This window comes from Acipenser ruthenus, chromosome 8 (genome assembly GCF_902713425.1).
Source record: "Acipenser ruthenus chromosome 8, fAciRut3.2 maternal haplotype, whole genome shotgun sequence".
In the NCBI taxonomy this organism is placed as follows: Eukaryota; Metazoa; Chordata; class Actinopteri; order Acipenseriformes; family Acipenseridae; genus Acipenser; species Acipenser ruthenus.
The window spans coordinates 22,875,051-23,019,229 of NC_081196.1; the positions used below are offsets into that span (position 1 = coordinate 22,875,051).

General features: G+C 39.7%; 2 protein-coding genes across 13 annotated transcripts; both read right to left on the reverse strand.

Annotated features, from left to right (window-relative positions):
* Positions 1–3,662: 3,662 nt before the first annotated feature.
* On the reverse strand, positions 3,663–29,959 carry LOC117406834 (cilia- and flagella-associated protein 298-like). 2 transcript variants are annotated; one of them, XM_034011165.3, is made up of 8 exons: positions 29,799–29,959; positions 29,059–29,210; positions 24,482–24,649; positions 10,536–10,603; positions 10,251–10,409; positions 5,203–5,334; positions 4,717–4,812; positions 3,663–4,235 (listed from the first exon to the last, which is right to left on the reverse strand). In XM_034011165.3, exons 2-8 carry the CDS (start codon positions 29,195–29,197, stop codon positions 4,125–4,127), a joined length of 873 nt encoding a protein of 290 aa, XP_033867056.3. In that variant the 5' UTR covers positions 29,198–29,210; positions 29,799–29,959; the 3' UTR covers positions 3,663–4,124. The 2 variants fall into 2 exon arrangements, with proteins under 2 accessions (XP_033867056.3, XP_058884707.1); XM_059028724.1 differs by lacking the exon at positions 24,482–24,649.
* A 2,120-nt stretch (positions 29,960–32,079) lies between these two features.
* On the reverse strand, positions 32,080–118,397 carry LOC117406854 (synaptojanin-1-like). 11 transcript variants are annotated; one of them, XM_059028735.1, is made up of 33 exons: positions 118,275–118,397; positions 117,355–117,508; positions 109,520–109,606; positions 99,687–99,954; positions 93,514–93,739; positions 92,671–92,754; positions 85,925–85,986; positions 84,841–84,937; positions 84,463–84,635; positions 82,493–82,574; positions 80,562–80,714; positions 79,228–79,390; positions 74,049–74,072; positions 73,637–73,828; positions 73,269–73,353; positions 72,534–72,674; positions 72,026–72,218; positions 71,684–71,842; positions 71,173–71,329; positions 70,887–71,004; positions 68,770–68,985; positions 68,244–68,322; positions 67,854–68,016; positions 64,475–64,678; positions 64,167–64,289; positions 58,828–58,866; positions 50,230–50,265; positions 46,617–46,655; positions 46,264–46,319; positions 44,525–44,630; positions 43,471–43,691; positions 42,214–42,234; positions 34,239–34,323 (listed from the first exon to the last, which is right to left on the reverse strand). In XM_059028735.1, exons 2-32 carry the CDS (start codon positions 117,473–117,475, stop codon positions 42,217–42,219), a joined length of 3,885 nt encoding a protein of 1,294 aa, XP_058884718.1. In that variant the 5' UTR covers positions 117,476–117,508; positions 118,275–118,397; the 3' UTR covers positions 34,239–34,323; positions 42,214–42,216. The 11 variants fall into 11 exon arrangements, with proteins under 11 accessions (XP_058884710.1, XP_058884708.1, XP_058884709.1 ...); XM_059028734.1 differs by having other exon boundaries at positions 42,214–42,237; XM_059028727.1 differs by lacking the exon at positions 42,214–42,234 and having other exon boundaries at positions 32,080–34,323; positions 79,228–79,384.
* Between the last annotated feature and the right edge of the window lie 25,782 nt (positions 118,398–144,179).

Genomic DNA, 144,179 nt, shown 5'->3' on the forward strand with positions numbered 1-144,179 from the left:
TTTTCACGGCACTGGAAATATATATATATATATATACACAGTGCCTTGCAAAAGTATTCAGACTCCTGACCAATTCTCTCATATTACTGAATTACAAATGGTACATTGAAATTTCGTTCTGTTTGATATTTTATTTTAAAACACTGAAACTCACAATCAATTATTGTAAGGTGACATTGGTTTTATGTTGGGAAATATTTTAAGAAAAATAAAAAACTGAAATATCTTGCTTGTATAAGTATTCAACCCCTGTGCTGTGGAAGCTCCCAGTTTACACCGATGAAAGAAATTGCCCTAACGAGTACACAATTACCTTACCATTGGCCTCCACCTTTGAACCATTAAAGTTGCTGTCACATTTTCTGGATAAAAACCCCACTGTTGAAGGATCATTGGTCAGGCTGTGAATCTGAAGGAAAATGAAGACCACAGAGCATTCTACAGAAGTTAGAGATAAAGTAATACAAATGCATAGATTAGGGAAAGGGTACAAAATAATATCCAAGTGTTTGGATATCCCAGTGAGCACAGTTGGATCAATAATCAGGAAGTGGAAGCTGCATCACACCACCCAGGCACTGCTAAGAAAAGGCCATCCCTCAAACCTCAGCGCTCAAACAAGGAGACTTGTGAGAGAAGCCACAGAGAGGCCAACAATCACTTTGAAGGAGCTACAGAGTTCAGTGGCTGGGAGTGGAATAATGGTGCACCAGTCAACCATATCAAGAGCTCTGCATAACACTGGCCTGTATGGGAGAGTGGCAAGAAAGAAGCCATTACTCAAAAAGTACCATCTGAAAGCACGTCTGGAGTTTGCCAGAAAGCATGAGAGTGACCCAGCTGCGATGTGGGAAAAGGTTTTGTGGTCAGATGAGACCAAGATAGAGCTTTTTGGCCAAAACTCAAAGCGCTATGTGTGGCGCAAACCTAACACTACCCATTCCTCAAGACACACCATCCCTACATTAAAGTATGGTGGTGGCAGCATCATGTTGTGGGGATGCTTCTCATCAGCAGGGACTGGGCATCTTGTTAAAATTGAAGGAATAATGGATGGAGCAAAATACAGGGAAATACTGCAAGAGAACCTGCTTCAGTCCACTAAAAAACTGAAGCTTGGGAGGAAATTCACCTTTCAGCAGGACAATGATCCCAAGCACAAGGCCAAAGCAACATTGGAGTGGCTCAAGAACAAAAAGGTGAATGTCCTACAGTGGCCCAGTCAAAGTCCTGATCTCAATCCCATTGAGAATCTGTGGCACTATTTGAAAATTGCGGTCCACAAGCGTCGTCCAACCAACCTGAACAACCTGGAGCAAATCTGCCAAGAAGAATGGGCCAAAATCACTCCGACACTGTGTGCAAAGCTGGTACATACTTACCCCAAAAGACTTAAAGCTGTTATTGCAGCGAAAGGTGGCTTTACCAAATATTAATGTGTTGGGGTTGAATACTTATGCAAGCAAGATATTTCAGTTTTTTATTTTTCTTAAAAATATTTCCCAACATAAAACCAATGTCACCTTACAATAATTGATTTTGTGTTTCAGTGTTTTAAAATAAAATATCAAACAGAACGAAATTTCAATGTACCATTTGTAATTCAGTAATATGAGAGAACACATTTAATTTTTGGTATGCTGGATTCAGCCTTGTTCTAAGTTACTTGCTATTCCCCCCCCCAAAAAAACAAAAAAAATAAACAAGCTTTGATCCCACAGGATTGTTTCAAGGTGATACGGTACAAATCAGATATGGAGTTACCATTGTTGGAAATAGTGTCGCTATTGTGCTGTCTGGATTTATATAAAAAAACAAATCTATTTATTAAATAAAAAGATATATGACGGTGAACTCCCTCTGGCATTCACTTTAACTGGGATTCCAAGTGATAATTCCTGTGATAACAAGTCACAGTACAGTTTGGATAAACACATAAAGGGTCCATAATGACAACAGCCAGTCGGCAAGCCAAAGAACTAATTGGTTGGAAGTCGGACATAGCGCAGAAACAACATAAATTAAGTTTAAAAACTCCTGACCCCTACACACATCACACCATCCACATCTGGCTTATCAGAGCAATATAAATACTCCTCTATTGCGTTTGATTCAGTCACATGCCTCCGCCTCCTCCAACTCAACCCTTGCACAGTCAATCCTCACCACCCCTTGGTACTCTCTTTTTGGCCAGGTGATGGACCTTCAAACCAAGCAGGTGTGAGGCAATTGATCATTTCTGTACTTTCCATAATCAGCATTAAAATATGAATGATTCAAATCTGTGTTGTGGGGGTTTGTCCAGATTTACTGAGCTAATTTATTTTATTACATTCAGGGGCCGATTGCCTAAAACACCTAAAGAATTAAAGTTTAATACTTAAGGATATATTTTCTCTCAACTAGATTACTGACTCAAGGAACACTTAAGGGGAAATGTAACTTTAGATTGTCTTAGGCAACTGGTTCACAGGACCTTAAAGAAATGCTAAAACTCTAGTCATATAATAGAGTACATGGAGAAAACAGTCACCCTCGCAAGTGTAACATCCTCAACGCCCATCTGCTCAGACTTCTCCTCGTACAGTTGATGCATTCTGTAGTTACCTTTTACATATATGCTTAACAAGATTTTAGAAAAGATGTATTAAGAATTAGTGTGGGTTCTAGGGGCTCCCGAGTGGCGCATCCAGTAAAAGCACTCGCTAGAGTGCAGGATGCACTCTATAGCCTGGACGTCGCGAGTTCGAGTCCAGGCTATTCCACAGCCGACCGTGGACGGGAGCTTCCAGGGGGCGGAGCTCAATTGGCCGAGCGTCGCCTGGGGGGAGGGAGGGTTAGGTCGGCCAGGGTGTTCTCGGCTCACCGCGCACCAGCAACCCCTGTAGTCTGGCTGGGCGCCTGCGGGCTTGCCTTGTAAGCTGCCCAGAGCTGTGTTGTCCTCCGACGCTGTAGCTCTGAGGCGGCTGCACGGTGAGTTAGCAGTGTGTAAAGAAGCGGGCGGCTGACGGCACACGCTTCGTAGGACAGCGTGTGTTCATCTTTGCCCCTCCCGAGTCAGCGCAGGGGTGGTAGCGGTGAGCTGAGCATAATAAAATAATTGGGCATTTCAAATTGGAGAGAAAATAATAAAAACTAATTAGCAATGACTAAATTATTTAAAAAAAAAAAAAAAAGAATTAGTGTGGGTTCTTCCAAGTACACATGGGAATACTGTGTCCTATTCTTTTAAGCAAGATGATTTATAATGTCACGATTCATAATACATGCCATTCTGTAATAAAAAGTAAATATGCATCCCCTGCGAATATAAATTCTTGTATATAGTGGACAAAGGCTATTTTCTTGCTTGTGCTATGTAATAAAGCATACCATTTATTATAATACATTAATGGCACTGTAGAGCCCCCCTACCCTTAATGTCAAACCATGACAACCCAAAGGATAAGTGATACAAAGGTAAACGATTGTGTTATTTATTTAAAGTATGACCTCATTTTAAAGAAAATACTACTTTACCACATGATTTTCTTTTCCTATTCATTTAACTGAAAATGTATGGCTGACAATATGACTGGCGCCCTCAGTATGTGGGATCTAAGGACAGCAGTTACAAGTATACATTGAGTATACATGCTTAGGCAGAAAATCAAAATACAAAATGAAGAAAATTGCTTTTATTAACTTAACAGGATTGTTACAAAATGAATTTGAGTATACTGCATTTTAAAATAAATAGTATGTTCAAAACAGAATCTAATAGAAGTGAATGCCAAAGCCTCAAAAATCTAAACAGTGTATGTGTTTAAAGTTACAAAAAAATACTGACATACATTTATTATATAAATAGGGGGGTTGAATTGATTTGCTCCAATCTGATAGTTTCTGAGAAATAAGTAGCAGCTCATAGATCAGGGCTTCTTCACATTTTAATTGTCCAGAACATAGTGTACTGAATCCATTTATCGAGTAAAAGCCAGTAGGCCAATATCAATACATTCAATACCATCTCACATATGAAGAATGCATCCTGCCATGGTAACAAGCAAAGCCAAAACTGATACTTGTATCGTCTACAGGGAAAAATGATCATTGGAATTCAGGAACACAGGAACTTGCGTTAATCATCTTGGTCCCCATTTGATATCACTGAGACCTTGAAACTGCTTTTTTAAAGAATGTCGGTCAGCCCATTCAGAGTCAAGGTAAGAGTCATCATCAGCTTTTTGCAGCTTCTGTAAACCAAAAGAGTTGTATTTAGATCATGAGCTTTAAAACCTAATGAAAACACCTAATGGATCAGGTTCTGAGTAGAGCAGTCATTGTCACACCTGTAAATGCCCTCTAAAGCCAACAGGAGTTTAGAATCTTGAAACTTGCTTAACAAACTGACTTGAATTAAAACAGCCATAAGCGATTCAGTCCAAAATATAACCTTAAAACATGTATTTATATAAAAATATATATATATATATATATATATATATATATATATATATATATATATATTCATTTTATAATAGCATTAAGCTCAGGACTCAAGTGACACCACAGTCAATTATCTAGCAGGTAATGAATACAGTGTTGGACATTATACAAATAATAAGTAGCAGTCTTTGATAATACATTGAAAAAGTGCAAAAGCAGGTTAACTAAAGAAATAAACAGTGTGTCATCACCATGGTTTTTTTTTTTTTAGGAGAGATAGATATGTACCTTAAGTTCCTCCTCACGCCTGGAGTAATACATCATCATCTGCTTCTGGTCCTCAGGGCTGATTACTGGCTCACGAGCTGGTGCCCCTTGCCCTCGCTTGGTTATGAAAAACAAGTATAACTTATGTTCTTTAGTATAATGTAAGAGCAGTCACGTTATATTCCTTTTTTTTTTAAAGCAGGTTTTGCAGATGAAAAACTACTTTGCATAAATACAACCATGGATAACTATAGAATACTACTAGAGCAGTCTGTAGTTTTGAGAAAATATGTCTGCAATTTACAACAAGTAAATCAAATGTTTCTTCTGGGTGTGTTTTAAGGGCTTAACAGTAAAAACCTAAAACCTTATTTATAATCACTTAGGACCATATACTGAGAGAAATAATGCTGTATTAATTGTATAAAACTCATGGCAACCACAGCTTTATCAGATCTCAACCTTCTTAACTAACCCTTCAACAGAGCACTACATTTTACTACTCACCTTTTGTATCTTTACAATAATTTTAGTTTTCTCATTTTTGCCCACATATTCTGTTAGTTTCTTCCCTTGATGCAACTCCTTTGCTGCCCACCACAACTGAGCCTCTGAATCTGCAATCAACTGCAAAGCTGCCTGCAATGTAAGAAATACACAACGTAAATCAGTGCTTCAAATTGAAACCCAAAGTTCACTATCACCTTCAACGATTGTATAGACAATTAAAAAAATGTTTTGGAGGAAATCGACGCTTAACCTTATCTGTTGGACCATGCATGTTTGGAGGGAGGGTTGATGCATATTCTGCAAGATCCTCAATTTCAATAATGAAACTGGTGCATTTGGTCAGAAATATCTTTGTAGTGGTGTTTGACTAACACCACCAGTCAGCAATCACTTTGCTGTGAGACATGCTTTGATTGCACCAAACTTTTTTTTTTTAATTGACCGATATGTTTGGAAAGTTTAATGAAATTAATCTGATAATTCAGGTGTTACTGATTCCAAGTGTAAATGTAACACAATGTTTTAATTTTTTTTTTTAAATATATCAGCTTTATGACCAATTCCCAATAAGCAAAATAATTGTGATAAAAGGACATATCCCGGGGCTCCTGAGTGGCGCATTGTGACAGGATAGGCGTAATGTGGTGTAAAAATAAGAGACTCCAGTCCTTTATGCAATTAAGCGCCTTGGTTTTATTTCTTCACAGAAAACCAACAATAATAACGCCGGGATCCACAGCAATGTGTAACCCGACAAAACAATAATAATAATAATAACGCCGGGATACACAGCAATGTGTAACCCGACAAAACAATAATAATAATAATAACGCCGGGATACACAGCAATGTGTAACCCGACAAAACAATAATAATAATAATAACGCCGGGATACACAGCAATGTGTAACCCGACAAAACAATAATAATAATAATAACGCCGGGATACACAGCAATGTGTAACCCGACAAAACAATAATAATAATAATAACGCCGGGATCCACAGCAATGTGTAACCCTACAAAACAATAATAATAATAATAATAACGCCGGGATACACAGCAATGTGTAACCCGACAAAACAATAATAATAATAATAACGCCGGGATCCACAGCAATGTGTAACCCGACAAAACAATAATAATAATAATAACGCCGGGATCCACAGCAATGTGTAACCCGACAAAACAATAATAATAATAATAACGCCGGGATCCACAGCAATGTGTAACCCTACAAAACAATAATAACGCCGGGATACACAGCAATGTGTAACCCTACAAAACAACAATAATAATAATAATAATAATAATAATAATAACGCCGGGATACACAGCAATGTGTAACCCGACAAAACAACAATAATAATAATAACGCCGGGATCCACAGCAATGTGTAACCCGACAAAACAACAATAATAATAATAACAACGCCGGGATACACAGCAATGTGTAACCCGACAAAACAATAATAATAACGCCGGGATCCACAGCAATGTGTAACCCGACAAAACAATAATAATAATAATAACGCCGGGATACTCAGCAATGTGTAACCCGACAAAACAATAATAATAATAATAATAATAACGCCGGGATACACAGCAATGTGTAACCCGACAAAACAATAATAATAACGCCGGGATACACAGCAATGTGTAACCCGACAAAACAATAATAATAATAATAACGCCGGGATCCACAGCAAAGTGTAACCCTACAAAACAATAATAATAATAATAATAATAACGCCGGGATACACAGCAATGTGTAACCCGACAAAACAATAATAATAACGCCGGGATACACAGCAATGTGTAACCCGACAAAACAATAATAATAATAATAACGCCGGGATACTCAGCAATGTGTAACCCGACAAAACAATAATAATAATAATAATAATAACGCCGGGATCCACAGCAATGTGTAACCCGACAAAACAATAATAATAATAATAACGCCGGGATCCACAGCAATGTGTAACCCGACAAAACAATAATAATAATAATAACGCCGGGATACACAGCAATGTGTAACCCAACAAAACAATAATAATAATAACGCCGGGATCCACAGCAATGTGTAACCCGACAAAACAATAATAATAACGCCGGGATACACAGCAATGTGTAACCCGACAAAACAATAATAATAATAATAACAACGCCGGGATCCACAGCAATGTGTAACCCTACAAAACAATAATAATAACGCCGGGATACACAGCAATGTGTAACCCGACAAAACAATAATAATAATAATAACGCCGGGATCCACAGCAATGTGTAACCCAACAAAACAATAATAATAATAATAACGCCGGGATCCACAGCAATGTGTAACCCGACAAAACAATAATAATAATAATAACGCCGGGATCCACAGCAATGTGTAACCCAACAAAACAATAATAATAATAATAATAATAATAATAATAATAATAACGCCGGGATACACAGCAATGTGTAACCCTACAAAACAATAATAATAACGCCGGGATCCACAGCAATGTGTAACCCGACAAAACAATAATAATAATAATAATAATAACGCCGGGATCCACAGCAATGTGTAACCCGACAAAACAATAATAATAATAATAACGCCGGGATCCACAGCAATGTGTAACCCTACAAAACAATAATAATAATAATAATAATAACGCCGGGATCCACAGCAATGTGTAACCCGACAAAACAATAATAATAATAATAACGCCGGGATCCACAGCAATGTGTAACCCTACAAAACAATAATAATAACGCCGGGATCCACAGCAATGTGTAACCCTACAAAACAATAATAATAATAATAATAATAACGCCGGGATCCACAGCAATGTGTAACCCGACAAAACAATAATAATAACGCCGGGATACACAGCAATGTGTAACCCTACAAAACAATAATAATAATAATAATAATAATAACGCCGGGATCCACAGCAATGTGTAACCCGACAAAACAATAATAATAACGCCGGGATACACAGCAATGTGTAACCCTACAAAACAACAATAATAATAATAATAATAATAATAATAATAATAACGCCGGGATACACAGCAATGTGTAACCCGACAAAACAATAATAATAATAATAACGCCGGGATACACAGCAATGTGTAACCCGACAAAACAATAATAATAATAATAATAACGCCGGGATCCACAGCAATGTGTAACCCGACAAAACAATAATAATAATAATAACGCCGGGATCCACAGCAATGTGTAACCCGACAAAACAATAATAATAACGCCGGGATCCACAGCAATGTGTAACCCGACAAAACAATAATAATAATAATAATGCCGGGATCCACAGCAATGTGTAACCCGACCAAACAAAGGGAAAAAAGGTTGCAGTCCCAAAATAAACAAACAACAAAAACAATCCGTCTTCCTTTTGTAATCCGAAAAACACGGGGGGTAATAAACCCAGCACTTCCGGGTTGTCGCTCCTACGGCGTACTCCCGGAGCGTCCCGTTAGTGCTCTAAAAATACAGAGTAGAAGGGTTAGCACACAAATCCACAGTAGCAAAGAAAACCCGTTATCCAATTCTCTTCCTCTGTTTCTCTGCTTGTTTCTCTGCTCATTTCTCTTTCTCTCTCTCTCTCACACGCACTGTACCTTGCCAGAAGGAACAGAACCCCGGGCCACGCCCCCTTTTGTACGCCCCGTCCCGTCCCCATTGGTCAGCGAGGGCAACCACCGTCAGTTAATGCGTGATTGCCACCGCGCTTCCCGACCGGGTCTGTGACGTTGCGCACCGCGGCTCCGCCTGCTCCTCCTCCCCAGTGCCCTCACCTCGGAAGGGAGATCTAAAACAAGAGTTCACTCTCTCTTTGTCACACGCATCCAGTAAAGGCGCTCCACGTGGAGTGCAGGATGCGTTCTATAGCCTGGACGTCGCCGGTTCAAGTCCAGGCTATTTCACAGCCAACCTTGGATGGGAGCTCCCAGGGGGCGGCGCACAATTGGCCGAGCATCGCCCGGGGGGAGGGAGGATTAGGTCGACCAGGGTGTCCTCAGCTCACCGCGCACCAGCGACCCCTGTAGTCTGGCCGGGTGCCTGCGGGCTTGCCTGTAAGCTGCCCGAGAACTGCGTTGTCCTCCGACGCTGTAGCTCTTGGGTGGCTGCATGGTGAGTCTGCAGTGTGAAAAAAAGCGGTTGGCTGACGGCGCACGCTTCAGAGGATAGTGTGTGTTCGTCTTCGCCGCTCCCGAGTCAGCGCAGGGGTGGTAGCGGTGAGCTGATCTTAAAAATATAATTAGCCATTCTAAATTGGGAGAAAATAATTGGCAACGACAAAATTTAAAAAAAAAAAAAAAAAAAAAAAAAAAAAGATAATCCCAATTAAGGGAAACGCAAACCCAGAGTTTAAAAAGGGGGGAAAATAAAAGTGGCTTGCTAGTTTTGTAGCAGTTTGAGAACAATTATATAAGGCAATAGAATTGTTCTCAAATTCTATCATTGGAGTAAGGGTGGAGTTTGCATAGCAGCTACAGGAATATATAATGGTAATGTACACCTCTTCATGGTGACCCCCCCCCCCCCCAAAAAAAATGAAATACGCTTGGGCAGTTGTATTGGATTTACCACTGTATCATGTATAAAGGGTTTCGCAGCCTCGCAAAAAATAAAAAAAACTTTGTATTATTACTTGTACTGTGATTCTTGAAATGTATTTGTTTACGACTGTAACTCGCCCTGGAAAAGGGCGTCTGCTAAGAAATAAATAATAAAATAATAAAAATTGAGAGTAAACGGGTAAACCTTGAGACTTGACAAACATGCTTTTGTAGCTTGTTCTTTATGGCAATACAACCAATGCTCTTTAATTCTCACTTATCACATGGTGACCATTAAATACTGGAGCTAGAAAAAGTGGTCTGCTCACAGGTGAACTGAGGCACATTAAAAGGCCAACATAGAACCCTGGGACCTCTGTGATCAGCAAAAGAATGGCAACTGTAAATAAATACATAAATACAAATAAATAATTAAAATGCCTTCGAAAACAGTCAAGGTTACTGTACCTGTGTCCCCGACAGATCTTCTCGATCTTCAAACTCTAGCCTGATTGGGTCATGAGGAGGCAGTCCCATGGGATAGACAATCATAACAGCTCCACGCAGCTGGTCAAGCGCTTCTTTCACCATCTCCAGTGTAACACACACATTAGCCTGAACTTGTTTCTGAAGGAACAAGAAGCAAAGTTTGATGTCTTCACTTTTATAGCTGAGCACGCTGCTGCCCACTTGTGGACACAGACATTGATGAAGAACATGTCTGAATGTTAGGCTTAAGCATCAAAAATATACCTTGGAAATTAATGACTTTGCTTCCTCGATTGTTTTTTGTAAAACTTGCTTCATTTTTTCATTTGGAGCTGTTGAGAGAGAGAAAAAAGGAATGTTATATTTGTTTCCAACATCAGTATTTTCATAAAGCAGATGCACTTTATATACTCACAACAGCAAAAAATAAATAAAGAAAATAAATAAATAAGCAGCTCACATAACTGAGTTAAACTCTTAATAAGAGCTCTTTGGTATTGAGATCAGCAATAAGCGACCGAAAGGCTTAAACTCCCTCACCAGACTGAACACAGGATGGACTTTTAAAGCCATCACCCACATTAAACTCCACCTTTCAGGAGAAACCACCACTACGTATAACAGGTAGGTATAAAATCATGACTCCCGTGTAGAAAGCTGAGTGTGTGCGGCGTGCGCGCCTCTCAACACATACGTGTAACAGGTCACCAGCATGAATACACGCTGGCGAAAAAGCCCTCTGCTCTCCCCCAGGTAAGTATTAAATATAGATTAACAACAACAGAACTAAAAGGGAAAATACGGTTATTGTTTATATAGCTGAACAAACTCTCTTTGAAAAGTAAGGGGTGGATATTGTTTGAATTATTTTTTCTTATATCTTGACAATTTTTTTTCACTTTTAAATTGCAGTGAACTCTGGCTGTTTCTATTATAGCTCCAAAATGGCCTCATGTATTTCTCAGAACTACATTTCACATCATCCTCCTGCTCACTGGTAAATCCATCTCAGTTACATATGTGAGCATGAGGGTGATGGGTAATGTAGTTTGAGTGGTCCACTAGGTCCATATGAAGCCATCTTGGAGGCAGTGGAATGCAATTTAAATGTTTAAAAAAAGTGGTCAAAATGTAAAAAAAAAAATTAAAAAAATTAAAATACGCACCCCTTACTTAAACATTTGTAGCAACACATGGGAACATGTAACAATAAAATAAAACAAGTCCTTATATACCCTTTAAGGCAGGACTAAATGGCTGTGAAAGACATTGTTGGATTGTTTTTCAGTTGGAAAATAAGGAAAGGGAAGTTTTTATTGTAAGACCAAGTTTTTGTACAGTACTTCAAAGTAACATTACAGTTAAAATGGAAGGATGTAGTTACTGCATACCCCAAATAAGAGTGAACTTGCGCTGCATTGTTTTGTTAAATTAGCAAATCACTGACTTGGTGGTAGAATACGTGCCTCTAAAGACACAGTCTCTTATCACCTGTCGAAAGTGGAAGGCACCGACTGAGCTGCTGCCCCACTGCACTTAAGTCTGTACTGCAATAAAACATGCAGGGGTCATTCAAAAAGGGTAAAATGTATGTGCCCTGATGATCCAAAGTGCCCCATGAAGTCACTGGAGAAATATATAATGAAACGTCCGAAGAATCTTCCAGTATCTATCTTTATCCACGAACCAGACGAACATAATGGCAAAAATGTGTTTTACACTAATTTTATAGAGCTGCTCATAGACAACGTTGTTATAATGGAGGGCTATATTTTGTAGAATGATTACTTTAGAGTGCTTATGTGTAAAGATACATACAAAAACGGAACTAAATTATTTATTTATTGTAACTATTTCATTAATTGTGCTGTAACATTGAAGTATAAAAGCAATAAGACCCTCCACATTGGGCATTATTGACCAGTTTGGTTGTAATAGCAAACTGTCCCTAATACCTGGTAATGCCCTCTCTCATTATATACACACATCTATCCTACCAAGTGGAGAGTATGATTCTCCACCAGCCAAGCACACACACACACACACACGTACGTACACGTACACAATAGAACTCCAGAGTTACAAACTGACCGGTCTACCGAACCCTCCCTTTCAACCCGAAGTATGCAAATCACTCAAATCATGCGTGCAATGCAACCAGATAGGCGCGCCTACATAAGCGGCGTGCTGGTCATGGGGAAGGCAATATTACTGTACGAACAAATGTATTCAGAAAGGGGAGGCAGATTTCAAAGCAAGTACAGGCAATTTTTCTCGGAGCATTTTAGTTTTAAACAAAGCACAGCCCCCCCCCCCCCCCCCAAGCCAAAGGAGGCTGAATGATTGAGCAAGCTGCACGAATACATTTTGTTTAAAAACAAGCACAATGTTAACCCAGGTTTTCCTGGATGTTTAATTCTGTGTTTTTGCTACAGTTACGATTTCAACTTCAATGTAACCTTTTTCTGTTTATAGTACGGTTTTACAGACTTTAGAACCATAACAATGAGTATTACATTACTGTGCTGTAGCCTTGTATTATTCTTCAGATTGACGGTGTAGATAGCAGGTGTACATTTATTAAAACCATTGAAACTAATTTTCAGAGTTACGAACAACCTCCATTCCCAAGGGGTTTGTAATTCTGAGGTTGTACAGAAAGGAAGAAGACTACATCACCCGTTAATAAAATCCAGATCTGCAAGTATATTAATTAAAACAAAAAGTTTTAACAATTGTAGTTTGGAGTAATTATCTTTAAATAGAAGTAGTAATAAAACAACTTTCTGACACTACATCTGAGTCTCAAATGATCTTACTCAACAGCTTCAAAAGAACAAACAATCACATCTACCATCATAACTGCCATCTCTAATAACTTACTACCAACATCTGCATCTAATTTAATTGTGTAAAACCCTCGCTATAGCCAAAATTCACAAGCCTCCCAATCCTGGTCGGCCCATTGTTACAGCATGCTCCTGCCACACGGAAATCATTTCAAAGTTCCTTGATGTTACTTTCAGACCATTTGTAGAATCTCTACCTACTTATGTCAAAGACTCCAACCATTTTCTGCAAATACTGGATAATTTTGCCTACACAGAAATAATGAAAATCTCATTCTCTTCACAATGGACATCAAAAGCCTCTACACAGTTATCCATAACAGTGATGGTTTACAAGCACTTAAGCACTTCCTTGATATACGGACAATAAAAGAACCTGCAACCAATGTTCTTCTGAAACTTGTCCTTTCTTTGAATGGTTTTTCCTTTATGGAGATTTTTCTAAACAAGAGGTGTCAGCATGGGAACTAAAATGGAGCCCTCTTTTTATAGGATAGATTGAAAATAAAGTACAGTGAAAATACACCTCTTATATATCTTAGATACATTGATGACATATTCGGCATCTCAGTTAAAACTAATTAAGAATTAAATGATTTGACCAGTTCCATCAAGCACTGCGGTATACATGAAACATCTCTAAATATATATAATTCTTAGACATCACCATCACTGCTTCTAACTATACTACCAACACTACCATTTTCTGCAAAGAAACAGACTCTCAGTCTGCAGACTGAGATGCATTTGCAGACTGAGATTTGCATGACAGTGATTTTTTAAAGAAAACAAATTAAAATCTGTGCATTTTTCAGAAACTGTTTTCCAGCCACAGCCATTAAAGAAGCTCAGTTACTACCTAAGATAAACAGAAAGGATGCTTTGTACAAAAGCAACACATAAAATACTAATAATGTATTGCCTATCATCCTGTGAACACAAAAATCCATCATATCATACAGACACATTTTAGTACTCTCCAACAAGATCCCTCTACAGCTCCTATTTTCAATAATCCACCACTGATGTCTTCTAAGAGAGACAAGAATCTAACAGAATATTTAGTCCATAGTAACATGCAACCTAGTTGTGACAATTTTAAAGGCTCATTTCCATGCAACTGGTAATGCTGTGCTACTTGTAAATATATCAACACCACCACACGAATTAAAAGGGGCAAAATCTTCATTTACTATTCATGAGACTTTTACTTGCACCATAATGGAATAGTATACTGCATTGGTTGTGTGAAGTGTGACAAACTGTACATTGGAGAAACAAAATGCTGTTAGCGGACTGCTTCGTGGAACATCTACCAAGTATAAGAATTAACACCTCACTGCATAAGACATCACAATTTATGCCGGTAAACGGCTTAGCCATCCGGTTTTATAGTTTAGGGTTTTTCTCTAAAAGGTTCAGTTGGTACTCCATGTGAATGGATACGGGCAGTTGGAGCCTTGTCACATATTTGAAATCACTGCGCTAGTTTACAGTTACAGATGTACAGTAACTATAAAACTGAGTTACCAGTTACCAGAAAGAAAATCCCAAAAGTAGTAAGTAGACATGCTGGTCTGAATGAAGAACAACTACATGAACTGGAAGATAGCAAAACGGAAAAAAAAATACAAAAAAAAAATAAAATATGCTATCTTTCAGGACTGGCTGAAACAAAAAACAAATTGTCTTACCTGTGGAAGATGCACATCTTAGGAAAATCTTTAATATTTATAGAAATATAAGAAACACCCAAAGAGAAGAATATAACATTTCAAGCTACATTAGACTTGGAATAAACTGCTGTCTAAATGAAAACAAAACTGGGGAATCTGTCAATACACACGCACCCCGACTTCATCACTTCAAATAATGTATTTTTAGCGGTTTGTAAAGGCTACAATAAAACACAAAAAGACAGACACGTCTGCACATTATCCACCCCTCTGACACAGACCTTGAAAAATTACTGAAATCCAAGACAGTGTTGAATTTATTTTTATTCCTCCCATCTGTTCTGCTCAAACAGTGTCTGCACTGAGAGGAAAAAAATAATAACTCAGTGCCGTCTCAACTCCACCCCTGGTGTATCTTTTCAATGGCAATGTATACAATATGAAAAATAACTTATTTTTGCATGTTTCAATTAAAATAATTTACTCAGCTTAATTGAGTATATTATAATTGAGTAATTGTGTAGTTCAAACCCACAGTTCTATCTGGATTATAAATGCAATAAGGCCCTTAAGTGTGTCCATTTATGTCGAATATACAGACTTCTCAGGGGTTGGAGGCACTCGACTTTGTCTCGTTTGGATATTCATTCATTTTCAAAAAGTAATAAAATCTGTTATATTGCTCAAAACACAGGCAGAGACAGCATAGCAGCAGGAGCAGGGGGGCGTAGTCCCTGTGTGTGCCTTTATTTTATAGCAAGATGTACAAAGAATATCCCAGGGGTGAAGAATACTTTGTGTAGGCCTTACTTTACCCCCAGTGAATTAACTACAAAACAAAGGATGCCAAATAGCAGTTCAAGTTAAACGTTGTTTTGTTTATTCCTGAAATAAATAGTACATAAAGTTGACACTGCATTTTATTTCTTTTTTTAATTCCTTGCCATTGCCGTTTCTTCACAGTAAACAGTGGCCATAGACACGTTTTCATAAAGTAATAACATGAGGTTTACTTGTGCCTTTCTGTAGCTGAACAAGCAAAGGAAAGCTCAAATTTAACTTTAAATTAAACGAATGTGAAAATGGCATTGTAAAACGAAGGGGAAAAAACCTCATCGTTTTGGTTCTCGTTTCTTACATTCCACATAAAGTTGCAACAAAAATATATAATATATACAATCTATATAAAAATCACTACACAACATTTCCAGCAAGTTGGGCACTGTTTAAGCGAGGCATTGTCTTTTGTCTGTCCCATGAGAGTCTGACTTGCTCTAAAGCAGCACAACGATTTTTTGATCCAGATGGCTTTCCATAGCAATCACTATACATGTGTGCACATAATTGGTTTGTTTACTTTTTGCTGTCTAAAACTTTTAAACAGAGGCTGGAGCTGCTGTGTTGATCCCGTGTTTTTTTTTTTTAATATATATTAAATCACACCTATCACACAGAGCTCTTTTTCATTTGCCATTTTTTAAACTGTTGCGCAACTTCTGGTGAGGCTATAAATAAGTGCAAGATATTTTTGTCATTTCTAGCGAATACGAACATCTGATTTTTGTATCCACATGTCAAAAAATATTCGTACAACTATTCTCTCTCTCTCTCTCTCTCTCTCTCTCTCTCTCTCAGCTGTCCAGTTTCTTAATAACCACCTCTTAATAGTTTCTTAATAACCAATACTTCCTCCCTCAGCAAGTTCCATTTTATCTTTAAGCAATGCTGTTGCGTTGCCTCCTCCTGAAAACTCCCTGATCTTCAGCCCCAAGCAAGTCTCGCTTTCCCTGCGCCACCAGATTTTAGCAGGTGCAGATATTAATTTGGTTTCCCTCCTTACAAACACCCCAGATTCAGCCAGTACCAGGGTGGTTCAGTGCACAAATCGTTCAGTTACCCTCAAAACATCTGACCCCCGCTTATTCAAAACTCTCACCATTTCTGAATTTATCCTAGCTTTCAGTCATTTTAGAGATATCATCTGTGAATTCTATCCTGACTGGCGCAGTGAGCTGGATGATTACATGTCAATTATTCTAGACCTTTCTGTTAATTTGGAGGATCACACTTCTTTGAATACCACAAAGCCTTTTCTGCAAAAGTCGCTGCTCGTCTCCAGCAATGGAACCAAAGGATTTACTGGGGAGCCTTGGATCAAGATTTATATTCTCGTTTTTTCACTGGTCTCAGGCTGTTGGCATGCTCCACATGTAACTCCACCTCTCACTCCATCTGCACCCTTACTGAGTTAGAAAATCAATTCATGATAGGCCCCTTTGAATCGCCTCCTTTTCCCGTATTTCGCATTAACCCCATTGGCATTGCAATTAGAAAATATTCTGGCAAAAAGAGACTGATAATTGACCTTTCTGCACCTCATAACTCCTCTACTCCAAGCATCAACAGTTTAAATTCCCCATGAAGATTTTTCACTACAATATGCAACAATTGACCATGCAATTTCATTAATTAAAGTCACCAGGAGAAATGCATGGTTGTCCAAGGCTGACATCTCAAATGCATTTAAAATCATGCCTATAGATCCTGCTCTATGGCACCTCTTTGGAGTACAGTGGTGTCCCAATTTAGTTTTTTCGGTTCGTCTGACTTTCAGCTGTAGGAGCAGCCCCAAGATTTTTAACACTCTGTCAGAAGCCCTGTGCTGGATTCTTCTAAACAACTACTGCATTCCCTTCCTGCTGCATCTCCTGGGTGACGTTCTCCTCACTGATTTTCCTCACGCTCCTCCTGCCCAGAACATCCCCATTCTCAGATCTGTGTTTTCAGATCTAGGTGTCCCCCTAGCATCAGAAAAAACTTTGGGACCACTCACTTCCATTGAGGTTTCTAGGCATCACTCTGGACTCTCAATCTTTTTCAGCTTCACTACCTCAGGAAAAAATAGATCGCATCATATCTATCATTTCTACTTTCCGTGTAGGTCCTCCTCCTACCAAACATGATCTCCTGTCCCTACTAGGCCATCTGAATTAAGCCATGCGGATAATTCCTCAAGGAAGAGATTTCATATCCTATCTTCTACAATTAGTCCCATCTGTTGATTCTCTCAATGATGTTATATGTCTAGACTCTTTCTGCCGCGAGGATCTCTGCCTTTGGGCACTCTTGCTGAAAGAATGGAATGGAATTACTTTTTTCTAAGATGACTGCCTCCTGCTCCCCGAAGACATTCAACTCTTTACAGATGAAGCTCCTTCCCTAGGCTTCGGAGGATACTACAAGGGGAAATGGTTTTCGGCTACATGGCCCGAAGAATTCAGCGCCATTCCCTTGTCCTCGTCATTGTATGAAATGTATCCGGTGGCCGTAGCCGTATTTCTTTGGGGGTCCACTTGGGCCAAAAAGTCTATCCTCATACACTCAGATAATTTAGCTACAGTCCAAACCATAAATAAAGGTTGCTCATCTTCTTCCCTTTTAATGAAAATATTCAGAAGAATTACCTGGTTATTTGTCTGCCACCAGTTCATTCTCGGAGCCCAACACATTCCGGGCCACCTAAACCTAATTGCTGACTCTCTCGTTTACAATTTCAGAAATTCAGATCGCTTGCTCCAGAAGCCGACCTGCTGCCAACCGCAGTTCCTCCCTATTCAGACCTGATATTCCTGTGAACCATCCTCTGCATCCTCTGGTTCTGCAAGCTCAAGAGACAGCTCTTCTCGGTATTGCTCCCCGCACCCTGCAGACGTACTGGTCAGCTTGGAATTGTTTTAAAAATTTCCATTCTGTATTTAATATTTCTTTCCTTCTTTTTCAATTCAGGTAGTTTCATCCTTCATTATTTCCCTTCAAAGCAGAGCTATACGAGTCTCTTCTATCAAAGTATCAATTGCTGGTATCCAGTTTTTTCACAAACTCATATTTGGTTCTCCTAGTTTGACACTTGGCAACTCTCAGATTTCATTAATTTTGAAAGGGCTTCAAAAGGTCAGAATCGCCTTCCCCCTAAACCTGCCCACCTATCACTTTTGACATACTTTCCCAGTGCATCTTCTTTATTCGTTCCGGTTACTCATCTCAGTTTTTAGACAAAACTCTTGAAGCTCTATACCTCCTAGCTTTTTTGGGGTTTCTGAGGTGCTCAGTTTACAGCAAACTCTTATAAAATTTAACCCTCAGATCCACCCGTGCATTTCCGACTTGTCCATACTCTCTTCTGATGCACTTACCTTTTTGCTCAAAAGAAGTAAAACTGATCAGGAAGGAAAGGGATCCCTAATTTATCTGTTTAAATTAAAATCCCATGTAAGCCCCTATGAATCTCTTCTCTCTTTTCTTCAACTCCGCCTTTCTCAGGGTGCCACAGCTACCGACCCTTTGTTCATTAATGAAAACAGAGCTGTCGTTACTTGGCATTGGTTTATTTTCCACCTTCACCAGATCCTTTCCAGAGCCAGATTCTCAGCCAAGCAGTTCTCCGGTCATTCATTCAGGATCGGGGCAGCTTCTTCAGCTTCTTGTCACGGAGTTCCAGACTGCATTATTAAGCAGCTAGGTTGTTGGTCTTCTGGGGCTTATCAAGGTTACATCAGGACAAACATAGTAGATCTTAAAAATGTTTTTTCGAAGATATGCTCTTAGTATCGGTAACCCTGTTCAGGGCTAGTCCTTTAGTGAGCTAATACTCCTACTTGTGGCATTGAGACCTGCTTGTTCTTTTGGGGTCTCTGCCTCTTTCTCACGGACAGACGTGAGTCCTTAAACCAAGTAAGGTTTGATGCCAAATTAATGTTTTCTACGGAAATAATGTATTATTATTTCTTCCACAGCTATCGCATACCTCGCATTTCTTCAATAAATAGTTTAATTCAAATTTGTGTGATTGGTGTTTTGTACCGAACTACTGAAATGCATTTTGTTTATTGAAATGTGCAACTCAAAGGAGTTGCCTCGTAAATGCAGAGAATTTGATCACTGTCCCATTTCTGAGTTAATTTGAATAAATAATCAATTGAGGTTGATAACAAATTATTAGTTTGGTACATCACCATCTAAACTAAATTAACACAGTAAAGCTAATTTGCTAAAATAGGTACTGGAATGTTGGATTCCGTTCTGAATGGGAAGTTTAATTAGTTCTCGTGCACATTGACATGATCGATTACAACGAGAAACGGGTATTGGAAATACTAATGCAAAGTAGACACTTTGTGTGAGAAGCCATATTTAATATTAGTATATTAACCATGTATGCTAATGATGTTATGGTCGTTGTAATCGTTTGACTATGGAATCAATGAACTGTACACCTGACGCATATCTCTAACCAATAGCCTTTCCTTTCTGTAATATTAGATTAGTTGTGCACCCCTTTTTATTCTTAAATAAACTACTGTTTTATATTTCTGACACGCTGTGTGAATGTCGGTTATTGTCTAAGGTAATCCGAGTTCTACATGATCCCACAAAACTATTATGGTATGTCTCAGTTATTAACATTTGGATGTTCTTAAACAGGGAGCCTAGAGACTAATTTATATTTAAATAAACTGTATACCTAATTAACTGCAACTGTTTACTTACTGCAGTGTACTGAGTTTCTATAATCCATAAAGATAGCGGCTGAGAATCACGTACTACAGAATTCAGTCTCGCAGAACTTAAAATATCCACCACTACTTTTATTTATTTATTTTAACCAGAACTACTCAGAATGCGGCTCACAGTGTTTTCATCACTGTCACCCACTTCCTTAGAGATTGTTGTAGCGTTTCAGGCATTCTAAACTGGGTGAAAAATACAGTAGCTTAAAATATCTGTGCAGGATTTTCCCTGCATTGAAAGTTGCAGATATGCGGGAGCAACTTGGAAAATGTGCAATTCCCACTATCCTGTGCTGAAATTCAAGCCCTGTATATATATAAGGTGCAAACTCCAAAAGGAAAAGGTAATGTAGGTGCACAAAATTGTGAATAAATATTTTATATATATATATATATATATATATATATATATATATATAAAAATAATTTATTTTCTTATTTTCTCCCAATTTGGAATGGCCAATTATTTTTTAGGCTCAGCTCACCGCTACCACCCCTGCGCTGACTCGGGAGGGCAAGCCCGCAGGCGCCTGGCCAAACTACAGGGGTCGCTGGGGTGCAGTGAGCCGAGGACACCCTGGCAAACCTAAACCCCCCAACCCCCCCACCCCGGGCGACACTCGGCTAATTGTGCGCCGCCCCCTGGGAGCTCCCGTCCACGGTCGGTTGTGGAATAGCCTGGACTCAAACCGGCGACGTTCAGGCTATAGAGCGCACCCTGCACTCCACGTGGAGCGCCTTTACCAGATGCGCCACTCGGGAGCCCCTGAAATGTATTTTATTATATTTTTTCAGTGTTTGTAGTCATGATGAATGCGCTCAGTTTAAAAATAAAGCATTTATGTTTAACTTTCCATTTAAATACAGTGCGTCTGTGATGCAAATGTTAGATATGATGTTCATGAATAAAACTTTTCAGTTGTATCCGATAGCATGTCTTTAATTTTCATAACGAAGCAGTTTAAAAATGTATGGGACACAGTGACCCACGTGGCAGTTCTAGGTAGTTTGAAAATCCGGCGGTTCTAGTGTTAATCACTATTTTAGTGTTTGTTGTATCTTTATTTTGTAGTATATTTTGTAATTCATTTTCTGTTAATTCACAGAATTGGCGTTCAGCCATTTTCTCTTGTGAAGAGTGTAGGGGAGAAAGACGTTCCCTTGAAAAGGGTCGAGGCGGACAGATGTTAACCAGTCACATGACAGACAGAGACTATTGACAGGTGGTTTAAGGGTGTTCAATCTATTTTTCCTATTCTATTAATGTCTAGTATATTTATTTATTTATTTATTTTTTATTTATTTATTTTTTTTAAAAGTATTACTGTGCAGGACCCGCTTTAAGACTATTACCTTTATTTTAAAATGTGCACCGATTAACTAATGACCATAAATTAACCAATCAAATCCAGTGACAACCCTAATTATTTATGTGTATTTTATATATATATATATATATATATATATATATATATATATATATATATATATATATTACACACAAACCGTATTTACTCAAATTCATGTCACACCACCAAATATGAAAACCAAAGAATAAAACTATATATATACACACACAGTGGTTTGCAGAAGTAAACCCCCTGCAAATTTTTCACATTTTGATGGCACCCTCCACGACGCTTTCAAAATTAGACTTTACATGTAGAATCTACACAAACTACTTCACATTGATAAAGTTAAAGAGATGCATATAGAATACAAATAATTAAGATTTACAGGGAAAAACAGATTCTCAGTTGCATAAGTATTCAATCCCTTTGCTACTGCATCCCTAAATCAGCTCAGGTGCAAATGATTTGTTTGAAAGGTCACAAAATTAGTGAAATGGTTTCAGCTTGCGTGTACTCAAAGTGGTTTAACTTGAAGATAATTTCCCTCAGGTATATAAAGTGATCCAACAAACTAACCGTGATGACCAAAGAGCTTTCGAAACAAGTCAGGGATAAAGTGGTAGATAGGCACAGAGCAGGAGAAGGGTACAAGAAAATTTCAAAGGCGCTGATTATCCCTCTCAGCACAGTGAAGTCCATCATTAAGAAGTGGAAGATGCATCGTACCACCCAGACACTACCCAGATCAGGTCGCCCTCCCAAACTGAGCAGCCGGGCAAGCAGGAAACTGGTTCGGGATGTCACTCTGAAGCCAACAATGACCTTGAGAGATCTGTAAAGTTCTGTGTCTGAGATGGAAGTCAGTGTTCACACATCAACAATAAGCCGATCCCTACACAAAGCTGGCCTGTATGGACGGGTGGCAAGAAAGAAGCCATTACTCAAAAAGCCTCATCTTAAAGCACGTATGGAGTTTGCGAAAAATCATGTATTATTATTATTTATTATTATTATTATTATTATTATTATTATTATTATTATTATTATTATTATTATTATTAGTATTTATTTCTTAGCAGACGCCCTTATCCAGGATGACTTAAAATTGTTACAAGATATATTATTTTTACATACAAGTAGTTTTTTTTTTTTACACATTATTTTTAAATACAATTACCCATTTATACAGTTGGATTTTTATTGGAGCAATCTAGGTAACGTACCTTGCTCAAGGGTACAGCAGCAGTGTCCCCTACCTGGGATTGAACCCACGGCCTTCCAGTCAAGAGTCTAGAGCCCTAACCACTACTCCACACTGCTGCCCTGCAGATGACACTGCAGACGTGGAAAAATGTGTTGTGGTCAGACGAGACAAAAATTGAACTTTTCGGTCTAAATTCCCAGCGTTACATCTGGCGAAAGCCCAACACTGCACATCACCTAGTAAACACCATCCCAACTGTCAAGCATGGCGGTGGTAGCATCATGTTATGGGGATGCTTCTCTTCAGCAGGGACTGGGAAGCTTGTCAGGATAGAGGGGAGAATGGATGGTGCAAAGTACAGGCAAATCCTTGAGGAAAACCTGTTTGAGTCAGCCAAGACTCTGAAACTGGGAGGAAATTCACATTTCAGCAGGGCAATGACCTGAAGCACAAAGCCAAAGCCACACTGGAGTGGTTGAACAAGAATATAATTAACCCTTTGCGGTCCATTGTCGGACTGGGTCCGACATTGCAATTATTCCTCACAGGTCCTTTGTCGGACTGGGTCCGACATCATTATAGCAACGCAATAAACGGGTGTTTAGTCGTTTTTTCTCCGGAAAAAGCAGAGAAAACCATTCAATTGCCGAGTGGGAGCGACAGGAGCCGAGACAAGTCGGAAAAAAAAAAAAATGTACGACTATTATTATTATTATTATTTATTTCTTACATAGGTGAACGCTATAGCAAACGAAAGGGTGGGGCGGGGCTGGAGATGCCTAGTGAGTGCTTTGTTGATATGCAGGGCCATTTAAACCCGTTTGACTGTGAAAAAAAATACTTTTAAACAGCGCGTATAAAATTAACTGCGCGTGTGAAAATTAATTAGACCTGGCGTGCCTGACGCGCAGTTAATAAATGGACTGCAAAGGGTTAATGTTCTTCAGTGGCCCAGTCAAAGTCCTGACTTGAATCCAATCAAAAATGTATGGCGAGACTTGACGATTGCAGTCCATCAGCGAATTTTCCTGTGAAGAATGAGCAAAAATTTCACCATCCTACTGTGCAAAGCTATTGGAGACCTATCCAAAAAGACTCACAGAAGTAATTGCTGCAAAAGGTGCTTCTACCAAGTACTGACTTAAGGGGTTGAATACTTATGCAACCAGTAAATTTGATTTTGTACATTTTTCTTTGCAAGTTTTGCTGACATTTAACCTCCTCCTCATATAACAGTGTTCAGTTTAACCACTACAGCTTTGAATAAAAAAAAGTTTGCTTGAAAAACTGTGCATAAATTATTTGTAATTCAACAAAACGTGACATTATTGGTATTGGGTGAATACTTCTGCAAAACACTGTGTGTGTGTGTGTGTGCATGTGTGTATATATATATATATATATATGACACACACACACACACACACACACTCTGGTGGCTTTGCATCCCATTTTAAAATGGGGCCCACAGACCTTAACTGAAACTTTTGGTTTGGATGGCAGTTATAGATTAAATAGTGTTGTGTTGGAACTGTTCCTGAAAACATCATTCTGTTTCTTACCATGACCATTCCTTCTTCCAATCTCATCCTTTTTAAACTCAGCTCCTCCACTGGGCACACACTTCAGTGCCCACTCATCCCGTAACTTCAGCTCTGTAATCTGCTCATCCGTCAGTCCTTGCATGTTCGGAGGGAGGGTTACGCCATGTTCTGCCAGCTCCTCCATTTCTAAGCCATTCAAACAGTTGCAACAAAACAATTTTGTGGCATTACATCACTTTTACACACACAGAAACCATTATCATTTTCATGTTTTGTCCCCCCAGATAGTGTATGTGCATTACTTTGCAGAGCAGTAGTACAGCATCAACATGCATTTGCTTTTGCTTGAGGTGATGCTGATAAAGTCTACATTGAAACCTAAAAATAATGGCCCTGAATATCAAAAGTGTCTTCCAACAGTCCGAAACTCACTGTCTCCGTCTGTTTTAACCCGACTCTTATCCCAAATGTTGTTTGCATCATGAAATGAAACACTGATGGCACGGTTTAGAACACTATAAAATACTGGTGTTGAAGGGCCCAAGGCATATGCAAAACGTAACACTGATGAGAGCGCATCGAGTGCTTTTCACCTATTGATTGACATGCATACGCTTCACCACATACAACGCTGCACTGAAGCAGAAGCCCACCGACAACTACAAGATGATTCCCAGCCAATGCCCTTGGAGGAATTAGAAGCTTGCATTGATCTAGTGTGTGCCTGTGGAGCATTTGGTGCCAGAAGCCTGGGTTACTGTCTGTGCCAACAGTTACCCAGGCTTACTGTGCCAAATGTGCAAAGAGTCTGCAGTAAGTGCACTGCATATGCTGAAAAGCAGGATCTGTGTGATTTGTGCAAGCGCTTAAGACTTTGTAAACGACTATAAATGAAGCCCATTCTGTTCAAATGTTTATTTATTCATGTCATTGATTATAATATGTCTGTGTATAAATGCATAGCTTCAGTTGCATATATGCATTTTGTTATGTAGGCAATATAAATCTGTTTATTTAAAAAAATGTTGTTTCAGTTGCACAGTTTTGTATGTACATACATTCATTTATTTTCAATATTTGTTTATTTAATTTTTTAGTTTTGAGGTTGCACTTTATTGAATATGTCTGTATATAAACACATATCTGTTCAAAATGTCTTATTTACAATGTTTCGGTTGTGTAGATCAGGGATTCTCAAACATTTTTGTTAACAGACCCTTTTTCAAATGCAATATTAATCACGGACCCCCAACTGAGAAACTGATTGACAAAAGTATATAAATGTACATTATATAAACACATGCTGTTAGTGATGCTTTTAGAAAAAGATTATACAGTACTTACAGTCAGTGAGATGGGTGTGCCTGTTTCTTACTGCAGAGTCTGTCTGTCCTTGGTGTGATGGTTGACAAGCAAACTCGTAAATCATTCTCCACTTCCAGTCGGGACCTGAACTTTGTCTTCATAGCTGCCATAGCAGAGAATGATGCCTCACATACATATGTTGTTGGGAAAGGTAGCAACACTTTCATGGCTTCTGTTACTAAAACTGGGTACTCCGCAGCAACAGTTGGCCCAAACTGACAAGGTGCCTGTTCCTGAAACGTAAGTGTCAGCGTGCGGTCACAGGGCAGTTCGAACAGCTCCTGTTCTGCTTTTCCACTCAAGCGACACAATGACAAAAGTTGAGAACGGATCCCAAACCAAATCATATTCCTCCATGTTTATATTTTTTAAGTAAAAACTTAAGTACGCTGCCAAAGTTGAAAGGTAAATCTGTCATTCACCTCAAATATGGTTGTATTACCCCCTTGTGTGGACAGGTTCAGCGTATTCAACAAGTTATAAATGTCTGTGAGGTATCCAAGCTTTGTGATCCATATCGTGTCAGAAAAGTTCACGGCAAGAGTGGGATTGTGCACAGAAAGAAAACCCAGCAGCTCATTGCAAAGCTCAAAAACTCTTTCCAAGACTCGGCCACGAGATAACCAACGCACTTCCGTATGAAACAATAATTTGTCATGTTCTGCACCCATTTCTGAACACAGCTTTGCAAATAGGCGTGAATTCAAATTTCTGGACAAAATTCACAAGGCCTTCAGTTTCTTCGCTGCATCTTCGCTTACCATCACTTTGCACATTTCTACAGCAGCTGGAAGAATCAGTTCTTCTCCAATAGTATGGGATTTTTTACTTTTTACAAATTAGAAGACTGTTAAGAAGGATGCTTTCAGAGCCTTTTCCAGAACAGACATTATGTTTGTCACTAGAGTTTTTTGTTTATTGTATTATTCTTTCTTTCATTAAAAAAGTCTCTGGATTTATTTTTATACTCCGGGTACCTTGTTGTGAGGTGTCGTTTCAACTTTGCAGGTTTCATTTCTTTGTTAGATAGGATTTGTAAGAATACAACGCATTGTGGTCGGCCATCCCTAATTTCCATAAAACCAAAATCAGTATAACTTTCATCAAACTTTCTGTTCATTTGCTTCTTGCTACTGGACTCGGCACCGTCAGTGGCTTCAGCACAACTAGCAGAATTACTAGGAGGACGTTTTAAATACATATCCATTTTCAATGTAGTTTGCTCACACACTGTAACAATATCTTCCCTTTCCACCCGCCAAAGACGTCTCAGAAAAACGAACATCACTTCTGATTCACTATCACAAAGCAGTTTTTTTCTATTATGTTTTCGTCGTGCTATCGAGTCATAGTGTCATCCTAAATGTGATTATTAAGTGGTTGTTCATGCATCATGGAATACTATGTTGTGTAAAAAGAAACCTTAGTTTTGTCCGTTTTACTCAGACATAGACTCTTTATGTGTAGGTGCTTTATATGACGTTCCTGAATAAACCTATGACTTATATTAAATTGTTTGTCCTTTCATTACAATATTTATGTAAGGCTGGGGCGATGCCAAATTTTTCACTATCGATATATCGTGCTACAAAACAGTTGATGCATCGATTCATCTATTATGAAAGGGTTAAAAAAAAAAATACATGTGGAGCTGTGGATTACTGTGTAACATTGCAAGTTACACTTTAAAAACTATGCAAAATAATAGTAGTACGTTTATAAAACACAGATGTAAAAGACAACATTTCCCCTTTTCATCCCTATCCAATATTACAAAGTAGTTTTATGCAATGTAATGTGTAAAAATGACTCTACTGCTCCCTGGATTCTCTTTACAAAAAAAAAGCCAGAGGTCTCAGTATCCCATGTAGCACTGCGCACGTCCCTGGTAGCGACTCGGACTCGAGATTCCAGGTCAAGGATTTGTAACTGGAACTCGAATGATAGTGACTCGGACCCGGATCCTGACCCTGACGACTCAAACTCGACTACAAGTCTGAGAGATTATATATATATATATATATACACACACACACACACACACACACACTGCTGTGCAAAAGTTGTAGACATTTCGCATTTTCTACTCTGATGCATTATGAGCATCAACAATTTACTCAAAGCCTCCACTAGTGTTTTCTACAATTATAACAACTTTGATTGTTATTAATACAGCTGGGTGAGAATAGCTCGCATCACTCGATTTTCAAGGTGTGGTATCCAAAGCACAATCAACAAGTACAGATAAACATCATCTGTAATTGACTAACCCAGGACTGGAAGACCCAAAAAGCTGTCTAACAAGGATGAGCAATACTTGAAGATAATATCTTTAAGGAATACAAAGAAGACAAGCGTTGAATTGACAACAGAACGGGCAGAAGGCTCTGGTGTCATCCATCTATCTCCAGTACGAAGGTAACTCTTGAAATCCGCTATTCTCAACCAAACTAAGCTGTATTATTAACAGTCAAAGTTGTTATAATTGTAGAAAACACAAGTGGAGGCTTCCGAGCAAATTCTTGATGCTCATAATGCATCAGAGTACAAAAATGCAAAATGTCTAAGACTTTTGCACAGCAGTGTGTGTGTGTCTATACACACACACACACACACACACACATATTTACTTCTATACTTGTTTATTCATTTATTTTTCATTTTGGGATAGCAGATACATTATCCCTTACATCCTCTAAAATCACAGCAATCTCTAGCAGCACATTGGGCTCTGTCGGCAGTCAGTCACTGCACCCACATCAGACAGAGCCTGTTTGAAATAGGTTCCCATCTCCATTATGATTTTTTTAAATAGGCGGAACCACCTAAATTACTTAATTGGACAGTGCTCTAATTAGCATGTATTTGGTCTGATTAAGTAATGTAGGGTACAGTTGTAACAAAAATGGTCGGAGAGAAGCTTTGATATTCAGGGCCAGAGACTAACTGTTGAAATTGTCATGGCAATACCCTCCAAGTTTGGTCCAGTATATACAATGTCATGCCAATAACCTCTAAGTTTGGATCAGTATATAAAATACTGTTATCAGTTTTAATCCTTTTTAAAATTGTATTTGCAGTGTGTCTTCATTCTTATACAGAACAAAAAATCTTTTTTATTTGTGCGTTTTGTTATTTGACACAATAGCCCATCAACAGGCACCAACACTACAGTATTAAATAATATATTTGAATCTGATTTTTTTTTTTTTTTTTTAAATCTAACTTACCTGAGCAAATCCTGTCCACCTTTAGCCTCCCATTATAAACAGCTGTAACTTGCTTGGTCAGCTCTTCCACTGGAACATCCACTGTTGTAGTGAAGAGAAACTGGCTCTCATCCCCACGCTTTACATGTAGTTGCACCATAGTTGTACTGGAGCTTAACAAGTCAAAATGCAAACATTTTCTCATTGGATAATACTTTAATATACAAATATGATTCATTGGTCTATCTACTACAAAAGTACATTATTCCACAGTTCAGAAAAGCAGCCTGCCAGTTTGTTTAAACTTCCACAGATAGTTACATTTGATTATCCCCCACTGAAACTAGCTTGTAACTCTTACATTTCTGTTTTGTAGAATTACTGACCACATTAAACATGTATTAAACCACATTAAACATGTTACAAGTCGGGTTTCCAACGTTCCTCTGAAAACCATTGATTAGCAACCCTTTTTTTAACACAAATAATGTCGGCAATAAAACAAACTTGAAAACGTGCAATTAAAAATAGTGTAAATAAGTAATTTATAGAAAGCAATGTTGTCTGTGAGAGTTTAAGCTACTACGAACTCTCCAGAAAAGTCGGTTGCCATGGTGATAGAATACAACTTAGGTACATTTCTTAATATATCTGTTAGTAACTTAACTTTAATCAGCATGACGGTAATTTACACATCTAATGTCCTGAAATATAAATAATTAAATTCTCAAAGAAACCAGAATTATTTCATTTTACAGTACCTTTTAAACTATTCAAAAAACGATGCTTTCAACTGCCTTCTGATGTCCACATAACCAGTACTGCGCCAGCAAGCACAGAGACTAAACTCCTAAAAACCGGGACGAGATTGCATGCTTCCTGTCCACTGCAACCATCAACAAAGAGAAGGTCTTTGCCACTGCAGATTGTGTTTCATGACGGCTTTTCTGCACTGCTGCCATCTATGGTGGCTGATCAGAATGGCAGGAACATTGCATTCGAATTATTCCAGAGGAAACACAAACTCATTGTATAGCATCAGCTATCCCCTCAGGTAAGGACGATTTCGCTTATTATATGAATTCAAGTAATTTTATCTTATAGGAACCAGACCAAACACCCCTTTGTTCATTTAGATTTGAATACCCCATTTGCTATTAAAAAAAAGAAAAAAAGGTGTTGGTATAAAAGCCAAAAAATCTCAAGTGCAAAATTCTGACTTGGATTTTATGAAAATATAAAAATACGGAAAATTAAAATATATATTTTTTACGGGTGTAGATCTATGCAGAATAGACTATGGACCTGGACTGGTTTCTAACTCATCTGGGATTCAGTAGATACACAGTAATACCTGCAATGAACACCACATGCTGTAAGTGGTGGCCCCAGTAACTATCCTATCCTCTGTCTGGGTCAAAACTCTGGCAATGTCCCAGTATAGTGTTAGGAGGGGCTGTTGTTACTACCTTTCTTTCTGTTTTTTTTTTTTTTTAATTTAGTCGTTGCCAATTATTTTTTATTATTTTCTCCCCAATTTGGAATGGACAATTATTTTTAGGCTCAGTTCACCGCTACCACCCCTACGCTGACTCGGGAGGTCGAAGACAAAGACACGCTGTCCTCCGAAGCGTGTGCCGTCAGCCGACCGCTTTTTTCACACAGCGGACTCACCATGTAGCCAGCCAAGAGCTACAGCGTCGGAGGACAACGCATCTTACAGGCACAAACTACAGGGGTCGCTGGTGCGCGGTGAGCCGAGGACACCCTGGCCTCCCTCCCCCCGGGCGGCGCTCGGCCAATTGAGCGCCGCCCCCTGGAAGCTCCGGTCCTCGGTCGTCAAACTCGCGACGTCCAGACTATAGGGCACATTCTGCACTCCACGTGGAGCGCCTTTACTGGAGCCTACTCGGGAGCCCTTCTTTCTGTTTTTTAAATAATATTTTATTGTTTTCACAAATTAACACCAATAGATTATCAGTATCTGCTAGAGAAAATAAACAAATCACAAATATCAATAGATGCAAGAGAAGCTGTAGTGACATCAAGTGGTCAAAATAAAAGTTTAAATAAATAAATACAGATATGAAACGGGTGAATTCTGATAATTTTATTAAATAATTAATACCAAATGAATTATTTCTAGCTCAGAATTTTTTCAAAGTGCTAATATTGTGGGTTCAAGTTACTGCCTTTCAATGCTAGGTTAGGTCTGCTTGAGGAGATTCAAGATTGCAGGACTCTGCTTGCAAGAAAGCAACATCCAGTCTAACACAGGTTGATGAATTTCCCTACACCCAGTTTCATTTCCATTATACTATTCTTTATTTTATTTTTTCACTAGAAATGTGCATCACAGTACATTCAGTGTGCCGCCTCATAGGATATCTAAACACACTGACATGTGAGGTAAGTCAACCAGCAAGGTGTGCAAGGCAAACTAATGGCTGTTTTGCAGTTTTGGTCGAGTCAGCTGACCTTACTGTGCAGTACTTACAAAATTACCAGTGAAAAGAACATCCTATTTTTAACAACTACAAGACTACTATGACTACTATTACTAATATACATTTACATGAAAAGTCAAATGTTAATTAATGTAGTGTGCTAAGAAAAGAAAATCATTCATATATAATAGCTTAAAATAATTCTAAATTGAGGCAAAATGTAATTTTTTTTAAATAAAACTCACTTTGTATATCGTGGTTACCCAAAGACACGCATTTACTGTGTGACTGTTACTTTTTCATGGTGTAAGCATTTAGCTAAATGTTTTTAACCCTCTGTATGGAACACTGTACATGTATTGTAAACTTTTTGTCACAATTTATTTCAAAAGACATAATTGGGTCTTCCATGTCAGGCTCCAGACAACTAGTGCCCTTTGTTGGTTTAGAGTTGAAACTTAGTATGTCGATTCCAGCATAAATTGTCCATCTGGGTCTTTGGGCATCAAACCTTTTGAAATAATAGTTTCTAATACATACAATACACATTCCTCCTATAAAAATCATTATAAAAAACTTGGCACAAACAGTTCCATATTGTTCACGAGTTTATTATTGCATAAAGACAACATCAAATACCTCACATACAGTATGTGCAATTTACTATGCACACCAATACAGTTTATAGTGGGATTTTAAACAAATACCATAACATGAATCATGCTTGCGATAGATATACAGATAGATACGACAAAACATGGTCCACAACATTACCAGTGTTACTATTTGTTTTCAGTAGTAAAGGGGCACCAATTTCACAAAAGGTAAAAACTGAGGGATTTAACTATAAAAATACTTTTGGTAACATTTGAACACACGAATCTGTAATCACTGATTAGCTTCTGAATACACTGATTCTACAATCAAGTGCCTCTCTTTACCTTGGCAGCATAAATAATATGTAGAATCAGAGTCAATAAAGCAGGCATGCTTTGCTGCTAGTGTGATTGTATACCACTGTATTTCAGAAACGTTATATTGCAAAAATTAAATGTTTTATTATTGAATAACAGACACGGAAACCCAAACTTGTGTTTATTATTATTGTTATCATTATATTTATTTGAACACATCTTTGTCAGTTGCCTACATTTAGGAATGCCACTCAGGAAACAGTTAAAATGGTGCATTCTGCTTTGAATATCTGAGTTTCATTTCTTGTAGTAATAAACACAGGGAAATGAACTTACCACAGAACAGTACTTTCTACAACAGCACAGTACATGTCATATGTCAAATGGATACAATCTTAAAATAATCAGAACATTGCATGATATAAAATTAAAAGTTTAAAGCAAGATTACTTGAACAGCACAGAGAACACCTTCCCGCACAGTTTGCCTTTACTGTCGGTATGCACGCAGAGGATTAGCACTTGACATTCTTAGAATAAGCAGCAGTATTACACTGCTTTGCTAATAGCTGTTGATTTCACCCAGCTGTACAAAAGGCAGAGTCACACGTCAAAATGCCACTTGAAACATCAATTTAAAAAAACTACTGAACTGAATTTTCAATTCTGCTTAAGCACATATTAAGCAGCCTTTCCAATGATTCAAGGTTTCAGTGCAAATATTTATTCTTGGAATATCATACAGAGTACATTGATTATCTCCTACACTCATTTAAACACACAGAGAGACTGATAATCTGTGAAAAGCACACTGGCATTATAACTGGTTATTTTTAATAATGATGAAATGCAGTACAATGCGCTTTTAAAGCACTGACTGCCATCACGGTAACAAGAAGCACAAAATAAAAAAATAAAACTTAAACAAACATTCATACTATTTAAACAAATATAAATAAGCTGGCATAACCTCATGAATATTAAGCAGTGGTAGAGAAACAGTACATCCAAGTAAGTATTTGAGTATGGTTACAACCAAATATTGCACAAGTTTTTTTTTAATTATTATTACTTTTTTCTTTTTTAACAATAACATCTAGTTTTCAGTAGGTAAATAAACAAAATCACTCATTTCTAATTTTCTGTAAAATCCTTTTGGAATGGACAATTAGCTTTCTTCACCACCTGTGGGTCTACATTATTAGGTTGCGGGGGAGACACAAGTGGTCTATGTGCTGGGAGGGTAGCAGAGTAGCTTGTGTTCCAGTCATTGCTATGGCTGAAACCTGTATCAGGGAACAGCTTCTGTGCATCTATAGGACTTGTATTCAAGCTCCCATGACACTCAGATGCAAAAGTTGTACCTACTCTACTCAAACTGATGCCACAGTCATCATCAAATGTTACCCAGGGCTTTGCTTTTGTTGTCTCGAATGTGACATCCTCTGGAAAAGGATCTATGGAAAATACAGCTTTGTTTTCGTTAAACCCAGAGATTGTTGACATAGTCGTGGTAATAAAGGGGTTGCAGCCCTGGGCAGCAGGAAACTCTTGAGTAGCAGACCTGAAAGGGTTAAAAGATGTTTTACCTGTGAAAGGGTTTATGCTTGATGGCTGGTTATCTATCACAACAGCAAAAGGATTCGGAGAGATTTGCAGGCTTCCCTGGGATTTACTACAAGGAAGGACAGCCGGTAAAAGTGGGGCAGAACATGCAGCTTCCTTGCCACTAACAAAGCCTTGTGTTACTGAAGTGAACTGTTTGGAATTCAGAGTGCGTACGTTTGGTAACATTGGTGGTTGAGTAATTGCTGGCTGCAGGAAAGCGCTTCTTGCAGAGGAGTGGGTTTTTGACCAGGGACCAGAAAGCAAGTCAATTTTTGATTGTGCTTCGTTTTTGATGCCATTTACTCCATTGGTCATTGCCTGTAAAATGAATTTGGAAGTGTGAAATGAAGAGCAAAAAATGTCCATTGTACTGATTCCTTTGCATTTAAAAAAATAAAATCACATAATAAAAGGGGACTACTAATGTCGCTTACAACATTATCACTGGTGAATCATTAAATGAGACCATTACAAAAATAGAAATTTAATCAAGGTTCTAAAGGACATACTGTTTAAGAATATTCAGTACTTGCATTTTAAATATAGGTTACATAGGTTTACAGATTCAATTAATAATGTACAGTATGAATATGAAACAGTGTGTTAAGACTGAGAGGTGATTTAGAATTCAATATGGACCAACATATATATGAAAACAGGACACAAATGATTCTACTTTACCTTGTTTCTAGTACTGGTCAAAGTTTACATGTGTTAGTTAATATTTAAGGCAAAGACATGCTTGTAATAAAGAGCTGAACTGTAAAGGCCAAGGTCACCTTATAGATACACAATGACCAGAAGAGGAGTAAAAAGGGCACTTTAATCTAATGCAATGCCAACACACCTCCTATTACTGCACATATTTAAACAAAGCCTAATAAACTAAACAGCCTAAAGGCCATCACAAGTTACAATTCCCCTGCATGTATTATCCTTTATCGTTAACTGTATCGTTTGATGGCAAGCCCATGGTACATTTTTAATTCAGTATATTACACTGTTTCTACCAATACACATTAAAAATAATATGTATGTGTGTGGTCTACAGGTTTGAATCAATTAGAGGTTTATGGAATAAGAATGTCCTTTTAGAAATTGTGACGTGTGTGACATGTATGTGCAAGACTGACGGGCACTCCCTTATACACCCATACTTTGATTTTTTCAAGAACTAATAATGTCCTAATCAAGCTTGATCACAACTGGATAAGAGATTCTTAAGATGCATGTAGAAATGTAAAGTGTGACATGCATATGGCCCCATGAACTATATCCCCATCGTTAGGGTTTCAATCAGTGTCTTTCCATTGTACTGTCAGCTCGATTAAAATATCAGCTTTTGTCACTGTTTTTGTAGAACTGTTTTTTGTGTGTTTTTTTCAAGTTAAGTTGACAGCACTTAATAACTTGGTACTGATTCATTAGATTATACTTCAATATTTACCTGTGTTGTTCTCCACGTTTGCAATAACTTTGATTACCAAGGCTTTCAAATTATTTTTCTTCTCTCATATTTGTACTAGTAAAATTAACACTGGCACTCCTTTGCTTCTTTGTTTTAATTTAATGCAGATTTATGTGGTTAGCACAGCCAGCAACAGATACAAAAAACTGCTGTTGCTTCCTGTGTTGTAAAATAGATTCACTCCATTGGCTTAACAGCAACCAGGTATGCTTAAAGCCCTGCTCTGGCCTCTTTATCAATGTAAATGTAACATACTCCTTGTGGGAGATGATGGACCAATATGATGCTTCTTGTGCAGCAACATCCAGGCTGTGCATCATTATAGTTGATTGATTTTAATTAATTAAACAAATGAAGTATAGGTATTTTTTTATATATAAATTTAGTCATTGCCAATTATTTTTTATTATTGTCTCCCAATTTGGAATGGCCAATTATTTTATTATGCTCAGTTCACCGCTACCACCCCTGCGCTGATGCGGGAGGGCGAAGACGAACACATGCTGTCCCCCGAAGCGTGTGCCGTCAGCCGACCGCTTTTTTTCACACTGCGGACTCACCGTGCAGCCACCCAAGAGGTATAGAGTCGGAGGACAACGCAGCTCTCGGGCAGCTTACAGGCAAGCCTGCAGGTGCCCAGCCAGACTACAGGGGTTGTTGGTGCGCGGTGAGCCAAGGGCACCCTGGCCGACCTAACCCTCCCTCCCCCTGGGTGGCGCTCGGCCAATTGAGTGCTGCCCCCTGGAGGCTCCCGTCCTCGGCCGGCAAAGGAATAGCCTGGACTCGAACTTGCGACGTCCGGACTATAGGGCACATCCTGCACTCCACGTGGAGCACCTTTACTAGATGCGCCACTCGGTAGCCCTGAAGTATAGGTATTTTGACCTCCATGAAAAGGAATGTGAAAGTAGAATAAAACAGAACTTACCTGTACAGAAAATAAGAACCTTGAGAAGTTTGGAAGTATGGTTTACATAGACACGGTATTGACATGTCTGTAACACTTATTGATACAAAACGTTTTTAAAACAACTACAGTACAGTATATTGATTTTATAAATTAGCACATGCATGTTTTACATATTTTGTGGAGTCACTATCATTTAATATTTGAAATGTCTGATAAATATAATATGCAGAAAATTAAGAGCACTCAAATATACCGATATCAATAAACACTATGAGCTAATACTCGAACAAACTCAATTCAAGGGCCAGTGTTTTCCTTTACATTTATGTTTACATTGAAAAAAGCGATTTGTTCAAAATGTTGGTCAGCTTGACTATGGGTTGATTTTGGTTGACACACCTCTGGGATTGCCACTGCTGGATTTTATTGGAATATTTTACAGCACATGGTGAGATCAGGGCTGAGAGAAGCAGGGTGGAGAGCACATGGAGAGATCAGGTCTGAGAGCAGCAGGGTGGAGAGCACATGGTGAGATCAGGGCTGAGAGCAGCAAGGTGGAGAGCACATGATCAGGGCTGAGAGCAGCAGGGTGGACAGCACATGGTGAGATCAGGGCTGAAAGCAGCAAGGTGGAGAGCACATGGAGAGATCAGGTCTGAGAGCAGCAGGGTGGAGAGCACATGGAGAGATCAGGTCTGAGAGCAGCAGGGTGGAGAGCACATGGTGAGATCAGGGCTGAGAGTAGCAGGGTGGAGATCACATGGAGAGATCAGGGCTGAGAGCAGCAGGGTGGAGAGCACATGATCAGGGCTGAGAGCAGCAGGGTGGAGAGCACATGGAGAGCACATGGTGAGATCAGGGCTGAGAGCAGCAAGGTGGAGAGCACATGGAGAGATCAGGGCTGAAAGCAGCAAGGTGGAGAGCACATGGTGAAAGCAGGGCTGAGAGCAGCAGGGTGGAGAGCACATGGTGAGATCAGGGCTGAGAGCAACAGGGTGGAGAGCACATGATCAGGTGTCACAAAGACGGCCAGAGTGGGTGGCGTCAGACCAGACAAGGAATACACAGACAGAGACGGTGGTTGTGATGAGCTGAGTGCAATGGCTGCACTCAGCGTTTAATAACAAATAAAAGGGTTGTAAACAGCACAAAACAGGACACGGCACTGGTAGCCAAAAGAAACATATAAACAAAACGGACTAAACACTTAACAAACGGTGCACGGAGACAAACAAACACGGTGAGTACAAACAAAACACTTATTATACGCTTTCTATTTACTTTACTTTCACTACTCTCTCTCTCACCCGTTCTCCTCTTCCGAACACCCAACCCTCACTGAGTGAAAATGTGCATCTATATATACTGTTGTGCTGGGATTCAATTACTAATTAATTATTCACTTGAATCCCAGCACGTGAATTAATTCTGTGCAACCCCGTGCTCACATATTACATTTAACCAGCACGTGAAGTGATTTGTGCTCTCCTCGTGCCTAAATAAAAATCTACACTTTAAATACACGTGAAACACAGACCCGTTTATATCCCGTGTACCAATCTATACACCAACATTTACATACGCACGCATACATACACAAAACACACAAATGCACACAGGGGCAGGGCACTTTGCCACATCAGGGCTGAGAGCAGCAGGGTGGAGAGCACATGGAGAGATCAGGGCTGAGAGCAACAGGGTGGAGAGCACATGGAAAGATCAGGGCTGAGAGCAGCAGGATGGAGAGCACATGATCAGGGCTGAGAGCAGCAGGGTGGAGAGCACATGGAGAGATCAGGGTTGAGAGCAACAGGGTGGAGAGCACATGGAAAGATCAGGGCTGAGAGCAGCAGGGTGGAGAGCACATGGAGAGATCAGGGCTGAAAGCAGCAGGATGGAGAGCACATGGAGACAGCAGGGCTGAGAGCAGCAGGGTGGAGAGCACATGGAGAGATCAGGGCTGACAGCAGCAGGGTGGAGAGCACATGGAGACAGCAGGGCTGAGAGCAGCAGGGTGGAGAGCACATGGAGAGATCAGGGCTGACAGCAGCAGGGTGGAGAGCACATGGAGACAGCAGGGCTGAGAGCAGCAGGGTGGAGAGCACATGGAGAGATCAGGGCTGACAGCAGCAGGGTGGAGAGCACATGATCAGGGCTGAGAGCAGCAGGGTGGAGAGCACATGGAGAGCACATGGCGAGATCAGGACTGAAAGCAGCAAGGTGGAGAGCACATGGTGAGAGCAGGGCTGACAGCAGCAGGGTGGAGAGCACATGGTGAAATCAGGGCTGAGAGCAGCAGGGTGGAGAGCAACAGGGTGTAGAGCAGGGCTGAGAGCAACACGGTGGAGAGCACATGGAAAGATCAGGGTTGAGAGCAGCAGGGTGGAGAGCACATGGAGAGATCAGGGCTGAAAGCAGCAGGATGGAGAGCACATGGAGAGATCAGGGCTGAGAGCAGCAGGGTGGAGAGCACATGGAGAGATCAGGGCTGAGAGCAGCAGGGTGGAGAGCACATGGAGACAGCAGGGCTGACAGCAGCAGGGTAGAGTACATGGAGAGATCAGGGGTGAAAACAGCAGGGTGAAGAGCACATGATCAGGGCTGAGAGCAGCAGGGTGGAGAGCACATGGAGAGCACATGGCGAGATCAGGGCTGAAAGCAGCAAGGTGGAGAGCACATGGTGAGAGCAGGGCTGAGAGCAGCAGGGTGGAGATCACATGGAGAGATCAGGGCTGAGAGCAGCAGGGTGGAGAGCACATGATCAGGGCTGAGAGCAGCAGGATGGAGAGCACATGGAGAGCACATGGCGAGATCAGGGCTGAAAGCAGCAAGGTGGAGAGCACATGGTGAGAGCAGGGCTGAGAGCAGCAGGGTGGAGAACACATGGAGAGATCAGGGCTGAGAGCAGCAGGGTGGAGAGCACATGATCAGGGCTGAGAGCAGCAGGGTGGAGAGCACATGATCAGGGCTGAGAGCAGCAGGGTGGAGAGCACATGATCAGGGCTGAGAGCAGCAGGGTGGAGAGCACATGATCAGGGCTGAGAGCAGCAGGGTGGAGAGCACATGATCAGGGCTGAGAGCAGCAGGGTGGAGAGCACATGGAGAGATCAGGGCTGAGAGCAGCAGGGTGTGCTTGCCACCCTACACTGGGATATTTGTAGCTTGAGTGCCGTTTTGTTAATTGGCGATGAGAGTTTGTTTGATGTAAGCTTTGTTTAAACCTTTTATTTCTGAATTAATAACAGTGCACAGAAGTTCTCTGTCTGGGATTGCTATTTCTGCCGCTGACCAGCCTTGACCGCCACCACAACGCCACACTCAGATATTAAATCAGCTATAGGTGTATCAAGATCAAAAGAGTTCAAAACAAGATGCACTACCTTTGATACATGAAAAACAGTACTAAATATCCACTAGAACAGGGGTATTTGTTTAATCATCTTAGCAGTTTTATAAATCACATATCAGAAATCTACCAATCACAATTAAGTGTTTGTCAAAGTTCCAGTACATCTCATCCTGTGTACGGGTGTCATCCCGTGCATAGAACACCTCACCTAATTCCAATATTAAAAAATAAAAATAAATAAATAAAACGGAGTGATTAGAACCAGTAGAAAATCTACTTTTTGGGGTTTCCTATTACCAGTACAAATTCTACTGCCAGTAAGAAAGAAGCTCCCAAAAGACTGCTGCCAGTAGTTTAACATCAGAACTGAAGAAAAAATAGATACTTATATTTAATTGACTAAGTTTAGAGAAAGGGAAATGGGTGGTTATATTTATAATTTGTTTTGTGCAGCTACTGGCAGAAGCAGAATCAGCTGCCTTAGTGCTAGTAAAAATCATGGTAGTAACAGTTCATTTGGATGCAAGCTAAATTTAGTTTTTGTTTTGGTCCTTTTCCATTTTTTTCAGGACCGAGTTAGTTTGTGTTCACAATGCAGTTTGCAAGTGCACTCGTCTCGTTAACATGGTGTGTGAACCGGATGTTTACAATGTCCTGCAAGATATCTTGAAAGATGGCAGGTACTGAAGTATTGCTTCAGTTTAATAGCATGATTTACATTCTTTTTTTATTTTTTTTTTATTTAGTCGTTGCCAGTTATTTTTTATTATTTTCTCCCAATTTAGAATTGCCAATTATTTTTAGGCTCAGCTCACCGGTACCACCCCTGCGCTGACTCGGGAGCGGCGAAGACAAACACACACTGTCCTCCGAAGCGTGTGCCGTCAGCCAACCGCTTTTTTTCACACTGTGGACTCACCATGCAGCCACCCAAGAGCTAAAGCGTCGGAGGACAACGCAGCTCTCGGGCAGCTTACAGGCAAGCCCGCAGGCGCCTGGCCAGACTACAGGGGTCACTGGTGCGCGGTGAGCCGAGGACACCCTGGCCGACATAACCCTCCCTCCCCCCGGGCGATGCTCAGCCAATTGTACACCGCCCCCTGGGAGCTCCCGTCCACGGTCGGTTGTGGAATAGCCTGGACTCGAACCGGCGATGTCCAGGCTATAGAGCGCATCCTGCACTCCATGCGGAGTGCCTTTACAGGATGCACCACTCAGGAGTAATATTTAGATTCTTACATATTGCTGTGGAAGAAAGCACTGGGGGAGCACTTCACTAATTTAATTAATGCATTTGTTGAATGCCTACAGTAGCAGAACAGTGCAGTAATCAGTTATGCAATACTGCACTGTTTTCCTACTGTAGGCATTAAACAAAGTAATTTGAAAAAAGACCAAATATATTTTACTGACCACATTTCTCGCACTGTCCTTGTAGTTTATGGTTACCAGATTTCCAGAGTGAAAAACTAGGACGTATTTGACTCTGTAGCAACTCTGAAGCAATAATAGTTTAAAAAATAAACATTGTGTATTTATTGCAGATCATAACAACTCATTATTTTCTTTCTATTGTCATCTAGTCAAAATATGTTAAATGTAAAAAGTCAGATTAAAAAAATAGATCAGCTATTACCATTTAAATGTGATATACACAATCAAAACGATTAAACAAATAATCCATACAACTTATAAATGAATAAAAAATACAATAGCAAAACCGGGACGATTTAACAATTGGACTGTTTCTGACCAGGACAAAAAATGAAGTCTGAAAACGGAGACAAACCCAGCTTTCCCGGTTGTCTGGTAACCCTAATGAAGTTCCCAGGGACATATTTTGTTTTTTGCTGTACTTGTTTCCTCAGAATATGAACTAAACTACACGCAAAATGTTTACTTCCGAGTCATTTTGCCCATATAGTTTGTTTCCTACGTGCACAAGGACCGAGTCCCGCAGTTGTTCACATTAACGTTTAGCAAGCGAACCAGACTCGTTCTTTTGCCAAACAGACCAAGACCACCTCTTTAGGTGGACTCGGTACGGTTCATTTCCCAAGTGGACTTTGTTGTTCACACTTCACACCAAACGTACCAAATTGTACAGAGTGCGGACTAAACCCTCTTAACAGACCCAGTGTGAACAGTCCTAGACTTATTTGTAAATGTTATTTTGAAATGTTTTATTATTGCTATAATTACTGTGTTATGAGAGCTCAGGTTTGACACTCCCCCCAGAGGGGGGTACTCCCGAGTTGAGAACCACTGCACTAGAAACAACATTTTATTGTAAGATAGAATGAACACATTCACATTTATTTAAAATGTGTAATTTAATTTAAAACTGATGGAAACAGCGAAAGAACAAAAAGTATGAAAGAGATAATGTCAATGCTTGAAGAAAAACATTTCATACATCAAATTACTTCCACAGTATACTTAATATGAACATCAAATGAAGACTTATAAATGATCAAATACCTGTCAACCTGAGGGTTGCTCCTGCTTGTGAGACAGAAATCAGACAAAGGAAAGAGATCAATAGGAAAGTTAAAAAAGAGACTAAAATCTGCAGGATCTCACAAAAAAATCAATCACAACAAATACAGTAGAAACATACTAGGGACTTCTAGTAAAGCTCAAAAAAGAACATTGTGTTGCAACAGGAAGCAGTTTGGTTCTATGCATGTTGGGTTACTGTTTAAAATACACTTGTGCAGCTTGTTAGTACAGTGCAACCCTGTTTATTCAAGCACCTTTTACATGCTACTTCAATAATCTGTGCCAGGGGGTATGCCCTATGAATAACAAATAAACAGGGTAATGTTCTGACGAAGGCCCCAATTCAATTAACTTCAAGCTAGGAAGCTACAGTTTAGAAAATATAAATACCTGTATATGGACTAAACAGAGGAAATGTGCATCAATATGGACTCTTGTCCCTTGAAATCCACTTATACACTATGTTGCACTATAATCCTATATTCCCTATCAAAAGTTGAGTAGAATTCTATAAACTTTGCTTTATAATTTCTATAGGGCAGTTTCTTGTGTACCAGTCCCTCTCTGTTTTCTAGAATACAATGCCAACAGTTTTAATGGTAACGCTTTATATAGCTTGGCATAAATTAATATTAAATAGATATGCAATTGCATATTAAATGAATGTTAAATTAATATTTAATAAATATGCAATAGCTGGTTTCTTGCTAAATGTTAACCAAATGTTGATTGAAAAAGTAACTGCAATCACGTCCATTTATATTATGTTTTGTTACCCTTGAAAATATGTAATAATTTCCCATTGTTCACATGTTCTTAATTGAAAATACAGTTAATCTGACTTAAATGTTAATGGAAAACAACAAGGTATAATTGAACGTAAATTTAATATCAATTGCATATCTATTAAATATTAATTTAACATTAATTTAATATCAATTGCATATCTATTAAATATTAATTTAACATTAATTTAATATGCAATTGCATATCTATTTGATATTAATTTATGCCCTTGCATATCTATTTGATATTAATTTATTTTACGCATTATAAAGTGTTACCGTTTGAACACAGTTAATCATTCACTCACAGCACTGGCTATGGTCCTCGTTACAATATAGAAACCATGGGCTAAAATACAATTTGATTGTACTTGTAGTACAATCCATAAGAACAAGAATACTAGAAGCTCTACCAGTATCATTTTTAACAACACTCAAGAACTGTACTTACATCTGATACAGAGCCAGGCTCTGGGATGGCATGGGTGGACCTGCTGCGAGGAGGAGCCATTGGGGGGGGCTCTAAGATCTGCGCTGGGGCCCCCTGAGCTGCAGGGTGGGACATCACAGGTACCATGGGCTCTGGGAGGGTTCTTGAAGAAGATGGGGGTTGCATGGGTTGCAGAGGAGAAGCCATTTGAGGCTTCATTGGTTCAGGTAGCAGAGGAGGTCCTAATTAAAAAAAAAAAAAATATATATATATATATATATATATATATTCATGATCATTTTCATAATGTATTTCTCCAAAAATCAGTTAGCTGCTGTACAGCTTATTAGTTTATGAAAATTGATTTATAATGCTTGTGAGGTTTAGAACATTGAGATAATAAATGTATAACTGAATTAAGTCATTAATAGTAGGATCTACTGGTACTGGTTTGGAGTAAGAAAAGCTCATGATGGTGATTGTCAGGTTATGGTACAAGGGTTGTAATATTACAAAGGTATTTCTTTTTTAAACTCCAATATAGATTACTAAATAATATCAGGGCAGAAATGGCATTTCACTCCAAAATTGCCTTTTTTCAGCATTTTGTGAATACTGAAAAATACAACTATTGTAGTGGTTTTATTTTGCTAGTTCTATCTTATTCTTCTCTCTAACTCTAACTAAAACTGAATCTGTTGAATTACCAACACCTATAGCTTTTACAAAGCAGCTTGCAGACAGCTTTTGACAATGTGTTGACTTTAATGTACATACATCATATATATATATATATATATATATATATATATATATATATATATATATATATATATACACACACACAGTGTAGTTCTAATCAAGGATATACTATACATAATAAAATACAAATAACACATTTCAGATAAAATGAAGGCAGGCAGGCTTGTTTTACATTAAACAAATTGTAAAAGAAATTGTAACATTTAAGAATCTGTGACCTGTGCAATTAAATGAAAAAAAGAACACAATGATGTACATCCTGTTCTGTAACACACAGTGCTGGCAGTACAGTTCATCTCGTGTATATATGTACCTAATGGAAGATCTGCAGGTTTGCTTTGGATTTCTGGTGTCAGTCTGAGCCCATGTGGTCTGGGATGTGGTGGTAAGCTAATAACACCGGCGCGAGGAGGCAGAGTCTGTAAAAAGAAACAAGATAGTAGAGAAACATTTTGTGCATACTGTAAAGCCAAAAATATTTGTGACCAAAATATTTGGTGAATCACACCCATAAAACCTATTCTGCTCCAGAAATGTTGGTGACCTGTTGCAATATACCAAGTATGTATTGTTAGTGGAATTTGATATTTGTGCCAACAATGTTTGAGATTTTTTTCATATGCAAAAAACACATAATAAAAGGCTTGCGAATATTTATGGCTTTACAGTACTATAAATAGTATAATAACGATCAGAATATATTGTCACACAATAATGTATGTCTCGAGTTGGTTTTGGGCAGTAATGCATGAGTGGAACCCATATTTTTTATATATATATATACACATTATATGATTCTTAAGGCATAGAAAAGTGAATATGACATTTCTATATTTATTGTCAGTTTTTCATCTGTTTCAAGTCTTACAGATTAACAAGAAATTGTTTTTGTTCTTGTATTTTCATTGTCTTGTTCTTTTAATAAATGTCTCTTTAAATTCTTCTGTTATTGGTCTGACCCTCATTGTTTCTGAGTTCTTGTCATTGTTTGGTTGACTGTCCACGTCTTTATTTTACAAGTATTATTTCTTCTCCGTTGTCCTGTGCTTGTGGTGAGAGTGATAATGGTGGCGGTTTGTTAATTGAAGCTGCCGAGCAGGGAGTGTCATGACTAGGAACATGTAGATATTACAGGAATGTATTTTTTACACAAACATACATATGTACATGAAGATTACAAGGACATCTTTTTATCAAAATACATGTAGCTTTCTGTTTCTATAGCAACATAGAATATATTTAATTGAATTGAATTGAATTGAATTGAATTTAAACGTTTATATCCATGGAATTAAAAAAGAAGAACCCTGTTACTTCTCATATGCATAACAAAATACTTCACTCTCGGGCTGATTTACCTTACACCTACACCCCACCGAAATAAAACAGCTGGATTTTTAATCATTTTATATTACCAGGGAATCCACTTGGATTACATTTACCATGGATAGGAGGCTAATGCAATCCAGGATGATTAGCCAATGCTGTAGAATGCTCCAAAAATATACATCTGTGGCTCAACCCCCTTGATTCGTATGAAGCCCATTTTTCCTGCCACAGCAAGTTTGCTTTCTGTGTTACATGCAATAGTACCAACCTGAGCTTTACACTCGCTTTCCATGCTGTATATAGGAAACGAGGCAGGGCAGTGAAAGGGAGAGAAAACCTGGTACTTCCAAACTTATAATGTTATTATACATGAGCAGGATAAATGGCCTTAGCATCCAAAATGATTACATTAAACACTCAATTATACTGAACTTAGAAATACTAAAGAAACTAACATGACTTGATTCTCCTGTGTCTTCCATGACTTGACTCTTAGTATTTCTATAAATGGGCTTAAACTGATTTAAAAGAGAAAATAAAGTCTGGAAAAATAAAAGATCAACAGCACTTGACTTGTGGGAATGTTATAATGTTAATGATAGGTAGAAAATATTTTAAAGGTTATTGCACCTTCAGCCAAAAAAATGTATTCATGTAACACACACAACACACACACACTATACCATAAGAGTTTTTCCACTATACCCATCACAAGATACTTACTGGTTTTAGTGCTCCACCGGCTCCTTGTCCAGCTAGTGGAAGTGTTTGACTTCGAACTAAAATGTAAAACAATATACTTTTGAATATTTCTTTCTGAAACACTGCCCTGCTTCAACTTACTTTCATTATAAACAAACCATTTTATAAATAATGCAAATACATTGTGTAAGTAATGAAAGTAAATGCAATTTGATTCTGCATTCATAACATATAGCCTGAAAAGAAGTGTGCTGCAATTAACATTTTTATGAATATATCCTTAAAGCTTTATTTCAAAAGAAATTATAACAAAAGAAACATGTATTTTTTTTCTTGAGAAATATTGAACTTTAAAACTGACCAACTTGACTTACCTCCAACATCCTTTCTTACTAATCCTGGGCTTTTGGGTGCTTTGCAGCATTAACAGAAGAATTTGGCACAGTTACATTCCATTTATTTTAAAATGCCAAGTGCTTTTAAATAAATGTACCTTGAACTTAAAGAGTAAGTAGCGGGGTTCCATAAAATAGAGTTACAAGTCCCCACGTGTTGCTACAACTGTTTAAATAACGTACCTGCACCCCGATACTTACCCTTTAATACAGCAATGAATGCACCCTTTTTTTTGTAATACAGTATATAGGTCCTACTTCATGGAGTGTACAATTTTTTTAAAACTTAAATTCAAGTACAATATTCCAATGATTTCTAGTCATAACACTGCTGTTTCACATCATGCATTAAAAAGGAGTGATAACCAATGCTTTACAATCCATTGTCTTGCTTCTTAATCATGTGATAACTGGATTCAATGTGATTACAAAATCTTTTGGTTCTTGTTTTTTAACTTTAAAATTGGGATACACAGAATTTTCCAGATTTTCACATACAGATGTGCTCAAATTTGTTGGTACCCTTTCAGATCATTGAAATAATGCTTCATTCCTCCTGAAAAGTGATGAAATTAAAAGCTATTTTATCATGTATACTTGCATGCCTTTGGTATGTCATAGAATAAAGCAAAGAAGCTGTGAAAAGAGATGAATTATTGCTTATTCTACAAAGATATTCTAAAATGGCCTGGACACATTTGTTGGTACCCCTTAGAAAAGATAATAAATAATTGGATTATAGTGACATTTCAAACTAATTAGTTTCTTTAATTAGTATCACACATGTCTCCAATCTTGTAATCAGTCATTCAGCCTACTTAAATGGAGAAAAGTAGTCACTGTGCTGTTTGGTATCATTGTGTGCACCACACTGAACATGGACCAGAGAAAGCAAAGGAGAGAGTTATCTGAGGAGATCAGAAAGAAAATAATACACAAGCATGGTAAAGGTAAAGGCTACAAGACCATCTCCAAGCAGCTTGATGTTCCTGTGACAACAGTTGCAAATATTATTAAGAAGTTTAAGGTCCATGGAACTGTAGCCAACCTCCCTGGGCGCGGCCGCAAGAGGAAAATCGACCCCAGAGTGAACAGAAGGATAGTGTGAATGGTAGAAAAAGAACCAAGGATAACTGACAAAGAGATACAAGCTGAACTCCAAGGTGAAGGTACGTCAGTTTCTGATCGCACCATCCGTCGCTTTATAAGTGAAAGTGGGCTCCATGGAAGAAGACCCAGGAGGACTCCACTTTTGAAAGAAAAACATAAAAAAGCCAGACTGGAATTTGCTAAAATGCATATTGACAAGCCACAATCCTTCTGGGAGAATGTCCTTTGGACAGATGAGTCAAAACTGGAGCTTTTTGGCAAGTCACACAATGTTCACAGATGAAAAAATGAAGCTTTCAAAGAAAAGAACACCATACCTACAGTGAAACATGGAGGAGGCTTGGTTATGTTTTGGGGCTGCTTTGCTGCGCCTGGCACAGGGTGCCTTGAATCTGTGCAGGACACAATGAAATCTCAAGACTATCAAGGCATTCTGGAGCGAAACGTACTGCCCAGTGTCAGAAAGCTCTGTCTCAGTCGCAGGTCATGGGTCCTCCAACAGGATAATGACCCAAAACACACAGCTAAAAGCACCCAAGAATGGATAAGAACAAAACATTGTACTGTTCTGAAGTGGCCTTCTATGAGTCCTGATCTGAATCCTATCGAACATCTATGGAAAGAGCTGAAACTTGCAGTCTGGAGAAGGCACCCATCAAACCTGAGACAGCTGGAGCAGTTTGCTCAGGAAGAGTGGGCCAAACTACCTGTTAACAGGTGCAGAAGTCTCATTGAGAGCTACAGAAAACGTTTGATTGCAGTGATTGCCTCTAAAGGTTGTGCAACAAAATATTAGGTTAGCGGTCCCATCATTTTTGTCCATTCCATTTTCATTTGTTTTCTTATTTACAATATTATGTTGAATAAAAAATCAAAAGCAAAGTCTGATTTCTATTAAATATGGAATATACAATGGTGGATGCCAATTACTTTTGTCAGTTTCAAGTTATTTCAGAGAAAATTGTGCATTCTTCGTTTTTTGTGGAGGGGTACCAACAAATTTGAGCACGTCTGTATCTGCAAATGTCAAATTACACACAGTTTAAAAAAAAAACATTTTGGCTCTAAGATGATGTACAAACCCATATACCAGTGATGCTGCAAACCCTTCCGTACGAAATATGGGTACAGAAAATAAGGCATAGCATAAGTATAAGCAGAATTTAAAAACAATTGATTTTCACTAGTGTTTTTTTACTACAACAAGATCTAGCACATTTGTATATATCTACTGGGATTAAAGACAATTGCTATTTGTAAAACAGTATTACAACAGGATTGGACAGTAAAACCGAGACAGACACAATCCAATCTACTAGCATAAACATGTGCACAGTAATGAGCTGTTACTCTGTTGACAAGATCAGCCATCACGTCACTCTGCTATGAACATGTCTTGTTATTACAATCAAATACACCAGTTTTAATAACATTAAACACATTTGTATGGGGAAACGTACACTTGACTTCCGTAGTATGTGTCAAATAGGTTTAAAATATACTGCTTCTGGGCACAAAATGCAAACGAAAATAATGTATTGCCTAACAATTTCAATCAATTACCTACTGTAGTTATTACTGAAAACTGATTAGCAACTTAACTACCCATTAAAATATGTTGTTATTTGTCCAGCTCCAAGCAACTGCTCAAGTCAATTACTAAACATGTCTGACAGAGACAGAATGATTCTTGGTGTTAGATCTCCCGACCTGCGAGGGCGCTGTGTAAAGGGAACATAGTATCCTGGACTAAATGGCATGACAGTTTATTCCTAGGGTTAGGTGGAAGTCGGCCATTTAGAAAGGGACGGAGCTACAGTACACAAACTCAATGACCCGGATGGGAAACGACGTGGCATCCGCGGATTGGAGGAGAGGATGCGCTCGTTAACCAAGGGGTCATGAGTGAGGGTATAAAAAGGGGACGTAGTAAAGTGATCTGTTCCTTTGTAAATGGTTAGAGAAATCCTAAAAGGAGAACCGGTGAAAACGTGGGTGTTGTGTTTGTTTGTACTGTCTTACGTAAAAACTGTTTGTTATTTAGACTACCAACACGATCCGGAGGTGTACCAAACCAGACACCAGCACTTCCCTTGTTTCACGGAGAACTGTATTTGCACCACGAGCACTAATTCACTCACTAAAGAACCTGTGTATGTGTTTTGTGTTACGTGTGGGTGTATAAAGAACGGGACTATTGGTTACGAGTCAAACCCGGGGATTATAAATAAATTGATACATGCCGCTGTATCACTTTGCATCATTATTGTTTACTGTTGTTTGTCAGACTCTGGACAAAATACAATCAATAAACACCATTGCACCTGGATATCGTTGTCTGTCTGTTTCTTCTGCACTGCTGTATTACCTTCACCTGCACACACTTACCCACTTTGCCACATGTCAGACAGCAAAGAATCAAAACACAGGTCTAGGACCTCACATTCCCCAAAGCACTTGCAAGAAATATCCCAAATATTACCTCTAGCTAATCCAGGACTGGGTGGCGCTCCCAAACCTTAGAGCAAAAAGAAAAGGCATTGTGTTTTGCAAGAAAAGAAAACTGGTAAAGCAAACACCAGAAAGTCAGATTCCTTTTTTTCTCCACAAGATTGATTTAGGAAAGTTGATTTATCTACCGTCTATCTATCTGTCTATCTGTCCCCTGCATGTTAGATAGAAAGATAGATAGATAGAGACAGATAGACAGATAGATAGACAGGTAGATAGATAGACAGATAGACAGATATGCACACTACATAGCATTGACATTTTTATATATCTATTCCTCAGTGTATATTCAGAATGTAAGTAAAGACAAAGATCAACACATTCACTGGGCAACAATGCCACCTACAAGCATGAAGAAATTGTTATTTAAATAAAAAATGAAGCATATACAACCCCACCATGATCACCGCTCAACTAGCCCACTGGAGCATTTTAAGCTAACACGGAGAGGACTAGAAATCTTTCTGTTGAAACAAATCTGTCTCGTTTATAGTGGAAATAAAGTACTATGGGCCAAATATTCAAACGCCTTGCGAGTGTTGCAAGGGGAGTCATAGAGATTTCATAGAGTCATAGAAATCTGGGGGAGGTATCATGAATAGTCCCGCAAGTTCACCACCACAAGCTAAATTCAAAAGTTAATTTGCTTGCAAATCACTACGTTGAGGCTTGTGATGATGCTTTTCAGGTCCTGAAGGCCAGGTTATTTTCTGCACCTGTATTGGCCTATGCTGATTTTCCGTGGCTTGGGGGCAGCATTGGCTCAGGAGTGCGATGGCAAATTGCGCCCGATTGCCTATGCCAGTCAGGGTCTGAGGCCCACTGAACAAAACGGTAAATTATAGTTCCATGAAACTAGAATTTTTAGCGCTTAAATGGGCTATTTCAGAAAAATTCAGGGAGTACCTGTTGGGGCATCATTGCATTGCATACACCGACAATAACCTTTTAAGTCATTTGCAGACTGCAAAGTTGGGAGCAGTTGAACAGAGGTGGGCACCACAGCTGGCCTCATTTGACTTTGAGGTACGTTATCAACCTGGCCGAGTGAATGGCAATGCAGATGCCTTGTCTCGTCAATACCTGGAGAATGCCATTCCTGGGACCAGTGTACCAATGGCCCTACAAGACCAGAGAAAACAGCACGAGGGGCAGGGGGAGGTAAGGCAGGAAGCCATCACAGCTCTCCCTATCAGACCAAGGGCAGATCTTTTGTCTTTGCAGGCAGCTGATCCAGTGATTGGATCATTTGTGAAGTTTTGGCAGAGAGGACGGGGCCCAGATCAGAATGAACATGGACAGCTTTGTAAGGATGTGCTTGAGCTCCTGCACAGTGGGATCGTATTGAGCAACGTGAGGGGGTTTTGTATCACTGTATCTACACCCCAGACGGGGGTAAGCTCCTTTATCAGTTTGTGTTGCCACAGGTTCTGCGGGAAGAGGTCCTGACTTCTTTGCATGATAACCATGGGCACCACGGAGTGGAATGGACAACACAGTTGGTCCAGAGATGATGCTCTTGGCCCAGAATATCAGGTGAAATTGAGCGGTGGTGTAAAGTGTGTGAGCGGTGTACCTTTGCTAACGCTGTACAGCTGAAGGTTTGTACTTTTCAGGACAACCTGCTAGCATCCTACCTGCTGGAAGTTCTGGCTAGACTTTACACTACTGGAGCCATCTAGTGATGGCAGAGAGAATGTCCTGGTGCTGACGGACATATTCTCCAAGTACACGCAGTCAATACCTATGTGAGACCAGCGTGCCACTACAGTTTCTAAAGTTCTGATTCACGAATGGTTTTATCGATTTGGAGTGCCCGGATGAATACATTCAGACCAGGGATGTAATTTTGAGAGTGCTGTGATTCAACAACTCTGCCAGCTATATAGCATTCAGAAGAGCCGGACTACATCATACCACCCACAGGGGAATGGGCAGTGCAAATGCTTTAACCGTACATTGCACAATTTACTACGCACCCTTACCCCTGAAAAAACGTTATTCGCCTATAACACTTCTGTCCCTCAGTCAACAGGTTGAACCCCCTACTTTTTGATGTTTGGACGTGAAGAAAAACTGCCAGTAGATTTTCTCCTAGGGTTTGAAGATGTGGAGCCTACTGCAGGAGCCATTGGAGACTGGGTTGCAGAGCATCAAGACGGACTGAGGGCTGTGTATGACGACACTAGGCAGCGGTTGGAGTATATAGCAGCACAGCGAGGGAGACTGAATAATGACAAGGTAAAGGATACATTTTTACCAGAAGGGCAATTAGTGGTTGTCAAAAATCATAGTGTCAGGGGGCGCAATAAGATACAAAATGTTTGGAGCCCTGTTTTATATAGGGTTGTGCGTACACCAAAGGATCAGGGTGCTGTATACGCCATCCTGCCTGTGGAAGGCAAAGGGGGGGGGGGGGGGGGGTCCGACATGTGCATCATTACGACCCTAGGGAGCTGGCTTAGCCTTAATTAGATTACTGATTAATTATCACCTGATGGCTTTTACCTATAAAAACGCCAGATCTGGCTGTATTCAGAAAAGGCTGCTTAGTTTCTTTAATCCTCTCCTCCTGGTCTGCTGTGTTTTCTGATCGGAGTTCCAAGTTGGCTGCACCGCTTCACCCAGTGTGATTTTACTTTACACGTTCACTTTTGTGTGTGTATTAATTTATTTTCTCTATTTTGAAGTTTACCTGATCGGCGTATGGTCGGAGTTTCTAATAGAGCTACAGTTTGCATTCTCGGCACATTTGATGAGCATAAACATACCTTCGTTAGCTAGTAAAGAAGATTCTGTCTGATAACTCATTCAATTCCTGTTTCACTCGATAATAACTGCACTGCTGTCTCTGTTATCCTTCATTCATTTGAGGAGGATCTGAAAGTTTTATGATTACTGCTCCACAGGACATCCGGGATTGGGCTAGGACTATATAAAAAAGGATAGGACAGTCAATCACATGATGCAGTTCGGTACTCAATTACAGGCGTCATTTGTGAAGCCCACTCAGTACTGAATACTTTGTGGTGATGCTGTGTTAAATGTATATTTTGTACAGATTTTTTCTTAAATAAAGAGTTTAACTTATCTAACAATATTGTTGTCCTTGCTTCTCTGCCCTGTCGTATCCGTACTGAACCCACTTATTTCTTACTGTACACTATTTCTAATAAACAAATACATCAGAGATATTTACATCTGCTATTTTTTAATTGTCAAAGGCACAAGCTTGATCCAATTCTTCCAGTGACAGCGTGAGACGTGCAGCTCTTCCCCATTCTCCTGTATCTGAGTTCTGAGCATAAGCTTTTATTATTATTATTATTATTATTATTATTATTATTATTATTATTATTATTAATAATAATAATAATAATAATAATAATAATAATAATAATAATAATAATAATAATAATAAATTGTGCATTATTTGAGTGAGTTTTCCACCCTCAAGGTCTCAGCGTATATTGCAATTGGCCGATATCCACAGTTGTTTGTCAAAGGTATCCCAATGTATGCTTCTGTTGCACACATTAAATGGTGATTTCTTGTGTCTTTGAAAATAAATTTATTCAGGGCTACAAGAGCACAACACAAACAAAGCAGTACGTAACTGTAACAAGCTGAACTGACAGTTTTTTTGTTTTGGAACTTTATATTAGAAAATAGAAGAATAGGTGGATTTTAGGAATGTACCATCTACATATATTTACCATAAATAAATAGGGGTGTTTATAGGAAAGAACTATATACATGTAGTTAACATTAATTGTAGGGTGTTACACTTCCATAAATGAGGGTTTGTAAACTTTGGACGACCACTGTATACACACACACACACACGGTATAAATCTATTCTCCAGCAGTTTACAGGATTACATTTTTAGGTGCTCTGCCAAACGGGCAAACAAATGTTTCTATGTATTGTGGTGGCGGCGGACAAAAGAAACACATGAAAGGCAGTTTTGAGGCCAAAATAGTGTTAATAACAACCACTGTTTATTTCTTCCTTGAGAAATGGACGCTCAGAGAAATAGGATGGGGAGCTGCTAGTAATCAAAGAGAAAACATACGCATATCCAAAGTCTTTCAAGGTGCAGGGTAGAAAGATTTTAACATTAAACAAACATAGTACCCGCACACTTATATATTATATTCTACCCAAGATCAACGTTTCGATCTGCAAGAGATCTTCATCAAACCTGGAATGCAACTGCTTTACAATACGAGTCTCACCGCCACTGCTGAATTAAAACCTGCATACTGAGGGGGGCGGGGGGAGTTCCTGGTAAGTGACTTGTTTGTGAACTTCGCAGTCTTCTGGGAATTGAATTGTAGTTCGGCGCTGTAATGTCCCTTGCGGTGATGTCTGCGTGGTCTTGGATTCACGGTGATGTCGTGATACGCAGAGGGGGCAGTGCCACCCCCTCTTTGGGGAGGACGGGGGGGTTGACAGCAATGTATTTTGCCCATCCACTTTTTTGTTCTGTGTATATGCACTATTATTTTATGTTTTGTTATAGTTTGGCATTTAAAGGGTTTAAAATGAAATAAAAAGTGGAAAGGCATTCAGATGACTCCAGAAGGCCGACATTGAAAAAAAAAATTAAAAAAAGATACACTAACCCTACACAAACATTGGTTTGACCCCTGGTCTGTGCTGTAGTAATAAATACACCCACCCCTCGTTATATCGCCCCTCACTATACTGCGGATTCAGATATATCACGGTCCTGGAGTTTGCTCCACATTTTTACTGTCTAACTGCGTATGCCTTAGCTGCAACATACATAGGCACTTAGAATTACTGCTCGTTTTATTTTGTACTGCACATCACAAACATCAATATACAAAACAATTAAAAACAATGCATTAATATCATACTGTTATCATATACACACATATTACACAATAACACAAAGCAAATTAAACATCTACTTGCTGAAGCGTTTTTTATTTTAGCCAGCGAGGTGTTCACGTGTGTCAGCAATGCACTAGCAAAAGCCACAATGCAGTGACGTCTGCTACCTAGCAACAAGACTCCTATGTTGTTGTTGGGAATGGATTTTTACAATGCAGTGGGTTTGTGCATTTGAGAAAGGAGAGGAAGACTCATGAAAGTAATTGGAGACTGACGTTGATGAGAAGCAATTACCCTCCACTGTACGAATTAAAACAGTGTGCTGCTTTTTATATGAAAAATGAGAAAAAGCAGGTTGCTTAGATGATTTATACTGGACCCTGACGTGCCCGATAAAACAAGGGAGCCTATGGCAGTGATCTGAAACATTGAATAAACGGTATCACGTAAAAAAAAAAAAAAACACAACCACACAACCCTAAATGAAGAGATCTCTAAACCCCTCGTACTGTAAGTTTATTTTCTCCTATTTGGTCAAAAAAGCTTGCCATTGCCTTGAGTTATAGTAAAAGTTGAGGTTACGTCATAAACAGAAGTTTCACTGCTGAAGTCTCGTAAGCATAATGTATGACATGCAAAAAAAATCTGAACTTTTGGTCAATTGTTAGCGTGAGAATGCGATTTACCACCCGATAAAGCCATACAATGTTTTAGATGCGCACTTCCTATAGAGTGTGGAATGTGAGTGCTACATCACATAAATAATGACTGTGGAGAGAGAGTATCGACTTTCTAGGCTGCATGGAAACCCAGCCACTGATTTCTGTATTGCAAACAAACACTGGAAACAGCGAGATGTTCGATAACAAACTACTAACAAACTACTACCAGCTGTAGGCAAGTGGTGTTACACGTTAGACAAGGCAGAATCTGTTTCTGATCTGTAGCTGCAGACTTGGATAACTTGTTTCTTTGAGAGCCTTAAGTATGTGCACAGCTCATTTAAGCTGAGGTAGCTAAGTTTCTTACAGGAGGCAAAGAGCGGACGAAAAAGTGAAAATGGGATGTATCGTTTTAATATTCAAAACACAACTGGGAAAATTAGTAAAAAGGTAATCTACTGAAAACATAGGCCTTAATATCTTTTAACAAAAAATGTATGCTTAAAAAAAATTACATTGTATTTATTTATTTATTTATTTTTTTTAGAGTGCCCAATTTTTTTACCCCTGATTTTCTCCCCAATTTGGAATGTCAATTATTTGTTCTCCTCACCTCAGCAATTCCCCGTACAATTCAGGAGATCAGAAGGTTCAGTGGCCAGCTTCCTCTTTAACACCCAGGAACTCGAGCACAGATGTCAGCGAGCTATGGGCCTTGGAAGACAAAGGTCAGCCCTGCAGGTGTCTGCTCTGAGCTCACTGGGCGCCTGGCCAGCAGGGTTTGCTGTAGAGCAATGAGGGGAAGCAGTCCCTAACGGTTTTGCCTCCATAACCCACGGGAGCGGCAGAGCCAATACGATGCTCCATTCAGAATCCCTGGTAAAGACCGGCGACTCCGCACAGCCAGGGTGCAAACCTACACTGAATGACTCACCCTGCACACCACGCAGCTGCGCTTTTACCAGGTGAGCCACTCGGGGACTCCAAACATTACTGGTTTTATTATGTTTACACAGCATTTACTATGTGTATCTGCATTTATTTTGTACGACATTCTCATCATGGTCATAGACCTAACTGCATATAGGCTGTTGCTTTATACACTGCAGTGCCATTTTACCATCTATACAGCTCTACAGATCTTTTTTTTTTTTTTTTTTTTTTTATAAATTTAGTCGTCGCCAATTATTTTTACCCCGGTTTTCACCCCAATTTAGCATGCCCAATTATTATCTGTATCCCCGGCTCACCGCTCGCAACCCCCCCGCCGACTCGGGAAACGGAGGCTGGAACACGCGTCCTCCGAAACGTGCTCCTTCCAAGCCGTCATTTTTCACACTGCAGATCCACAGCAATGCCACCAGACCTATAGTGCCGGAGGACAACACAGATCTGGCGGCTCCGCTGCAGAGCCACAGGCGCCCTATCGGCCACAGGGGTCGCTGATGCGCGGTGAACCGTGGATTCCCCTGCCGACCTAAACCCTCCCTACCTGGGCAGCGCTCAGCCAATTGTGCGCCGCCCCCTAGGAACTCTCGGTCACGGTCGGCTGTGACATAGCCTGGATTCGAACCTGCGATCTCCAGGCTATAGGGTACATCCTGCGAGGAGCGCCTTTACTGCATGCGCCACTCGGGAGCCCCTAGCTCTACAGATCTAGTGATGGTCCACAGTGACAAACAGCAATATTACAGTAGTCTCTGCGTATAGGAACACCTGCTAAGAGAACACTTCGCCTATGGGAACACCTTTGTGGTGAAACTGATTTTTCCCATTGTAAATGCTCCGCCTAAAGGAACAGGAACATCGCTTCAAAGAACACCTTCTTGGCACCGATAGCGATTCGTTCACAATGGATACAGTACTGTTTTGTAACCTGACAACTCATCATCATCAAACTTAAATTAAAATGGTTATTCAGTCTTTTCAAAAGCGACCTGTCATCTGATTGGTTTATTAAATGTTTCCAGAACCGCTGTCATATCATTGCCTCGTTTTGTGTTCTGATTTCCACGAGTGCATCTCATTGCTACAAAATGACATGTAAACAAAACGGCGAAATGCGGCACTGTTGCTGCAAAAAGTTGGAAATTGTTTGAGCTCTTGAAAAAAAACCTGAATCAGACAATTTGCTGAGCAATTTGGTGTTCACCTTTCTGGTGAGTTGCTTCACCATTTTGTTAAATAATGTGCATGTCTTGTATACTGCTGCTGTATTTTTTAACATGTTTAGGGGTGCTGTATTAATTTAGTTTGACAGTTAGTTTATTAACGTTAGTTTGTCTGTTTATTATTTATTATAGCTTATTAACATATAAATATTAAGTTCATTTTATATGTTGATGTACGTGCGTAATGACAATTAATACATATTAATTTATTGATTCATATTGTGTCTGGTGGCTAACTCCGTCCTAAAGAACACTTCGGCTATAAAAACACTTTGCTTGCTTCCCGAGGGGTGTTCTCTTAGCCAGAGACTACTGTATCTTAATATTTTCAAGCTATGCATTAATTATTATTAATAAGACCATAAATCATCTCATCTGGAGGACAGTGCCTCTTAACACCATGCTGAGCTCAGAGGAAGAGCCACCTACTATACACCATTCATGAAGCAAATGGGTTCATTGAGGTCCCCAAGCTAAATTCTAATCAGGTCTAAGCTTACTGTACTTAGATTTGCTGCAGCCAAATATACTGTTACATATTTAAAAGATGTTCAATTTCTAAAATGCATGACTGATGGGAAACCGATTATTTTTCAGTAATCCCCTACGCCAGATTTAGCTTTTGTGTGCAGAAACAGACTTTAGGCATGTCAAATAAAAAAATATGCTTGGAAACAACGACATTAAGTTATAAAACGTAATCTGGTCCACCCTCAGATTGTTTTCAAATGCTCCAGTGGGGAACTAGCATGAAATAATGCACTAGAGATGAAACAGTATCTGGGAAAAAATACACAGTATGAGCTTTAATGCTGCAAAACTACTGCATCTGACACACAGGCACGCCAGCTTGTACAACAGTTAAAACGTACCTCCAAATTCTTTTCTAGGTGCTGCAGGACTCCTAGCTCCTTTACACACATACAAGTAGCAAGGAAAGTGAAAGCAAGCAGAATTCAAAGAGTTACACATAGTTTTGTTGAGGCAGATTATTCCATTTTCATAGAGCGGACTCCACTGGTTTCATTAATCAAAAGTGAGGTGGCAGTAAAGATTTTTCACACACATTTTGATTCAGTGAACATGAAAGAACAAATAATATGGGGAAATAACCTTTTTGAGTGCATTAGATATATACACAGAATCAAGAAAATCAAACCCATTCAATTTATTGATATGTTCTCAAACTACAATGCTACATATATTTTCTTGCTGGGGACTGTTGTAACCCAGTTTCACTGGTAGCAAGATGCAACTGGGAGATGAGCAGTCAAGTGGCTTCTCCAATGCCATGCAAAACACATTTTCTAAATGATTTTGTGAAGTTCTGATTGCAGTTGTAAAACAGTTTGGTTGTCCTTCAGATAAGAGGAGCAGCCAGTAAGACATGGAAAAGAAAAGGGACAACAGCTGGACAAAATGATGGGAATGAGGACAAGACATTTGACCTGTTTGCAGTTGCATGTTTTTCTAATGTGAGCTCATTGGAAAAGCACACAGTATGCAGAGAGTTTTCAAAAATAGTTAAAAAAATATTTCTCTGCACATATTTCAGCTTCAGACATTGTTTGAATTACACCGTGTAACAATTTTTTTTTTTTTTTTGGTTCCTGGGTAGTAAGTGTTATTTCCTAATTGCTTATGCCTCAAAACTATAGAAAATGGCTATTATTCCCAACACAATTTGGTTGTGTGACCAGGACAGTGATATTTTGAAATTTACCTATTTTCCAGAACATTCCAGATAGATTCAGTGCTGAGTAAACTTGGAGTAACTTCTAGAACTTTCTAGAACTTTCCAGTAATATAAATAGTAGTAAAAATACAGGGGCCTTAAGCCCACCAGTTCAGTTTAGTTCCAGCTGCCTAAGTGGATACATATCTGCATTTTTCTGAGATAGCATCAAGAGGCTGCAAGCATCCGGCAGACGCATTTTGCTATGTCTGTGGCCAATTTTTCAAGACAAGAGTGAAAAAGTACTCCGTGGCAGCATCTGCTAAGATGTGTGAGGCCTACAAGGCATATTTCGGCATGCCTGTCGGGGATCAAGACAAACCCTGGGCACCTCATTTCACCTGCGAGCACTGCAAAAAAACTCTGGAAGGTAAGATGGACAATTGTTGCTCGGAATTTTATGTTATAAAATTTGTTAAAATCTTTTAAATTGTAAAAGTTTTTAATTTTAAAATGTTTTACAATTTTCAATGTTATTGAAAAAATATATCATATATGAAAAATGTTGCAAGAATCTCTTACACATTAGCCATGGGTGAAATAAATGTATTTTTGTAGGGTGGTACAGAGGGGAAAAGAGAGCCATGAAGTTCGCTATCCCAAGAATTTGGCGGGAACCCACTGACCACTCAAGCAACTGCTACTTCTGCATGGTGGACCCTTCCAAACGTTGGACTGGCAAGAATGCACCTGCTATCACATATCCGGACCTTCCTTCATCCATCGCCCCGGTGCCACACTGCCATGAGCTCCCCGTACCCACTCCTCCGGAGAGAGAGCAGCCGTCTTTAGAAGAGTGCAGCAAGTCAGAGAGCGAGGAAGATGTTGTAGATCCAGATGACAATTTCAGAGGTGGAGCTGAGGAGAGAAACCCATACTACCCCAACCAAAAAGACCTCAACGACTTGATTAGAGATCTTGGTCTCACCAAGTCCAATGCCGAGCTTTTGACGTCTAGGCTCAAGCAGTGGAACTTGTTGGATGAAAGTGTGCAAGACGCAGATCAGAGGAAGCGTCACCAACCTTTTTCCAGCTTCTTCACCCGTCAAGATGGGCTCTGCTTCTGCCACAATGTGACCAGTCTGTTCGAGGCAATCGGAATCGCCTGTAACCAGAATGAGTGGCGCCTCTTCATTGACAGCTCATCCAGGAGCCTCAAAGCCGTGCTGCTCCATAATGGTAACAAGTACCCGTCTCTTCCCCTGGCTCACTCGGTGCACCTCAAAGAGGATTACAACAGCATCAAGACCTTGCTGGATGCCTTGAAGTATGATGAGTACAGCTGGGAGGTCATAGGAGACTTCAAAATGGTGGCATTCCTGATGGGTCTCCAAGGCGGTTTTACCAAGCTATCTTTGCCTTTGGGACAGCAGGGACACCAAGGCGCACTACCACAGGCGGGACTGGCCACAGCGGGCCGAGTTCTCTGTGGGGAGGAACAATGTCAAGTGGGAGCCACTGGTGGACCCCCGGAAGGTGCTGATGCCACCACTGCACATCAAATTGGGCCTTATGAAACAATTTGTCAGAGCTCTAGATAAGGAGTCGGCAGCCTTCAAGTACCTTCAAGACTTCTTCCCTAAGCTGTCTGAGGCAAAGGTCAAAGCTGGTGTCTTCGTCGGACCACAGATAAAGAAGATCCTGGAGTGCAATGAATTCCCCAAGAAGCTCACTAGTAAGGAGAAAGCGGCTTGGAACAGCTTTGTCGCAGTGGTTCGGGGCTTCCTGGGCAATCACAAGGCCGAAAACTATGTGGAGCTGGTTGAGACTCTGGTGAAGAACTACGGCACAATGGGCTGTAGGATGTCCCTCAAAGTCCATATCCTTGATGCTCATCTTGATAAATTCAAGGAGAACATGGGAGCGTACTCGGAGGAGCAAGGTGAGCGCTTCCACCAGGATATACTGGACTTTGAACGCCGCTACCAAGGACAGTATAACGAGAACATGATGGGAGACTACATTTGGGGGCTGTCGTGAAAGTGATTTACAGTATAATCATAAATCTCGAAAAACTACTCACTTCTAAATCTTTTGTAGTCATTTTTGTATTACTTTAGTATAAATACATGATAATTTGGATTCATATGTTGTTTTTTTCTGACTTTATGTGAACGAAAAGACACAAATTCGCCCATTTTCTCATTGGAAATAGGTAAATTTCAAAATATCACTGTCCTGGTCACAAAAGCAAAGTTTGTGGGGAATAATAGCCATTTTCTATACTTTTGAGGCATAAGCAATTAGGAAATAACACTTACTACCCAGGAACAGAAATTGTGTTACATAGTGTTATTTAATGACTACTCCCCCTTTATTCCTGGCATATAAACAAATAGCATGACCATGACCATGACCATTTGTATTGCTATATACCAAAACATGCTTATATTCATTTGAACCCTTATAAAAGTTTACCACTGTAAATTTGTATGGCATTTTTGCAGTTTGTCATGCTTACCATACTAATATTACTGTATGCATTTCCCAATGTTTTACCATATGTATGAGTGATTTAACTTGTTTGACTGTGCTTTACCATGATTTCACAGCAAACGTTCACAAGGGTATACTAATACATATTCAGCCAATCAACTTCCAGCTCTAGCGGGCATTAATACACAGTAGATGCTCGATGGAACATTGTTTAAAATCAATCCGCACATGTATCGACTTTTTCATTTTGACTTGCTATATTGAAAGCTCAGTTCACATCTATTGGACAGCAAGTACTAAACAAAGACACAATTGGTCTAAATTTGTTTTATTATCCACCAAAAGCAGGCAATCAATACTTTGCGCTGATGAGACTCAGGCAGTTCAGGAATATTGCTCCATTCAGACTTCAGGCAATGTTCAGATAAACTTTAAGCAGCTCGGGCAAATAAACAAGTTATTTGTTTAAGAATGTGTTTTTCTCCAATTGTGTGTGAGATTCTGGCTTTATGAAAATGTTTGGGACTATTTTCCTTAAACTCTTCTTAGTGGAAGGGTAGCCGACGATTCATTACAAGTTAAAAAAGAGTCTTTTTTTTCTTTAATGAAAATAATGAGAAACATTGTTTTCTAATAGAGATAGTGCCCTCTCGATGAAGGCTCTACCATGTGGTAGTTGACCTTGACTTTTGTTAGTAGCCTCACCTTCGGCTCAGGATGCATAACACCAGTCGTGGTCAACTACCGCACAGTAGAGCCTTCATTGACGGGCACCATTGCTTAAATTTACACTAGAATTCCAAAGCTAATATATTTTAGCTGAAGACAGTTGTTTTTGCATCAATAACACCCCTTTCACACAGATGAGTTATGATGGCTCAGAACCGGTACTGATGCAGCATTTTGGTATGTGTGAATTGCCTATACCATCACAGAGCCATCCTATTTTATGCCATCTCTGACCCACCTCGCAAGGTGTTTCAGAGATGACATTGAACCGCCTCAACTCCTGTGTGAAATGCTATGCCAGTACTGAAGCACTATAGTGGGTGTGGATTGAAAGTCAACATCCCATGTGACTGTATACCGGACGTGTTCGGTATTTTTGTTGTTGGTGTAACACGCTTTCATTTTTTTCAAATACAATGGCTGATCAAGAACAAGGTAGTAATTGGAGTCTGGAATAAGTTAAGGAGTTGTTAACTTTACGGGCTGACGAGGAGGTGAATTCACAAATAGAAGGGACGGTGTGTGATGCTGTAAGTTATGGGTGAATCGCCGTTACCATGAAAATGATCTGTTGATTGACAGGTTTGAAAGTTGTACTCGCATGATCCCTTTGGCTGTGTGAAAGGGTTACGACGGTATTATACCAGCATAGACTGCACAATTTCGTGCTGTGTGAATGGGCATTTTAAAGGATTTTTTAAACGTCTCAGACGGCTCAGTAACGGCATTTGTGTGTGAAAGGGGCTTAAGTTGCGCAATATTAACCCTGCAGAAATAAGTAAGGCCCCCCTTGCTTGTACATTTTGAACTGTCTAGAACCCTGTATTATATGCTGAAACAGTCAGTAGTATGTCAAAAGGCAATGCAGTCAAGTTCCATACAACTACTGCAGTGCCATTTTCTTATACATTTAAAACACAAAACATATAAAATAAAATGTAGAGGTTTCCACAGAAATACTTGATCCAATTTATTATTTCTGGTTTAATTTAATTAAAACAAATATTACAGCTGAGCAAAGAGCTAATGTCACAGAATCCTGGCTGGGAAAATGTTTAGCCCAATATCCAACTTTACAGTAGCAGGTCCACCTAGCAAAGGTGTCTAACTATAATAGATATAACCCTGACTTGGCAAAACCAACATTCATCAACTCTTATTTGCTAGGACAGCACTCTTAGTTGTTTCTTCCAGGATATCACTAGTTTTGATAACATCATCTTTTTGCGATTTTAGAATTACGGCAGTAGTTCCACTCAGCGTTGCTGTATTTGGTTATAAAACAAAACATTAGTTTTGTTTTATCTTTACCTGATGGAGGAGGCGGTCTCTGGGGGGGCGCGGGGCGTGCAGGTGGAGCGGTAGGGCGTGGGGGAGGAGGACGTTTGGGCTCAAGTCCTTGAGATGATTCTCGCTGAAATTCCACTGGGGACCCTAACAAAAGAACAACATGAACCATTATAAATATTTAATATTGCAAAAATACTTTTTTAAACAGAAATTAGTATACACTTTGTAGTTATGAAACAAGCAATCGTTCTTTGTATGCCATAATTATGACTCCCACTCCAAACAAGGTGGTTATTATGACCATGCCACTATAAGGAGCAGTGCTGTACCTTCAAGTCGACCAGCAGTCCGAGGAGGGGCACGACTTGGTCTGATAGGGAGGCTGGGTGGAGCCATGTCTGGCATTGTAGGGGAGGGGCAAGGGCTGGTCCGTGGGGAAGAACCCGGTGAGGCACCAGGGCCTGCACTCGAGCCTGGCTGCAGGTGCTGAGGAAGAATCTCTTCTTCTTCAACGTTGTAGTCATCCACGTCTCCTGTAACAAGAAAGGGGTTCATGATGCAACTTTAACATGGCTTATGGCTTTGAAGGGATACTTTGTAGTAAGTTTCAGTTTTGCCTGCTAGCCATTGTTTTTGTAGATTTTAATTCATCTTATATGCTCACAATAAAAGCCGCCCAGGATTAAAGATGGTTGTTTTGGTACTTTAACATTAGCATTATTGCACAAGCCTCTCAACAGCTCTAAAAGTAGCCATTTCGTTATGATGGGGCACTGCTGTGTTCATGATTTTCCATTATTTACAAGCTAAACCATTATTCTGACACCCAGCAGTAACTACAGAAACGTAAAACAGTAGTTCAGAGACAAAGGATATATTTTAACCATTAAAAAAAACAAAAACACTATGATGTACAGCAGCAGAAAAAAACTGAACTACACAAAAATGAGTAGGGAGAGTATACTTTGGACAGTAAAGGCTTAAATGCATCCAAGTGTTGCAACTGGAATATTAAACTGCAAATACACCGAATAAGAAAACTTTCACATTTGTTTCAAAACACATATTGTTGAAACATAAGATGGTAATATATTATACTAAACTCTCAGAAGAGTCGCTCATAGGCAAACAGAGTAGTGTCAAGAATGCTACAGTAAGTGCATTGTACATGTACTGTAATTGATAAAAAAAAAAAAGTGTTTTACTAGGGTGGACAAACCAGGGGTCTGGTGACTCTGCTTATGAAGAGTTCTGCTATGTGCTGCTAATGAACTTTGCAGTTTTTTTGGTGGTCGTCATATAATTGAATACTAAATCAGTGAAGCACAATCTTTCTGCACTTTAAGTATAAATGATCCTGTAAACATACATAATACTCATACTTTGACATTTCTTGTTTTATTTCCCTTTAAAAACTGCTATTTTTGAAAATATCATCGGAAGCATTTTGGAACTGGTAAAAATTGAATATAAATATTAATTTAGAGTAAAAAAATACACATTTAAGTATAGTACAGCAATTGAAGAAGACATACAGTACTGTTCAAAAATTTTAGGCAGGTGTGAAAAAATGCTGTAAAGTAAGAATGCTTTCAAAAATAGACATGTTAATAGATTATATTTATCAATTAACTAAATGCAAAGTGAGTGAACAGAAGAAAAATCTAAATCAAATCCATATTTGGTGTGACCACCCTTTGCCTTCAAAACAGCATCAATTCTTCTAGGTACACTTGCACAAAGTCTGGGATTTTGTAGGCATATAGTCAGGTGTATGATTAAACAATTATACCAAACAGGTGCTAATGATCATCAATTCAATATGTAGGTTGAAACACAATCATTAACTGAAACAGAAACAGCTGTGTAGGAGGAATAAAACTGGGTGAGGAACAGCCAAACTCCGCTAACAAGGTGAGGTTGCTGAAGACAGTTTACTGTCAAAAGTCATACACCATGGCAAGACTGAGCACAGCAACAAGACACAAGGTAGTTATACTGCATCAGCAAGGTCTCTCCCAGGCAGAAATTTCAAGGCAGACAGGGGTTTCCAGATGTGCTGTCCAAGCTCTTTTGAAGAAGCACAAAGAAACGGGCAACGTTGAGGACCGTAGACGCAGTGGTCGGCCAAGGAATCTTACTGCAGCAGATGAAAGACACATCATGCTTACTTCCCTTCGCAATCGGAAGATGTCCAGCAGTGCCATCAGCTCAGAATTGGCAGAAAACAGTGGGACCCTGGTACACCCATTACATGACGAGAGAGAAGCAACTGAGGCTGCCTAAATCCACAGAAGAACTGTGGTTAGTTATCCAAGATGTTTGGGCCAACCTACCTGCCGAGTTCCTTCAAAAACTGTGTGCAAGTGTACCTAGAAGAATTGATGCTGTTTTGAAGGCAAAGGGTGGTCACACCAAATATTGATTTGATGTAGATTTTTCTTCTGTTCACTCACTTTGTATTTTGTTAATTGATAAATATAAACTATTAACATGTCTATTTTTGAAAGCATTCTTACTTTACAGCATTTTTTCACACCTGCCTAAACTTTTGCACAGTACTGTATATCAAGTCGATTTTTTTTCTTTTTGCTTGTCGTATCTTCCACATTGATCTCAAAACACTGCCTCTCAATATGTGTCAGTGATAACAGCACGAATTCGGCGTTTGCCACGGTTCCGTGGCACCGCGTTTTTAGTAGCTACCCTTATTCAAGCTCCATATCTAGCGGTCTTTGTCGACTTTGATTCATGGTTGTATAATAAATAAAAAGTAGACAGTTTATCCTTTCCTCCATTGTAGGCCCTAATACAAAAAGACATACAGAATGGTGAAAAAAAAAGCATTTCCTCTCTTTATCTGATATTCAAAACCTAAAATAATCAGGGCCGACATAAGATTCACTATTTGCTGTTGAATGTGTCTATAATGCACTGTCATTTAAACCAAGAGCCATCTATGCTTGGGTTTGTAGATATTTGGGCGGAAATATGATCCGCGCTTAAAAAATTGGCAAGCGCGTCATTTTACAATAATGAAGTAGGAGGGCAGATTGAGCTTCACCCAGCACTGCCTCTATGATACAGGGGCTTTTTAACCTAAAAAACATACTGTGAAAATGACTGAAACACAAGGATAATAATCTTTTCTTAACAGACTAACACATCACAGGCCTGTAAAAGTGACACATACGCATTTACCTGCAGTGTGGACTTGCAGAACTGGCACTGGCAGAACTGCTGTACCTGTGACATGCCACAGTGAGAGGTGAGTTTTTGGGAGGTTTACTTGTACGCTAAAAGACTTGGCCTTTTAATTTAAAACAACCATCTAGCTTAGATGAATGTTTTTACTGTTAAAGTGTCAATATTTTTCTATATATATATATATATATAGAATTTATTTTTTTTTTTAATTATGAAGGCTTAAAAATCAGTAGAGGGCATAACTCAAATCCAAGATGGACGTCTGTTAGAAAAAGTAGCTGCATTTGGTGTGTTAACTACATTTTACATGATTAAAAACAAATGTTTTGGACATTTTGATTTCAGATAGGTAAAAACTAAATGTAATAGTCTATTTTGGATTGTGTTGGTTGAAATCAAAAATTTGGTTTGATCAGCCCAGCTTTACAAGTATAATCGAAAGCTTTAGGTGATAACTGAACAACATAACTAACTCTCTAAAAATAAAAAAGCACAACATACCCTCCATGTCATAGTCTGCAGCAACCTCTGCATCTTCTCCGAGGAGAGTGGAGCTTGCCGAGGGCGGTACTCCTACAGAAATTCTCTCCAGGTGCATCTCTTCTTCTAAACTGGTAGTCCAGTCAGGGCTTTTCAAGGTAATGTTGATGGTTCTCCCAAGTACCTGCACAAACCAACATCTAAATTAAAAACCTTTGCATGTTGTGTTTAGTTTTATTCTGCAGTTAGGGATAAACAACTCTATTTGTTTAATTAATTGTCTAAAAGTGCTAAATAGTACCATAGCAATAAACACTAATATCATCAAAAAAACAACATATTCTTGTATCATTCATTTTGACACTGAAATTTTAACTAAACTTGTTATGTTACGATAAAAGTAGTACTTACTTTGGTTCCACTTAAGCTTAGTGCTTCTAGTGCAGAACTGCCTTCTAAAAATGTCAACCACATTTTTTCATCTACAAACCTAAATGAAAACACAAACAAATGTATTTTTTTATGAGAATGTAAAAATTTAAATCCTGACTGTGTCCCTAGTATGAGTACGCTCAATAATTACTCTTACAGTAACTATCCATGAGTTTCTAGGAATCTTTTCCAAAACCTGCTATATTCTAGAACTTCTAGAACCCGAGAAGAAAAAACACCCCTTCGGTTTAAAACAGTTTAACAGGTTAGGTAATTTGCTGTTGCAACTAAAGGCGCAGTGCTGATGAAATTAAAACCCACTATTGGCTGACAGACTTCTTTTTATTCCTGAAGAAGAAAATCTTTCTTCACTCCAGAAAATAACCTACAGAAGAGTCAGTTTCAAAATCTTTATCACAAAACTGACAGAAAAGGTGCATTATTTATTATACGGTTCCATTACTGAAAACAATAAATCTTAAAAAAAAAAAAGTAACCCTTTTACCTTATAAGTATTACTTCACCATATGCAGCAAACTGTTGAAGGAGATGGTCAATTAAATTATCATCGAAGTAAACCTCTTCAGGGGTAGAACAGCTCAGTGAAACCAACACGGTGCCATCTGGTGGTCCCTGCACTGCAAAGACCTCTTTGTATACTCTCTGACGAGCCTCCGGGTCAACTTCAAGGACATCTACATCTATAACTGCAACCACTGGCCTGAAATCAAGTTAAAAGTGGTATCAAACACTGGAGTTATCAAAATTATTACCAAGTATATTGTTATTCATACTTATCTTTGGGTATGGCTGAATTAACCTTATAAACACCTTGTAGAACAAAAAGCATTACATTCATTGTTCACAGAAAGTTCAATGTAAAATTTTCAAAATCCTGATCTTAATCAAAAACATACAAATAACCTCATATTTCAAACTGTTCGTGGCGAACAAGAAAATGTTCAATATACTGTCGCTTAATGTCATTTCAAGTTATTACCACCTACTTCCGTACATGATTTCAATATCTGTAACTGTCAAAATCTTGATGTAGTGATCTACTTTATTGGTGTTGCATTACTACCCCCCCCCCCCCCCCATTTTAAATCCTCTGTATCATAACTGTAATACAGCTTAAAATCTGTACAAACTGTTGTGCTTTTGATTAGCGCTACACTTCAGGACTGTATAATACTTTGAGTCAGAGTAGCGGATTGTTAGAAGTGGAAGTGCTACTGTACAGGTAGTATAAAAAAATATTTCTACTCACAAAGACGCAGTAGATCATTTAAGATTTTTGCTGGATTTATAATTTTCTGTGAGTTTAGAAAAAGTATGTGTTTTGTTGGGTATTTATACTTCTAAGCATTTTGTATACGGCCTGCTATAATGATTTTAGTTCAATAATTATAACTCCTCCGGTTTGAATGAGCGTGAACAATCAATTGACGTCAGAACATAACTTCAAACCATGTGCAGTTCAGCTGCACTCTGGCAAAATGCACGATTGCCTTTAAATCTTAGTCTTTAAATCATAGTCTGTAAGTCCACAGCTCTCACTGTTGTTTAGTTTAATGCATTTTCAGTTCTCTTTTGCCACCTGATGGCAGGACTAATGAAGTGCAGCTGATTCAAAGCTGACAGAAAAAACAGGATTGCAACCCTGTGACATTTTTGCGTTGCTGCACTGCGACAGTATCACAAGTGGTAAATAGCTGGCCGTGGCTACTTGTGGAGTAGTGCAGCAGTGTGGAGTAGTGGTTAGGGCTCTGGACTCTTGACCGGAGGGTTGTGGGTTCAATCCCCAGTGGGGAACACTGCTGTTGTACCCCTGAGCAAGGTATTTTACCTAGATTGCTCCAGTAATAACCCAACTGTATAAATGGGTAATTGTATGTAAAAATAATGTGATATCTGTAAAATGTGAAATAATGTGATATGTTGTAACAATTGTAAGTCGCCCTGGATAAGGGCGTCTGCTAAGAAATAAATAATAATAATAATAATAATAATAATAATAATAATAATAATAATAATCTTGCCATACTTTACTTCCATTAGCTACACAGGTCTCACATGTACAGTTCTGAAAGAAACACATGGTATAGCACACATGTACTTTCATTTTTAATACACAATATCTGGTACTAGTTCAGGTTAAAGGAAGCTCTCTCTCAGTTTCTTGGGTTATCTGTTTGCAGATACACTTCCTGGGTCATTTCACCTCAGAAGTGCCTTCTCAGGCAAAACATGTTACTGGCATAAAGTGTGTCAGTGAATAGGGGAAGCAGCTGTTTAGTTCATGCCAGGGAAGAAGCCAGTGAGCGCCAGGGGTAATCTCATAGATTTCTTTAACCTTGTGTTATACCAGATATCATGGTATCAAATGAAAATTCATACTTGCTATAACATGTGTTTCTTTAAAAACAGCACATTTGAGATAATGAATAGATGTGCATGTTGAAGACATTTTATGGAACTATTTTGTTAGCTACAATTACTTTAAGTCTATACAATCTATAATAAATCCATCAAAGTTTTACACTTTTCAAATGTTTTGGTCACAACATTTATTCTTTAACTAACTTCTGTGCTTTTTATGTGCAAACAAAATGACCATACCTGTGATCAGATGTTTTTAATTCTGCTCTTCCATAATATAACAGGCTTCCAGGTGTCCATGTATAGCTTAACTTGTCTTCTTCATCAAAACTTGCATTCAGTAGATTCAAGTCCTCAGCTGGTGAGATAGTAAAACAAAAATAGAGGATATACACTTGACAGGAAGAAATATTTACCCACACAAATTGGGATTCTTTATATAAATACTTTTGTATTCAAGTTAAGAACGGGTTCCCTAAAGCATATTTACTTTTTGGTAGGTTTCAATTCCAAGAGCTTTCCTTACCAGATTTATCAAAAGGCCATTTTCTTCTTTTCCAAAGAATGCGGTCTGTCCAGGCAGGAGTTCGGCACTTTTCACTTGTGTCGTAGTCATCAGAGAAAAGGTCATATTTGTATGTCGGGGGGAAATCTATTTTGCCTTCCAGAAATCCTTTAAAAATCTGGAGAAAAGTATCAAATTAAGGTTTTAACAATGCTTTCCAAGAATTTCTGGTTTACTTTGTCAAAAAAATTGAAATTATACCCATTATCCTGTCAGCAGCAGATGCATTATAAAGAAAGCTACATTTAAAATGATTAACTACATTAGTACAGAATATGATTTGAAACACTACAAATATGAACTACAGCTCACATGCTATAACTACCGTTCTGTCTCTGGCTCAAGTGTTTCATTTCTACTTCTATTTGTTAGAAATACAGTGGCTCCTAAATACAGCGTTTATAATGAGTAAGCATTGTAGCGCATGTAGTTCGATTTATTCTACAGGGATATACAATGTACAGTAGGCTACCTGCCCAGCATTCTTTTGATTAACCAGTTGGTCTCCTGTAGTAAGAGCATCCCAGTTCTGCTGGCGGATGAGCTCCTTCACCTCTTCATTCGGAAGGTCGATACGATAATTAAAATCCCCACACCAAAATATATAATCGTGGGAATACAGCAGCCTCCCCTAAACAGAAACAAATAACAAATAAACACAGGTGGAGGTAGGCCTTTCCTACAATATTACATAGTTCAATGATGTGGATATGTACATCATTTCCACACATATTCCTAAGAGACTTTTATTGTAATGCGACTCTCTGCTATGTACAATGAAAATGCTTTGTGTTATTGTCAAAGCAACACAAACCATTGGAAAGCTCAGCTTCCGTGAAATTTCGTTGTAATCCTCATTCCTCTCTTTGACCTGAGACTGTCCAGCAGCAAAGTGTGAACACAGAAAGCAGATGCTGGTTGAATGGAACAACATGCGGATAGCCACAGCTCCCTTATTGCCAGTGGCTCCTCCCATACCTGTCTTTACAGTATCTACTGCAACGTCCCTGAAACAGAAGATATATAAATAAACTAATTAAAGTTACCAAGCATCCATAGTGGGAAAGGATTCAGCCTAAATACTTTTGGTGAAATGTAAACAAATTGGACCGCCCACATGTATTTTCAGAGTGCACAGAAGGCTAAGAACACTGTGGCAGAATGTATTAAAGTGACTGAAGAAATTATATTTTAGTGTAAATCAGAATTTGATTGTCCTGGTGAAATCCCAACACATGACAAAAATATTCATGTTTTCCTGATAAACTGGTGGTTGTTATTATCACTAGGACAGACCTGCAAACACCAGCGGATGCACTAACCTGATATATGGAGCGTGCTGGGGTCTGATAAAGACAAACAGACAAACACCCACAAGCTGCTCGGAGGCCAGCAGCACATACTTGTTGTCCCTGGAAATAGTCTTCTGCAGTTCGGCTGCCCAGAGCTTCTGGTTGGTAGTGCTGAAAAACATTGATTTATTAAATACTGTTTAAAAGAATGAACCACTCAGTGAGAACACTTAACAAACTAAAATACTACAGCAGCTAGTGCCCAACATAACCTGCCTAATTGTCTGTTCACATGAATCTCTTCCTGCCTATAATAAATAATGCAAATCAAATATATATATATATATAAAGGCTATAAACATGATCTAAGCAGAGATCTTAACATCTCTGTCTTCAGAATAAACATCCAATTAAAATGATCTAAATAGTTGGTTTTACACCACTGCTGATGTAAAAGTGTTAACGTTGCCCAGTGATTTAAACAAACACAACACAGTGGAGTTATCACTGTCACTGGGCTGAGTTAACTTCCCAGATTACAATTCAAATGATCATCTGAGCACAGTGGTGGGCTAAATGTATCCCTATTGTTATAAAGTGAAGCAAAGTTAAAACAACAGTAATAGCCTATTGTTTAACTGTGGTACCTAAATGAGAAACGTTTGCCATTTTTATAAGACTTCAGTGACAGCTTATAAGAAAAGTTGCTTAAAACATTCAACAATCCTAACAAACAACATTAAAAAAGGGGGAACATTTGCTTACCTTGCATTGACAATATTGCCTGCATTCAGCTCCACCATTTCTTCAAAACCAATAGCAAATATGTCAATGGGCTCTTTTTGTGCATCTTAAAAGAACAAAAACAATACGCTAACAACAACATTTATGACATACAATATCTCTTCTTTAGAAATTACAAATCAATTCTCGTTAGCCTGTCAACTTAAATCACAGAACACGTAACACTAAATAAACTTTTTAGTGCCTACAGTACAACCGTGTTTTGGAGGTTTCATCTGCAAATTAGACCTCTCCTATTTAATGACGTGTACATAGCTTCTGTAGCTCTGGGACTTGTAATATTTTGTAGAGATTATAATGTGGATTATAATAAACACATTCCTTTTTACCTTGAAAATCCGGAATGCCTGCTATTTTTGGTGCATCCAGTAACCAGTCAGTGAGGGTCTGGTTCCTAAAAGCAATGCTTCGGAACTGCTTCCCTCCATTCACGTTCCACGTGCCTACACAGACCCGGATGCGCTTGGGCTTTGTGTACTTATTATAATTCTGGCACATACCACGGAGTACTCTTGGTGATGCTGTTGGGAACAATAAGGTTTTCTTTTAAATGTCAACACCAAAGCTGACTTATAAAATATCAACTAAACTAAATACCACATGAAACCCAGTATGTGATGTTTTAAACAAAATGTTGCTAAATGATGGATACAAGATGTGTAAACCATGATACAAAAAATAGTCGTTTTAACTACAAGGAAAGGTAAGGCTAGGCACATTTAAAGCATCCTTTTACTATACCTGATTGCAAGGTAAGTTCTGATACTACAGCCGCAGCACAGGGGAAGAAGGACAAGAATAGTTAGTCAAAGAAGATATTATTTTTATAATTGTGAGTTGAAACAATAAAGGAAACAATTTGTTTTTTATTTTCTTTGAAAAACATGAAAAAAATATTTTAATATGTGGGTGGCTGCCTTAGGGTACCAAAAGAATGACCCAATGTCTGTCCAATGTAACACACAGACAAAAATATATCATGCACAGTAAGAAAACAAACACATACATTGTAGGTTGAATACATGTTCAGAACTTTACTTCTGATTACGCATGTGCCACACCATAAGATTTAAACTATATACATTTTTGTTTCTGTTTGTTGTAATTGATCTTAATTCTTAAACTTGATTTAAAGGTATTTCTTTAACGGAGCATGTGTTGAGACTATGTTTGTATATTACATTGGGCAGACTTTGAGTACCCCTATAGTATGGAATAACTCATATACAGTACTTTGATACAGTACTAGCGCGCTTTCAGACTCCAAGCTAATAATTTTATATACATGTATCTGCAGTGATGAACTCTATAGGCTTGGTAACACTTACTGGGACAATTGTGGGTGTATTGTTTGAATTGAGCTTTTCTGTGCTCATTTTAACTGTGTTGTTGCACATATTGCTTATGGGTATACTGTCCTTACAAAAAACATTATGAAGTTTCAAGGTGTTGGTGTGTTTTGACTCATAAATTGGACACTTTTTCTGTGCATGGTTTATAAACTGGCCTACAGAAGTCCAAAAGGAGAGCTAATTGTATATTACTGTAATAATAACGTCAATCATGATAACATGTTAAAATATATATTTTAAAAAATGTATTACGTGGGACTGGTGTCCTATTCCAAATTCAGTAACTATGTTAAATTCCTTGCAAACATAAAATATAAATGAATGCTTACATTCAATTATGTCTCTTAACTCCAATATCTAAACAAACTCATATATATGAGCTTTGTAAACAAGCACATGGGTAAACTAGTGGGCTAAATATAAGTTATAGAATGGGACCGTGAAACAAGTTTACATGGTCTGAAGCATTTGAGTACTAAAATAACTGTGCTCTGTGCTGGTACCCACAATCTGAACTACACTGGCTTTAATTAACATCAAACCAACCTGCAAGTCTGTCCATTATTTATCTCCATTAATGTGAATAAGCCCTCTCAGAAGATTGTGACACGTTATTTAGAACTGTATTTTCTGTATTATGCAAGATTAATTGAAATCACTAACAGGTATGTACCTAAAAACAGCCAATGAGTTTTAAAGAATGCAATTTTTGTTTCCTTTTTTTTTTTTTTAAATAATGCTCCAAGAAAATTAAAACCAGAAGTGGTAATCAGAATGGACAGCTGCAGGAACATTATCACAAGCTTGTATTCTTTTAAATAAGTTTACAGTAAAAAGATGAAGTAAAGAAACAAGCTCACAGGGCGCAAGGTGCAGGACGGCACATAGTGTATTGAAGTTTTCTTTTTTTATTCCCACATGGCTGAGTTTACTCAACAGCAAGAATACAGCACTCTGAACCCTTTGTGTACATGCTTCCCTATTAAATCCAGCTTATCAAGCTTAGCTAAAAAATAAATGACTTAACAATAAACTAAACTGCTGCTAACTGTAGTCCTTTTTATAAGGTTGCCTACTTACATAATAATAATAATAACAAAGAACAAGAAAAGACAGAGAACACTAAGTTGAAAAACCCTTTAATAGAATAACTTTAAAATTAGCATTGCAAGAATGGTGAAAATGTGACAGACAAAAGTAAAAATAACAGCATAAAAACCAACCCTATTACTGCACTATACACGGTAAACACAAAACGTAAAATGGAAAGAAAACCGTTAATCTGAATTCAGCGATTGTGATGTATTCTCTAAACAGCTGAAAGACTTGGCATATAAAAGAGTGGTATCACAGTGGACAGATAACATAGCTGACCAGCGATCACATAGCTGACCAGAGATCACATAGCTGACCAGCGATCACATAGCTGACCAGAGATCACATAGCTGACCAGAGATCACATAGCTGACCAGAGATCACATAGCTGACCAGCGATCACATAGCTGACCACAGATCACATAGCTGACCAGTGGGCTGTCGATGCCAGTCACTCAAAGAAACACAATGGTGAGCTGTGTACTACCAGGATACCACAAGCTTGCTCATTTGCTTGTAGCTCAGCTGTGAAGATGCCCTTTAGAAGTTATCATCTAAACATCATGCAGAAGAGCAAGCTTATTTTGTCTTCCACTAAAATCTCCAGTTGAGATAGTTTATTCTAAAGTTACTGTGATAATACTTCTAAATTGTACAATTTCTTAAAATCTGTATACAAGAATATAATTTCCTAAGGTTTCTTAGTGTCTTCTTTTTAAATTCATATTTGTGTTTTATGTAGTTAATTAGACAAAATGTTGTCTTGCAATTGCGTCTCTGGTGACTTTAATATGCAAGACCTTTTGAATTATGTTAAACTGAAATTCAATTGGGAAAATATCAGCAATGCAAAGCAATATTAATTTGTGTGAAACTGTCAAGTTCAAAAGGGCTCGTTGCACCTGTTAATGCAGTATCCAGGGGTTCCGTACACAAAAACAAGTACACAGTTTGGTTCACGAAAAAGAAAAGGTCAGGTTTTATTCAAAAACCTAAAAAACAAGAGACTGTCTTGAGGGCATTAAAGTATAAAATATACATGCTAAAAATAAAGTTAACAGAAAGGCTAACCATTTGGGGAATTTCACTCCACAAACACTTAGAGTAAGCAGCGGGGTTTCGAAAAATATAGCGTTATACGTCCCCACATGTTGCTACAACTGTTTAAATAAGGTACCTGTAATTTATCTTGTCATTGTTAACATCCTGAAAACTTTTTTTCATTTATTACTTCAGTTATTACAGTCTGTTTCAAAGCTGTCTGCAGAAGTGCACTGGGGTTTGAGATCTGTCCTTTAAATCACTGCAGGAAGAGCGATTAAAAAACAAAAAAAAGCTTAACAAGTGCTCTAGTTTTTCTGTTCTGTACCACATCATGGATTGTTATTGCTGTGTTACCTGTTTGACAATGTGAAATTCTAGTACAGACCTTTTGAAAAGAGCTTTCAAATAGACTTTAAAGTTGTATGTGTAAAATGTTCTCAGGATGTTAACAATGAAAACAAAAAATGACAGGCACATTATTTAAACAGTTAAGAACATAAGAACATAAGAAAGTTTACAAACGAGAGGAGGCCATTCAGCCCATCTTGCTCGTTTGGTTGTTAGTAGCTTATTGATCCCAGAATCTCATCAAGCAGCTTCTTGAAGGATCCCAGGGTGTCAGCTTCAATAACATTACTGGGGAGTTGGTTCCAGACCCTCACAATTCTCTGTGTAAAAAAGTGCCTCCTATTTTCTGTTCTGAATGCCCCTTTATCTAATCTCCATTTGTGACCCCTGGTCCTTGTTTCTTTTTTCAGGTCAAAAAAGTCCCCTGGGTCGACATTGTCTATACCTTTTAGGATTTTGAATGTTTGAATCAGATCACCGCGTAGTCTTCTTTGTTCAAGACTGAATAGATTCAATTACTTTCTTTGTAGCAACACGTGGGGATGTGTAATGCTATATTTTCCAGAACCCCGCTACTTACTCTTTAAACTCATGCCACACAGGCTTTCACTCCTCATACTGTCCCACACACTCTCCCCCAAACACTCATTGGTCTGTCTTTTATATCATGTGGCCAGGGTTTGATAAACAATTAATTATTCAATCAATCACCACCTGGCCACATTCCACATCTTCTCTCATTCACTAACACAATCACACAATTAAACAAATCGATCAATCACTCACACATATGGAGCGCCATTTGTGCCAAAACTATCGGGCCAACAGCAACATTTCGTACGTCTGCATTGACTCTCCATAGAATTTTTTTTGCCTAACTCTCTATATACCACAATGCTTTGCGCACAATGAGACGGAAGTCTCCACTGAAAATCAGTGGAGGCGAGTATCTTGTTAAATAGAATATCTTTTGAAACGCCCTTCTAAATATTATTGGCTGAAGCAGTTTTGAGTGAGGCTGGATTTTCATTGATTAAAATATTAGTGTGTGCTCCCATTGGCTAGAAAGGTTGCATTTTTTTCGCACAGTGCGAGATTGACAGTTGGAAGTTTGTCTGGTCATTGGGAAGTTTGTCTGGTTGATTGGAAATTTGCAGGTCCGTACAGCCTTTCGTATTAATGAATTTACAAATTAATTAATGAATTATTAGATTAATTAACAAATACGTTTATGAATTACTGTATGAATTGACACATTTATGGACTAATTGCTGGACAAATTGACCAATTCACAAATTCACAAACAAATTCACAAACAAATTGACAAATTCACGAATTGACAAATTAATTGACAAACAAATTCACAAACTAACGGCCCGATAGTTTTGGCACAAATGGCGCTCCCTACCCACATTCACACAATCAAACAATGCCATCACCATGTGGCTGTGCAAATGGTAGCCATCTTGGTTCCAGACTGTCCCTTCACCAAGATGGCCACCAGCCACCAAACTCTCACTCCCCCATAGCCTATGCTCTCACATTAGACATAGATTTTTTTTATGAACAAAACATCATTTTTTTAATGAGACAATGTCAAACTTGATAAAGAGAATATAGCTGTATATATAAATAGAGAATAATACATTGTGGCAGGTAATGGTTGACGCCTGTAATTAAATTTATACAGCTGTGTATCAAATAAAAAGACAATACTTCAAAGTTAAGCGTCTCTGTCATTCATAACCCTTAAAAAACACATGACTCAATGGTCAGAGGTAAATGTCAAGGTCCCTGGCAAATTTAGCAAGGCAAGAGTATTGTTAGACTTTACCTGAGGGGTTTACACAAGACAAAAAATACGTACATCAAATAGTTTAGCATGCATCTACTGCACAGTAAAATATACAGTAGAATGTAAAAGAAAAACATTGTTCAGCTTTGATGAAGACAACAGGAAGCAAATGAGAATTCATAGCAATGACCTGTTATTCATCCTTATAAGGGTGTTATTCAGATTAGGGGACCAGCTAGTCAAACCCCTTACATTTAGGTACTTTGCAAAAACTTTCTTTACTTACCATGAAGGCTGCCAGAGGTCAGCAAAGCACGGGCTTTATCTGCCAAGTCACTGTTTAAAGTGCTGCCCAGTCGCAAGATGTCAATCGCTTCCTGTTTGGAGCTGTCAAAGAAATTGTTCTGAATAGTTCTTGTGACAGAACGCGCCCCATCCTTCAGCTTCCCCTGCAGATAAAAGGGTTCTTAATAAGATTCCATGCTAGGTAAAGATTGGAACCCTTTGCAATGGTTTGAAAAATTGTCAGTGTAATAAAAATGAATAGTCTAAAAGCTGAATATACTGAAAATGAAACAGGAAAGGGTAAAAGGCAAGTTATTCATTGTATTAACATCTATTAAAAAAAATGAAAATTAACTCATTACCTTGCAACATTACTTAGTTCACTTTTATTGCATGATTTTTTCTCAAAATGACTACTATTGTAATGGACTGATGTTTTGTGCTGCAATTTACAAATAGTGCATTGAGCAAAATGGCCTACTATTACTATAATTAAATTGATTATAGAGTTAGAAATATAAAAATACAGTCATGTACTGCCTCTTAACAGCATTTCTTCCTCAAAGTGTCATCAGGGAGATCTGGAAATGGGTTTTGTGTAATGTAATGGTATTCAGATGAAACAAATAGCAGCAGTCAAACGATTTGTTATATCTCTGTCAACAAATATATCAACTCACCATGTAGACAGTGCATGTAAAAGGATCCAGAGAAAGCATAAGAAAAGAAGTGTCAGTAAGTTGTTAGTAAGCATTAACTACAACAAAAAATGCATTTATCTACTGTAACAACAGTCTCTGGCTGCAATACAGTGTGGATAAAACAGTAATGTATGTTCAAACATTTACCGGACGCAAACTCAACCGGCTGCCAGGGTGCTAAAGCAGTGTAACAGGTAGTGCGCCAATAAGGCAAACGTTTGCTGTATTCATTTTTAAGTGATAAAAATATGTATATTTACACTATTCTTTCAGAAATGGGGATTTTCACAGAGAACTACATATTACACGGCAATGGGTATATTTCACGGAAATTGTGGAATTGTGATAACCGTGAAAAAAAATAAAATAAATACAGCCTTAAGCATGACTCTACAACATCTATCAGCTGCACAGCAGGCAAAATACGACCTTGTATCAAATGCATTAAGTTTCTTGAAATTCAGGCAAAAGGTTCTCAAGATATAGCCTTCAAAAGCACAGACAAGTCTATCCTATAAAAAGTAGGCCTACATTTACAGTAACAAAAGCTTACAGGAGTACGCTAAAGAGAGCCAATCAGTTCTGCTCCGTTAGTAACCGTACAATTCAATTAATATTTAATTTACTTCAGTACCTTAGCTTTCCCTTCAAGGGCTCCTGTGCCAGCATAGATTTTACTTATTGAGTCTCCATTCATTGACCACATGGAACGGAAAACTTCTTGAAAGCGAGTGACCAGCTGTGGTTTCTCAGTCAAGCCCATGACCTCCAGCTGCTTCAACAGCATCTTTAGAGAAAGCACATGCCATAAGGTTTAAATATATTTTAATCAAATCCATTTCAAATTTTTCTTACTGACTTTAGTACCTTTCTGCAATACTTATTGTTGTCCAGATTCCCTTTTAAGTTTGTATGTTTCTTTTGTGTCTGATGCTGTTTACCTTATTATAATAAACAGGTAAATTGCAGATAAAATAACATCAACATGAAAAAAACCACAGAATCTGTAGACTGATTGAATTCACACCCATGCACCTTTTTAAAAAAGTAGCTTCAAATTACATTTTCATAGATTACTGTCCCAATAACTTTCCAGTTGAAATGGTTCTTATTGCAATTACTGAAACATTGTCTTTTTTTTTTACATGTTGAGTGTGTTTAAGGTGCTTTGAGGTTCGAAGTTGCTCTTTAGTTCCAGTTCTAGTGAACGTCTGCTTCATCCATTAAAAGGTGCCAGCGGTTACTAAAATACTCCTGGCTTATCTAGCCTATGCAATATAGAACTGGAACTGAAAAACAGCTTTGGACCTCAGGCCAAGCACCTGAAACACACACACATATTTTAAAGCTTTGGTTATCGCTTCTTTAAATGAATTTAGTTTGGTGGCTTAAATATTATAAAAGATTTGACACATGTGTTAAAACTTCTTTTCAAAAAGGAATATGGATGGTGATGAACAGATTGTCTTGTAATTGCATTCTTTAAAAAAATAATCTTGCAGTTAGATTGTATTTGCACTTTCATAGCTGAATATTTATAAAGGCTTATACACGGTGAAGTATAAATCTACTTAAATGATTACATTACTTGTAATGGGAATTGCTGTTCAGCTGATCTGAAACATTCCCTCAGAAAGCCTCAAACACAATAATTGCCTTTATAATTCATACCAGATATGAGCCAACCAAATGTAATTATTTCTCTGTCCGAGAACTGACCTTACTCTGATGGGGGATTCAAACTAACCAACAGGGACCTGCCTGCACTAAATTAAAAGACCCATTAGCTTAAAAAGTTAACAGTAGTTTCACATGTAATTTTAATTGTTTGACTTGAATTATTAAAGATGAACCTCCCTGACTATTTATTGTAATTGTGCTTCTGACAGTCACTTAAAGCATAAAGGAGAAGTGCCACTGCTTTTGAGAGGTTTCGTCTTCCTTCCTGTAGACAACGGCCCATAAAGAGATACTGTGGGAAGGGTGTTAAGTGCCACCAAATTAAACTGAAAATAACTTCAATTAAGTTCAGCCTCTTTTTGGTACGATAAATGATATTACTTAATTTTAATCAAGCCAGAAAGACCAAAAAAGAAAAAGAAAAAAGTGTGAGCGAGAGGAAGAACTATTAACTAGAGAGAAGGTCGCAGATAATGGAGTCAAATTTTGATTTAAGAGCCTGATTATTTTAAGGCCGATAATTAACAATTTCTTTATCCTCCAATCCTGGCTAAAAACATTGTTAAAATTTTGACTACTGATTGCAATTTCTATACTTTGAATAAAGTTGTTGGGGGGAGGTCGGGTCAGATCTTACTCACTACTCCTTTGCACCAGGGTACTGTATTTACAAACTTTACTGCATGGGATTACAAAAGAGCAGTCCAAGCAAGGCAAACAAGATACATCCGCCACTGTTTCATATTATTACACCTGTAAACACTATTATTCAACAGCAATAAACATTCTTTTTTAAAATATGTCATTTATGTTACAGCACACATGGGAAGGACAGTCACCTACAGTATGAACCTCACCAAAAATGATGATCTTAAACTTCCATACCTCAAGTCCAATATAAGCCTGGACACTGTTGGTTCTATCCAGGCAGTCAAGGCAATTCACTCTTACAGTACCAGACTGACACCTGTAAAAATCAAAAGAATTGTACTATATTTTTTTAATCCCTAATAGGTTTCATATTGTCTCCTCAGAACAAACTCCATTTAACATCTCTGAGAGGGTACCTGCCTTAATAACATAGTATAAAGCATAAACATTAAAATATTGCTTTTACAAATATTTGGACTATATTTATAGAAGTAGGCATGTGATGATTGCACAGCAAGCAAATTAATCAAAAAAGGCTAATTCTTGGTTAATAAATCTTATTTTGGATGACCCATAGATGCAAAAGTTCAGCAAATAAAAACACATGTTAATAATATGCAACTACAGGCAAAAATGGCATGGGGAGAAGATAAAGATACACACAGTGATTATAGTCCTGATGATAGTGATTACCTATTCTATGCACCATCAGCAACTGGGTGATAATTCAGATAATGTCTAGTAGTACAGCTATGGCCAACAGTTTTGCATCACCTAGAATTTTAGGATTGAGACATAATACAAAATAAAACTATATGAACATAAATGTAGATATTTTACTTATCATGTAATCAAAGAAACTACAAAATGATATCGCAAAAGTCTACCAGAAGCTATAACAGTAGTACAGTATTTCATGTTAGATTTCAAAATGTCAGTTTGTATGTAATTCAATATGTTAACATAACATTATTTAGCAGGTTTCATTCGACTTTATGAAGCAAAATTAGTTAATAGGATGATTAAAACTGTTGGACACAGCTGTACATATGAAAGAGTCTTATGGACTAAAAGGTGTGGCAAGTCAGACTTCCAAACAAACATCACAATAAATACTGAACTCACGCCAAGTGACAAATATGCTATTGTACTGTTCTCTAAAAAAACAGAGAGAACTTCTATGCAGTATATAAGTATGTCATAAATTACTGAAAGTAAATAATGAGTTGACAAATGATTTGTTTTAGGCTGACAATAATTCCCTCTGTGCATGGTCACAATACTAACGGTTCTAGTGGTTCAAAACTAATGTATATGTTAAGGGCGAAACCCAGTGGTCTGGCTAATCTAGTTTTGCCCGGGACAATTTAGTTTCACCAAGGGCTTCTGGGTGAATCTCGAAGTTAGCACATTTTTTCGTCACTCGCCCGCATCCAGTCGGCCAAGAACTTGAACAAGATGACTGGGCGAAACCCATTTTTGCAAGTCTAGTTTCGTCCAACGCTTCAACATCAATGTTGGGCTAATCTGGTTCACCCATGCCATTCATTTGGGCAAGTCTAACTTCGTCCAATGCTTCAAAATCGATGCTGGGCGAGTCTAGTCTAGCTTCCAAGTGCGTGTCGGGGTACCTGCGTCCACTTCTGACAACAAAGTAGCGACGGCATGCTGTGTGGTTTCCAGCGGCAGTGTGGAAATGGCAAGACACCAGGACTGCTTTTAATAGCGCTTAAAACCACAGTTTTTATTATCTCTCTCTCCCAAAAAGTCCAGTCAAATTGTCTCACTCCTCCATACGCGCAGGCAAACTTGCCACACACACGAGAGAGAAACAGTAACGTGCAGGCAAACTCGCCATACACACACACTCACACACACAAGAGAGAGAAACAGTAACGTGCAGGCAAACTCGCCACACACACACACACACACACACACGAGAGAGAAACAGTAACGCGCAGGCAAACTCGCCACACTCACACAAGACGAGAGAAACAGTAACGTGCAGGCAAACTCGCCACACACACAAGAGAGAGAGAGAGAAACAGTAACATGTCAAGTTTCCAGGTTTGTTTTGAGACATACACTGTGTTGCTACAGTACTAATTGCATTCTCTTTACAGTTTTTATTCAAGCATATGGGTATAACTGTTCCCTCATATTACAGGAAAATGCAATGCAACAAAACAAAAATGTTTCTTTACCTCTCAATGCCATTTTCCCCGAGGTAAAAGAAACTGCACTCATCTAAGAATTTCAGAATCTGGGGTCTGAGCACACTGTTAAGTTTTTCTGCCTTCCCACCCTTAACCATTTGATGATAGTCAAAGTTAACCATTTTGACTGAAGTAACATGTTCAGAGGCCTTCAAATGACTCTACAAAACAAAAACAGAAATTGTGGTTAAAAAAATATCAAATAGTGATTTATAAAAGGCAGACACACTACCTTTGAGAAGCAGTAACAAAATGAATCATCTTGCTGTGCAAAGATATATGCACACACACAGGTTACAATATTTCTTAAGTTATTACGTCTATACTCGGATAGAAATGTTGAAACATGAACGATTAGCCACTCACCATGAAAGCTTTACTAAGCATGTTTTCTCCTTCTTTAGCTCCAAGAAGGTTAATGATTACTTGTTTGCCATACAGTCTTCCAAGAGTGCTAAAATGCCTGTAAAAATAATACAGTATTTAACAAAAACAGTTTGTAATTCCATTGTGGGATGAATAATCTATCCTTATCTAGCCTATTAGTGCCTTGAAATTAACTGGGCACTTCACAGCATGTGCACCTGAGATTTTCTGCAAAAATGGAATCCAGTTATCATTATCTTTTCTTCCAGCATTGAGGTTAGAATTGTTGGTTATTTCAAGCATTTAAAATCGTTATCATAATCACTTTGTTTAATCAATTGAAATGTTTCCATCAGGCAAAGATAATTATAATATTACTAGCTGAAGTATCCGGCATTGCCCATGGAAAATCAGTATTTCAATATTTCATGCATGACAAATTGGGGAATGGTAGCCTTATGGTTGCCTATAAGTTATCGATCTTGGGTGTCGCACAATGCGCTCGGACCCCTTTCCCTTTTTTAACTTTGTTATTTTTGCCATTTTTACATTTTTTTACATTTATATTTATTTATATTTATTTTTTGGTTTCTTTAATTTGAGATACATAGCTACTGTAGTGATCCAGCAATGGGGTTACTAAATTAAGTACCCCGGGAGTCAAAATTCTGGATCCAAACATAGCCCTTAACCTTCCCCTGGATGAAAGAGGAGGCCATGCAAAGTTTGGTTGCACTGGCTCCTGCGGGATCCGAATGCATAAAGGAACAGACAGACAGACAACCTTTCTTCTTTATATATTAAGATTTGGGGGGTAACAAGAAACTAAATTCACAACAGCCAATATCACGTTATGCAGGATTCAACAGTCATGATGATGGAGTAACAATTAATAATTATTTAATGAGACATGGAGAAACATGTTTTCATACCAACAATAAATTACAAATGTATATTTTAAGAAACATTTGGCACACTGCTTTTGGTTCTGTGTCGTGTATGGAAGTATCACAATTAATCAAAAACCAATACTGTCACCAATATACCTCACACATACTGTACTTTTTGAGCATTTTTTAAATACCTGTCGAAAGCTGGTGCATTTGCTTCAAATCCCCTGGACATTCTCACACGATGTGATCCAACCTAACAGAATTAAAAATATAAAAATGTAACACAAACACAACTTCTGTAAATGTACTAATATATATATATATATATATATATATATATATATATATATATATATATATATATATATAATTATTTTTTTCTTTAAAGCCACACACAACTAAATACAACATTGAAATAATAACAGCAGTATTTTATATTTTTAGGACAAGTCTAACTGTTGTTATACAGGTAATATTTGTCTTTATTAAATCAAACACTACTAGAATAAGTAAATTGTAAAGTGTTTATTATTATTATTATTATTATTATTTATTTCTTAGCAGACGCCCTTGTCCAGGGCGACTTACAATTGTAACAAGATATCACATTATACATTATTTCACATTATACAGAAATCACATTATTTTTACATACAATTACCCATTTATACAGTTGGGTTTTTACTGGAGCAATGTAGGTAAAGTACCTTGCTCAAGGGTACAACAGCAGTGTCCCCCACTGGGGATTGAACCCACAACCCTCCGGTCAGGAGTCCACAGCCCTAACCACTACTCCACACTGCTGCCCACAGTTTAGAATGTTCCTTATACCAATTGTAACAGACCATCAGTGTTGAGCGCACGAGGAAGGTATCAGGAACGTGGGGATACTGATATCTTCCCCCAAAGCTCAAAACTAGAAAGACGGGCGTTACGTTGGCAGAACGGAATAATAAATAAAGAAACTTCAACTCCCATGATTCCGAAGGTCAGTAGTCAGGTGACATGTCCGCGGGAATCCAGGGGGTTTAAAAGGCAGGTCAGCAATTAGAAAGGGGGGAAGGTAATTGTGAAAGGTACTTTTTGTATAGCAGCAACTTTGAAAGACCGAGTGGTGTTGTCGGTTCGTTTCATTAGCTGGGTACAGACTGTACAGCAACTGTTTTGGTGTGGAACAGAGACGAGCAGCGTGCTTCGTTGTGCAGAAGTACGGGAACAGAGATTAAAAAGGGCGACAGTGTTGGTGACCAGAAAGGATTACTTTATTCCAGAACCGAAGGTACCTGTGTGGAGTGACTGCAAAATAAAAAGCGAGTAGGGCTTATATTTTGGTCTGGCCGGAGGAAGCTGCAACGCGTCTGCAGCCTGGAATGAAGTGAAGCTGGTGCACTCGCCAAACAGATCTCTCCAGTGAGTAACACAGACCGCAGACTTGCGGGATCCATTTGTGCTTGGTTTCTTTGAAAAGAAAGACAGCGTTCTGTGTGTACCTGTTTTAAAAGAAAGTCACCGTCTTAAATGGACCTTTGCTCACCTGCTTACTCGCCTGCTGTATGCAGCGTTCAACCCGTTTTCTACAGCTGTATTAATTGTTGCCAAACTGAATAAGTTTAAACAGGCAAAGTTTTATACCAGCGCTATAGTGTGCACGCGCTGAATTAATAAAAGCCTGTGCTTTGTGGACTGTTAGTTTACGTGTTCTTTTAAGCAACTACATTCTTTTCATGGACTGTGTTTTATTTGAGTGAGGCTGGTTGCTTAATTTCAGGTATAGAAACAAACCACACGGACGGTGGTAGTTGTGTTTTATTTGTTTGTTTTAGTTCGTCAGGATCCAGCCAAGCAGCAGGCTGTTAATGTCAGTGTTCACCAGCAGAGGGCGACCAAGGGTTCGATTACTTGGAAGACTTACCTGTTCCCCTGGAAAAGGATTACAAACTACATTTCCCAACAGCCCTTGGGGATTATAAAGAAAGTGAACCATTGACACTTACCTGGCAAGACTTTTGTTCCGAGACCAGGTTTACTGTTACCAGCAGCGTCGGGATGGAACTTGGACTGGTCTCTATGCTAAAGCAACATGTTTTTCCTTGCAACGAGGACAGCTCGTGCAAGCAGTAGAGAGGGTTGAAGAAGTGAGATTAGTGGGCAGGGTTTCTTTTGTTTTGTTTATTTTCATAAACGTTCTGTTGAGACTTTGAACTTTTGTTTAAGAAAATAATAAAAATGCCTATTCTTCAACCCTACCAAGTGCCTCGGTGTCACCTCTCATGCTGCCAGTTGGCTACCACACAAAAATACAGAACAGATTGTTCACATATGGTGGCAGCAGTGGGATGCCAAACTGAAGACCTTTTTAAAGCTACAGTACCCCTAGCTTCACAGTACAGAGAGAGAGTGACATCACCGAGAGCAATGGAGATCTCAGTGCGTTGGATCTCTGACCCCAGGACCCTACCGTGGCTGAAGACAAAGGGAAAACATATTTTTGATGATGCTACCTTTGAATTTGTGCTGCGTTTCCTCCAGGCAACTCCGAAGACACAGCGGAAGCGAATGCGATACAACCATCCTCGCCTGAAGGAATCGCTGAAAGTCCTTGCGGAGGTAATGGAGGAACAGTTCAGCCAGGTCCAGAAGGGGGCGCCCCAGGAATACGGATATGAAGTGACAACATGTCCACTACCTGAGGTAATGAAGGGGCTAGAAGAGCCCAAAAGAAAAACGCAAAGTGTGCGTGACCTTCAGCAGCCACCAGAGGTGCTGCTGGGGGAAGAAGCGGAGCAGATACCACAGATGCCTGAAGCCCTCTGTAGGAGGGAAGTATGTACTGCAAGGGTCCAGCAACAGCCACTGGAAGTGCTGCGGAGGACCAAGCAGAGTAACCTACAGCCCCAGGAAGTGCAGCAGTTTCCAATGCAGGATATTCGTGGCCAGGAAGAAGTAGGGGGTGACCTACAGCAGCCAGCAAAGGAGCTACGGAATAAGGGAAAAGGACCCCTACTGGAACAGGTCCAGCCCCAAGCCGAGTGTGACAGCCGGGAGGCAAGGAAACGGAGGCTGGAAGAGCAAATCAGGCTGGTAGACCGCGGTTCAGACTTTTGCCTTATCTGCGGAAGGTATGTGGAAGACGGAACAAGATGTCATGTCCAAGGTCCGCTGCCTACCCCAGAACCAGTAAAAGTAGGAAAGCGTGGGTGCTACCTGCAACCGCCAGTAGAGGTGCCGTTGAAGGAAAAGGAGCAGTTCAGAGCCCAAAAGACAGAACAGGAAGGACTTCCAACCCACGAGTTAGAGGGGGAGGGGTTGACGCCCTGTATATCTGTGAGGGAAGAGCTAGCAGCCTGTGCACCTGTGAGAGAGGCACTGTTCCTAACTCCAGCAACCGGAGGAGATTCCCCACAATCTCCAGAGTCCGGAGAAGAGGCACCACGAGCTCCCAAGGTAGAGGACCCGCTACGTCCACCTCTGCTGCCTGGAGAAAAAGAAGAAGAAATGGAGCTGCCAACAGCGGTCACCTAAAAGCAGACTGAGAAACGGGTGGAGGACGAGCCGAAGTATCACTTCCAGAATCTACCACCTACTACAGAGTCAGTAGAAAGGGGACCCAGTGTGTACTGCTCACAACAGCCACAAGAGGAGCCATTGAGTGAGAAGCAGCTTATAGCCGAAAAGACAAAACATCAGCAGCTTGCCGCCCAAAAGCCAGAACAGGAGGGACTACCAACCCAAGAGAGAGAAGGGGAGGTGTCGACACCCTGCATACCTGTGAGGGAGGAGCTGAGGTCTGATGTATCTGTGAGGGAGGAGCTGAGGTCTGATGTATCTGTGAGGGAGGAGCTGACACCCTGTGAGCTGTGGAAGGAAGGGCAGACACCCTGGGTACATGGGAGTGCCCTACAGAAGAAAATGGGACTGTCAGCATCTGGAAAACGCTTTGGGGGGCAAGACGTGCTCAAGGAGAAGGAGCTACCGTCTCAGCAGCCAGAGACCCCAATAATTGAAGGAGGGGAACTCCTTCACAAAAAGCAAAGAATTCCAGAATCTAGTAAACGCTTGGGGGGGCAAATGACGAAGTGGGCGTCCTATGTGCCAAAGACCCCAGTGACTGAAGGAAAGGACCCCCTGCTGGAGTGTAATACACCGGAGGAGACAATACTGTGGACAGAGGTATTGTTACCAGCGTTTCCACAGCTAGTAGTACCACCGCCAGAGATTCCCCTGCTGGAGGGTAATACACCGGAGAAGACAATACTGTGGACAGAGGTATTGTTACCAGTATTTCCACAGCTAGTAGTACCACTGCCAGAGATTCCCCTGCTGGAGGGTAATACACCGGAGAAGACAATACTGTGGACAGAGGTATTGTTACCAACACTTCCACGGCTAGTAGTACCACTGCCAGAGATTCCCCTGCTAGAGTGCACAACGTCACTGCCAGTATGGCCAAAACCGAAGGAAGTGTTCTGGACGATACTGGAATGTCCTGAACAACTATTGGCATTAGAGCTACCAGCACGTCCAAGACAGCAACGATCTAGAGTAGGGAGAGCATTACCAGCAGCAAGTCTGGAACCAGGGCTTTGGATAGAGCTGTCCTCGGGAGCGGAGTCCCAGGAGGGGACAACAGAAGCTTTTAGTGTGAGGACAAAACCAAACGAGAAAGAAGAATACATGGAGTTACTGTTGAGAACAGCAACCCGCCTAGTGTATGACAGAGGACGACTGGGCTTCAACAGTCCCACCCACCCACCCACAAGGATTAAAGGAGTACATGGGTGCGGTAAAAAGGCCGCTCATCCGAGTAGGTCTGAGCTGGGGAAAGGGATGTGTAACAGACCATCAGTGTTGAGCGCACGAGGAAGGTATCAGGAACGTGGGGATACTGATATCTTCCCCCAAAGCTCAAAACTAGAAAGACGGGCGTTACGTTGGCAGAACGGAATAATAAATAAAGAAACTTCAACTCCCATGATTCCGAAGGTCAGTAGTCAGGTGACATGTCCGCGGGAATCCAGGGGGTTTAAAAGGCAGGTCAGCAATTAGAAAGGGGGGAAGGTAATTGTGAAAGGTACTTTTTGTATAGCAGCAACTTTGAAAGACCGAGTGGTGTTGTCGGTTCGTTTCATTAGCTGGGTATAGACTGTACAGCAACTGTTTTGGTGTGGAACAGAGACGAGCAGCGTGCTTCGTTGTGCAGAAGTACGGGAACAGAGATTAAAAAGGGCGACAGTGTTGGTGACCAGAAAGGATTACTTTATTCCAGAACCGAAGGTACCTGTGTGGAGTGACTGCAAAATAAAAAGCGAGTAGGGCTTATATTTTGGTCTGGCCGGAGGAAGCTGCAACGCGTCTGCAGCCTGGAATGAAGTGAAGCTGGTGCACTCGCCAAACAGATCTCTCCAGTGAGTAACACAGACCGCAGACTTGCGGGATCCATTTGTGCTTGGTTTCTTTGAAAAGAAAGACAGCGTTCTGTGTGTACCTGTTTTAAAAGAAAGTCACCGTCTTAAATGGACCTTTGCTCACCTGCTTACTCGCCTGCTGTATGCAGCGTTCAACCCGTTTTCTACAGCTGTATTAATTGTTTCCAAACTGAATAAGTTTAAACAGGCAAAGTTTTATACCAGCGCTATAGTGTGCACGCGCTGAATTAATAAAAGCCTGTGCTTTGTGGACTGTTAGTTTACGTGTTCTTTTAAGCAACTACATTCTTTTCATGGACTGTGTTTTATTTGAGTGAGGCTGGTTGCTTAATTTCAGGTATAGAAACAAACCACACGGACGGTGGTAGTTGTGTTTTATTTGTTTGTTTTAGTTCGTCAGGATCCAGCCAAGCAGCAGGCTGTTAATGTCAGTGTTCACCAGCAGAGGGCGACCAAGGGTTCGATTACTTGGAAGACTTACCTGTTCCCCTGGAAAAGGATTACAAACTACATTTCCCAACAGCCCTTGGGGATTATAAAGAAAGTGAACCATTGACACTTACCTGGCAAGACTTTTGTTCCGAGACCAGGTTTACTGTTACCAGCAGCGTCGGGATGGAACTTGGACTGGTCTCTATGCTAAAGCAACATGTTTTTCCTTGCAACGAGGACAGCTCGTGCAAGCAGTAGAGAGGGTTGAAGAAGTGAGATTAGTGGGCAGGGTTTCTTTTGTTTTGTTTATTTTCATAAACGTTCTGTTGAGACTTTGAACTTTTGTTTAATGCCTATTCTTCAACCCTACCAAGTGCCTCGGTGTCACCTCTCATGCTGCCAGTTGGCTACCACACAAAAATACAGAACAGATTGTTCACACAATACAATCTGTTGTGGAACACTATATTTTTCTATTTCTCAGTTCCTATTTTCTCACTCTCTCGTTCCACCTCTGAACACCCAACCCTGAACACAGAAAACCACAAGCTTACATATACGTGCACCTCACACTAATTATAAACCCCTTAAACAACAATTCAATTTAACACTCCCATTAAATGCACCCCGCTGTTTGCCATTCATCCTTAAAGGCTTCTAGGATGTGTCTTTTTTAGGCCTGTGGTCATGACACTACTACAAAATCCCAACCCACACCCGTTTTTAAATAATCCCAAACAATACATTTGAAATCATAACCAATGCATTTAAATAATAATAATACCTCTATCAGCAGGGCTTTTCTGCCCTGCCACAAACACCAATGCTCACATTTTGCTTTGTGTGTCATCTGTGTCAATGAATCACAGTCCTATTGCCACTTCTTATAGTGAAATAGAAAATATTTTATCTTCATGTTTTACGCAGAATAACTCCCAATGGTATATACACAGCAGGACTGGTATGGCAGTATTCTATGCACATTACTCCTTGTTATGGTTACTGTACTTCATTTTTTATTATTTGTTTATTTCAACTTATTTAAACAATTGTGAGTTATAAATAACAATTCTTATTACCTGAATACCTGGTTGTTCCCAGAACAACGGAACTGACCCACGGACTTGTATGAAAGAGGACACGCAGTCATCCAGGAAAATCACCTGTGAAGAGACAGAGATGCTTTGTGTATGAAAGCCTTCAGTAAGCAGATACATAAAAATCAACAGTCTGGGAAAAGTAATTCAACAACAGACCATGAAACAGATCAAAACTGTTATTTGATTGTTTTCCTATTTTTCAGTCTTAACAGAACAATGCAGTTAGACAAGGTGCTTTATTTAGTGTAAAATGTAAAAATGAGCTGACTGCTTTTTATTTTCCCCAAAACAGTATCTAACAGATACTGTAATAAAGCATGCGTGTCCTTGTAACACTGTAGATGTGGCTTGTCAAAAGCACATGTATTATGTAGATAACAGTATCCTGATTCAGGCATTTTACTCTGAAGTAAGCATCATGTAATAAGGAAACATGTAAATTAGTCATAATAAGCTAACAGAACAACAATCAGGAAGGGGAAATACTGTAATGATGTCTTTGTTATTTACACAGCTCTTTAATGTTGTGGTTCCTTAGTTGTAGATTGTTGATACAGTTGTGTGCCTTATAGTTGTATTATCCTCTTCAAGTACTGTATTATGAAGATATTGTTGTTTACATAACTTTGATGTTGAATGAGTCCAGTTTTACTTGCACCTTTTCGAAATATGAATATTACATCCATTCATAACCCTAATTCTTCTAATGAGAATGGTCTTTTCACCTTTGCCTCGGTTGGTGTTGTTCTGTACATCACATAAGGTTGAATTGGCCTACACTTAACATCATAAAGTCACAGTGAAAGTAATGGAATACTATACCTGCTCTGTTTCTACGAAATTAGCAACCTGGCCATCATCATTGGTCCCACGCACATTAAACCTGGTCCCCGCTCTTTCACAGCTCAGACGGGAGATCACACAGGCTTTGGCCTGTTTGTGCCCTGCATAGATTGTTCTGACCTCCACTCCCCCACACATGAGGCGCAGCAACCAGTCATCGCACTTCACCCCATAGTGCTTCAGATGCAAGTGCAGGGACTGGGTCCTGTCAAACACAGACAAATACCACTCATATTTATGACTGTTTATGACAGTACACTAGTATATACAATCTATTTAAACAAGCAAAGAAGGTGGTTTGCACACACCTGTGCTACCGAGCACAAATAATAAAGTGCAACTGTCTTTCTATGTTCAATCTCTTCACTCAAATTAATTAAACACAATTAAGCTTAATTAACTGAGATGGTAGGAAATAAAGGCCAAACTATAAAGGTTGCTATTTTCTTACACCATAAGCCGTTTTTACCATCAGCACATTACGATTCAGATTTTAATTACTATCACAAATCAGGCAGATGATAGTTTGCTTGGACTGAAACAAGTTAATTTGTATTCCTCTCTCTTACATCCAAGTCTTCAGAATGCACTGCAATGAATATATACAGGGTGAGTGAGTCATAATTCACACAACATTGCTATTTTGCATTGTTTTCAGTTCTTCTTAAATGTTGACATTATTGAACAACCATCTGGTGGCTAAACGGTGCATCACAGTCTCTGTCACAGACATTTTTCTTTTGCATCCTCCACGTACCCTCCAGTTTTCATGATTCTCCAACAATGGTGTGTGAATTATGAATTACCTTTTATAAAAAAAATAAAATAAACTGACATTAATGTTTTTTTGGTACCAAGCAAAGTGAAAAACAATGTGCTACTGTATCGATGCAAGCTTGCTTGACTAAAATGTATTTGCCTGTATTTTCTTTTTGAAATTTAAAAGGCTGTTCATCAATACTGAGGGCCTGAGACAATACAACCATGGCCATGCCATACACTTGATTATTGAATATTTCCTTTATTGAATCATAATAAAGACAATAGCAGTAGTACAGCAGCCATGCCTTGTGGCAGACAAATTACTTATTTAAAAACACACAGTAACAGTGTACTTGTCAATACCTTGTCAATGCTTGCAAGACCCACTTTTGATTACCGGAATGGAGCGATTTGAATTTCTTAAATAAACCTCTCTATACAGTAAATGCATCCTAATCAGAACACGTTAACATGCCTATGTTCTTCTTCCTGCTCTCCACCTAATGAAGTGCTCTTTATCTACAATGGATTAAGCCACTCTAAACACAGCCACAGTTTAAAACTACACACTGCATACATTCATGAACAGGATAATCCTGGGTGCTGTATGCAGTTATTACATCTGTGAAGATGAATGCCATGGACAAACACTGTCTTTTCTACAACATTTTAAAAGGCAAGCCTTCTACAACCTACAAGAAATAATCAACTGCTTAAATAAAATCATTTGAAACACAGGTGTGACATGGAGCTCATTGGATTTAAAGTTACTGTGAAGGCAATTAAGTACAAAAATGCTCACGACTTCAGCTTAGCCGACACGTTTGAACAAGTAGGTACAAATAAAATGACACTCCTGGCATGCCTTCATTCTTGCGCTCATTCATATGGTTGTATGCAGGCTACATAAACAATGTATTGTGCAGTAAGATTTGAGAACCACCATTTTGAGACTCAGCTGACATGTAATCACATTTAAAAATATGTGGCCTTTCCAAATGCAGAGGGGCCACATATAGATAACTATTGGCATTGGGGATTGTTCTATCTGATACATTGCATCCACTCCTGTCTATGACACCCCTTTTAAATCTTTCAGCTCTTATCAGTTTTTATACTTGTATTATTTTTTCTTAATTTCACTTAGAGATGATCAACATGAATGGTACTCTCCACCAATATCTTAAATCTGTTATCCTAAAGTGATGGTGTTGAATAGGTGTGTGCCGATACATCGATTTGCACGGTGAACCGTGATATTTTTCACGATGATGTATCAATACAGTGACCTCTGTATTGGTACACTGCGATACTTTATTTATTTATTTTTATGTGAGACTGCATGGGAAAAAAAAACTGGTAGTCTAAAAACACTAATGTTCATGCTTGATTTAGTTTTAGTGTCTGTATTGACAATCCAAGAATAACATTTATCAGTATGTACTCTAGCAGCCTCGTCCCAGCTTTTCAATCCCTGTGTGTAAAGAATGTTTTTGTCAAGCCCGCCGTAAGCAAACCGGAGAGCTAAGTGGTGGTGGGTTACATTACTGATCATTGATCTGTGGACAAGCATGTATAAAATGAATAGTGCAGCCTTACTGGATATATTTTGCATCATGGACTAACCCTGCCTTCTTGCTAAGAGTAATGTTTGTCTAAACTATGAGGCAAGAATCAAGTACTGGTGCTCAAGAAATACAACAAATCTCATTTTAAACGACTCCATCAGACCGATGGTACATTAGTTTAGGATCAACACCATCGTCATCATGGCTGAAGATGGCATCAGATCTGTCAGCCAATGTATGTATGATAACGTCTACTGTATTACTCGCTATGTATAACCTTCACTGGAAACAAATTGTTCAAAACTATCTTAAGCATCTGTGAGCGCTAAAAAACATTACCAGGCCCTAGTGCATTTCATTTGTGTCATTACAGTATTGTGGGAAACTACTGCATACATACTTTGGAGCCAAGGTACACATTTCTTACAAGTCCTTATATTACTGAAACAGCTGTACTGGCATTCTTCAATTATATCGGCATGTAAAACAAGACATGCAAGAGCCAGAGAGGGTAGCATTCACCAACAGTTTTTGGTTTAAAACGAATCACCATTTAGAGAGGTTTGAAAAAAATGTGTCTTCCAGGACAATGCAGAGTAATACCACGTAGTAATAATAAATAAACAATAGTCTCTTAGAAATAATACATTTTCAGAATACCAATTAATACCATACGGTACAAATAGTGACTGGAATTTTTTAACAGTTTTATGCCATAAAATGTGGTATACAACTGAACACTCCAGGCAGTAACCTCTATGAAAATAGGAGATTCTTGTCGCTGTAAATTTTAGTGGCTAGATTTTCATTACCTGCATCTGTCAACCTTCTGAGGCCAGTTCACTTTGATTCCATGTCACATGTGGCTGACAATTGGCTGCTCTTTTTATTTATATGTTACAGTAAAAGTTAGAATCTGGTAAATCTTAGGTTTTACCGGTAACTGTCAACATTTACCAAGTAAGGTAGTAAACATCCATAATTATCCGGCTTTTAGGACATTTACCGAAAGCTTATTGGCAAAAGCACTTGGTTATTCTTGAGATTTACTGGTAAATATCCAAAGTAAAGCGTTATCATGTTTATTTCGGACACTGACAACTTGGTAAATGTCATCATTTACCAGTAAATCTTCAGATTTGCCAATATTCAAATTTTTACCATAACATATACATTGATTCTAGAATTGGTTTGTCAATGCTGTAGGAAATGTGTGAGGTGTAGACGGCTGAAATTTGGGGAATCATTTCATGGGAAAGAATACTGCATCACTGGACTGTCCTATTGTGGCTCATCCCTTGTTACTGCAACACCCCATTTGTCTAATGCAGGGGTTTGTGACAGTGGGCCTCCCTTGGGTAACTGAAAAACAATGGAATATGTAAAAGATGCTGCAGTTCTGCATACACAACACACTGACCATTATAAAAGTTTCCCATAGTAAATGCGTAGCAAAGTGTATTAAAAGCACAGTGAAAGCATGGGAAAGCACAGTAAGAATAACAAGGTATGGCAAAACATATTATTAATAGACATGGTAAGCTATTGTAAATGCATAGCCATGGGAAAAACATGGGAAAACTGCTATAGTGTAAAAATACGTGGTAAGCTTTTGTATGTGGAGGCTGTGGATCATCACTGAAACAGCTGTACACCTGATTTAAAAATACCTGATCACATTTTCTGCACGTGCTTTTTACTGAAGCACCCGCTTCACGATGAGTGGGGCTGCAGCGTTTTTTTCCTCTCACCAGAAAATGATCCTCAATATAAAATCCCCAAGTTAAATATTTCTCTGCACTGTACCCTACAGAGCTGTGCCAGGGCCGCTTCCAACTGATTTGACGATTCCACCCAGTTTGTGAAATGCGGAAAACGGGTTGTAAGTATACTAAAATATTACATAATCTCTGTTGACATATTACCAGAACTAACATAAGGAAATAGTAATAACAGACCACCTATACTAATTTTGATAATACAATATTCCATTTTAAAATGCTTACGTATATTTAATAATTCGTTTCTGGCTTGTTTTTTGGTAGAGAGGAGATAAAAGCATGGTACACATATTGAAGCAGGTACTTAAGGAAGGCGTAAGCATAGAAAATAGTATTTGTATTGTTTTATTGTTTTCTGAGACTACATGTCTATGATATATGTTGTATTGTAAATTAATACTATATGTGAATGCATTATACATCTGTATAACTTCAAACACAATACCAATGAAACTAAATAAAGTTTAACATATGTTTAGACAAAACCGAAGACTTATGTATTACTGTTTTTTTTGTTTGTTTGTTTTAAATTTAGAATAGCCAATTGTTTACCCCTTTTTCTCCCTAATTTGAAATGCCCAATTTTAAGCCTGGCTGTAACCCCCGCGCTGACTCGGGAGAGACGAAGACGAACACATGCGTCCTCCGAAATGTGTGTCGTCAGCCGTCCTCTTCTTTTCACACTGCAGACCTGCCATGCAGCTACCTCAGAGCTACAGCGTCAGAGGACCACGCAGCTCTGGGCCGCTTACAGGCAGGCCCGCAGGCACCCGGACAGTCTACAAGGGTCACTGGTGCGCGATGAGCCGGCCGACCTAAGCCCTCAACACCCAGGACGGTGCTCGGCCAATTGTGCACCGCCCCCTGGGAACTCCCGTCCACCGCCAGCAGTGGAATAGCCTGGACATGAACTGGCAACCTCCAGGCTATAGAGCGCATCCTGCACTCCATGTGGAGTGCCTTTTACTGGATGCGCCACTCAAGAGCCCCCTTATGTATTACTGTTTTGATTCCCTGGAAAATCCTATGTGTATTTCATGTTATATTCACGCATTACAATGTAATTTTACGACAAAGGAATACAATTTTACACTCTGCTTCTGAGGGTGGCGTTTGTTTTGGGTAGTGAGTTTTTCTAGGATTAGCGCTCATGTTACTGTGCCACTTGGCATTAAATGTTGCACAACAGGATTAAAACAGATTCAGCCCAGCTGGTGACGTATTAGCCTCTGGTACCTGCTTATTATCTGAATAGCTCTAAATGAAAAGCCTGTACGTTGCAGCGGCAGAGAGCTGCAACTTTAACAAAAGATACAAGGTGGCAGGGACAGGCACGGCGTCTCCACTTGAACAGTCACATGCCCCCCTAGGGAGGCTTGCCTCACAGTTTGAGAACACATGGTCAAATACAATCTAATTGTTTTTATTATTTAAATGTCATTGGTGTTTTAGATGTTACAACTTCACCTGGTAAAGTATTCCATTCAATTATATCTAAAAAACAAAGTGTTCCAATCTGTACCTTTCGTCCTGAAGAAACTTCCATTTGTTCCTTTTCATCCAATTCCATGCCAAATAGGATGTAAGAACTTGACTTTGCTGTATATCTATTTAGGATTTTATAAACTGAAATGTATTAAATCCCCTATTTAAGGACGTGTCCAGGCACACAGAGCTAAGACTGTAACACATTCAGACACGAGGAGCAGAGATTATTAGCCTTTGTTCTCCTGTTTTATGAGAATACACGTATGCAGAGACTGTTCTGAGGGTATACTGATACAACAACAACAGCCTATGTCAAGTGTAGGCCTTGAGCTCTTACTTCAACAAACAGTGTGCCATGTTTTCAAAGTGTTTATACCAGTCTTTAATTACTCCTATTTTTTAAAACTTTTTTTTAAGGAGAAAAAAAGGGGAGAGTTTTGCCATTTTAGTCCCCCAGTTTGAAATACTATATTCCTGAAGGTGTCCATCTCCAGTCTCTCAGACCTTTTCCCGCAACACTGGCCAATATTGGCTAAGCAACATTTTTACTCACCAAAAAAATCTGTTGTCAGTGGTGTCTTCCTTGATCCTGCGATGAGCGTTAAGGCTTAGATCCAGACTGACTCCAGAAGAAGACCATGCAAAGTAGAAGTTTCCAGAATTCAAAACCTTACGGACGTCAGAGATTCGATCTTCGTCTGAAGGATCGTTTCTTAGAGAGACAAAGTCAGTAGAAGTGACCCGAAACACTTCTGAGTCTTGGAGCTTTCCTACAGACATGCACCCTGTAACCAGTACTAGACAGTGTATCATTGTGTCTCCTGTAAAAAAAAAAAATTATACAATATTAGGTTTTAAAGTATTTACACACACAAACAGAATAGAACAGAACAGAAGGACAGTGTTCTTTGAAAGCCCAACTTGATTAATTACTGGCATATCAAAAGTGAATTGTTGCAGATGAAAAGCACTACGTTGTGCAGTGAACTCAGCTCGGTTAAATGTCTCTACAGTGACTCAGCACACCGCAGTCACAGTTAAGCCAAGACACCATTCACGTGAGTGAATCTCAAAAGCAATCGTCTGGTAGCACTAGAGATCCTAGTCGGGGAAACCTACAGCCTGGTTCCCAGAGGCTCAGATGTCGCATTAACTAGAATAGGTGACACGTCTTGAGTGAAAAAAAAAATGAATTATTTAAAAATAAAAAATTGTGGTTTCACCACTTGACATTTTCAAGCAAATCAAATAATTTGTTGACTGGTGTAATTTTATTTCTGTGTTGAAATGTTGGTGACATTTTGGAGCGCAATTGAGTGTGCGGTTCTCTCTTTCGCTATATTGATTTTGGTGTAGTGCTGAAAACACAAATGCATTGGTGAGAAACATGAGGGACAGCATGTTACTCATCTGAGAGAAATGTGTGTCTCATCTGGTCAAGATAAATGAGACAATACAAGGCTTATCCTTGACCAAAATATACAGCTTTCATTCTATCAAATGAGAACAGGGCTGCTTTACAAGATGAATACTTTGGTGAGGCTATGACTTAGTGCAGCAAGGTCTGCTGCAGAGAAATCCAATATGCAATAGAGAAATGTGTGTGCATGTGAGTGTATAGACAAAACTAACTTCCTTTATTTAGAAAAAAAGTTACATGTACCTTAGGATGCTGGCCAAAAATGTCTGTGAAGATATAATGCATTGTTATCCAAAACAGCTGATGCATCGATGTCCTTCAAGAAATCCCCAAAACTAACATAAGTAATATATTTAGAGCTACTGACAATACAATAGAACCTGTCATATCTGATTTCATTGGTTCCAGATATGTAAAAATATTGTATCTCAGGAGGTAGTTGTTATACTACATTGTAGTTGCTGCATTAATGTCGGGGAATTATAAATTAATTACAGTACTGCACATATAGTTGTGGTGGAGTGTCCCGCCCCTATGTATATATATGTGCACTGTTATTGTTTATTATTATTATTATTATTATTATTATTAATAATAATAATAATAATATTATAATATTATAATATACAGACGTGCTCAAATTTGTTGGTACCCCTCCACAAAAAACGAAGAATGCACAATTTTCTCTGAAATAACTTGAAACTGACAAAAGTAATTGGCATCCACCATTGTTTATTCCATATTTAATAGAAATCAGACTTTGCTTTTGATTTTTTATTCAACATAATATTGTAAATAAGAAAACAAATGAAAATGGCATGGACAAAACTGACGGGACCGCTAACCTAATATTTTGTTGCACAACCTTTAGAGGCAATCACTGCAATCAAACGTTTTCTGTAGCTCTCAATGAGACTTCTGCACCTGTTAACAGGTAGTTTGGCCCACTCTTCCTGAGCAAACTGCTCCAGCTGTCTCAGGTTTGATGGGTGCCTTCTCCAGACTGCAAGTTTCAGCTCTTTCCATAGATGTTCGATTGGATTCAGATCAGGACTCATAGAAGGCCACTTCAGAATAGTCCAATGTTTTGTTCTTATCCATTCTTGGGTGCTTTAAGCTGTGTGTTTTGGGTCATTATCCTGTTGGAGGACCCATAGTGCGACTGAGACAGAGCTTTCTGACACTGGGCAGTACGTTTTGCTCCAGAATGCCCTGATAGTCTTGAGATTTCATTGTGCCCTGCACAGATTCAAGGCACCCTGTGCCAGGCGCAGCAAAGCAGCCCCAAAACATAACCGAGCCTCCTCCATGTTTCACTGTAGGTATGGTGTTCTTTTCTTTGAAAGTTTCATTTTTTCGTCTGTGAACATAGAGCTGATGTGACTTGCCAAAAAGTTCCAGTTTTGACTCATCTGTCCAAAGGACATTCTCCCAGAAGGATTGTGGCTTGTCAATATGCATTTTAGCAAATTCCATTCTGGCTTTTTTATGTTTTTCTTTCAAAAGTGGAGTCCTCCTGGGTCTTCTTCCATGGAGCCCACTTTCGCTCAAAAAGCGACGGATGGTGTGATCACAAACTGACGTACCTTCACCTTGGAGTTCAGCTTGTATCTCTTTGGCAATTATCCTTGGTTCTTTTTCTACCATTCGCACTATCCTTCTGTTCAATCTGGGGTCGATTTTCCTCTTGCGGCCGCGCCCAGGGAGGTTGGCTACAGTTCCATGGACCTTAAACTTCTTAATAATATTTGCAACTGTTGTCACAGGAACATCAAGCTGCTTGGAGATGGTCTTGTAGCCTTTACCATTACCATGCTTGTCTATTATTTTCTTTCTGATCTCCTCATACAACTCTCTCCTTTGCTTTCTCTGGTCCATGTTCAGTGTGGTGCACACAATGATACCAATCAGCACAGTGACTACTTTTCTCCATTTAAATAGGCTGAATGACTGATTACAAGATTGGAGACATGTGTGATACTAATTAAAGAAACTAATTAGTTTGAAATATCACTATAATCCAATTATTTATTATCTTTTCTAAGAGGTACCAACAAATGTGTCCAGGCCATTTTAGAATATCTTTGTAGAATAAGCAATAACTCATCTCTTTTCACAGCTTCTTTGCTTTATTCTATGACATACCAAAGGCATGCAAGTATACATGATAAAATAGCTTTTAATGTCATCACTTTTCAGGAGGAATGAAGCATTATTTCAATGAGCTGTAAGGGTACCAACAAATTTGAGCACGTCTGTATATGATGGCGAAAAGCCAATATTATTTGTATTTTTATTATGTATTGTTTGGTCAGACGAGCGAGATGCCGTCTGCCATGGTATTGTTTTGTATTATTTATTGTTTGTTTTAAATTCCTCGTGAGGATGCGTGACTGATCAGCTACTGATTATTTAACTAGCTGACAGTCACGCATCCTTATTAATCATGTGCAGACTACAGCCGAGGGGTAATAAGATAATTACTAACTAGTTAACTAATATAAAAGCTTGCAGCTTTCCTTGTTCGTGGAAAGCGTGTTCAGAGTGGAGAACAAGAGTGGAGACAGGAGGTAACAGAAACAGAGTGTGACAGAGAAAGAATGAATCTTGGTTATAAAACCCGTAGGCCTACAGTACAGTAGTAAAATCAAATGAATACCTAGCGCATTTTTTTTGTACTTTAGCTTCCTGGTAACACAAAATAAATCATGCTGCTGCATTGTACACATTGGTGTACAATGTGAATAAAAGATTATTTTAAATTGAAATTAAATGATTTTAGTGTTTTTTATTTTATTTTAATTACTATTATTTTTAACTTGGTCTACTAGTAGCCTAGACAATTAGCACACAATAGGTCCTGGTCCTATACAAATGCTCAGAATGAGAGGAAGGGGTTAGTGGCACATGTCTGCAGTCTATTGCTCCCAACATGCTGGGAAAAACAGAAATGTCATAGAAATTTGTTTTCAAGGCTTTAAGTACACCCTGACTTTAGTGAAAATTAGGTTGGGTGTTTTGTCTCAAAAATACATTGAGCACAACTGGCAACGCACAAGAAAAAGCGGACTGGGAAATGCCAGCAACAATTGCGACTGTTTAAAACATGCTTTCATAAGTTCTTAACAAATTGATGCAACTGTAAGTGTCACAACTGCCTGCAGCTTTAGTACATCTCATTACAATATTTTTGTTCCCTCATTTGCACTCCACCCTATTTCTGCAGGAACGCCCGGAATTACATATTAAGGCTAAAGCGCAAATAAGAACTGCGTCTGCAAAGCATTTGTTAAAATGATGCTAACAGGGTTGCATTTGTTTAGTACATTTCATGCTACACTTCCGACTGGTTTGCAAAGATTGTGACAGACGTAACACTTTAGTACATCTACCCCTTAGTGTTTTCCGCATTTTTGGTTTTTATCTTATCCAATTTCTACTGGGAATTTTTGTGCGTTTTATATACACTACCGGTCAAAAGTTTTAGAACACCCCCATTTTTCCAGTTTTTATTGAAATTTAAGCAGTTCAAGTCCAGTGAATAACCTGAAATGGTACAAAGGTAAGCAGTAAACTGCCAGAGGTTAAAAAAAAAAAGTTTAGGTTACCAAAAACTGAAAAATAACGTACATTTCAGAGTTATACAAAAAGGCCTTTTTCAGGGAACAAGTAATGGGTTAACAACTTACAGCTGTTCTGCAGCAATGGAAGTAAAAATGATTTCCATTACATGAGAGTAGTTGTTAAAACTTCATGCTGATTTGAACTCGGCTCTCACCAAGATAAGCACCAACTAAGACGTAGCTTTACAGTAAAGTAATGTGTTCCATATGTGTCTCCATCCATTTACGTTTCCTTCCATATGATGATGTAGATATCCTTCTGTCTGGTGTTAATGGCTGAAGTGTAATGCTGGCTCCAGGGATCAGCTTATTTTGCCTCCCTGGCGCATCAGCACACACAACAGCTGTGATGCTGGCTCCAGGGATCAACTACAGTGCGGCCTCCCCAGCGCATCAGCATGACAACCGTCTGGATTGAGCTAAGTAGGGTACATCTCTGGGGTCTTCAAGTGGGCACCTTCCATCCTCAGTGTTTCGTCGACTAGCCCACGACACCTCAAGAGGGCTCGACAGTGATTCTGGCGTCCCAGCATCACCCCCCTCCGTCCCCCACTCAACTCAGCCCAGCTTACTTACCTGTACATCAGCGTTTCTTTCTTTCTATTGTGCTTGAGATCCCCAGCCAGAATCTTTCCGTCTCAACCACAGCCAGTTGCTGCTCCTCTCTGCTGCTTCAGATAAGTTCTTCACCGTGCGACGCAACTCTTGGCCACTGAATCCGACGTCTCTGAGAAACCGGGTTGTAAAGTGTGCCACAAATCCTCGACAACCCACTTCCACTTATATATATATATATATACACACACATATACATATATATATATATATATATATATATATATATATATATATATAATAGGGATACAAATTGGTAAAAATTGTTTTTTAATTGAAACATCCAGAAAAATCTCAGTATACACACTTTACATGTGGAATATGATGCGTAGTAGTTCTAATTTCTGATTAAGTTTAAAGTCCCTGGGATGTATGATGAACAGGGATCCTAGTTTTCCGCAATAAAAAAACCCCCAAAATGATAAAAAAAAATCTGCGTTATTCCACAATTAAAACAAAAGGCTAAATAAAATGAGGTGCCCCCCCCCCCCCCCCCCCCCCCACCCCCCCCACCCCCCCCACCCCCCCCACCCCGTCAGATTAAAAGACACACAAACAGTATTATTGAATAACAGTTTTTACAGGAAGTATTTATTGGTACACTTTCAAATTCGAAGGAAGTTACAAGCTCACCAGAGTGCTATCAATCAATAATATAAACAAACTTACCATTTTACTTTAAACATTACAAATATATATGTGAACTTATAATAATAATTAAAAAAAAAAAGTATTTATATTACTTTAGTTAGTCTCGAGTTAGTCTTTGTCACCTGGATGGCTATTGCCAAACTCATTGACCAGATATTTAGGGGTGATTTTTATCGTTTTTGGCATCTTTAAACAGCTTGTTGAGTAGTAAAAATGTTTATCAGAAGTATATTTACTAAATTTAAAACAAAATTACCTGTGTTGATAACTATATATGATAAGTGTATTGATTTGGTTATACAACCAAAAAAAGCATGTTTTTTCTCCAATAGAATGAAAACCTGTGTTTTTCCACAGCAAACAGATTCCTAGGTTCCCTGATGATGAAGCAGAATCTGTGCAAATCAAGGTCTCATTTTCCCAATTTACTTGGTACTTTGTGCTGTCAGAGCTAGTATTTGACACCAGCACAAAACAAGCCATGTTTATTCACCTTGAAATCATAAAAAGAAAAGAATTGACAGAACTGGATGGTCCAAGCCATCGGGAGACACGTCAAAAATCACACTGGACATTTCCTTCAATGCATTCCATAAGTTTAGTAAGTACCAACTAAAGCATCATAATTCTCTGTGAAATATTTACGATTAGATTGTCGGCGTTAGGCAGTGTTTAGCTGACAGACAGTACTTGTCACACAAAGTCACCAATACATACCTCTCTGCAATAAACAGTGGCTGTCCAGCAAAGCAGCGCTCTGACAAACTCATTAACACAGTCATTCTGTCCACTCTTTTATTAAAGCGCATGTAAAAGCTGCAGAAATGGAATGCTTGTCTCTCAGTTCACTTTCTTGTTTTAGTTAAATGTGTTACATACTTTCAGTATGTTCTTTTATTCTGTCAGCGCGAACATGTACCTCAATGCAACAGTTTCTGCAACGCAATGCATCCTCTGCCTTATCTGGCCCACTTCTGCCATTTGTAAGGTGACCAGATGTCCTGTTTTGGACGGGTCAGTCCCACTTTTTGATCACTGGTCCCAGTATCCCCAGAACCTTTCTTGGGATGCTCATTTCGTCCTGTTTTTTTCCCCCAACAGAATATTGTATTTTCATGTAGGCTGCTGTTTTACTACACTATGTAACTTATTCCAGTACAATGACACTTTATGTGACTAAAGGAAAGGTTGAACGACCAGTAGCATTAAAAAGCTGCTGTACAGCGCCATGCAAATCTAGAGATTTACTGAACAGTCAACATTCATATTTGCAACCAATCACAGAGAATCGCGGCTGGGTTTATCAACTGACTATTGCTAAAACGAACTGGCGGCTATCCTCGTCTGAATCATCACTCTCGCTGCCTGAAGAGGTTAGACTACTGTATTCTAACAGTAAAGGCTCATACAGGTACCATTGTATGGTGTTGGAATTATTCTCTTCATCCATAATATTTGTATATCTGTTTGCAAACTCTTTGCTTTGTGTGTAGGGATAGGCGACATTTGAGGAAATCAACACTGTCATGTCACATCACCTGTCAAGTTTACAACGCAGTACACTGAAGCTTGTCCTGGTTTGAACACTTTGTGCATCAAAATAGGAGGGGCTGTAAAATATATACCATAGGTACCCTCTAAGAAACATATGTTAGTGAATAATACAAAATAATATATGAACTATTTTTTTCACATTTGTGAAATTTATGTTGTAAAAATATTTTAAAACAGTTTCAGAACATTTTCTATTTCTTTTTTTTTATTTAGTTGTTGCCAATTACTTATTTTCTCCCAATTTAGAATGGCCAATTATTCAAATATTTTTTAATCTCAGCTCACCACTACCACCCCTGCGCTGACTCGGGAGCGGCGAAGACGAATACACACTGTCCTCCGAAGCGTGTGCCGTCAGCCAACCGTTTTTTTTACACTGCAGACTCACCATGCAGCCAACCAAGAGCTGCAGCGTCGGAGGACAACACAGCTCTCGGACAGCTTACATGGCAAGCCCGCAGGCGCCCAGCCAGACTACAGGGGTCGCTGGTGAGCGGTGAGCCAAGGACACCCTGGCTGACCTAACCCTCCCTCCCCCAGGGCCAATTGAGTGCCGCCCCCTGGGAGCTCCCGTCCAAGGTCGGCAAAGGAATATCCTGGACTCGAACGAGCGACGTCCAGACTATAGAGCACATCCTGCACTCCACGTGGAGCGCCTTTACTGGATGCACCACTCAGGAGCCCCCTTCTATTTCTTTAAGTGTACATTTATGTTGTTTTTAGCAATGATGAAATACAATAGTTTCAGGTCTCCATTTAACAAAAAAAAAAAAAAAAAACACATTGATAGTTCAGTACTGCACATGATACAAATAGTTTTAAACAATTACAAAAAAAGAATCACGTCCTCATTTCATTTTACCTTCTTTAAAAAAAAAAAAGTCTAAATAAGCTGCCTTAGAGGTAGGATAAATCTCTTTTTCATTTGGTGACCCCTTGTTTTATTTCTGTGTTAAAGAAGAAGAAGTTATCTCATTTAGACCGTCAGAAGACACTTTCTCATGCTCATTGATTGGTACCGAAAAATTGAATGGGCAGGAAATGTCATCATGCAATTGACATGTTTTTAACAGGTTCCTCTCCATTTTAAGTGATGCCTGTCAGCTTACAGCATGTTAAAGGGGGATTTGGAAATACAGTAGTCTCCATGTATAGGAACACCTCCTTAGAGAACACTTCGCCTAAGGGAACACCCTTGTGGTGAAACTGAATTTCAAACTCCATCTTAGAGAATACTTCAGCTACAAGAACACTTTGCTTGCTTCCCAAGCCGGAGACGGCTGTACAACTATTCAGAGAAACTTAAAGGGTTTGCCTACGTGGATTACTATTACTTAATATCTACTTCAGAAGGAAACTTCTGTTTCTGCAATTAGGGCAGCTTCTAAACAAAACTCAGAAAACCTGATTAACACATTTCATCACCTTTATCTATTAATCATGGCACACTAATGATCCAAGCAGAAACTGCAATAGAAAAAAAATATATAGAACAAATACCATGTCATATTAAATGATTCTATGAAATAACCATTTAATAAATAGAAATATTGAGATATGTACATCCAAAAAAAGCTTTTAATTTTTGTTTTCATTTTTATTATTATCCCAAGCCTAAATATGACCCCATCAGGATTGGGTCAACCCCACTGCCTTGAGGACCGTTCATTGACATTTTTAGAGCAATCTCTAGAAATGATACATTTCCATTGGGGTATGAACATTTTTGACTACAACTGTATGCCTTTAAATAAAAATCAAACCATTCGATTTACTTATTTATATATTTCAGAAGTACTAAAGTAGGCTGAGTAATGTTTAATTTTCAAGCCAACATTGGAATAAGCATAATATCAAAACATTCCAAAATCATAAATATTTACTAAAAAAATGGAACAGTGCTAAAACAAAATGGTACAGCAAGTAGCGCATATGCATCAAAATAATGAATACTGCATTGTAAAACTGAAGACGGTCCCTGGAGAGAAATGAAAACTAACTTACTTTAAGGAATGTACTGGATTTATTGTATGTTCATCCACAAGTTTAAAACACTCAATTATAAATCCAACTTAAAACTAAAAACAACGGTGTACAATTCTACTCAAATGCCATGTGTATATTAGGTGGATGGTTTGGTCATTTTATTAATGATTCTTAGATAATTACATATTCCGCCAAAAGAAACTGTCAGACTAACTAATAAACCAAACTAGCGGATAGTCGCACCGTGTTTTCCACAGCTTTAGAAAATACTGAAAATCAGTGAAAAGAAAAAACAGAAAGTGCAGAAAAAAACGGTCGAAATAATGCGACCCTCCAGCGGATCTCCTTTGAAAGTGACCTGACCTTGTTAGCTTGAATGTGTGGATACTCTACTGTGGGATGCAATTGTAAATGGCCTCCCTGTGTACACAACCTTCATTAAATAAATACATTTTCTTGTGGTGAAGCGTCAGCAAAATTAAATCACATGGGACAAAAATTACAAAAAAAAAAAAAAAAAAAAGAAACACAACTCACCTAGATTAAGTCTTAAAACTCCCAGGATCCCGTAAGCGTCCAGCATTTTTGAGTATGCGTTTTTAATAGCCTCCTTCTCTGCTGTAGCTGTTAAATAAAAGTGAGCGAGCATATTAGAAAGATGGATTTAAAATACTTCCATAACAAGCACCTTCAAAAGCTTCTCTGGGAGTTTGTGTGGCAGAATGGAAGGTTGTAACAGTGTTGTGCTTTCTGCTGCTGGGGGTTGGGCAACAGAATGTGCACACATACATTTAACATGTCTTTTTTGGATCCAGGGCCCGAATGGGATTTCGAGAATATCTTAAGTTACCACACAATTGTATACTGCAAGCAGTTCCCTAGAGACTGTATACTGTATTCCAAATATTATGTGTGACATCTCTACATTGCATACAAACGTAGTACACTAAAAAAAATGTAATTCTATGACAAACGTTTCAACTAAGTATTTCCAAACATTCTCAATTGGATACAAACCTTAAGTTACAAGAAATCTTGTTTGAACACCCAAGCTTAAATGTTGTTGATACACTCAATTAAAAATGGTTATCATTTTAACTGTTTAATAGACCGTGTAGACTAAAGTGGTATATATATATTATATATATATATATATATATATATATTTTGTAATGAATTCACCTCTCTCGGGTTCGTTGCCCCTTTAAAACCAGTGACCCAACAGACACAAATGGATTTTTCTTGCGCGGTTGCGCTATTTTAATAAACAAAGAAATAAACAAAATACAAAACAAACACCTAGCTCTGTACGAGCACTAACTAACACACACAGGAACTCCCTGACTAACACGGGACAGCTAAGCTGTTTCCCCGTCTTTTCAAAAAAACCCCGGTTTAACACAACACTTACGTTTATTCAATGGCTACTCGGAGACAGCACACCTCTCTGCCTCCTTCCACTCAGCAGCCCCGAGCAGACTGCCTGCTCTCTTTTAAACCCCCACACCTGGGTCTAATTCCCCAATACCGCCCAGGTGCGGATGATAATTAACAATAAAACAATTAAACAAAACAATTCAAACAATAAACCAATCAATCCAAAACAAAAGTGCATTCCACACAGGTTTCTCTCGCAGGGAGGTTTTAACCCCCTCCCTGCTGTCTCACCCAACCTGCTTCCTTACAATATATATATATATATATATATATATATATATATATATATATATATATATACACACACACACACACACACACACACACATACAGTTTATCAGATTGAAAGAAAGAGAAATAGGATATGTGATGAAAAACCATGGTATTTCTGTCATGGCTGGACCTGGCGATAACACATGACCCTTGGGTGAGTTTGTTATCCTTGCGCCATTTTCCACCCATGACATAAATAACGTAATTCATGGCCAGACATGGCAAAGAGGGGCTGCATGATTTAAAGGCAGACTCGTTTGAGGATCACAAGAAGCATAATGTTCATTATGGGGGTTCATTTACTCCTCCCTAGCAATCCTTTCTGTCCCGTATGAAGTCTGAAAAAGTACATTAGTAAAATCCTTAAAGGCGTCTCGAGTTTATATTTACATCCTAGACGTCAGGAACTAAGTCACCTGGATTCCTAAACAGTGTGGTATAAAAGGCATCCAGTTAAAGCGCTGCCGCTGGGAGCGCAGGATGAGTCACACAGCTTGGACAGCGCCAGTTAACGTCCAGGCTGTGCAAAGAGGCCGAACTTTGCTGGGGATTCCGAAGGGGGCGTCACATTGGCTCTGACAGACACAGAGTACATTCAGAGTGGATAAAAAGCAGAACAGGTGATCTCTGTTCTCCAGGATCAGTAGTCCACCCACTGCTGCTCTTGATTGCTCAGCATAAAAGCGACTCGCTGTGGTGAGGAGAAATAACTTTTTTTCCCCAGATTGGGGGAAAAATAAATAAAAATAATAATTGGTCACTCCAAATTAAAAAAAAAAAATACTGGAAACCGTCTTTAAGTAAAACTTAGTTTCTAGCACTTCCTCAGACAAGAAAAGCAACACCAAGCTGCTCCAATTTGCTTGCTGCAGCTCAACCTGCTGCTCAGATTGACAATCTAGATAAAATGCCTATACATCTTCAAAACTGAACTTTCAATGGCAAAGTTCAATTCAACAGCTAGACATAGCTCTTCTTGTGTTCAATTAATCAATTCAATGTCTATAAAATGTGTTTTGCTTTTAATTACCTTTTTTTTAATGCACTTTGTTTTATTTTAAAAAGGGACAATCTTTTCTTAGGTCAGTCTTAAGGCGTAAGGATATTTAATAAAAATGAATTTTGTGGTAATCAAAAACAGTTTTTACATTTTTTCTATTTAGTTAATTAACCCATTTTATAATGCAATAAGGCACTCCACACCCTGGACTGCCTTATTGCTTACTTATGATGTCACTGCACTGAAGATGGTCATTTTGTCAATACACAGCAGAGGAACCTGATGGGGATTTACAACTACCAGTAGCCAAACAATGTTTTAATTACTAGTGATTGTACAGGCTTACTAGTCAACAATTAATAAATACATTTAAACCAAATACATTGGTTATTTTATCTAGGTATTTATCCTATATTATTTGAATGCTGTATGTCATGGTTTTTCATAACTTACAGGTATCTTGTTTATGCCATGGATGTTTGCATTTTCTATATCAGTGACAATACTCAACTAATTTGAAGGTACTGTACGGTAATCTATTACTTTTTACACAAGGCAGTAGTACAGAGCAGGCAGTACGGAGCTCATGCCTTCCGACAGGTGTGCTGGGTGTAGAGAAGTACATTCTTCACACACAGAAGCTTCAGTAAAATAATTGCATTTAGTTCAGTTGGGTGGCTTTTAAATAAAGTGTGAGCTCCTAATGGAGTCACAGACACAGTATTCTCCTGCTCTTAAAATGCATTTTTAACCATATGCAGAACCATGTTTCTTGCCACATACACAGTTTTACACATGGACATTCAACGACCTTGAATTAGATATTTACTGGAAAAATCCATAATACAAGCAGATAGAATACCGTATGTGCATCAGTATTGATTGGTTTCTCTGAAGTACTTGTTCCACAGATCGGTACCAACGGCCCAATTTTGAAACAAGTGAAAATGGAAAGAGAAATAAAACACCTGTAAGGTGTACCAAAAAAACATTAAAAGAGAAATGTTAGTTGCAGGAAGGATCAGTTGAATTGTTGTTCTTCGTAGTTTCTTGCTAGTTTATATTATTAAAAACAAGTTCTGTCGGAAACTGGCCTTTTACACTTCAAAATATGGCTCTGTGGTATAGCCCCCCAGATCAAGGCTGGTCGAAGCCTTTGAAGTAGTCAACCCAATCAGATACTGCAATTAAAGCACTCTTCAGCACTTTTATTTAACAAACACAAATAAACAAAACACTGGAACAAAACAAAGGTTTAAACAAGAACACTACAAACTCCAAACTATTTTTCAAACAAACCCACCCACACTATGGCTATCACCAGGGCCGGTGCTCTGCAACTTGCCGCCCTACGCAAAGCCTAGCACGGCACCCTCAGATTTATTTAATTGTTTTATTATATCAGTCAGGTCATTATTTTTTTATTGATTTTTTAAATCAAATGGTTTTTTATTCATCTTGTATTGTGCAATCGCTCTATGTGTTCGTATATAACCTGGTTTCTGTTTTGAAAAATTGTACGGATCATGTACAGATTTTAAATTGGGTTTCCCACTGCAGGGCTTGAATTTCAGTGCGGGATCATGGGAATCGCGCATTTTCCAAGTTGCTCCTGCATATCTGCAATTTTCAGTGCGAGAAAATCCTGCAGAGATATTTTAAGACACCAAGCTACAAATAAATAAATCCTGGTATAAGTACTTCATAATGCATTCTGTGTCTATATGTAGCTTTTCAGGGCAAATAAATCTGGTTCTTGAGTTTTGAAGTTCAGCTGTAAATGACCAATTTATTTAAACTGTAGAGCATTATTAAAATGGTTTAATGAAATCTTTGTTTTGGTCAATACAGTGATTTAAGGTATAAAATAAAAACAGGATTCATAACACCCTTGAAGAGCTGTGCACCAGTAGTGAATACTGAATATCTGGAGTGACTAATGTTTTTAGAAAGGATTAGCTACTAGTGACTACAAAAATCTAGAACCCAGAGGAAACCCTGCCTACATTAATACATTTGTTTGGGGTGGTAAAAAGTACTCCTGGCTTGTTTAAAAGTACAGACTCGGGGCTTTCCAAAGACGTTTTCAGTGTGTGTATGTGGTACTCCTAGCCGGAACTACAATCACCTGAAGTTAAGCCTCTCATCATGTGACAGAGTTCACAGCTTTCGTTTTGAGCCTACTGCTCTGTAGCAGCTAGACAGAAAGGGGCGGTATCGTTGGAAAGCTTAGAAGCTCAGCTTCCCACCCCCCACCCCCCCATGTTCATTTCATATTGATGTTCAATGGCACAGTGTTTTTTTTTCTTTTTTTTAGCCATCTATGATTACAATATATATAGCAGTGACCAAACATGATTATTTTGGAAACATAATCTCATCTCTACCACATATAGTATGCCTGATCCTGTTGCAACTTACATAAGTTACATGCATGCAGTACAAACTATCCAGTAGTTAAATATACATAAATGAAAACAGTGAAAAACTGGCGGAAATAGTGTAAAGAGTTAAAAAAAAAAAAAGAAATGGAGCGCTGGTTAAAAAGAAAAGCACCTTTTTTCTTCTGCTGCATGCAAAAACTTCACATCAGGCAATGGCAAAAGCAATGGAGGGTGCTCTGTCTCACAGTGATGAACAGCTGTTAGGTCTCCTGAAATCAGCTTATTTTAAAGCAACACCAGTGTGAATGATGATGCAGTAAAATATAGTTTCTTATATGCAAAAGTGCCTTTTCTTTTGCCATTCTCCTCTAAAACTTTTGAATCCCCCAATGGCTGCAGCATAGAGGGGAAATCCTCCCAGCACACCAGTTTGCCACCCCCAGACTGATGGACTGGTGGAGCGTTTTAATAAAACCCTAAAATGTATGTTGCGCCGACTTATTGATAGTGACATGCGCAACTGGGACGAGTGGATTCCTCCCCTTCTCTTTGCTATCAGAGAGGTCCCCCAGGCTTCCACAGGGTTTTCACTATTTGAGCTGCTGTATGGACGCAGGACGCAGGGTTTGCTCAATCTGGGAGAAACTGCAGAATAATTCGACCAATACAGTCCAGTATGTGTTGGACCTGCGCAAATGTGTGGAGTCTTTTGGTTGATGGGCACACAATTTGCAGCAAGCACAACACAGACAGAAGATCCAATATAACGAAGGGACTAGATTACACAAATTTCATCCGTGGCATAAAGTGCTTTTATTGTTTCCCAGCAATGAGTCTAAACCCCTGGCAAAGTGGCAAGGACCTTTAGAGGTTACACGCCAGGTTGGGACAATGGATTATAGGATCATGTAAACCTCCTGAAGCCCTGGATCAAACAGTAGGCATTGTTAGGGGCGCAGTCCGATGACATCACAGACTTTGGACCTGATCTTTTTGTTTTGGCGAGAACAGGGTTGGTGCAGATTGGAGACAACAACATTTCAGGGTAGCATACTATTTGTGAGGTGTCCTTAAAAATGTTTGCATATTTTGGAAGGGGTCTGAGTGAGGAAAAATGGGCAATAAAATCCCCACCCGTAGCTGTTCTGTAAATCATTTGTTTCCATATTTTTCTTCCAATACTGTAGGCTATTAGACCTAACTCCAATTCTGTAGGTTACCAATTTGTTTTGCATAAATTGTGTTGAGTAAAATATCATGGCACTTCAGAATAAAAAATGGTAATGCTATGGTTTGTTGTTTTGCTTTAATTACTTTCTGATATTAAAACAAGCCCAACATTCTGTAGGAGCCTTCTGTGAATGACTGTCAAGACAGATGGAGTTGGATTTTAATTCTAATTGATCCTGATGGTTGCTGGGTACCCCTGGAGTTAAATGAAATGCTAAACAAATGATCAATGGTTCTTAATCAGAAACCATTATTTACATATTACATATTTAAATGCCTTTAGAAAGAATATATAGGCTGCATTGTATGTGCCATATTTGTGTTTCAAATAAGTGTACAACAGCCATACATAATGTACATTGAGCTTAATGAAAAAAGGGGATGCGAGTTAACTTCCTCATCAAGACCCACGCAATGCTTCCTCAATTTTCAAATTCATTCTCATTTTACTAGAAATATTTACATATTTTCTGTCCCTGGGTTTTTGTTCAGTACCCCATTTGGCTTTAAATATTATGTATAAAGATTGTAACAGGCCCGCATTGAAAATATTAGCTTTCAGGTGTGTCTTGTAAAAATATCAGTATACATACAAAACATTTTAACAAAGAAAAAAAGGGCATCTCCTTGTTTGTTTTGCTTCCCTGGGCTGAACCAGAGCTAACATTTGCCATTCAGCTCACAGACTGGGCAGAATGTGGAAGGAGGCCTGTGGGCCTGCAGCTAAATCTATACTGCCAATGTTGCACTATGGAAGAATTTGTTAAACATTGCCCCAGGAATCATATTTTAGTGTTAAAAAAGAACATGGATTGCGCAACACTGTAGCTTTTCTCCTTCACCTGATAAAATAAAAATTACATTTCCTATCATTAGTGCTTATACTTACAATAAATAAACCATACAGTGTAAGATTCTAGTTGCAACTAGTCAGGTCTAATGATAGCAAATAAATAGACAAAACTCCAATGGAAACAAAACCTTGAACTCCAGTTAGGCTATCCGGGTTAAATAACTTCATTTTTTTTTTTTTTTTTAAATATAAGATAGACCATTCTTTACAAGAAATCATCACGTCAGCAGCTGCAATCTGTTAATCTGGCACAGATGTCACATGAAGACAGCGACAACCCTAGGAATTTGGTAATTTACAACCTTAAAAAAATCATTATCATATTTAATGAGATGTTTGGAACACTTTGACTTCATCAATTGCAACCACAACCACAACCACAACCATCCTCCTGAAAAAAACAATACTACTTTCTTTCACCATCTTTAAAATCTTCAGCTTTTATTTGGCCACCTTTAATGACGTAAGAATAAGTAGGGTTTTTTGTTATTGTTTTTCACCATGAGTATGAGTTAGTAATAATAAATACATACGGAGACAACCTGCCCCAATGGACATTAGTCTACAAATAAAAAACACTGAATAACATGGCACAGTTCTGCACCATTGGCTGTCTGCTTCAGAGACACACAGGAGTGAATGGCAGGATTGTTCAAGTCAGGACTGTCAGGAATCTCTCCTGCCTCCTACTGACACCACGCCTGAATGTACTGTACCTAATGACAGCGTGCCTGAATGTACTGTACCTAATGACAGCATGCCTGAATGTATTGTACCTAATGACAGCATGCCTGAATGTACTGTACCTAATGACAGCGTGCCTGAATGTACTGTACCTAATGACAGCATGCCTGAATGTACTGTAGCTATTGACATGGTTTCTTTAAAATGGGATAGATGTTTCTCTAAATATTTGTAAACATGTAAGTGTGAGAAGCTAGTTATAGACTGGAGGAGAGGCTTTATAACTCTAGATTTTGGTACTCTTAAAAACTTGCACTAAACCAAGATTCATCACTATTGCATGATGTTTTCTAGATATGTAAAACTGTGAAGAGTGCTGTATATACAAGCATCCCCACTGTGTCTCTGTGGCCAGAGATATACAGCCTCAACTGAGTCAAAATTGGGTACTATGATAAATGTGTTTTTCTACAAAAAAAACACCAGTGTTTCAATTAAAAACAGTACTTACAGAGAACAGCCACTGCTCCAGATTCAAACATCAAGCATTCCTCTTTATTTCTGGTCTCCACCATCACGCTGTAAGGAGGGTCCAGTTTATGATATATCCGATATCCTTTACTGAAGGCCATTCCAGCGGTTCTGTTTAGTTTATTCTGTCAGAGCTGAAATAAGAAAAGGAAGATTTAACATTTAATATTTCAACAATTTGAGACTGTAAAAGTGAAAGAAAAAAAACATTGCGTTTTTTAATAAATTTAGATTACGTACTCTGTGTCTGAATAAAGCTCATTATACTACTACTACGACGACTACTACTACTACTACTAATAATAATAATAATAATAATAATAATAATAATAATAATAATAATAATAACAACACACAATAAAAGAAGAAGACATATAACAGAAATATTATTTGTTGCAAGCAATTCTGTTGTATACTTTGCCTTACAACATTTCAGGGAAATGTTACAAGTAACGTAACACAATGTAGCAAGGAAGATAATTGTAACGGTTACTCTAAAATGAGTTCGCTAATGATTAGTAGCCTGTATGAACTACTGTATTTACAATAAAAAAAATAATAATAACGTCCATATTTTACAATGCTATGAAATGCAGTATGGCATAACCTAGATTATGGGTCGGTAGGCTATATCAAGTATTGCAAGAATATATTTACAAACGATTAATTTACTCATTCATTTGTAAATATTGTCATGTCTTCCGGCTCCATCTAAGGTATTCGCTGCTGCTGGCGATCTGTCTCTGCACCTTGTCTCCTTCCTTCACTGTCATCGATTTGAATAAATGACATCTGCCAGCTTAGATGTATCTGAAGCCATTTGACAACCAGAGACATCAATTGTTATTGTTCATACGCTTTTGTCATTTCCAATCCATTTAGCTTAGCTCTCTGCCTTACCTTTTTTATTTTTTCTCCAACAGTTTTATCCGTCAGAGATCACACCGACCCCAAAATGTTCCGCTCCCACTGGTACGTGACGCAACGTCCGTATTGAGTGTTCCTTTCCGTGTTATTAAGTCAGTGACGTTTCAGTGGTAGTACCATTTTCCGCAAGAGGGCAGCAAATCATAAAATACTGTGCAGGTGACAGCTAATAACACCGTGTAACAATTTTTTTTTTTTTTGGTTCCTGGGTAGTAAGTGTTATTTCCTAAATGCTTATGCCTCAAAAGTATAGAAAATGGCTATTATTCCCCACAAACTTTGCTTTTGTGACCAGGACAGTGATATTTTGAAATTTACCTATTTTCCACAACATTCCAGATAGATTCAGTGCTGAGTAAACTTGGAGTAACTTCTAGAACTTTCTAGAACTTTCTTGTAATATAAATAGTAGTATAAATACAGGGGCCTTAAGCCCACCAGTTCAGTTTAGTTCCAGCTGCCTAAGTGGATACATATCTGCATTCTTCTGAGATGGCATAAAGGTCATAGGAGACTTCAAAATGGTGGCATTCCTGATGGGTCTCCAAGGCGGTTTTACCAAGTTTCCCTGCTATCTTTGCCTTTGGGACAGCAGGGACACCAAGGTGCACTACCACAGGCGGGACTGGCCACAGCGGAGCGAGTTCTTTGTGGGGAGGAACAACGTCAAGTGGGAGCCACTGGTGCTGATGCCACCACTGCACATCACATTGGGCCTTATGAAACAATTTGTCAGAGCTCTAGATAAGGATACCTTCAAGACTTCTTCCCTAAGCTGTCTGAGGCAAAGGTCAAAGCCGGTGTCTTCGTCGGACCACAGATAAAGAAGATCCTGGAGTGCAATGAATTCCCCAAGAAGCTCACTAGTAAGGAGAAAGTGGCTTGGAACAGCTTTGTCGCAGTGGTTCGGGGCTTCCTGGGCAATCACAAGGCCGAAAACTATGTGGAGCTGGTTGAGACTCTGGTGAAGAACTACGGCACAATGGGCTGTAGGATGTCCCTCAAAGTCCATATCCTTGATGCTCATCTTGATAAATTCAAGGAGAACATGGGAGCGTACTCGGAGGAGCAAGGCGAGCGCTTCCACCAGGATATGCTGGACTTTGAACGCCGCTACCAAGGACAGTATAACGAGAACATGATAGGAGACTACATTTGGGGACTGATTCGTGAAAGTGATTTACAGTATAATCGTAAATCTCGAAAAACTACTCACTTCTAAATCTTTTGCAGTCATTTCTGTATTACCTTAGTATAAATACATGTTAATTTGGATTCATATGTTGTTTTTTTCTGACTTTATGTGAACGCAAAGACACAAATTCGCCCGTTTTCTCATTGGAAATAGGTAAATTTCAAAATATCACTGTCCTGGTCACAAAAGCAAAGTTTGTGGGAAATAATAGCCATTTTCTATACTTTTGAGGCATAAGCAATTAGGAAATAACACTTACTACACAGGAACAAAAATTGTGTTACATAGTGTAATTTGACTCAAGTCAAGTGCACGATTTCAGACTTCTGCATTAGTGCAAAGCTACAACCTAAAATAATTAGCAAGAATACAGATGAGTTTAACCTGCATATATCAAAACGTCTCTAAAAAAAACCCCACTGAAATCAAACCATCGGCCAAATTTATCATATCTCTATGTATGTCACCACTCCGAAGTGCAATTTAGGCTGTTCTTATTACAAAATGAATAAAGGTTAAGTTAAGCACTTCAAATTATGCTTAAATTGTTTTAATAGTGCTTTGGAATAAAAGAGTGATACAAAAGGTATTGAAATCGATTTTCTTACCTAATTAACACCAGAAACATTATCTTGAGTTGAAGATCTTTTACAATGCTAATGTAGATGACAAGACTTGCTGTTGCTTCCTGATTATCACTTGTTGTAGTTCAACCTTACAAATGACCATCAGACTAAAGGGAACAGGATGCAGCAGTGTATCTACAGTGTAGCATCTGGAGTATTTGTATAACCTGCATTACATACGAAAACATGTGAATAACCAAATAATTATCATCACAATAAATGTTAAATGTTAATAAAGCTATTAAGAGGTAAGAAATGGATTTCAAACAATTGGTTAGCACTTCTGAACCTTTAAAAAGCAGGTCTAACCCATATAAACTTTTAGTATAGTAAAACCTCAGAAAAGTGTAATAAAGGCTATAGAAAGCATGACAGAGTATAGATAATCATCGTAAAGCACAAAGAGTTATAAGCAAATTTAGAATCATGCCAACCCTTCATAAACTATGATAAAAGCAAAGCATAACAATGGGGAAAGCATGGGGAAAGTGCATAATGACTGTAGTAAACTTGTGTAAGGGAATGCATTTCAATTTAGACAGAATAGATTAGAGTTGTATTGACCTCTACTGGGTTTCTAATGTCCAGAGAGATAGAGGACATTGGGTAAAAAATAAACTCCTTAAGGCTGATTGTGAGGAAGTGAGTTAGGGAAGCAAATAATAACTTATGGGCAACAGTGTGGAGTAGTGGTTAGGGCTCTGGACTCTTGACCGGAAGGTCGTGGGTTCAATCCCAGGTGGGGGACACTGTTACTGTATCCTTGTAATTTACATAGATTGCTCCAGTAAAAACCCAACTGTATAAATAGGTAATTGTATATTTAAAAAAAAAAAAGTGATATCTTGTAACAATTGTAAGTCGCCCTGGATAAGGGTGTCTGCTAAGAAATAAGTGATAATAATAATAAAGCATCATTGCTCTGTGCCCTGAAGCTCATTGTGTGAAACACAGATATACTCCCCCACAACTGAGACGTCTTTTCAGAAGCAATTAATTACTGCATAGAGCACTAAAAAAAGGACACTTCATTCTAGTCACCTGTTTTGGAAGCGACATCGTGGGAGAAGTACAGTCGTGGACAAGTACAACGCAGTTAGAAGCAGTTTGAAAGCAGGTTGACAGCTGCAGAAGCTAAACTAAACTTCCAGAAAAAAAGGTCTTCAAGCCAGTAATCTGTGACAACTGCATGATGTGGGAAATCTGAGAAAACCCAACAGATCTCAACCAAGTTTGTGTAAAGTGCTTCACGATCCAGGACTTGCCCCAACGAGTAAGTCTGCAAGAAAAAGAGCTGGAGGAAATGAGACAGCAACAGGAGCTTGAGGAGCTGACACACCCACAATTCATGGAAGTCTGCACCCCTAGCACACTGAAAGCCACCACGGAGATGGAAGAAAGTCGAAACAGCTGGGTTCAGATAGGCAGAAGCAGGGAAAAAAAGAAACTTTGTCAAACACAACCACCAGAAATCCAGACATCCAACAAATTTGAGCCACTTCAACATTTAGATGACCAAAACCAACATCAAGAGAATGAAAGGAACAACATCCAGGACCCTATAGACAGTGCTGGCCAGGCAGCAAAAAGAAGGGAGGTCATGATCGTTGGGGACTCCATATTGAGAAACACAGCAAGTTCAGTTTGCAGTTTGGACCCCCTTACTACAACAGTGTGCTGCCTTCCAGGAGCCTCTGCCAAGCACATCACTTAGAACGTGGACAGGCTCCTAGAACGAACAGGAGACCACCCGGTAGTAGTTGTCCACATCGGTACAAACAACATTGGAAGAGACAGACCAAGAACCCTGCAAAACAAATTCAGAGAGCTAGGAAGGAAATTATAAAGACAAGACCAAAACTGTGGTATTTTCTGGGATACTGCCGGCACCTTGCAAAGGCCCATATGGACAGCTGGAAATACAAAATCAAAATACATGGCTGAAATCGTGGTGCACACAGGAAGGCTTCATCTTTCTTGAACATTGGAGCACATTCTACAACAAGGACTATCTATATAGGTGGGACGGACTGCACTTAAACAGAAAGGGAACCAATCTACTCGGAGAAAGGATCCTTGAGGAGGTCCAGAAGCATTTAAACTAGAAAGGAAGGGAGGAAAAAACAAAAAAAACAGAAGGGAGACCACATCGAAACAAGGGCAACGACTCAGGTAAGACAGCTATTAAATGTATTTATCTTAATGCTAGAAGTCTCAGAAACAAAATGTTAGAACTTGAAGCTACTGCACTAACAAGTAACTACGATGTGATAGGTGTTACAGAAACTTGGTTGTCTGAGAGTGATGGAGACGAATATAATATTAGTGGGTACACACTGTGTAGGAAAGACAGGCAGGACAGAAGAGGCGGAGGGGTAGCGCCAGGGACATCGCTAGGCCTATTTTAGGGGGGCTTTAGCCCCCCTAAAATATTCATTAGCCCCCCCTAAATAAATCAATATATCAGTCAATATATTTTCTCAGTGATTTCTTTTTTTTTCGTCAACCGTTCCATCGCATCTTAAACTTCTTACCGGGCGGGCACTAGGACCTGGGGGAGGCTGCTGCACGCGCTAGTGACTGTTATTAGGCCTACTTGTAGCTAACATTTTGGTTAACGTTAGCTACTTCTGTGGCTTGAGACTGCTAGCTAACAGTAAACGGACAGGAAAAGGCTCTGACAGGACGGATTCATGCAGATAGGCTACGATGTGAATTTGTGGTAAGTTAGAACAGAGAGAGAGAGAGTATTCACTACTATAGACTTTGGTCATAATCAAAGCTTTGTTAACCAATACGTTTTTATGTGAGGCTGCCTGTAAGTTACAGCGTAACAGACGTTGCAAGCTAGCTAACGGTAACGTTAACAGTGTCTTTTAAATTCGACATAAGTTATGTGGCGATGATATCTAATTAACGTTGTATTTAATGTAGTTTTGCTATCTGTGCCAGGCTATAAATGAGACAGATGACGTAACATCATGCACATATCTTTTCATACTCAATTGCTTTCATTCAGTAGGCCATTGCAAAACAATTATCAGTAGGTCATGTGTAGAAAAGGTGACATAGTGTTGATCACAATGTCATTGTATTATCCTCAATTTCTCAACTGTAGGCTAGCTAACGACTAACGTTAGATGGATATACGGAAATTCTTCAAGAGAGGCAGTGCCAGCAGCTCTGCCGAAGGCCAATCCAGTGAGAAATGAAGATTTTACCAGTTCAAACAAACAAATTAAAACTTAAACTGATTAATCACCTATTAAGCCTTGAGTTATTGTAAATATGAGTTTAATAACAATACATGTCAAAACACAGCAGACAAGAATAAGGGAAAGAAGCTGGAGGCTGACAGGGCTGAGGGAGCATGTCATATTAAGTAAGTTATATTAGATCAGTGTCTAACACAAACTATGAGACAGGTATACTTTTAGCCAACCTTGACCAAAAATAACCTTATTTTGATAGATTTTACACCCGTTGTTACTCTAAAAATACATGATGAAAAGACGTTTTGGGGGCTTTAAAAAAAATCCTGGGGGCGTATGCCCAGACCCCCCTAAAAGAGGCTTAGCCCCCCTATCCATGAATCTCTAGTGACGTCCCTGGGTAGCGCTATACATAAGAAATAGTCTTGAAGCCCAGGTGTTAATTCAGGACAAAGAAAACAATGCAGAATCAATATGGGTCAGAATAATGGACAAAAATTCAAAGGGCATAATAATAGGAGCATGCTATAGACCGCCAAATTCAGACGCTGAGCAAAATAATCTGTTATACAATGACATTCGAAATGCGTGTAGAAAAGGAGAAGCCATACTAATGGGGGATTTCAGCTTCCCCCGTATAAAATGGGAGAACCAGGTGGGGAGCACGACGGACGAAATTGAAATGGTGGAAATGACAAATGACTGCTTCCTAACGCAATTTGTCAAGGCACCGACTAGAGGGGAGGCATGCCTTGATTTAGTCTTTTCAAATAATGAAGACAGAATAACTAAAACAGAGGTCAGAGAGCTATTGGCATTTGAAGTATTTTTTAAAACCCCAAAAGTAATGACTAAAGCTAAGGTTTACAATTTTAGAAAAGCAAACTATGAAGGTATGAAACATAGACTAACAGAAGTAGATTGGAGTCAAATAGAGAGAACATCCACAGAAAAAGGATGGCTGTTTTTTAAAATTGTAATACTAGATGCGCAAAACAATTACATCCCAAAAGTAGACAAATTAAATCTAAAACAAAATGGCCAAAATGGTTTAATAGATCAATTAAAAAAAAAAATTCAGCGAAAAAAGGCACTTTACAGAGGATTTAAAAGGGACCAAAAACAAAGTACACAGAAAGAGTACTTAGAACTGCAAACACAAGTCAAAAAGGAAGGCCAAGAGAGAGATAGAAATCAATATTGCTAAGGGGGCTAAAACCAATTCCAAACTGTTTTTCCAATATTATAACAGCAAGAGAACATTCAAAGAGGAGGTTAAATGTCTAAGGGACACAAATGGCAAAATCATAGATGAAGAAAAAAAATAGCAAATATATTAAATGATTACTTTTCACAGGTTTTTACAAAGGAGGACACAGACAACATGCCCCACATGTCGACCTGTTCCTATCCAGTTTTAAATAACTTTAGCATAACAGAGGCAGAAGTGTTAAATGGACTAGGAGCTCTTAAAATAAACAAATCCCCTGGGCCGGATCAGATCCTCCCAATAGTACTCAAAGAAATGAAAGAAGTTATTTACAAACCGCTAACCAAGATCATGCAACAGTCTCTTGACACAGGGGTTGTACCAACAGACTGGAAAATAGCAAATGTAATACCAATCCACAAAAAGGGAGACAAAACCGAACCAGGTAACTACAGACCAATAAGCCTGACTTCTATTATATGTAAACTTATGGAAACTATAATAAGATCCAAAATGGAAAATTACCTATATGGTAACAATATCCTGGGAGACAGTCAGCATGGTTTTAGGAAAGGGAGATCATGTCTAACTAACCTGCTTGACTTTTTTGAGGATGCAACATTGAAAATGGATAATTGCAAAGCATACAACATGGTTTATTTAGATTTCCAGAAAGCTTTTGACAAAGTACTGCATAAAAGATTAATTCTCAAACTGAACGCAGTAGGGATTCAAGGAAATGCATGCACATGGATTAGGGAGTGGTTAACATGTAGAAAACAGAAAGTACTGATTAGAGGAGAAAACTCAATATGGAGCGAGGTAACCAGTGGTGTACCACAGGGATCGGTATTAGGTCCTCTGCTATTCCTTATCTACATTAATGATTTAGATTCTGGTATAGTAAGCAAACTTGTTAAATTTGCAGACGACACAAAAATAGGAGGAGTGGCAAACACTGCTGCAGCAGCAAAGGTCATTCAAAATGATCTAGACAGCATTCAGAACTGGGCAGACACATGGCAAATGAAATTTAATAGCGAAAAGTGTAAAGTATTGCATGCAGGCTATAAAAATGTGCATTATAAATATCATATGGGAGATGGTAAAATTGAAGAAGGGAACTATGAAAAAGACCTAGGAGTTTATGTTGACTCAGAAATGTCTTCATCTAGACAATGTGGGGAAGCTATAAAAAAAAGGCCAACAAGATGCTTGGATATATTGTGAGAGTGTTGAATTTAAATCAAGGGAAGCAATGTTAAAATTTTACAATGCATTAGTAAGGTCTCACCTAGAGTATTGTGTTCAGTTCTGGTCACCTTGTTACAAAAAGGATATTGCTGCTCTAGAAAGAGTGCAAAGAAGAGCAACCAGAATTATCCCTGGTTTAAAAGGCATGTCGTATGCAGACAGGCTAAAAGAATTGAATCGATTCAGTCTTGAACAAAGAAGACTATGCGGCGATCTGATTCAAACTTTTAAAATCCTAAAAGGTATAGACAGTGTCAACCCAGGGGACTTCTTTGACCTAAAAAAAGAAACAAGGACCAGGGGTCACAAATGGAAATTAGATAAATGGGCATTCAGAACAGAAAATAGGAGGTACTTTTTTACACAGAGAATTGTGAGGGTCTGGAACCAACTCCCCAGTAATGTTGTTGAAGCTGAAACCCTGGGATCCTTCAAGAAGCTGCTTGATGAGATTCTGGGATCAATAAGCTACTAACAACCAAACAAGCAAGATGGGCTGAATGGCCTCCTCTCGTTTGTAAACTTTCTTATGTTCTTATGTTCTTATGTTTTGCACATAATATTGTGTTTCTATTTTGATAATGGTATATCAGGAGGCTGTGTGGTCCAGTGGTTAAAGAACAGGGCTTCTAACCAGGAGGTCCCTGGTTCAAATCCCACCTCAGCCACTGACTCATTGTGTGACCCTGAGCAAGTCGCTTAACCTCCTTGTGCTCCGTCTTTCGGGTGAGACGTAGTTGTAAGTGACTCTGCAGCTGATGCATAGTTCACACACCCTAATCTCTGTGAGTCGCCTTGGATAAAGGCGTCTGCCAAATAATAATTGATATTGAGCTTTTCCAGAACTTTCAAACATACTTGTTTCCCTGCCTCCCACCCTAGAGCAGGCATCTGGCTGCTGCTTAAAAAGGATAAAGACCTGTGGCTGTGAGGGCTGTAGTGGTGACGTCAGACCAGGACATGAAACACCATCACAAAAACGTACGGGGCTAAACTGAGCCGCAATGGCGCTCAGCTTTTTATTTATTAATTAAACAAACAAAGCAGTTAAACAAAACACACCAAAACAAACGGGCACATCGGCCAAAGTAAAATAACACAAACAATAATAATTATTTTGTAAAATGAGTACCTTAGTTCGCTGTCTGGTAGCATTCGCTCTTGCTCTCAACTGCTCTCTATTCTCTACTGCTCTGAGACCAGAGTGGGTCTTTTATACTGTGGCTGGAGCTTTAATTACCTATTAAACAATTAAGTCTCCAGCCACATTCCCACAGGCTTTATCGGGATGGGGATTTAACCCCATCCACGCCAGCTACACTTTATGAGACCGCCTTTTCGCCATCCCATGGCAGTGGAGGTGGGAGCTGCAGACATTATCCCTTTGGTGGTGGAAGTGGGAGCTGCAGGCAGTGTGTCACTGCTGCTGGATGTAGAAACAGCAGGTAGTCTTCCTCTGCTGGTGGACGTGGGAACATCAGACAATCTTCTTCTGCTGGTGGAGGTAGGAACAGCTCTCTCTTGGGCTTTGGGTGTAACACTCGTGCTCTCCCCGTCTGGGCGATGAACGCTCGTGCTCTCCCCATCTGGGCGCTGAACACTAGTGCTCTCCCTGTCTGGGCGCTGAACACTCGTGCTCCCCCCGTCTGGGCGCTGATCACTCGTGCTCCCCCCGTTTGGGCGCTGATCGCTTGTGCTCTCCCTGTCTGGGCGCTGATCGCTCGTGCTCCCCCCGTCTGGGTGCTGATCGCTCGTGCTCCCCCCGTTTGGGCGCTGATCGCTTGTGCTCTCCCTGACTGGGCGCTGATCGCTCGTGCTCTCCCTGTCTGGGCGCTGATCGCTCGTGCTCTCCCCGTCTGGGTGCTGATCGCTCGTGCTCCCCCCGTCTGGGCGCTGATCGCTCGTGCTCCCCCCATCTGGCTGCTGGACACTCGTGCTCTCCCTGTCTGGGCGCTGATCGCTCGTGCTCCCCCCGTCTAGGCGCTGAGCACTCGTGCTCTCCCTGTCTGGGCGCTGATCGCTCGTGCTCCCCCCGTCTGGCTGCTGGACACTCGTGCTCCCCCCGTCTGGGCGCTGAACGCTTGTGCTCTCCCCGTCTGGGCGCTGATCGCTCGTGCTCCCCCCGTCTGGGCGCTGATCACTCGCGCTCTCCCTGTCTGGGTGCTGATCACTCGTGCTCTCCCTGTCTGGGCGCTGATCGCTCGTGCTCCCCCCGTCTGGGTGCTGGACACTCGTGCTCCCCCCGTCTGGGCGCTGAACGCTCATGCTCTCCTCGTCTGGGCGCTGATCGATCGTGCTCCCCCATCTGGGTGCTGGACACTCGTGCTCCCCCCGTCTGGGCGCTGAACGCTCATGCTCTCCCTGTCTGGGCGCTGATCGCTCGTGCTCCCCCTGTCTGGGCGCTGAACGCTCGTGCTCTCCCCGTCTTAGTAATTGAGGTCAGTAATTGAACCTCTCTATTGCCTTCAGTACTTCACCAGAACCGCGGGGTGTGCGCCGAGGGGGATCGGAGCACCGGGTTTCTTTATAGGCAGACGATCTTTTATTATATTTGTCTGATTCAGTGATCTGCATTCCGAAAGCAGCAGCTATACTTGAAAAAGTTGGTTTGTTCTCTGGTTAGAAATTAAATTTTAATAAAAGTGAATGCTTCCCAATTAATGATGCTGCAATGCAAATTAACTTACGTAGGAGTCAGGATCACTCAGTCTCTTTCTCCCTCTTGTCTTCAAACATAACACCTTTGATTTCACAAACAAAACTTGATTTTCAAAGATTGAGTGGTTTTTCCCACTCATTGGGGTATAAATGAACATTCTACCTAAATTCTTGTATTTGTTCCAAAGTCTCCCTATTTTTTATCCCAAAGCGATTTTTCAATTCTCTTGACCAGCTAATTACATTCTTTATCTGGAGGTCAGGCCTCCTCGGGTCAGTAGGCTACTTCTCCAGAGGGGCAGACCAGGAGGTGGATTGGCTGCCAATAGTTATAAAATCACTTATTGGCTCTAAGCACCGGATGCCGTCTGGTGTCAGATGGAGTTGCGCTCGTGCCATGCATCATCTCTCCCGCTGCACCTCCAACTTTATAGTAAACTCAACCCTCAAACTTTGGTCTCAGTTCTGTACTCACTTTAAACTCAAAACCTTCTATATTTCTGCTAACGATTTATTTCATCCATATGTGCTTGATTCAGCCTTTTTTATTTTGGCAGAGGAAGAGGTTAAAATGTTTTAAAGATTTATATGACAATGACACTTATGCTAGTTTTGACTTTCTGTCAGCTAAATTCACTTTCTCCCATTCACATTTCTTTTGGTACCTACAGATTTGCAACTAGATGTGTGCCCAGTTCCTCTCATTCCCAACCATTCCACTCAATCCTGTATTGGACACCATACTGAAACTCCTCCCTGAGAAAAGAGGACGTATTTCAGAAATGTATAACCACCTTTTATCTCTGAATTGCCATACCCTGTCACAGATATAGTCTAGGTGGGAGAGTGAATTGGGAGTGGTAGCTACAGACGATTGGTGGGAGAGAGCTCAGTCTCGTGTACACTCCACTGGCTAAGTGTGGCAATGTGCCCCGCCCCTGTGTGCATTTCTGTGTTATATGTTGTGTGTGGTGTGTTAATGTTAGTGTATAGATATGGCTGCACGGGATATAAATGGGTGTGTGTAGAACAAGTTATTTAAAATATATAATTGTATTTAGGCACGGGGATTGGACTTCACTTCATGTGCATTTAAAGTATTTAATAATATGTGAGCACGGGGTTGCACAGAATTAGTTCACGTGCTGGGATTCAAGTGAATAATTAATTAGTAATTGAATCCCGGCACAACAGTATATATAGATGCACGTTTCACTCACTCGGGTTGTGTGTTCAGGGCGAAGGAACGGGAGAGAGTGAGGCGAGAAATAAAAAGAAGCAATTGCTACGTGGTACATGTTTGTTTAGTGTTCGTCCCTGTTTGTTAGTGTCTGTTTGTTTTTTTGTCTGTTTATTTTGGCCGCAAGTGCCGTGTCCTGTTTTCTGTTTAAACCTTTTATTTTACAATAAACTCACTGAGCGTAACAGTGTCTCAGTCACCACCAGCTACCGTCTGTCTGTGTACTCCTTTCTGGTCTGACGTAACCACTAAAGCCAGCTTGTCACACTAAGATATACCCTGGGTTGGATGGGAGCTGTGACAGATATAATTACTCCACAGCTGACCTGACTCACATGTTGTGGAAAGACTGGTGGAGAGCATGCCAAGACGCATGAAAGCTATGCTTGAAAATCAGGGTTATTCCACCAAATATTGATTTCTGAACTCTTCCTAAGTTAAAACATTAGTATTGTGTTGTTTAAAAATGAATATGAACTTATTTTCTTTGCATTATTCGAGGTCTCACAACACTGCATCTTTTTTGTTATTTTGACCAGTTGTCATTTTCTGCAAATAAATGCTCTAAATGACAATATTTTTATTTGGAATTTGGGAGAAATGTTGTCAGTCGTTTATAGAATAAAACAAAAATGTTCATTTTACCCAAACACATACCTATAAATAGTAAAACCAGAGAAACTGATAATTTTGCAGTGGTCTCTTAATTTTTTCCAGAGCTGTATATATATATATATATATATATATATATATATATATATATATATATATATATATATAATTTATTTCTTAGCAGACGCCCTTATCCAGGGCGACTTACAATCGTAAGCAAATACATTTCAAGTATCACAGTACAAGTAATAATACAATTAAGAGCAAGATAAATACAATGACTTTGGTTCAAGCAAGTACAAGTGTGACAAAATACAATTCAATAATACAGCAGATAACAGTGTCAGTGATAGTTACATCAGGATATGATTAAATACAAAATACTACAGATTAAACACTTTGCAGGTTACAGTACTCTGAAGTACAGGATTAAATGCAGTAAAATAGGGGGCAGATAAGAGCAAGTAAAGCGCATTTAAGGAAGGGTGATAAGTGTCCCAGGGGAAAAACAGAGGAGTTCTACAGGTGCTGTCTGGAGAGGTGAGTCTGAAGGAGGCGCCGGAATGTTGTCAGGGACTGTAGGCTAGTTCAAGAGTCTTGAACTGGATGCGAGCGGTGATCGGTAGCCAGTGGAGTGAGCAGAGTAGTGGAGTTGCGTGGGAGAAGCGAGGCAGAGAGAACACCAGGCGGACAGCGGAGTTCTGGATGAGCTGGAGCGGACGGGTGGCGGACGCAGGGAGGCCAGCCAGGAGGGAGTTGCAGTATCTAGGCGGGAGAGTACCAAGGCCTGGACCAGGAGCTGGGTGGCGTAGTTGGTGAGGAAGGGTCGGATTCTTCGGATGTTGCTCAGGAAGAATCTGCAAGTGCGTGCCAGAGTGGAGATGTGCTGGGAATAAGAGAGGCAGGGGTCCAGGGTGACTCCGAGGTTCTTAGCGGAGGAAGAGGGAGAGAGTGTGGTAGATTCCAGAGGAACAGAGATAGAGAGATCAGAGGAGGGAAAGAAAAGGAGGTCAGATTTAGAGAGGTTGAGTTTGAGGTGATGCGAGTGCATCCAGGAGGAAATAGCAGACAGACAGGTAGAGATATGGGAGGGGATGGTGGAGTCAGAGGTGGGGAAGGAGAGGAAAATCTGAGCATCATCAGCATAGAAATGGTATGAGAAACCATAGGATGCAATGAGGGGGCCCAGGGAGTGGGTGTAGAGAGAGAACAGGAGAGGACCCAAGACTGACCCTTGGGGGACTCCTGTTAAGAGAGGGTGAGGTGTGGAGGTTGCTTCACGCCAGGTTACCTGGTAAGTGCGGTTGGAGAGGTGGGAGGAGAACCAGGTCAGAGCAGTGCCAGAGATCCCCAGGTCAGCAAGAGATGATAGTAGAATAGAGTGATCAACAGTGTCAAAGGCAGCAGAGAGGTCGAATAGAATTAGGACAGAGGAGAGAGAGGCAGCTCGGGCAGAATTTAGTGAGTTGGTGACAGACAGGAGGGCGGTTTCAGTGGAGTGAGCAGAGCGGAAGCCAGATTGGAGAGGGTCGAGCAGAGACTGGTTGGACAGGAAAGCAGAGAGCTGGCGGTGGACAGTCCGCTCGAGGGTTTTGGAGAGGAAGGTTAGGAGGGAGACAGGATGGTAGCTCTGGAGGGAGGTAGGGTTGAGGGTAGGTTTTTTGAGGAGGGGAGTGATAGAGGCTTTTTTGAAGGCAGAGGGAAAGAGACCAGAAAGGAGAGAGGTGTTGAGAAGGGAGGGGATGAAGGGAAGTAGAGCAGGAGCAGCAGCTTGAAAGAGGTGAGTGGGGAGGTGGTCCAGGGCACACGTTGTGGGTTTGTGACCCTGGAGCAGGGAGGAGAGGTCAGAGTCTGAGGGGTGAGAAGGTGGAGAAGGAGGGTGAGTTAGGGGATGCAGTGGGTGTAGGGGTTGGAGCAGGAGGGGGTGCGGGGGAGGGAGAGGTGTTAAAGAGTTTGCGGATATCTGAGATTTTAGAAGTGAAGAAGGAGGCAAAGTCATCAGGCGATAAAGGAGGGAGGAGGTGGGGGGGAGGGTTTAGGAGGGAGGAGAAGGTAGAGAATAGTTTACGTGGGTTGTTAGTGGAGGCTTGGATTACAGATTGGAAATAAGTACATTTAGCAGAGGAGAGAGTAGAGGAGAAGGAGGAGAGGAGAGTGCGGTAAAGGTCTTGGGCAGCAGGGAGTTTGGTTATCTTCCATTTCTTTTCAGCAAATCACAGTGTGATTCTTGCTGAGCGGAGCACAGAGGACAGCCAGGGTTGGGGAGGGGAGGGGCGAGCAGGTCGGGAGGTGAGGGGACAGAGGGAGTCGAGGGAGGAGAAGAGGGTGGAGGTAGCAGAGTCTACGGAGAGTTGTGAAAAGGACAGGCAAGGACAGAGGGGGAGAGAGAGCGGAGGTTACGGCGAGAGGTGACAGTGGGGGTAGGAGGAGCAGTAAGAGAGGGGAGAGACAGAGAAAAAGAGAGGAAATAGTGATCAGAGAGGTCCAGGGGGGTGACAGAGAGGGTGGAGGGGCAGCAGGCCCTGGAGAAGGTGAGGTCCAGTTGACGGCCAGCTTGTGGGTAGGAGGGGATGGAGAGAGACAGAAGTCGAAGGAGTGAAGGAGAGGGAGGAATCCAGCAGAGTGGCTGGGGTTGGAGAGATGGATGTTGAAGTCACCTAACAGGACAGTTGGGGTAGACAGAGAGGGGAGGGAGGAGATTAGATAGTCGAGTTCATCTAGAAGATGCCCAGGGGGACGGTACAGTACAATTAGCAGGAGTTGACAGGGAGAGGTTAGTTGGACTGCATGAAATTCAAAGGTATTAACAGAGAGTGAGGAGAGGTCGGAGGGGACAGAAAAGAGTAAGGAGGGAGAGAGGAGAAGACCAGTCCCACCTCCCCGTCCAGTGAGACGCGGGGTATGGGACAGGCCGTAGAGAGAGGACAGGGCAGCAGGAGTTACAGTGTTATCAGGGGACAGCCAGGTTTCAGTGAGAGCAAAGAAATCGAGAGAGAGGTGGGAGGCAAAGGCAGAGATGAAATCCGCTTTGTTAGCAGAATAGTGACAGTTCCAGAGTGCACCAGAGAGTGTGCGGGAGGGAGGGAGAGGCAGAGGGATGAGGTTAGAGGGGTTGGAGGAGCAGCGGCGGCGAGAGGGCAGAGGACGAGGGCGAGAGGACAGAACAGGGATGTGAGAGACAGTCATAGCAGGACAGGCGAGACAAGTAGGTGCAGTGGGAGTGGTGGGGTGGAGGGTACAGACCTGACTAGTAGATGGCTTCTTCCAGAGCGCTGTTAGGTTCGGATCTATTCCAACAGTGTCTCGGCGCAGGCCTCCCCTCGCTGGACTCCCACAGCTAAACTCCCACAGCTAGACTCCTGGCTCTTTCGTATATACCATATTACTTCAATTTGGTGTTGCAATGTTTATTTTAAATTGATCAAAATGACTGCAGCCCTTAAACTAGGGCAGCGATTATACGAGGGTGGCCTTTATTAATAATAATAATATTTATTAAATGAGTTAAGGCATTTTAGAAAAGGCACCATGAGAGGCTCCAATCTGCAGCACTATACTCTTGTGTGTTTTTGGGGCTTGAATACAGTACATTTACTGACAGCTAACGAGAGCCTATTAGGTGGGAGTTGGGATGTCAGAGGACTACTGTACCAGCAAATCAGGAGTGTGTATTGGTTGCTTGGGGCGGGAGAAGAAGAGAGAGATGCAGTTGTTTTTCTTAAAGAAAAATATTACCTCTGAATATCGGTTTGATTTCTATTAAAACTAAAATATATCCTTGTGGCAATGTGCCCTACCCCTGTGTGTATTTGTGTGTTATATGTTGCATGTAGTGTGTTAATGTTGGTGTATTGTAGTTGGTACACAGGATATAATGTGGGTAATGAGCACAAGTGTTTAAAATGTATAATTGTATTTAGGCACGGGGATTTCACTTCACGTGCATTTAAATTATTTAATATGTGAGCACGGGGTTGCACAGAATTAGTTCACGTGCTGGGATTCAAGTGAATAATTAATTAGTAATTGAATCCCGGCACAACAGTATATATAGATGCACAAAGCACTCACTCGGGGTTGTGTGTTCAGTGAGTGGAGAACAGGTGTGGAGAGGAGAGAATTTAAAAAACAAAGGAAAATCTAAGTATTTTTACTCACCGTGTTTGTTTGTCTGTTAGGCCACTGTTTGTTTTAGTGTTAATCTGTTTTCTGTTCAGCATTTTATTTTCTGTCTGTTTGACACCGCGCCGCTGCGCATTCAATTCATCACATCACCTCGCAGTACTGTGTGTGTTCCTTTCTGGGTCTGACATCACCACTACAGCCAGACTCACAGTCCTACTTGGTTATTTATTTATTTTTTTTCTCACTGTAATTTACCTGCTTGTTTGTAATTTCTCTGTAAGAGAAAACAAAACTAAATCTTCTCATAGATATTAAGCAAGTTTTTTTATATATATATATAATTGTACAGGACTGAGTAAAATTCCAATTAAATAAAAAACAAAACAACTAAACCCCCTACAAGAAGATATCTTCATTTTTTTTTTTACTTTGGCCAATGAGCCCTTTATTTTGTGTTTTGTTAAAGTGTTTGTTTATTTTTGTTATTTAATAAATATTCTACTGCTTCTGAACCTGACGTCACCACCCATGACCATCCATGACAAGGACATATTGTTCTTTTTAAAAGGGGATCAGTTGATACATTGTATTCTAGATGGCCACCCTTTCTCTCACACCTCTCACACTTACTAGTACTGCCCTCTGATAAGGAGGTGTGGGCTGTCCCTGGGAGGACTGGGTGACTTAGTTGTTACGTCAGACCAGAAAGTAGTACACAGACAGACAGTAGCGGTGAGTGAATCTGAGGCGCTGTTGCGCTCAGTGTTTTAATAACACACAGAAAATAAAAAGGTTGAACAAAACAGAAAACAGGACACGGTACTTGCGGCCAAAATAAACAGACAAACAAAACGTACAAACACTAACAAACAGGGCATGAACACTAAACACAAAACAAGTACGGTGCTGGTGCTTCCAGCACTCGTTGCAGTTGTTTACTTTTAATATTATTATTATTATTATTACTACGTCTTAGGGGGAAGACCCCCTCTGGTTTTTAATTTTGAAACTTTAACTCGAAGGCATGGTTTAAAAATAGTGAGCCAGGAAGATGTATATGTGGAGGACTGTGTGTTAGCTCTAGGAAGCCGTATTGGATACGAAAATATTGTATCTGCTTCTAAAATGAATAAGGCAACTGTTATTTTTTTAAAAACAGAAGAATTAGTAAACGGTGTAGTAGAGGAGGGGGTGACGATGAGTGGTTTTTTTTTGCCCGTGCTCCCGTTGGCTTCCCCGGTAGTGAAGGTGACGATTTCGAACGTACCCCCGTTTCTCAAGAACGAGCTGCTGGTTACTGAGCTGAGCCGTCACGGAAAGCTCACGTCCGAGGGTGCCGCTGGGATCCAGAGCTCCGGAGCTGGAGCACGTCATGTCATTCCGAAGACAGGTATTTATGATTTTAAAAGATGCAGAACAGGACCTTAATCTTGTACTGAAATACAAGCTTGAAGGGATTGAATATATTATTTTTGTAACTTTGGATGTTATGAAGTGCTACAGCTGTGGAGCGCGAGGGCATATTCGGCGCACATGTCCGAGGAAAGAGCCTGCTGCCGGGCAGGGAGAACGGCGAGAGGAAGGTGAGCGAAGTGAACAGACGGAAGCTGCTGATGGTGATCAGCCACGGGGTGAGGAAGTGCCTGCCAGTGAGATTGTGGAAAGGGAGTTAATAAATGAGGGTGACGCCAGGGAAGGAATGTCAGAAGTAGAAATAATAATTACTGATGAAGGAGAGGGAGTAATGCCTGCAGCAGGGACGTCACTAGAGATTCATGGATAGGGGGGCTAAGCCTCTTTTAGGGGGGTCTGGGCATACGCCCCCAGGATTTTTTTTAAAGCCCCCAAAACGTCTTTTCATCATGTATTTTTAGAGTAACAACGGGTGTAAAATCTATCAAAATAAGGTTATTTTTGGTCAAGGTTGGCTAAAAGTATACCTGTCTCATAGTTTGTGTTAGACACTGATCTAATATGACTTACTTAATATGACATGCTCTCTCAGCCCTGTCAGCCTCCAGCTTCTTTCCCTTATTCTTGTCTGCTGTGTTTTGACATGTATTGTTATTAAACTCATATTTACAATAACTCAAGGCTTAATAGGTGATTAATCAGTTTAAGTTTTAATTTGTTTGTTTGAACTGGTAAAATCTTCATTTCTCACTGGATTGGCCTTCGGCAGAGCTGCTTGCACTGCCTCTCTTGAAGAATTTCCGTATATCCATCTAACGTTAGTCGTTAGCTAGCCTACAGTTGAGAAATTGAAGATAATACAATGAAATTGTGATCAACACTATGTCACCTTTTCTACACATGACCTACTGATAATTGTTTTGCAATGGCCTACTGAATGAAAGCAATTGAGTATGAAAAGATATGTGCATGATGTTACGTCATCTGTCTCATTTATAGCCTGGCACAGATAGCAAAACTACATTAAATACAACGTTAATTAGATATCATCGCCACATAACTTATGTCGAATTTAAAAGACACCGTTAACGTTACCGTTAGCTAGCTCGCAACGTCTGTTACGCTGTAACTTACAAGCAGCCTCACATAAAAACGTATTGGTTAACAAAGCTTTGATTATGACCAAAGTCTATAGTAGTGAATACTCTCTCTCTCTCTGTTCTAACTTACCACAAATTCACATCGTAGCCTATCTGCATGAATCCGTCCTGTCAGAGCTTTTTCCTGTCCGTTTACTGTTAGCTAGTAGTCTCAAGCCACAGAAGTAACTAACGTTAACCAAAATGTTAGCTACAAGTAGGCCTAACAGTCACTAGCGCGTGCAGCAGCCTCCCCCAGGTCCTAGTGCCCGCCCGGTAAGAAGTTTAAGATGCGATGGAACGGTTGACGAAAAAAAAAGAAATCTCTGAGAAAATATATTGACTGATATATTGATTTATTTAGGGGGGGCTAATGAATATTTTAGGGGGGCTAAAGCCCCCCTAAAATAGGCCTAGCGACGTCCCTGGCCTGCAGTAAGCGCCGATGTTGAAAAAATAAACAAAGTAGAAACGGTAGACAGACATCGGAATGAGGAGACGGTAGTTCAGGTTTCTTGTGTAACAAATGAGGGAGATAGTGGACTTTTTAAAATACCAAAAGAAAAACAATTAAAAAGACTGTATACATCTTCAAAGGTGCCTGTCTGCAAAAAAAGAACCGTGGTTGTAAGTGAAAGCCACACCGGTCAGCAGGTAGAAGCAGCAGTAACAGCAGCAGCAGGAGTCTGTCTGGGGGCCTGTGGGAGTGCAGACGTCCTGCAGGGACTCGCTACGGAGCGCTGCAGGAAGCTCAGCCTTAGAGAGTGGAGACTAGCTGACAGATGACTCTCAATCATATGATTTTGCAGGCAGTCAGGGGGTAGACGGGAACAGTGCCAAAGATGTGAAAACATTTTTATATCAGACTAAAGTCAACAGCGGGGAGTACATTTTTCCCAGATTCAGAAATGTTTCTGAGCACTGGACAAATTATATTGCAGAATGCTGTCGTAGCTGACTTTAGCAAGAGTGCTACAGACTTAAAAAAATGATGAGTAATATACGTAACTTAAATAAAAAGTAAAATGGATAATAGGATTAAATTAATTATTTTAGTTTTTTCTGTTTTTCTTTTACTGTCTGTTTTTTTTTTTGTTTACCTTTATCTTTCAATATGGGTGATTTTAAGATTGCTAGTTTGAATGTTAATAGATTTAGGAATCCTCAAAAAAAGAGTGGCGGTTTTTGAATTTTTAATGCAAAAAAAATGAAATGTAACCTTTTTACAAGAAACGCATTCAGACGATAACAATGATGCTGAGTGGTTGAAGGGCTGGAAGGGGGAATTGTTTTTAAGCCACAGCACTAATGGCAGTGCAGGGGTAGCAATTTTATTTTCAAATAATTTTAAACCTGATTTTATAAAAATAACTGAGGTGGTAAAAGGCAGAGTGTTGATGGTGCAAGTTAAGGTGGGAAACTCACGGTTTGCTTTTGTAAATATATATGCTCCCAATAACAGCCAAGATAGGATTGAAGTATCTTCTGCTCTGGGTGATGTACTGGCAGGCTGTGACATAGAGATCGTTGGGGGGGATTGGAACTGTACGGTGGACAGTGATCTTGATAGGAACCATTTGGAACCAAGTCCACAGTTAGTTACGCAGCTTCTGAAGGTAATTCATTCACATGATTTGGTTGATGTCTAGAGGACCAGAATGGTATTAAAAAGATTTTATTCATCCAGACATCATTTAAATTTATGCAGAGGTTGTACAATCACCCCCAGTAGTCTGTCCGACCACTGTCTGGTCACACTGTTGTACTCTATCCCCTCTGGTTTGACACGTAGTGCTTACTGGCACTTAAATAATCGTTTGTTGTTAGAAAATGATTTTAAGCACTGTTTTGTGTACTTTTGGGAGGGATGGAGAATGCAGCAGTGTAGATATGTTTCTCTCAGGCAGTGGTGGGACATTGGGAAGACCCAGGTCAGACTCCTCTGTCAGCAATTATTATTATTATTATTATTTATTTCTTAGCAGACGCCCTTATCCAGGGCGACTTACAATTGTTACAAGATATCACATTATACATTATTTCACATTATACAGATATCACTTTATTTTACATACAATTACCCATTTATACAGTTGGGTTTTTACTGGAGCAATCTAGGTAAAGTACCTTGCTCGAGGGTACAACAGCAGTGTCCCCCACTGGGGATTGAACCCACAACCCTCCGGTCAAGAGTCCAGAGCCCTAACCACTACTCCACACTGCTGCCCCACAATACACTGAAGGCACCACAGGTAGTCTGAATGAGGCTATGAGGAGGCTGGAGGGGGAGATCTCAGGGCTGTACTCAGTTCCTCAGATAGATCACAAGGGCAGATTGATTGAAGATATGAAACTCAAGAAGCAGGAGTTAGCCAGCCTGCTGGATACTAAAGTACAGGGGGCGCTGGTACGGTCGCGGTTCCAGAGTATTACAGAGGTCGACGCACCAACACAGTTCTTCTTTGGGCTGGAGAGGAAGACACAGCAGAGCAGGGTGATACACTGTCTTAAGACGCCCGAAGGGTGAGTGCTGGAAAACAGGGAGGAGATCTGTGGATTTGCTGCGGGTTTCTACAGAGGCCTGTACTCGGCGGAGGCTGGAGGCCAGGCAGCTGTTTCTAAAAGATCTTCCCAGGATTAAAGAGGAGAAAGCAAGGGGGCTAGAGTTCCAGCTGACTCTTGAAGAGCTGACCACTGCCCTGCAGGGGCTGAACAACGGGAGGGCGCCAGGGCTTGATGGACTAACCGCTGAGTTTTATAGTGAGTTCTGGGCTCTGTTGGGGCTGGATTTGCTCTTGGTGTTGCAGGAGAGCTTGCTGGAAGGAAGCCCCTGAGCTGCCGGCGGGCGGTCATCACCCTGCTGCCTAAAAAAGGAGACCTGACTTCTATAAAGAACTGGAGACCTCTGTCGCTCTTGTCAATGGATTGTAAAATTCTGTCCAAGGTCTTGTCAAGTAAGCTGAGAGCGGTGATGACAGAGGCAGTGCACACCAACCAGACGTGCTGTGTGCCTGGCAGGTCCATATTTGACAATATTTTTTTAATTAGGGATATTGTGGCTGCTTCAAAGCTTTTTGGGTTAGATTGTGGTCTGATCTCCCTCGATCAGGAGAAGGCTTTTGACCGGGTCAATTGTGATTATTTATTCAAGGTCTTAGAGGCCTTGGGGATTGGCCTAGGTTTCCGGGCCTACATTCGGCTCCTGTACTGTCGTGTTTTCAGTGTGCTGAAGATCAATGGTGGCTTGAGTGAACCGTTTCTCGTCCAGAGAGGCATCAGGCAGGGATGCCCCCTTTCTGGAATGCTCTACTCTCTCTCCATAGAGCCCCTGCTACATAGGCTGAGGCAGCTGCTTATTGGCTTGCCTATTCCCACCCATCCCTTGCAGGCAGTCAGGGTCGAGGCATACGCTGGTGATTTGTTCCGGCCAGCAAGATGTAGATGCTGTTTGTCAGTGTCAAGAGCAGTTTGAGAGGGTGTCCTCAGCTAAGGTAAACTGGGCAAAGAGCAGAGCACATCTGGTAGGAGCTTGGGAAGGGGCATACCCCCCTGCTCTCCAGGCCGGGTTGCAGTGGACTCGCTCTGGACCTAAGGTTTTAGGGGTGTTTTTGGGTGAGATTGATGAGACCCAGAAAAACTGGAATGGGCTTTTAGAGAAAGTCCAGAGTAGGCTGAGGGCGTGGCGTTGGTTGCTGCCCCAGCTTTCTTTTAGGGGTAATGCATTGATTATAAATAACTTGGCGGCCTCTATGCTTTGGCATAGTTTCACCTGCTTGGACCCACCCACCAGTAGCTTGTTACACTGATACAGAGTATTTTTGGATTTTTTCTGGGATGGGCTACATTGGGTCAGGAAGGACGTGCTGTACCTGCCCCTCCAGGAGGGTGGGGAGGGACTTATTGACATCAGCAGTAGGCTTGCAGCTTTCCGGTTACAGGCAGTTCAGAGGCTGCTGTGCCCCCAGACCCTACTCACCCCCTACCTTGGATAATATTGGCTACAGCCATTATGCAGTGTGTTGGGTGGTTGCAATATGATAGGCATTTGTTTGTGATGCATAGTCCTGCTCTAGATGTGTCCCTCCTCCCAGAGTTTTATAGGAAACTGTTTAAGGTATGACAGTGGTTCCAAATAAAGAGAGACCCTGAACCTTTTAAATAGAGACCCTGAACCTTTTAAATAAAGAGAGACCCTGAACCTTTTAAATAAAGAGAGACCCTGAACCTTTTAAATAGAGAGACCCTGAACCTTTTAAATAAAGAGAGACCCTGAACCTTTTAAATAAAGAGAGACCCTGAACCTTTTAAATAAAGAGAGACCCTGAACCTTTTAAATAAAGAGAGACCCTGAACCTTTTAAATAAAGAGAGACCCTGAACCTTTTAAATAGAGAGACCCTGAACCTTTTAAATAAAGAGAGACCCTGAACCTTTTAAATAAAGAGACCCTGAACCTTTTAAATAAAGAGAGACCCTGAACCTTTTAAATAAAGAGAGACCCTGAACCTTTTAACTAAAGAGAGACCCTGAACCTTTTAACTTTTTTTGGTTTTTAGAGGAGCCACTGGTCCTTAATGAAAATGTTAAAATAGGATTGTTATTTTCTAAGACTTTTATTTCTATATTGGTCCGTGCAGGAGTTACTAAAATAAGGGATCTTTTAGATTTACAAACATTTCCGTGGGTTAGTGTTGAAAGCCTGACTATGAGGCTGGGAGTCAGGTCTGAAAGGGTAATTTCCAGGTTTTTATTTGCACTAAAGGAGGCGCTCCCCTCTGGTGCTGTGGAGAGGGTGAATCAGGCTTTCTCTAAACGTCAATGGCCAGACGACGCAAATGTTAGTCCCCCCCCCCCCGCCCTGAGCTCTACCCCTCCCTTACCGGATACACCAGGTCGCCTATTGATTTGTCATGGTCTGTCCAGTGTTTCCATCTCCACAGCTGATAAGAAGGCACTTTACCAACTGTGTGTGAAGGTGCAACACCGCCAGCAGTTGCAGCCCCTCCCTGACACCCCTTGGAGGGAGCGCCTGGCTGTGGAGGAAAGCCTCAGCCCTGCCTGGAGGAGTCTTTACAAGCCTCCATTGCCCAAGAGATCTGGAGACTTGTAGTGGAGAATTCTCCATACTGCTGTTGCCACCAATGCCTTTGCCCACACCTTGGACCCCTATGTGGCAGACACATGCCCGTATTGTACAGACAGAGAGACTGTTTTCCACCGGTTTTGCTACTGTCCTAGATTACAACCGCTGTTTACTGTATTGAAGAGAGTGTTTAATGATTTTACTCTGGTTTTCTCCCCTACTGTGTTTATATTCTGAGTGCAGTACAGCAAGTGCTATAAGTATCAGTGCCAAATGGCAAATTTCCTGGTGGGGCAAGCCAAGCTGGCTATACTTAAGAGTAGGAAGAGTCAGGTTGAGTGTATGGAAGTACAGAGTGTTCTCTCTGCCTTTAAGACTCTTGTGGAGTCCAGGATTTGCCTGGACTTTAGATACTATACCCTTATCAAAGATTTGGACACTTTTGAGCAGGTGTGGGGAGCGCAGGGTATTTTGTATGCCACAGATAATAATGAGCTGCTGCTAGTCTTGTGATGTTCTCATTGTTTTTAAATTTTTTTAATTGTGTTGGAACGAATAAAGAAAAAGATAATGTTTTTATGGTGCTTATTTTTAGTGTTTGTGATATATTTCTGTGTATGGGGATGTTTATATATATATATATATATATGGGTGTGTATTGTTAATTTATTGCGTGTTTGCACTATTGAAGGGGCACTGTTCGGTTGTACTGATACCCTTCTTTTTAGGAAGAGGGTAAAAAAGGGGGTTTTAAGGTATTTATTGTAAAATTAATGTCTAAATAAAGGTTTGTTAAAAGTCAAAAAGTCTCTCTCTCTCTCTCTCTCTCTCTCTCTCAATGGCACTATTGTATTACCTATTTTTCACTTAAATAAATAATAATCATTTTTTAAATGCTTGTTTCTTTTTTAAGAAAGCAAACATGTACAGTGGCTCTCAAAAGTATTCACCCTCCTTGGACTTTTCCACATTTTATTGTGTTACAACATTTTGCCACTGATCAACACAAAAAAGTCCATAATGTCAAAGTGAAAAATAAAATCTACAAATTGTTCTAAATTAATTACAAATACAAAACAGAAAATAATTGATTGCATAACTATTCACCCCCTTGAGTCAATATTTGGTAGAGACACCTTTGGCAGCAATTACAGCCATGAGTTTATTTAAGATAAGTCTCTACCAGCTTTGCACATCTGGACACTGCAATTTTTGCCCATTCTTTTTTGCAAGATTGCTCAAGCTCCGTCAAGTTGGATGGGGACCTTTGGTGAACAGCAATTTTAAACTCTTTCCACATATTCTCAATTGGATTGAGGTCCGGGCTTTGACTGGGCCACTCCAGGACATTGACCTTTTTGTTTTTAAGCCACTCCAGTGTGGCTTTGGCTGCATGTTTGGGGTCATTGTCCTGCTGGAAGATAAATCTTCTCCCAAGTCCCAGGTCTCTTGCAGACTTCAGCAGGTTTTCCTCCAGGATTTCTCTGTACTTTGCTGCATCCATTTTGCCCTCTATCTTCACGAGCTTTCCGGGCCCTGATGCAGAGAAGCATCCCCATAGCATGATGCTGCCACCACCATGCTTCACGGTAGGGATGGTGTTCTCAGGATGAAGTGCGGTGTTAGGCTTGCGCCAAATATAGCGCTTAGTGTTGAGGCCAAAAAGCTCTATTTTGGTCTCATCAGACCATAGAATCTTCTTCCACTTGGTCTCAGAGTCTCCCACATGCCTTCTGGCAAACTCTAGCCGAGATTTGATGTGAGTTCTTTTCAACAATGACTTTCTTTTTGCCACTCTCCCATAAAGGCCAGTTTTGTGAAGCACCCGGGCTATTGTTGCCGTATGCACAGTGTCTCCCAGCTCAGCCGTGGAAAACTGTAACTCCTTAAGAGTTGCCATAGGCCTCTTGGTGGCCTCCCTGACTAGTGCCCTTACTCAGTTTTTGAGGACGGCCTGTTCTAGACAGATTCACAGTTGTGCCATATTCTCTCCATTTCTTAATAATGAACTTTACTGTGCTCCGGGGGATATTCAATGCCTTGGAAATGTTCTTATATCCTACTCCTGATTGGTGCTTTTGAAGAACCTTATTCCGGATTTGCTTTGAATGT

Excerpts from the sequence above, each read along its gene's own strand:
- LOC117406834 (XM_034011165.3), bottom strand. The coding sequence starts at position 29,197 with ATGGTGCAACTACATGTAAAGCGTGGGGATGAGAGCCAGTTTCTCTTC. Across the intron at positions 10,604-24,481 it reads TGGAAGAAGGAATGGTCATG|CTCCAAATGAAAAAATGAAG; the intron begins GTAAGAAACAGA and ends CTCTCTCAACAG. Across the intron at positions 4,236-4,716 it reads GGCGTGAGGAGGAACTTAAG|AAGCTGCAAAAAGCTGATGA; the intron begins GTACATATCTAT and ends TTTGGTTTACAG.
- LOC117406854 (XM_059028725.1), bottom strand. The coding sequence starts at position 117,475 with ATGGCCTTCAGTAAAGGATATCGGATATATCATAAACTGGACCCTCCT. Across the intron at positions 85,987-92,670 it reads GGGAACAACCAGGTATTCAG|GTTGGATCACATCGTGTGAG; the intron begins GTAATAAGAATT and ends TAATTCTGTTAG. Across the intron at positions 71,330-71,683 it reads ATCAAAAGAATGCTGGGCAG|ATTTTTAAAGGATTTCTGGA; the intron begins GTAGCCTACTGT and ends ACTTTTCTCCAG.